Consider the following 139,687-nt stretch of genomic DNA (forward strand, 5'->3'; position numbering starts at 1 on the left):
TAACTTAAGTCATACATTTTATGACTATTGTTCTTTTATTCAATACCTAGAGAAGTGGGATGTGTAAGGAAAAAGCAAAATAGAACAAACAAAACATTTTTTTCATTGTGTTGCAAAAAGTATCTCTGTTCAATAACATTTCTATTAATAGCAGAATATACTCATGATAGGCCTGACATTGTACAAGTAGTCCAGGAACTAGACTGTTGGAAATAGTCATTTTTCACACATGAATGTAGTGCAGCGCATTTGGCGTGCATACTTTTTTTTTGCTGAAAGGGTGCATTACATGCCATATTATGAATTTTGTTGTAAAATTCTGAATTTTGGACATCTAAATTATGAATTTACAAAATCAAATGTTGGGGCATCTGCAAAAAGACTTCAACAGAGGCAGAGTTGGTCAATACTGCATGTGGTTTAGTATCACAACTGAGAGAAAACGAGACAGATGGTGTTATTGTACATGTTATAAGCAACTTAAGAACATCTTGTGTTCTGGAATATCTTTGTGCAGCATTTTAACATTAGCTTTATCAGCACATACAGCACAGGAATAGGCCCCTCAGCCCAACTTGTCTATGCGGACCAAGATGCCCCATCTAGGATATCCCACGCATTGTCTGTGTCTTTCAACGGTTTGTCTCCACTGACAAGCTAAAATCATCCTGTCATACAGCGATAAATCGTGGATGTTCGGCTATGAATAGAACTCACCCAAGAGTATAAATAGGCAGCAATACAAAGGATTGTGTAGTAGGCTTACAATGTTGTTATTATGCTGCAAATTGCATTCGACAAGTTTAAATCTCAGTCCAGCAGAGGGCACCATTGCTACATTTGCAGAAACAATCTGCAAATCCCTGAATGTTAACTTATGAACCCCTTGTGTTCTGGAATATCTTTGTGCATTTTAATGTTAGCTTTATTAGAAATGGAAAAATTCAAACAGCATTCCCAAAATTAATTTTGAATGGATCTAAGAAGTTAATGCTAGTAAAGTAATGCCAGATCAAATCCATTTTACAGATTGTTAATATTCACACAACATGCTGCAGATTCAATTTGACTCTTACTTCCTCAGTTATTGGTTCTTTTGGTCAATGCTTGAAAACTTGGGTTAGTGAGGATAATTATGTGGATGCACAGTACTCGTTTCTAACCTCAAAGAAAGTTGCCCACAAAGATCTAATGCCGCCAGTTCCAAAGAGGTTATTGAGGTCCGGGAATTGTGGCAGCAAACTGGTTGAGCAGACAATTACCATGAAGAAGTCTCAGGCAGCAAAGCAGGGAGGGGGAAAAAAGCACACATTTTAAAACACAGTGTGAATTTCAAGTAGTTGTGGCAGGGCATAAACTTTAAATACAACATTTTTAAATTCTTATCCCGAAGAGCAAGGAAATGGTTTCATTTTCAAAAGAAACAGAAAGCAAATAGTCAGTCCAGACTGATACAGTTGTCGCTCCATTCAAAATCATCAGAAATATGGTTTAGGTGACTGCAGCAATAATGGAGTCATATTTGTCACATGTGTCATATTTTCCCTGTTAATGTACAGGTCATAATACTATCGGCCAATCAATAATGGAATGCGAGTTTACATTCAGATATTGAAGTCCAGTATAGTTCTATGCAAGTTTATCTTATTGATGAAAGGGGAAAATAAATCAAGCACACCTCTCTGTTCAAATTCACAAATTAGAAAAGGCAGGAAGAAGTTGATGGGGTCTTTCCAAATAGATTTTACACACTTTATGGTTAAGAAATCACTTTTAGGTTCCACTTCCTCTTATTTTGTCCCTGTGCCACACCATATTCTGGCTTGGACAACTGGATAAGTTTCAACTGGTGATAAAGTCACATGCTGTTATGAGAGATAGATCAGGCAGTCTGAGGCACAAGATTTGGTTGTCGTACATGATGAGGCACCCCATCTCAGTTCAGGATACACTCAAACAAAATTCTGTAGGGCAAAGATTCAGATGCAGCAATGAATATAGAAATGGAAGAGTATAGCTTAAAAAAAGCGGGCTTTCCACTCCTGGCACTAATTCTAGGTAAGTGGAGAAGGAAAGTGGCTTGTGGAGTGCAGCATATTGATCCCAGCCCTGCTGATGTGCAATGCTCTTGGCAGCATCGCGGGGAAGACCTCAGACTTATAGGGATGTCAGAATGGAGGAAGTATGGAGGGCAGAGCAAAGAAATGAAAGGAAACTATACAAAAATAAGTCTGGCTTAAATGGTATGTATCAAAATGCAAGGAGTGTACTGAACAGTGCAGATGAGCTAAAGGCATTAGTAGATATACAAAAGTATATTTTAGTTATTACTGAAACTAACAGCTGGCCACTTAACTTTCCTGGATACAACATTTCTAGATCAGATAGAGGGGGATAAAAGGATAGGATGGGCACTATCAATAATGATTAAAGAAAGCACATCAAATTAGGGCAAATGACTGGAACTAAACCAAAGGAAAATGGGATTATCAATTAAAAGAAACACAGCACTGATCCCAATGAAGTTAGATTTAACCCAGTTATGAGAAAATTAGATAAAATACCTTCTGTCAGGGCAGGGAGCAGAGAAGGTGATGTTATCCAACCAAGTAATGTAGCAGAACTGAGAGTGGAAACAGCTACTTAAAAAGGTAAATCAACAATAAGAATGAATAAGGAGATTTAAGTCAGTATAAAATCACAAAGAGAAAGAACAAGATTGCCAGATCTAGTCTTCTGAATTACAAGATCCTCACAGGCTGGTCATATGAATTGTCTGCTGTTAACACTGAGCTGACCGCTTAGCCTCCTATGCCACCCAAGGTAAGCTTGGGGAACAGCACCTCAAGTATATGACAGGCTTTGATGGCTTCAGTTAGCCCCTTTTTGTTTTGCTCTCTCCACCTTGCATGTAATTTAGTTCAATTTACTTTTATCCCTAAATGCCATTTGTAAAGTAATTGTTACTTTGACAATTTTGGTCTGCACCCATCACTGAATTCTTGTCCTCTCAAATCTTCTCTCTGTACTTTAAAACACGCTTGCCTTGCCTAGAAACGGAGATCCTGTCTCTCTCTCCCCACACCCACTGATGCCACCTAAATGGCTGAGGAAGTTGTGGGACGATTTAACCGAGCTGTATAAATTATGAAGGATCAAGTTGGAGTAAATAAGAAGGTCCCATTTCCCTTATTGGAAGGTCCCATTTCCCTGAATTGCCAAAATCCAGGGGTGGTGTGCAGGGAACTGAAGAAATTAGTAGATGGATGTTGAGGAGAGGGGTGGTAGGGGTCTGGAATACAGGTTGGAATAATGGCTGGGACACAAACCCTCACATCATTTAAATAGCACTTGAAGAACTTGAGGGCATAGACTAAAGGTGAGAGGGAAGGGATTTCTGAGGTACCTCGGGCAATTCCACTCGGAGGATAGTCCATATCTGGAATTATCTGTCAGAGGTAGCTACAGAAGCAGATACAATTACCACTTTTATAGACATTTGGACAGATGTATGGATGGGAAGGGATTAGAGGGCAAATGGGGCTACCCCAGTATGTTAAATTGTATTGATGAATTAATTAATTCATTCTTAAATTATATTGAAGAATTACTAGCCCCTTACCTTTGATGAAAATCCCCAGAGTTCATGGGAATGCCATTGGGGGAAGTTTAAAAACTTGCATAAACATTACTATCTAAAATAATTTTAAACATATCGATGGAACCTCCAAAACTGTCGGAATAATTTACACCAGGCATGACTATCAAACTGTAGCTACTTTGTTAGCAATAACTTGTCAGACCAGGACCAGAGAACGCTCTCTTGCTTGACTGTTCTCCTTGCCTGACAGGTTATTGCTAATAAAGTAGTTACATAGAAAATAGGTGCAGGAGTAGGCCATTCGGCCCTTCGAGCCTGCACCACCATTCAATATGATCATGGCTGATCATCCAACGCAGTATCCCGTACCTGCCTTCTCTCCATACCCCCTGATCCCTTTAGCCACAAGGGCCACATCTAACTCCCTCTTAAATATAGCCAATGAACTGGCCTCAACTACCTTCTGTGGCAGAGAATTCCACAGATTCACCACTCTCTGTGTGAAAAAAACTTTCTCATCTCGGTCCAAAAAGACTTCCCCCTTATCCTTAAACTGTGACCCCTTGTTCTGGACTTCCCCAACATCGGGAACAATCTTCCTGCATCTAGCCTGTCCAACCCCTTAAGAATTTTGTAAGTTTCTATAAGATCCCCCCTCAATCTTCTAAATTCCAGCGAGTACAAGCCGAGTCTATCCAGTCTTTCTTCATATGGAAGTCCCGCCATCCCAGGAATCAATCTGGTGAACCTTCTCTGTACTCCCTCTATGGCAAGAATGTCTTTCCTCAGATTAGGAGACCAAAACTGTGTGCAATACTCCAGGTGTGGTCTCACCAATGCCCTGTACAACTGCAGCAGAACCTCCCTGCTCCTATACTCAAACCCCCTCGCTAACGAATGCCAACATACCATTCGCTTTCTTCACTGCCTGCTGCACCTGCATGCCTACTTTCAATGACTGGTGTACCACGGCACCCAGGTCTCGTTGCATCTCCCCTTCTCCTAATCAGCCACCATTCAGGTAATAGTCTGCTTTCCTGTTCTTGCCACCAAAGTGGATAACCTCACATTGATATACTGCATCTGCCATGCATTTGCCCACTCACCTAACCTATCCAAGTCACGTTGCAGCCTCCTAGCATCCTCCTCACAGCTAACACTGCCCCCCAGCTTCGTGTCATCTGCAAACTTGGAGATGTTGCATTCAATTCCCTCGTCCAAATCATTAATGTATATTGTAAATAGCTGGGGTCCCAGCACTGAGCCTTGCGGTACCCCACTAGTCACTGCCTGCCATTCTGAAAAGGACCCGTTTATTCCTACTCTTTGCTTCCTGTCTGCCAGCCAGTTCTCTATCCACATCAATACTGAACCCACAATACCGTGTGCTTTAAGTTTGCATACTAATCTCTTATGTGGGACCTTGTCGAAAGCCTTCTGGAAGTCCAGATATAACACATCCACTGGTTCTCCCTTATCCACTCTACTAGTTACATCCTCAAAAAATTCTATAAGATTCGTCAGACATGATTTACCTTTCATAAATCCATGCTGACTTTGTCCAATGATTTCACCACTTTCCAAATGTGCTGCTAACCCATCTTTAATAACTGACTAGCATTTTCCCCACTACCGATGTTAGACTAACTGGTTTGTAATTCCCTGTTTTCTCTCTCCCTCCCTTTTTGAAAAGTGGGGTTACATTAGATTCTGGAGTAGTTCCTGAGGATTGGAGGGTAGCTAAAGAGTTTTGAAAAATTATCACTAATGCATCCACTATTTCTGGGGCTACCTCCTTAAGCACTCTGGGATGCAGCCTATCTGGCCCTGGGGATTTATCGCCCTTTAATCCATTCAATTTACCTAACACCACTTCCCGACTAACCTGGATTTCACTCAGTTCCTCCATCTCATTTGACCCCCGGTCCCCTGCTATTTCCGGCAGATTATTTATGTCTTCCTTAGTGAAGACAGAACCAAAGTAGTTATTCAATTGGTCTGCCATGTCCTTGTTCCCCATGATCAATTCACCTGTTTCTGACTGCAAGGGACCTACATTTGTTTTAACTAATCTTTTTCTCTTCGCATATCTATAAAAGCTTTTGCAGTCAGTTTTTATGCTCCCTGCCAGTTTTCTTTCATAATCTATTTTCCCTTTCCTAATTAAGCCCTTTGTCCTCCTCTGCTGGACTCTGAATTTCTCCCAGTCCTCTGGTAGGCTGCTTTTTCTTGCTAATTTGTACGCTTCATTACAGTCTGATAGTCACTCGCATCTGGTGTAATTTATTCCGTTACATGGTTGGCATGGACAAGGTGGGTCCACACTGCACAGCTCTGGACACGCTGCTGGAGGTGGGCTTATTCTCGGTAGCTCTTCCTTGACCCACACAGATAAAGTGGGGAAAACCATCTCCTTCCACATCTAAATTTTGCACGATTCAAAGGTTCTAAGGCAATTAATTTTCACTCATTTTGTGACAAAAACCTGCAGCAGCATTAAACCAGTCAGAATCTATTTCTTTTCTGGCAAGGATGGATCAAATATTTCAGCAACTATGGTGATAAAAGATGCAACACTAAAGGAAGACTCAAATTTAGTAAAATACAAATGCATTTAAATAAGTTAGAAGCATATTTTTATGTTATTAGAAAAAGACTGAATTCTTCAGTTACACCACTTTTTTTGAAAAAAGGTAATTTCCATTTAGATTGAAATGTCATAATATCGAAAGCCTCAATACGTCAGATCTTTTAGTGGCACTATTAGTGTGGCATTCTCCAACAACATCCAATTTCACCATGTCTCGTTACTGTGTCAATGGCTTCATGCATCACATACATCATAAAGGATATAAAATTCATCCTATCCTTTTTACGCAGATTACGATACCGTTCCATACAGTGATCTGCTCACAAAAGAATCACAGTAATTTAGATGCACCGTCCTCCAACCCTAGCACCTGCCGCAAGGTCTCTTCAAAAAATATATTTTAGCTCCATTTTGAAGTATACCAGTCCCCATGGAAATTAATTATTTTGCTTCATTTCACTGTTACCGTAGCTGGAGCCCTTTTGTATTTCTGTCATTCCGATCATCCATCGCATACCAACAGAGGCTGGAAAACAAAGACGTAAAGCAGATACATCAATATGATGCTAATGCAAGAAATCAAATTAAGAACCCCTTCATTTGCAATCTTTGTAAGTTAGTTTAGCTTTGGATGCAGCATGTCTTCAGTCAATCGACCTTCACGTTCAAATGCCAGCAAACATTTTTCTGGAGTTGGGTCAGACCGCAGTATAGATAGTTTATAGACACAAAGTGCTGGAATAACTCATCGGGTCAGGCAGCATCTCTGGAGAAAAGGAATAGGTGAGGTTTCAGGTCGCAACCCTTCTTCAGACTGAAGATAGATGATTTGGCAGCTGCAGGACAAGAGCAGAACTGAGAATAAGGTGCACCTTACACAAAGTGTCAGGAACTAAAAAGTGGGCCAAACAAGGCAGAAGTTTTTTTATGATTTATGTCAACGATTTTGGAAACAAGATTTCCAGATTTGCATACAACAGATCTGGAGGGGAACACGGAAGTTAGCACAGAGGAGGACAGCAATAAGTCGCGATAAAACTAATAAACAAGCAGCCGGACTTTAATTAGCTAATTATGTGTTCAAGTGGCGTAGTAAATAGTGGTAAGTAATTCTTGCAAAATACGAATTTAAGTGGTAGAAGAGCAGAGATCTGGGAATGCACAAAGATAAATGATCAAAAATAGCAACACACCTTAATAAATCCTTTAATGAAAATGGAGATAAGCTATCTTGGATCTTGGTTGGGTCATACTTGGAGTACTATGTTTGGTTTTCTAGTTGCTCCATTTGAGAAAGATATTAGGAAGGATGAAAATCCCTCAAAGGATAACAGAAATACAAGGTTGCAATTATCAGGAAAGATTAGTTCTGAGGTTCTTTTGGAATGGCTGAGAGATGGAGGTCTAAAATTCTGAGTAGACACAAGGAGCATCACCATCTGAGAGGAGACAATCCCATCAAGACAAGATCGTAAATATCTCTTGTGAATTTTTTGGTAACTAAGGGTGGCACAGTGACGCAGCAGTGTAGTTGCTGCCCAACATCGCCAGAGACCCAGGTTCAATCCTGACTATGGATGCTATATGTACGGAGTTTATACCCTCTCCCTGTGACCACATGGGTTTTCTCTGGGTGCTCCAGTCTCCTCCCACACTCCAAAGACGTACAGGTTTGTAGGTTAATTGGCTTCTGTAAATTTTTATTTGCCCCCTAGACTGTAGGATAGTGCTAGTGTATAGGCTGATCGCTGATCGGTCGAAGGGTATGTTTCCACTCTGTATCTTTAAATCTAAAGGGTATGGTAATAATGGGATACTCAACTACAGGATGCAAATACAATGCATTTAAAAGCCAAGTAGAAAAGCATTGAGGAACAAAGATTATGGTTAAAGTGTAAAGGATGAGAAGGTTCAAGCATAAACCCAGTATGGACTAATTTAGCAAAGTGCCCACTTTTCTGTTGCTTACTCCTGAAATTTGATACAACTTGGAAGATATTACCTAAGAGCTATATTCACTACTGGAATAATACTGCAAGCCAACTTTCAAATAACTAATCATAATTGCAAATTGATGATTAGTGGTCTGCCTCAATAACTATAAAATTGTACAAAATAATGTATCCCCAACTATGTTCTATTAAAATATTTACTTAAACATGAGATACCACATCGTAAAGAACTGAAAAGCCTAACCTTTTCCTCTGCCCACCCGAGTGCCAGAGCCTCATCTTAAGATAACCTTCAGATTGCTGTTCTCGACACTGACTAGTCTTCCAACAATATACCTTTTAACACATTTCAAATATTCAGAAATTATATCATATTAAAATAACTTTCTAAAGTCTATGGTTTTGGATACAAATCTATTTGATAAGCAGAAAACAACTACACTAAATGGTAAAACACAAAGTGCTGGAGGAACTCATCGGTACCAGCATCTGCAGTTATTTTCTTACACTACCTGTTGCTCCACTGCGATTTCTCCTCAAGGTATGTCCACTTTGAAGAAGTTCTCCTCCTCACTTCGACGAGTTTAGCAACATGCTCTCTCGCTGCTCCCCCTCTGTGATTTCTCCTGCCCTCCTGCTCTACGACTACATTTTGACCCAGACTCGCTATCACAGCCACATCTGCTTTCTTGGGACTTGCCTGCGCCTCCATCTTCTGCCTAGGAACAGCACCTCATATTTCGCCTGGGCAGCTTGCAGACCAGCGGTATGAACATTGACTTCTCCAACTTTAGATAGTTCCTCTGTCCCTCTCTTCCCCTCCCCCTTCCCAGATCTCCCACTGTCTTCCTGTCTCCACCTATATCCTTCCTTTGTCCCGCCCCCCTGACATCAGTCTGAAGAAGGGTCCCGATCCGAAACGTCACCCATTCCTTCTCTCCTGAGATGCTGCTTGACCTGCTGAGTTACTCCAGCATTTTGTGAATAAATGGACAGACGACATTTTGGGTCGGGACCTTTCTTCGGGCCAATTGTCCATTCCCTCCACAGATGCTGCCTGATGTCACGTTCGTCCTGCACTTTTGTGTTTTCCTCAAGATTCCAGTATATGCAGTTTCTTGTGCCTATATTAAATGGAAGTAGTGACTTTTTTTATTTCAATCCTGAGGACAACTGGACAGTCCTGTCTACTGTTTGAGAAGGGACATTCGGTCTATTCAGTGTTTTTGTTCCCACTAAAAGCATTATTTTTAAACAAGGGAGTAGGGAGTAGAACAGACACAACACAACTGCCAAAATACAGCTATAAATTACTCATGGCTGGGCTTGTGCTGACAAGCAATTAGGTTTTGATAATCTAAATTCATTAGGAAATAAATATACACACAAGCAAAATAGCCACACTAGGTTCCAAAAGCACACATTACTCATGCAATTACAGCACGAGTTGGGATGAGTTTTACCCAGGTATTTATCGAAGGTCAATAACGAATCTCAATGCAATTTAAAATAAAACTTATTATTTACCACTATAGCAAGTGAAAATGCATCATAGTACAAAATAAAAATGCAGTGAATATGAACTGGACCAGGAACAGACATGCAGGGCGAGGATATCCAAAATGTGTATTCCATAATAAATTAGCAAACCTCAACAGCTACCATTCATCACAATGGACTGCACCACATTCCAACAAACACATTCTGATCACATTGCAGATATTGTTAGCAATTTCATTGGTACAACTATAGATCTGTAGTTTTGGGTACAAGACTGATATGCTGAGACGTTATTATTTAGGTAGCAGGAATGCAGAAAGACTTATGTATTAACCATAACGGTATACATACGACCTGAACAAGTTTTATAATATATAAACATAGCACAAAAAGTAAGGAAATTTGTGTTTGGTAGATTATTTCTTTGTTGTAACAATGCTTCTTGGCAATAAATCTTATACCTTTGTAAAGCCTGTTTATTTCCCTTTTAAATTGTGCCACATTTGTAAGGAACATGCATTTGTGGGATGAGCAGCAGAGCTGAGTATATGGGTTGCACCCATGAAAAATTTGCCAAATCTTCTCTGCCAATGCCAAACACCTTATTCTGCTGTTGCTATTGACTCTTGTTTTGAGCTTCTGGTACCCCCAGGTGCTGACAAGAATGGGATGCCATCCCACAACAGTGTGTGACCAGGCTGGTGACCAGCATGAGGAGGAGGTGCCAGGCTGTTATGGCTGTGTATGGTTCTTGCACACGCTACTGTGGCTCCTGTTTATTAAATGAATAAATTGTTAAATTGCCAATATGTCTTGTTTCTTCAGACTTCAATCATCCAATCCACCAAACAACACCGAACAAGAGTCAATGGCAGAATAAGCTGTTTGGCATTGGCAGAGAAGATTTGGCATAAAAATGGGCGGAGGGTTGTGTAGCGGATTTTGAGGATATAGTAAAGATTTAAACAGAATGTCAGAAAGTGCGAATCTTTGGATTACTCCTGCTGCCAATATGCCAGTGAGTACAGATATAAGAGACTGCAGATATGCATGGATGCATGGCTGGAGAGAGGGTAGAAGAATGAGGACTTTAGATTTCTGAGATGGTGGGACCAGTTCAAAGGAGGGACCAAGAGGAAGATGGGAAGGTTGGCCCCATGCAGGTTATATGGATTGTGGAGTGGACCCCAATGTCCCCTCTGGGAGATTTACTGGGCCTATGGTTGAGGATATCGTTGACAAGGGTTGGCTAAGGATGCAACACTGAAGGGGAGATAAACCTTTGCAGAAAATGACAGGTAATATTTATGCAAGAACAGTATGCATTCATACAAGATTAAATAGAATACAGGAAGGTCTGAGACATGGTTACAACACATATATGTAAATATATTAAACAAGATGGAAGGGCTACGTGTGAAATTACTCATGTAATTAGGATTAGGATAATGTGACAATGCGGGGGATACTGTTAAATATATTTGGAGCAAGATGTCCGAAGAGTTAGAGAAGGGAAGGAGTGACTGCATTGATTAAGAATTCTGCTGGGCTGCTAAGAATGGGTTTAGGTTTATTACTGTCACGTGAACCAAGTTACAGTGATAAGGTTTGTTTCATATGCTATCCGTTCAGATCAGATAACATCATAGATAAATACAATCATGTCATGCTCAAGTACAAAAGACCGAGCAAAAGGGAAGATACAGAGTGCAGAATATAGTTCTCAAGGTGTCCTAAATTCCAAGTAAATTAAGAAATAGAGGCACAATATTTTTTGCGCATTGGATTGGTAGTCTACTGTTATGTCCCATAATTTCATTGTTCGTAAGTCATTGGAGCAGTATTGCCTTCTCCCTGTAACCTTTGTCACCCTCACTAATCAAAAATCTGCCTTAAAAATACCCAATGACCTGGCCTCTACAGCCGTTGGTGGCAATGAATTCCAGATTCATCACCCTCTGAGTTGTTCTGCCAAATCCTCTCCATTCGTTGTCAGCCACTATAGACGGACAGTAAACATATATGGATCCAAATATATTTAACTCACTGGCATTATTGACCAGTAGGTTTCCAACCCAATAAATAATGGTTTAGGCTATGAATGACATACAAATATCTGAGGTAGGTGCAATTAAAAAACATTTAGGAAACAGCAAAATATCAGATTTAGAAATAGCTATGGGAATGGATAGGAACCAAGGTTAAAAACATAAAAACTATCAGATTCAAAGGCCCACTCTGCAGCCAGGTAATTACACACAGGATCATCAATAATTTTAAAGGGTTCCAAGGTTAATATTTTGCTCTGCAGTAAAAAATAAGTCTCATTTTCACTCTATTACACTTTAAAAGGATGGATTTCTATTGGCAGTACAAAACAGGTGGGTCTTGGACAATAAGAGGGTTTATTTTGGCTTAAGAATGTAAACCTTCATTTTGAAATGCATGATACTCTGAACAAACCATCCATCTCCTTGTGGTCGTATATCTTGCAATGAAGCTTTAAAAATTGACAGTCAATTAGGCAAGGAGCACAGTGCCCTTCCTGTAGCAAGCTGTCCTTGGATTGTCTGCTACTTGTTTTTCAAAAGATATTACAGTATGGCTAGATGAATGAGTAAAATTACCCAAAGAGAAAAATAGAAGTTCCAACGACCATGATAATTTGAAAGAACAATTAAAAAATAATAATTTTCCTTTTCAATACAGCATAATCTATACAAGAATTAAAAACATATCTATATATAGTATATATAAAACTAAAATTATCATCTTGTTAATATATATATATTTGTTCCCGAAGTACAGCCAAAACGGTACACGATGCATGGCAGATGCAGTTTGATGTGGATAAGTGTGAGGTTATCCACTTTGGTGGTAAGAATAAGGCGGCAGATTATTATCTGAAGGGTGTCAAGTTAGGAAAAGGGGACGTACAACGAGATATGGGTGACCTAGTGTATAAGTCACTGAAAGGAAGCATGCAGGTACAGCAGGCAGTGAAGAAAGCCAATGGAATGTTGGCGTTCATAACAAGGGGAGTTGAGTATAGGAGCAAAGAGGTCCTTCTGCAGTTATATAGGGGCCCTAGTGAGACCGCACCTGGAGTACTGTGTGCAGTTTTGGTCTCCAAATTTAAGGAAGGATATTCTTGCTATTGAGGGCGTGCAGCATAGGTTTACTAAGTTAATTATCGACTGTAGTATGTTAAAAGACTGGAGCGGCTAGGCTTGTATACACTGGAATTTAGAGGGGATCTTATCAAAACATAAGATTATTAAGGGGTTGGACACGTTAGAGGCAGGAAACATATTCCCAATATTGGGGGAGTCCAGAACTAGGAGCCACAGTTTAAGAATAAGGGCTAGGCCATTTAGAACGGAGATGAGAAAAAACTTTTTCAGTCGGAGTTGTAAATCTGTGGAATTCACTGCCTCAGAATGCAGTGGAGGTCAAGTCTCTGAATGCATTCAAGAGAGAACTAGATAGAGCTCTTAAGGATAGCGGAGTCAGGGGGTATGGGGAGAAGGCAGGAACGGGGTACAGATTGAGAATGATCAGCCATGATCACATTGAATGGTGGTGCTGGCTCGAAGGGCCAAATGGCCTACACCTGCACCTATTGCCTATTGTCTATTGATAGATAGCGTGACAATTTTAGGCCCACCTTACTCACCATTTGCCTGCGGTTCAAATGGTTGTTATATTTTTTTTTTATTCCACTTTTTAAACTTAAAAACCTTTTAAAACTTTAATAAATTTGATTGCCTCTACCACCTCCCCCCAACGCGTCCTGATTGGCTACCTCCGTGTTTGACGTCACAATGGGAACCCAATAGGTCGGCGCGTGCGCAGTTGGGGGAGGGTTGCCGCTCGGAGGGGGGCAGGACCTGCCCGAGTGACAGGAGTGGCGGCCAATGGGGGGGGGGGGGGGAGAAGGTGAGCTCTCCTGCGCACAGGGCTGGAGAGTGAGTGGCTCCCTCTCCCTTCTCGCCCTCCCCCGGGGTAGTTTTAAGGGGGGTTGAGGGGAGATGGAGTGTCGTCAGTTGGCGGAGGGTTGCTGGGCCCGCAGGAGAGGTTTGGACAGATGGTTGCCGGGCCCGCAGGAGAGATTTGGGCCCATCCACGCCAAGCTAGTTGCTATTAAAAACGAGAAACATTACGAAGTCCATTTCAGTACAATTTTTACAATCAAGTTTACACAAAGCTATCACGGGTATGGGTTGGAAGGCCAAAGATAATGGCAACAAAATCTTTATCCGCATATGGACACATAATATAATAAACTAAGTTCAAATGATGCAAAATTTCTCACATCAGCTATTTTTAGTGAGTTTTTAAAGGGCCAAATTTCACTAGGGTTTCCAACATTGCACAGACAGAGAAGGATTTTGACCAGAAATCCCAGGTTTTAAGTCTGCATTCAGACTTTTAGTTGTTGGGTTGGGTGTGGCCCATTCATTTGGAAAGGAAGAACAAGGCAAGTTACATTTGCAATAAAAAAGCATTTGTTTAATGTTTTTAATTATTTTAAAGGCGGTTAAAATAAACATTATAACAACATTAAGGGGTTCAATTGTCTATTAGTGTTTATCTTCCAGAAACATAAAATAGGGTAGGGTGGAAGGAGAATTGTAAAGAACTAGGTTTTGTTTCAAAACAAAACTTTTCAATCTAGGAGTTAAATTATTAAACATGCAATCGGGCATCTGGACTCTTGATCTAGAGATGTGCAAATTTAAATCGATATAATTAAATAATTAAGCAGTGAACAGTTATTATCAGCAATGATGCCCGTTAAACCATCAGCTGTTGTAAAATCACAGCTTGTTCAGAAGCCTATCGTTATCTGGTTTAGACTGAACACGCTTCTGGTTTCAGACCCGTACTCCGCAATGGTCAAACAAGTCTCTCAGTTGAAATGAAAAATGATTTCTAACCTTGCCACCAACCCTCACATACAAATGAAGAACTACAGGACAGCTTTTGGACAGGCACACAAATATGCGAGGAGTGGAGAGATATGGATCACGTGCAGAGAGGAGTTTCCCGCTGAGTGTCTGTCCCGCTGAGTTACTCCAGCATTTTGTGTCTATCTTTGATGTAATCAGCATCTGCAGTTCCTTTCTATACATTTTGTCTACACCACTACGAAATCTCCTCAAGGTACGCCTACTTTGAAGTTCTTTCTTAGTCTGAAGGGTTTCAACCCGAAACATTACCCATTCCTTCTCTCCAGAGATGCTGCCTGCCCCACTGAGTTACTCCAGCATATTGTGGCTATCATGTTTGGCATAGACACTGTGGGCCGAAGGGCCTGTTCCTGTTGTACTTTTCATGTTCTATGTTAGTAACCTTCAACTTGGTAATCAGAGAAAGATGTTATTTCAGTCTGTAGACCATGTTTACAGAATTTGCATCACATTAGTACACATTCCAGATAGACATACAACACTTTAATAGTATGCTAACTATGACACAAGTAAAAAGAATTCCACATTAGATCTGAACGTACGTTTGCATAGGATACAGTGTACATTTTAGGTTGCAAATAGGCAAGTGGAGATAATCTAAACCAAGGACAATATTTTGAGGTGGTTAGTGGCACACAAGCAAATATTTTATGCTCATGAATGTATTAAGATATAGAAGTCTGAAGAAGGGTCTCGACCCAAAATGTCATCCATTCCTTCTCTCCTGAGATGCTGCCTGACCTGCCGAGTTACTCCAGCATTTTGTGAATAAATATTAAGATATAGAGATAATTTTCCTTACAAACCTCAGCATCCATCACGTTGGTGACTGCATAGGTTCAGACAAGGTAAATTTTACAAAACTAGGATAAAATAAGGAAAAAGCGACATTGGCCGAGGGTTAGCATCCAAAAGCTGGCCGTGTCATGCACCACCTTCGGTGCAACACACTGAACTCACAAGTTGTGCCTTTTCCACATCGATTTATAAAACCATGGGGAAAATGCAACTCTTTCCAGCAATACATGCATCACACACATGCTTTTCAAAGAGAGAAATGCAATATTATCACCAAGAGAGAGAGTGTACCTGCATATTGTCACCAACTTAAGAGAGTACACCTGCATATAGAGAGACAAAAATCATACGAAATATAACCAGGTATGCGAGTGAGGTAAAAAAAAAAAAAGAGGAAAAGAGCCGGGCGCTTGCATACCGGGGGTCACAAAATTGGAATTTTTTAGAAAATGTACAGACAAAATTACCAGTTTCAAGCCTCAGTGCATTTCAAAGTAAAAACAGACATTTTGAAGTAAATTCGCACATTAATTGATAATCAGCCCAAAAAGGTGGTAACTGGCTTTTCTGCTGTGTTTTAGATTTTAACCCTGTCTTAATTAATTTAGTTATATAATCTTGCACTTAAATTTAATATTTACTCATTACAGTTCCACCACTGATTTTCTGGCAATCTTGGTTCCAGAGCTTTGCTGGTTTATCCAGCAGGCCAAGGAAATCGGCCATGGGGATAGATTTGCTGGCCCCAGCTGGGCTGGAGTTCCAGAGCCCCGGCCGCAGGTTGCAAATTCAACCCACCGATCGGCCGTGGAAGTCCCGATGAAGTCGAGATTGGCTGCCTTGCCCAGCCTAGGTGCCACATTTTCGGGGAGAGTTCCAGGGCGTGGGGGATTTCTTGCGGAACCCCTAGCGACCTCTAGCGGAACCCTTAGCGTTCATTACAAGTCTATACATCATTTATTTCTTTTTTCTTTTTTTTCGATCTGATTTCTCCATTTATTTGGCAAAGTGAAAAACGCGGAAATCATGCAAAAAGCGCAGAAAATTGATTTTAAAAACGCAGAAATCCGCAGAAACTTGAAAAATTCACATGCCGTATAACACATTTAGGCAATCTTATACTGTAGCTAAAAAGATGCAAATATTCTCCACTAATCATCTGCTTTTCAGGTTTGGATTGGCTCTTCAAATGCTTCAGTTGAGATCACATCATACATGCCTGCACCATGCCCTCAGCAATCAACACCAAACAATTTCCTGCTATTAATCAGAAAATAATGCTGTAAAATGTAAACGCACCTGTTATTCTGAAATTGAAGGTCCTGTTATAGGATTAGTCATTGAAATACATTGGGTCTTTGCTTTCCTGATGGCTCAGATTTTATACAATCCCTGGGCTCAATTATCAGTTATAAACTGATATCAATTAGGACAAAATCAGGAACACCAATTACTGCCAACTAAAAAGAGAAATAATTGGATCTTGAATTCCTAACCACAGTTTCAAAGCAGGAATCCTGCTTTAAATCTGCACAAGTGAATCTAAATCATTTAGGGTTGGATTCAGTTGTTATCCATCACTGGCTTCCTGCCAAAGAATTTGCCAGAATCACTGTGAGGCTCAAAGGACAGGTGTAGAAGTCAGCCGTTCCCTTAGGAATGTAATCGAGCAAAGTGAGGAGATTGGCAAGAAATTGGAAAAGGAAGAAGTGTAAAGTCAATGCAGAGAGATTTATTTTGGAACAAATTAAATCAAGCCCCACTGAGGAAAAGAAAATTTAATTTTTATGCTATGCATAGTTAATTATGCATATTGGTTCCAATTGACACTTTTCTTAAACCTTTGACTTTTAACTCCGAGACCTTCAAGACTTAAATCAGAGCCAACACCATCAACAGTGGGTCATTATGACTTCTGCGTAATTTCTAGAACAGCTCACAAGACATACATCCCTCCTCCCCAACCGTGTGGGTTTGAGGATGTTCTTCAGCAGCTCTCACACATACGGCTTTATGTGCAAATTACACATTACAAATGCAGCAAATCCACTCTCATATACCACTCGACAAGTGGAATTTTAATCATCTTTCCACTTTCCTTGTATGTTGATGGTGGCTGCTATCAGGGTAATGCAGAAATGCAGGGTATTGCATGACATTGAGGGAAGGTCTCTGTAGGGGATTGATATATGTGTGGAGGGGTGCATTGCAAAGAACGTTTAAGTTCAGCGAGTGCAAGTAATAAACGGATGGAATATGCTTAACAGAAAAGACTGGGAAAGGATGGGGTTGATGCATACAGCAGGATATATGTGAATGTGCAATTGTACCCATCTTTCCCGCTGTGCTTGGGTCTTTAAAATATTTCAAAATATACTTTATTCGCGAAATATATACAAAACATGTTCCTTACAAAACTCCATCCGACATTCTTGGAGGCTGTATATACATTCAATATATACATTCAATACATACATTCAATACACCAATTACACAAAATTACCTCCCACCCTTGCCACTCATGTGGCCCACTGGCGTGGAATCCCTTCCCTTATTTTGAGGGGCGTCTCCACCACACCCTGCCCCCCATGTCCTGCAGCGGAGGACCCTGTGCTTGGGTCTTTAAAATGGTTCCTGCATTAGGAGCTCAATGCAATGCTTCTGCTGCTGGCCTCTTGATGTGCCTCTAGTCCTACCGCCTTTGTAGCAGCACGAACAGCTTCTTTGTCCCAATAGTGGGAAAGTACATCTCTTTCCAACTTTTAATGGTAAATTAAAGGAGATATCAATGAGGCAGGGTATAATCGAACTGTCCAGAATCCATTCACATAGTTCCAGATCCCGGGTTTGGATTGGCTCTTCAAATGCTTCAGTTGAGATCACATCATGCATGCCTGCACCGTGCCCTCAGCAATCAACACCAAACAATTAAATACATGAGAATGGGATGGCTCAGTCAAATTGCTACTGATCAACATGCTGAACGATATTCTGGGTTTCCCCTGTACCATAGTGATAGGATTCTAAATGCTGCTCTGAGTTACGAATGTCTCCAATCAGATTTTTAAACCATCCAACTGGAAAAATCTTTTTAAAATAAAAAGCTGAAATATGACCTCAACAGCATTGAATAGCAATAAGCACTCCCCTGCCCATAAAGGTACTGAATTAATAACCTTTGAATTTAATTACCTTCTTCCCTGCACAACAACAGAAACTGCAATTTATTTCTTCTGAAATGACTAAAGGCTTGGTAGACATTAGACCCATAAACTCATTCTATCCTTTAAAAAAAAAACTTACTTTGCATTAAATGTCAAGCATTAAGTTGAGAGTTGGTTTTACTGGCTGGCTAAACAATCAACAATTAAAATCTAAATCAACCTTTAAATTCGGAGACAAGGTGCAGTGGTAACCTAAATACTTTAGTTTCTACTAAATCTAGAATTAAACAGGCTACTCAATCCAGGCAACTGTTGGAGTGACCCTTCACCAATTATCTTTGTAGACACAAAATGCTGGAGTAAATCAGCGGGTCAGGCAGCCTTTCTGGAGAAAAGGAATAGGTGATGTTTCGGGTTGAGACCCTTCCACAGCCTATTCCTTTTTTCCCCACAGTTGCTGCCTGACCCACTGACTTACTCCAGCATTTTGTGTCTATCATCATTGTAAACCAGCATCTGCAGTTCTTTCATACCAATTTTCTTTGAGCAGGTATTTGAATCGCAAGCATTGCACCAGACCATGCTGACAGCTAGCCAGCAATTCCAGTGCATGTTTGATGCACGTCAGCACATTCTGGACTCCTATAGATGTATCAAATACACTGGAGGTCACATCTGATTTCTCAATCCTCCGAAGGACTTGGCATTGGTAGGTACTACAGGATGCTGAGTTGAGCAGCCAGATACATTTCATATCTGCCTCTCAGGTTTCTCTACATTCAGTTGCATTCTAAAAAGGGTAAGTAAAGGCAAGTCACACTTTTTTCTAAAATAACAAAATTTCAATATTCATTGAAAAATACTTTAATTTACCCAACATAAATGTGGCTTAAGAAATACTTAGTTGAAAATATTTTAAATTATTAAAATTGAAAACAGTTTCTAAATATCTTGAATCAGAGACATTTAGAAGGCCCTTTCCACTGTTTCTAACAGTACTAGCTATCAGAAGGGACTCAGGATGGTTTAAGGACCAAGCCTTAGTTTTTGCTGCACTTTGCTTAATAATTTGTGTCTCAATTTCTGTCACGACATAGTAGGACATGGTCATAAAAGGCAAGTGCAACTGTGAGCAACAAATGGAAGGCAAATATAATCCTGCTGACAACCACTCCACAACCACATTTAGTTTTTTTTAAACTTTCAACTACATCAGGAATTAGGTACAGCTAACTCAGTGTAACAAAGATACTGCACATAGATGGCATTCCTCCTGTGAAAATCTAGCTAACAAGCATTGGGTAGAATATTCACACCCGCATAGTCAACTTGAACCCAACGAAGATCTAACTTAAAACTATTTTTCTCTATGCACCAGTTGTACAATGTACACAGTAAAATCATGGGTGATTTCCATAAATATTTGCACAAGAATTGTTTTAAAGATCAGGCCAAGGGTCTACAAGGCTTTTTCTGAGGTGATAATTTTGCTTAAAGTTGTCAATGTTAAAAAAGGTTTTCACAACAACATAAAATAGTCTTTTTATGATCATCAATATATCCACAGAAACCATATTGTATCGCACACAGGATATGGCAGTACGGTCCACTGTATCGATGCCAGCGCCAACAGGACAATCCTAGTACAACGATCTCATCAGTGCATTCCCCCCCCACCCCCACCCCTTATTTCCCTGTAGCTTATTCTCTTTCATGTGCAACAACTTCTCTTTGATTCTCTTTATTCCCCACAAGTAATTTAAGGTGGCTAATTAACCCACCTGCAAGTCTTTGAAATGTGGGGGGAAAGCAATACACCTATCAGAAACTCAACACAGGCAGCACCCAAAGTCAGGCTCAAAAGTAAGCCCTTGGAGTCACAAGACAGCCACATTTAACTGCCACCCCACCATACTACACAACAATGTCAACTTGCTTTATAGAACCATATTTAGCAAAGCATATTGCAAACCAATTTAACATTAAATTAAAAACTATTATTACTGAACAAAACCTGGACTACTGATTGCCACCAACGGTGGGGGAAACTTTTTTTCAACCTCTTACCTCGACGGAGATGCGATCTTTTTCCATATCATATCTCCGTCCCTACTGCGGCCTAACATCGTGGAGTTGGCGGCCTTTCCTGGAGACCAACTCGGCGCTCCAAGCTGCGGGGGTCTGCGAGACTTTAACATCGCAGAGTTTGCGATCCCTTTGTCATGGATTGAAGCTCCAACTGCAGGGCCTGTGGGCTTTAACATTGTGAAGCCCGTGGTCTCTGGTAAGAAGAAGCCGACTCAGGAGCTCCATGCCGCGGAGAGTTTCAATCACCCCGACAGGGGCTTCCATCGATGGCTGCCCGATGGGCCCGACTGTGGATGGTTTGACTACCCCGACCGTGGGAGAACAAAGAGGAAGAAGTTTGAACTTTATTGCCTTCCATCACAGTGAGGAACGTGGAATCCACTGCGGTGGATGGTTATGTTAACTTTTATGTGGGTGTGTGTCTTGTTGCTTTTCACTTAGCATGGCTGTATGGTAACTCAAATTTCACTGTGCCTTAATTGGTACATGTGACAATAAAGTGACCTTGAAACCTTGAATTTAAAGTAAATCAAATATTTTTTTAATTAACAATGGCTGTGGGTTATTTAGAGTTAACAAAAAAAAGCACTAGAAATTCTTCAGGCATTTTCTACATTTGTAGATAATCAAATGTTTACTCATTAATTTTACTTTAACATTTATGCACTTCAGCTTACTATCAGCTCATTTTCTATTTAGAATAGAACAATAACACCAAGTCATAGTCATAGAGTGATACAGTGTGGAAACAGGCCCTTCGGCCCAACGTCCACACCAGCCAACATGTCCCAGCTACACTAGTCCTATCTGCCTGCGTTTGGTCCATATCCCTCTAAACTTGTCTTATCCATGTCTAACTGTTTCTTAAATGTTGGGATAGTCCCAGTCTCAACTACCTCCTCTGGCAGCTTGTTCCATACACCCACCACTCTTTGTGTGAAAAGGTTACCCCTCAGATTCCTATTAAATCTTTTCCCATTCACCATGAACCTATGTCCTCTGGTCCTTGATTCCCCTACTCTGGGCAAGAGATTCTGTGCATATACCTGATCTATTTCTTTCACGATTTTATACACCTCTATAAGATCACTCCTCATTCTCCTGCCTACTCAACCTCTCCCTATAGCTCAGACCCTCTCTTTCTGAAAAGCAAGAAATAGTTTGTATCATCTCAGTCACTTTGATTATTTACATCATATTAAACATCTTCACAATCAAGTACAATGTTAATACTACATTAGTGGTGTGAATTTTTAAATATAGCTAATCTCCCAAATGGTTTTCAGAACCAAAATGTTATTTGTTCAAATGCCCTGAACTTAATCAAATGGAAATAATTCAGGAAAAATACAATTTTTTAATACAACACAAAACAATTTTGTTTTTGTACTTAAAATAAATGCAAAATGCTGGAGTAACTCAGTGGGACAGGCAGCATCTCTGGAGAGAAGGGATGGGTGAGCTTTCCCGACTCTAGTCTGAAGAAGGGTCTCGACCAAAATGTCACCCATTGCTTCTCTCCAGTGATGCTGCCTGACCCGCTGAGACAAAAATAGACATTGTGTCCATTTTCGGTTTAAACCAGCATCTGCAGCTCCTTCCTACACATTGTCTTTGTACTTTCCAGGTTAACTACACTTTCATTTCAATTTTGTTCATTTAACACAAATTATCAATATGATTAAAGTAGATTCCTTCAACAAAATTGTAAACTAACATATTTGGAAATCTTATCTCCTTCAACATTGTTATTCCCCTTGCTATCCTAGCCTCCAACAAGTTATGAGGGATATATCTGACTTTGCTTGCGCAAGCAATTGCCAATCAGACTCACCTCTGCATACACTGATTTTAACGGAGAGCAACACTGTTGCATTCAGTGCTAGCAGCCAACAGCTAAATTTCCACATTTCACCCCTTCAGTTTCCTAACACCCAAACCCAGCATTTCAACACTCAATTAGCTCTGAACTCAAATGCTCCATTTCTTCAGGCCCATCTCATTTCTCACCCTCTGTCCACTAAACAATTAACCAATCTTTTAATAAGTCTACCTTTACCTTTTTATCCTCTGCAAATGACATCCCATCCCTCCCAGTAGACCACTATACTGCCTCCGCCAGAAACAACACTCTTTACTCCTGCACTATTTTCTTTCAGCTACTGACAAATGAAACTTCTGTCTCCTACTCAAATCTAGGCTGAACACGACTCCTTCCTCTAGCTACACAATTCACAATTCTTCAATCCTTTTGTCCCACACCTTCTGTCTTTTCATCTCTGGCCTTTGGCCAACCATTTTCCTATCAAAAACCCTCCTCACCTACCAACCCATCACCTGCCAGGCTTTGTCCCGCTTTCTTCTCTCCCCTCAGTTCTTCTCTCCCCTCATGTGACAAAAAGTCACATGTCCATGTTATCCAGAGATGCTGCCTGACCTGCTAAATTACTCCAGCACTGTGTCATTTTTTTTGTAAACCAGCATCTGCAATTCCCTGTTTCTAAGGTTCAACATTGCCAAGCTGAAACTAGTTAACTTAAGCATACATATTTATTTTTAAATCAGAAAAGTTCACCCCCTTCCACAATTATATTTGCCCACAAAATAGTAAATACTGATGCACCATTTCAGATCAGACATGATTCAACCATAGGCAGAGTGGTAAAATCAACGTGGTAGGTAAATAAATAAAGGATGCAATTAAATAGGATTGAGGACCATCACCCTCCAACCTCAATGCCAGTCCTACAAGATTACACATGCATAGGTTATAATCAAATATCTGCATGCAAAGATTTCTTAAATGTTTAGTCCCAGATTCTGTGACAGAATCCTAACTCAGACTGAAATATAAATTGCTATCAAATATAGGAAAAATGAAGCGGGTGTGCATTTGAACAGATCTAAAAGTAAAACATTTTACATTGTGCAGCCACAACCTGAAGGAAATGAAGTTAATTTTGTTTTAGGTATTTAGAAACAGCCTGTTCATTTTTGACAAATCAAATGAAATGCTGAGCACAATGCAGATTGGAACAGAAACCCAAAACTGTAATTCATGACTTACCCACAATGATGATTAGGGAAAAAGTAATTAGGGTCAAGGAAGATCCACTGATGATCAAGTTGGCAACCAGCTTAAATAAAGGAAACAGCAGCAGTGCAGACCAAAACAGCCAGTTAACAAGGACCCACGGTCGTTTTGGTGGTTTGATTGGAGTGCCTGGGTAAGTGCCTTTTTTGAAATATTCATCCTGCAGAAGATCCTGATAAAATAAGAAATAGGATGGCACTCCTTAGTGAAAAACACACTTCTGTGCAAAATTCCGCTCATGCTATTTGTAGCGGCCAGCTTCGTCTATATCAATTAGCTCCCAAGCTGCTACTTGCATAGACCGGGTCAGCGATAAGTGTAATGACTCAAACGAATAATAACAGAGATCCTCCTTGACGTTTAATCGTTAGTCTTCTTTATTTGAAGGTGCAATAAACATATTGGCATATGTCTTGTCATCGACTGGTTATTAATTGCTAGGTAAAATTCCATATCTTACCAGTCTATGCGATCGTTACGAATTGCCAGATATAGCTTCGACGCAGTTTGTATTAATCTTCTAGTTAATAAAACTTACAGGCGATTACATCATGGCTGATAAATCTTTTGGCGAAGCTTCTAGCTGACCCGCTGTCAGCACCTCCCAGCTCACACACTCTGTCAGCACGTACCCAACTGCCCGTACTCTGGCTCCGCCCAGCCCCTTCGTAAGCATTGCATTAACTCTATAGTGTCCGGACTACAGCAGAATTCAAGGTAATGATATTAATAAGCAAAAATAACTAATAACTGCAAAATGGCTCCTACACTATTTCTATAATGTCTCCAAGGTAATTCTGGTCACTTTTGTAACCTGAAAGATTTCATATTTTGAGAGCTGCAACTTACCCAGACTGGATGGGAGAAAGAGATAAAGTGGAAAATTGCCTCGCAGCAGGAGGTTAAGGGAGCAATTTTCTTTGATGACCTCAAGGAAGGAACAAATGTGAAGCAGATGGCAACTACGTCCTTACTGAAGTACCACCTCAAAGTGAGTGAAAAACTACAGGCCCTCCTTAGATTATGAATGCATGATTAGTGGACAGCCCGATAAATATGAACGAATGTTTGAGACCATTGTGATGGATATGGTGGCTGCTGCAAATTACTGGTTTACAACTGATGTGTAATGCATGTTCAGATTTGTCCAAACTTTTCTAATTAGTTACACCGTTTGGCAATGTCAGACTCACTGACCCATTTCACATCTCGTACCATCAAGAACTGGACATCAATCTGCAACATGTGCATACTGTTGTAGTGTGGGCAAACAACCCAAAAGCAATTCAGAATTACTCGTAGTTTCTTAAATTGTTGTAAAGCTAAGTTATCATTTGTTTTTCTTTATAGACACAGGATAGTTTTACTAAGAGTTCACAAGAACTGGTACAAATAAAACCATAAATGTTTGTCATCACAGAATATATCTTCGCCACCATGAGATAACCTTACCTTTTCTTGGTAGAGTTTATGGAGCCAGTTAGCACATTCCTTTTCATCTTCAGGTATCTCTTCCATTGGGATCCGTCTGCAGATCCAAAATAAATGTCAATAGGTTTCCAGATGCTTTCCATATAAGTCCGAAAGGCAACACAGATAGAAGAGATAGACACAAAATGATTTTTTTTTGTATAAAAAGAATCAATTTTTGTAACTCAGTGGTATTTATTCACAAAATGCTGGAGTAACTCAGCAGGGCAGGCAGCATCTCAGGAGAGAAGGAATGGGTGACGTTTCGGGTCGAGACCCTTCTTCAGAGGGTCAGTGAGACTCAGTGGGTCAGGCAACATCTCTGAAGAAAATGGATATGTGATGTTTCAGGTCCTGTCGAGTTACTCCAACATTTTGTGTCTATCTTTGTATAAACCAGCATATTTTTTATTACATACTGATGGAAGTGTCTCCTTTTTGAACGGAAAAAAGGAAAATCTTACCAACATTAGGATTTTCAATAAAATTAGGAAAAAAGACAACAGATCATTGTTGCATATAGCACTGCAACTTTGCAACATTTAACAATGATTTAAATACATTTAAACTAATTTGAACCCATCACTGGGTAATATGGGAAACGTTGGGCAAAGGCACGGTCCTACAAATTGTTAAATAAAAATTGTCAAATTATCTGGTTTATAGGAGTTAGTTAAAGAGTAGATATTGTTCAGGACACCAGTAATTCCTGTTTTTCTTCAAAATTTTGTGTTCTCCATGACCATTAGACTGGCAGATAAGCTCAGTCTAACTTCTTATCAGAAGAACTGTTCACCGCGCTCTCAGTGCACATCTTCTCAAAGCCCATGAGAGCTCTATATCTCTGGTCTACTCAAATGAGGATTATATGCCAACATACCATTGCCCCACCCCTCCTGATCTCCTCAAAACCATACTCCTTCTCCAAAATCTTCTTCATACAACCCCTCCCTATCTAGTGATTTGCTCGACACACCCAGGAATCATCTCACTTCCACCAGATCTCTTAAGGGCCTGTTACATTCAATTTTTCCAATCTTTTGTGATTCTCCCATTTATCAATCACTGACCCCTTCATCGCCATTAATGGCTATTAATGGAGCACTCCATTTTCCTCCACGTTTCCCAGATGCAGTACTGCAGGCCTCCTTGCCTGACAGGAATTAAGTGTCTGAATTTAAATGAATGAGACTGGAAAATTATTCCCAAAAGTACTCTTAATTTCTATATTGTACCCCATATCCATTGTATCCGAACCCTCTTTCCATCTATCCCCCATTCCCTTATTAAAATAGTAGAGTGTGCATGCACACACACCTTGGCATCTTACCGAACATGTAGATCTGCATGGTACTTTTTTCCATGTAAAGTTCCCAGTAAGGTTGGATTTTCACCATTTCTGAAATTGAGTGTTGCATCGTACACAACTGGGACTAGAGGAAACAACTCCAGGTGAAAACAAAGCAATTTATAGCATATTAAATTAATTTTATAATTGTACAATATCCAACTAACATTAACCAATAACAGAATTATAACAGGTTAAGCTCAACATAAATCCATTCACAAAATCATACGGCTGACATATTTCACTGCTGATTTATAGTCTTGTCGATATATACCAAATTATAAATATTGTATGTTTGGGACTTTCTTATTTTACAGATTTGTTACAGATGTGATTTTTGTGATACTATACGATTTCACCAGATTTAAATAAAGCTTCTATCCCCACTGTTATCAGACTCTTGAATGGACCTCCCATTTGCCAGAGATGAATTTCCTTTTTTTTATTTTTAAACTCATTGTGGCCCTTGTACTTAAAAAAGAAAATCTTCATATTCTCTCGAGTTGTAGCACTATATTCTGGACTTTTTATTTTCTCCTGTGCAACCCGATGTTCTCTTGGATGGCATGATTTGCCTGGACAGTTTTATACTGTACATGTGACAATAATAAACCAATACCAAATTTTCCAGCAAAATAAACTTGACAGTGAAAATACATGGAAATTAACCAGTCACATGTTACCGGAATTAAAGCAACGACGACAGTGATGGAAAAGAGCTTGAATTTCATTTCTGCATAGATTGCTTCATAGTTCTCTTGAATGGATTGTCTCTTATCAGTATCGAAACAACTTACATTTATTTAACATATTCATTTTATAACATCCCAAAGTTACAGATTTACAGTGTACATTAAAGTGAAATCACAAGGTCATTTGTTTACTGAGAGGCAAGTTCTGGCCAGGACATCAAGCACCCCAGCTATTTTTCAAACTAATGCCATTACACCGACCTAAGCAAGGGGACAGTACTTCAGTTTAGGACAAAGAATGAAAGATCACTCTGAGGATCCATCAATAATTCAGCATTACAAGGACAACAAGGCGGTTCTACCCCATTTCTTAAGCCCTGTGGGAAACAGGAACTGCTGGACAGGAAAATGCTTTGGTGCATCTACTTTGCCTTCTACCATCTTAGCAGTTGCATGATACCACTGTAAACAATATCTGGCAGCAAAATGTCTATTATTGGGATTGCCTGAAAATTAACCATTGAGTTCTATAAACACAAAATATTGCCCCAGTAAGCCAACCCTCACAAACAGGCAGATGTGTAGAGCACCCTTACCTACACCCCTCAGGCATTGAACAGTGAGCGCAAAACCTTTTGTTCGAGGGAGAAGATGGTACTTTAGCTTAGGCAAACCTTTGGATTCTGCCACCTGCATGCTAATCTGATGTTTCTTCTCTGTAAAGCGTGTTCCTTCACAGTGAATCAGAAACTGCAAATCAGGGAAGATAATAGAACGGGCAATGGATAAAAGAGTCAGTACAATACAATACAATATATAAAGCTGAAATCAATAATAACCTTAAATCTTTGTCATTCATTATTGTAGACACCATAATCTCATTGCTATAAAAGTAATGTAATATCAGATATTCCATTTGTACCTTGCTGCAAACAAAATCTAACTCCAAATTAGACACAAAAAGCTGGAGTAATGCAGCAGGTCAAGCAGCATCTCTGGAGAAAAGGAATAGATGACGTTTCGAGTCGAAACCCTTCTTCAGACTCTCGACCCGAACCATCACCTATTCCTTTTCTCCACAGATGCTGCCTGACCCGCTGAGTTACTCCAGCTTTTTGTATCTATCTTCAGTTTAAACCAGCATCTGCAGTTCTTTCCTACACAAAATTAAGCTTGAGTTGTGTTTCAGTGGTAACATCAGGATCAAGTAACCTTTCACAGAAAACTGTTTTGAAAATAAATATTTAATAGGCACCAAGGTCAAGGTACCAGTTTAACAATAAAGGATGACTACCAATCTCTAATTTCTACAAATGAATCCTATTCAGATGAAAGAAGGTCTGTGGTAATGCGAACCACTTGAGTTATACTTTCACTAATGGGAGCTCTTTTCATTAAATTGGCTGTAGAGTTGTCAGAGATAATAAACACAGCGTCCTGGAGTAATTCAGTAAGTCTGGAGAACATGGATAAGTGACGTTTTGGGTCGGGACCCTTCTTCAGACTGTTTGGAGTGGGGGAGAGGGGGTGGGGGGGAAGCTAGAAGAGAGATGGGGACAGGACAAGATCTGCCAAGTGATAGGTGAATATGGGCGATGGGGATAATTGGCAGATGGATTGACAGTTGTCAGAGATGAAAATGAGACAAAAGGAGATAAGAAGAGAGGCTTGAATTGTGATGCCAGAGGAACGGATGTAGGTAGAAGGAGATTTTGGGGGGGGGGGGAGGGGGCAGGTAGGGAATTGTGAAAGTGGGAGAAATAGCTAGAGATAAATTTGATGCAAAATGCTAGAAGAGATCTGGGGAATTGACAGGAACAGAACAAATGTTCTTACCTTCCAATCTACCTTGGAGTAATTGTACTATTTTAAACTGCACTTTGCAGTTCTAACACTATTTTCTTCACTTTGGTTTTTCTATTGTACTTCCTGATGCACTCATGAATGGCAATGATTTGCCTTGATAATACATTAAATAAAGTTTTTCTGCATCTTAGTACGTAACAATGACAAAAGCAATTAAAAAGAAATAATCATACTGAATGGCAGAACAGGCTCAGACCTGAATGGTTACTTCTATTTTTATAAAGGTATCATTAAAAGAAAAAAAGAGCAACTGTTCCTACAGCTCCTTGGATTTAGCGTCTTTGTTTGATGTAGATTACTAAAATTGTTATCATTGTTAATAATTGTCGTGAGAATAGCTCAGATATTTCAGGACGTACATTGATAAAATACACTTCTCTGATAATAGTAGCTTTCTGTTTGGCAGAAAAATCTTTGATTAATTGCGACACTTATGCAATCATTACAGCAAGAGAGATTAGAAATTAACTGAAACATTGAAAACAATGGATGTTAAAGAAAGTAAACTTTTTTGGAGAAAGCTTGCTATTTGGACTACTACAGCTTCCAGCTTAAATAAATGACCTTGTCTAAATGTTAACAACCATGAACAGCCAGGTTGGGGTCTGGTCAGAGGTTAACTTATTAAAAGTCTGAAACCCACTCCAGCCAACCCGACTGCAACCTTAGAAGAGACAAGGAACGTTCAGCCAACTCACTCCCTGAATGCAGTTTGGTAATTTAAATAGCTTAACAAGGCTGGTAGTGTCTTGCTAAAACTACTTTGCAGATTTGATTCAAACAACTCCACCAACACTTTTGTTATCCATTCTCTCGTGACCTTCTCTACGTTCCCTTTGGCTATCTAATATTTTTTTGCAACTTAAAAGGTATTTTAAGTCTAGCTTTTCCCATTCAGATGAATAGTCATGAAACATTGACTGGGTCCCTCTCTCTATAAGTGCTGCCTTCCATGGGGTCTATTTCCAGGGTGTGTAGCCTTATTTCACATTTCCTGCATTGCTCATTTAGATTTCATCAGCTAGTTCTCAAAATTAAGTGAGGAAATAACAATTTATAGCAAGAGAATTGACCCAGTGCAACGACAGAAGCAGACAAGGAGTCAGAGGTGCTGAAAAGCAAAAATACCAAACTCAGAGTGATAAAATGGACTTTTTCAAAATCATCTGAGTTTAAAGAAAAGTATATGAGCAAACAGTGAGGAAGCCTTATGTGAAAATGAGACACTTAGTAGAGTTCTGTGGATCAATAAAAAGGCAATAAAATTTGGGAGTGGAGATGCAATTCACAATGCAGGAGGGAAGGCAGAAAGAGTGATGCAGTAGCATCAAAGAGAAGAAGCAGTAAAATAACTAGAAAAGCATAAACATAGCTTTCATCAAAGGGAAAAGAACCTATTAATACTAATAACAAATTTGGAACATTTAGTATCAAAGCTTGATTTTAGAAGATTGACTCTCAAATTGTGACTACACTTCAAAGTACTCCTCATAGGATGAGAGTACAGGCTACTGATTTTAACAGCTGCGAACAGTAATGCAGGAACTGCCAGAATCATCATTAGTGAGAAGTATAAACTGCCTGCTTTTATGTGCTTTACCTTGGTAATTTTTTCGTGGAACAGATACATCCAAACAGCTAGAATTAAACATGGCAAGATAATTGCAGGCTGTGCTGTAACAGTTAATTTTCTTTGCGGTAGCAACCACAAGGAGTGCCCTGGTGCAGCTAGTAAGGAACAACAGGATTAACAGCAATCAATGGTAATCTTGAACTTCCATTGCTAAGCTTTCTCATGAAGTCATCCCCATTATGGAAGGAGATATGGCCTGCACGTTTTAGTCATCCTTTTTTTCTCCCTGTGGTATCAAAAGTTCTGGTCATCTTTGAGGACACTGACTAACATTCTTCATGGTCAAGCTACAGAACTGCTGGCAGATTCTCAGACTACAAAGGGCATCACCACTGAGCTTAGAGTAGGGATCTAATTTAGCTTGAGATATATTCAGATCTCAAAAACTGAACTATCATTAAAGCACATTTGTAACATTTTTTGATGGTTCAAATTTAAAGTTTTGAGAAAAAATACATTTAAAATTATCCCAATTTCCCACATAATGTACATGCTAATTTCAGCTGTTGGCACACTTTAATACTTCAGTAATAGTAAGCACATCTTATGTGTAAATATCTTAAAGTGTAAATATCTTAAAGTGTAAATATTTGCACTGCACAATGCCACTTTGTAAGCCAATTTAATAAATATCAGTGTTTACTTTGCAATAGGTATTGCTGCCAAATGTTTCTAAAATTTATATTTTGTTAGGTTTTCACTCAATAGCCCAACTGTGCAAAAACAGACATATAATCAAATGAACAGAAGAATTTATAATGTTATTTTTAGTAATAATTAAGGCAGACCCTAGTAATAATCAAGGCACACCCAATTCAGATTGTTTTTAACACAAATCATTATACCTACCCAAAAGATTTCTGGGTAATCCCGGAGGTTAAGCAAACTTTGGACAACGTTTTTGCGATCTTCCTCCCATTGCCTCTTGCAAAACACAATCTCCAGAAAATACCACATCCAACCAATCAGAGGAACATATGCCAGCTCTTTCTTGGCAAGTACTTTTGAACTCTACACAGGAAAGAATGAAAAAGTTACGTGAACACTTATTCTGTTCCAAGGAGCACAAATTTTTAAACCAAAGTATAGCAAGATAGACAATGCATACATGGTCCCTCAAGGCAAACAGAATGCAAACACTGAATTTTGGAAGAGATGGAGTTGGGGTCATTTTCACGCCACCAAAGGAGGTAAAATATTTACTATCTAAGCAGCAACGTCTCAAAAGTAAATCATTCTCTTTTCAGAGGACTTTACATTGTAGAAAATTATTTGAAAAATTGGGTGTTAAATTAGGTTGTTACTAGTATACCATTGATCCAGATACTGGGGGCTTGATCCTGACCCCTGATGCACATTCTGTGACCAAATGTTTCTCCCTTGTGCCAAAGTCATGCTGTTTGGTAGGATGTTCCACATTAGGTGGGAAGCAGGGTAATTAGAGGATGGAGTTGATGGAGATGCAGGAAAAATAACGGTTTAGATCCATGCAGTAAGCTTAAGAGCTTGCTTCATTGGTGTATGGTTCCAAGGCAAGAAGTATCTGTTCTACCATACATTGCAAATGACCCCTGATTAATGCACAATACATACTTCCCAGAAGGCAAATAATGAATAGATCCATATCAACAAGATGCAAACTCAACCATGAGGGTAGGATATCAAGGCAAGAGGTCTCAGCTGTTGTAATGTTAAAGTGGAGTCACCAGACAATGCTGCAATGGTAGCTCAATTGACTACCTACCAAGTTCTGCTTTGTGTGGCCGGACCCAGTCTGAAATCATTAAATGTATTAGATTTCTCTTTTGCCGAGAGGTTTGGAGTCAAAATGTTTTCTCCAGTCATTTATCGACTGTAGTATGTTAAAAGACTGGAGCGACTAGGCTTATATACACTGGAATTTAGAAGGATGAGAGGGGAGCTTATTGAAATATATAAGATTATTAAGGGGTTGGACACGTTAGAGGCAGGAAATATGTTCACAATGTTGGGGGAGTCCAGAACCAGGGGCCACAGTTTAAGAATAAGGGGTAGACCATTTAGAACAGAGATGAGGAAAAACTTTTTCAGTCCGAGAGTTGTAAATCTGTGGAATTCTCTGCCTCAGAAGGCAGTGGAGGCCAGTTCTCTGAATGCTTTCAAGAGAGAGCTAGATAGAGCTCTTAAGGATAGCGGAGTCAGGGGTATGGGGAGAAGGCAGGAGTACTGATTGAGAATGATCAGCCATGATCACATTGAATGGTGGTGCTGGCTCGAAGAGTCGAATGGCCTACTCCTGCACCTATTGTCTATTTGATGCTCCAACCCAGCGAACCTCCAATTCTGTGCATCTCTCAAGATGACAACATTCATGCTTAAGCCATTACCACTCCAACAATGTCCTCAGCTGCCCCTGGGCCAACTAGTCTAGACTGTTGCAACACATGCAGTGTGCCTGCAGAGACAAGTAATTAGATTGCCTCAGGGTCCCTGGTTTACCAGTAGTTCTGTTACATCCCAGCCAACAAATACATTGACAGAGAACCTTAAAAGGGAATTAAGGTCATCCCATCACTGGAGTGTGCTCAACTTTTAACATAATGCTACAAACTGATTAGTTACTAACTGGATGTTATATTCTAAATCACAAATATGAAGCTGAGAACCGGACAGCACAAGAATAGGTCCTTTGGCCCAGTGTCCGTACCAAACATGATGCCAAGATGAACTCTTAGCTGCTTGCACATAATTCATGTCCTTCCATTTCCATGTACCTATCCCAAAGTCTCTCAAATACCACTATTGCATGTGCCCCCAGCAGCGTGTTCCAGGCACTCAATATCCCCCCTGGTTAAAAAAAAACAAACTTGCCCCATGCATCTCCTTTAAACTTTGCCCCTCTCACCTTAAAGCAAGGCCCTCGTGTATTTGATTTTTCCATCCTAAGGAAAAAGGGGCAAACTGTTTACCCTATCTATGCCGATAGCTTGCCCAGTTCTTCAAACTGGCAACAGTAATGACTTTCAGTTTCAAGAGCACTCGATGTGGCCTCCGCTGGACATGGATGGTTCCCATTGGAATCCGAGTAGTGTCACATTAACTTGACAAGAGACATTCACAAGCTATGGTGTGGCAAGCCCCAACATTATTCGGGCTGTGTTTGCTTGGAAGTTGAGCAGATAGGTCACAGTCTTCAAGTGAAACTCTGGCCTGTGGCTATCCTGACAGTATTTCCAGAGAAGCTTCTTTTTAATTTCTCCAACATCAACCCAAGCTGCATTTTCCATCTGCTAGTTGTAATCCTGAAAAATCTACCTCTTTGCCTGCTAATCTTTATTAAAATAGAAAGAAATACATTTTCAAAAGAGAAAATGACACCCTTAACTTAGTGGCATTTTGCAAACTCTGAAAGGTGCTACAGATCATTACTACTACCACCTGGAATATATCAACGGTTAAGATCAGAGTGAAAGCGACATTCACCAGAACAGCAGACTGACCATCAGTGGATCCAGAGATTATCTACCTGCTCAAATTGGTGGGTCTCTGGCCAATATTTTAGGAACTTTTTAGCTTCCAGGTACATCTTTAAAGATGTAGAGGCAGGAGCATGCCTCTCTGAAGATGCTCAGGGAAAGGCACTCCCGATGTGTCTTCCTTTTCCTTATCCCCGTCTTTTACCCCTTTCCTAGTGTGAAACACCTCATCCCGGGCGCAGATATAACCATATAACCATACAACAACTACAACACGGAAACAGGCCCGTTCGGCCCTACCAGTCCACGCCGACCACTCTCTCTGACCTAGTCTCATCTACCTGCTCTCAGACCATAACCCTCTAATCCCCTCTTATCCATATACCTATCCAATTTACTCTTAAATAATAAAATCGAGCCTGCCTCCACCACTTCCACCGGAAGCCCATTCCATACAGCCACCACCCTCTGAGTAAAGAAGTTACCCCTCATGTTACCCCTAAACTTTTGTCCCTCAATTCTGAAGCTATGTCCCCTTGTTGGAATCTTCCCCACTCTCAAAGGGAAAAGCCTACCCACGTCAACTCTGTCCGTCCCTCTTAAAATTTTAAAAACCTCTATCAAGTCCCCCCTCAACCTTCTACGCTCCAAAGAATAAAGACCCAACCTGTTCAACCTCTCTCTGTAGCTTAAGTGCTGAAACCCAGGCAACATTCTAGTAAATCTCCTCTGTACCCTCTCCATTTTGTCGACATCCTTCCTATAATTTGGCGACCAGAACTGCACACCATACTCCAGATTCGGCCTCACCAATGCCCTGTACAATTTTAACATTACATCCCAACTTCTATATTCGATGCTCTGATTTATAAAGGCAAGCATACCAAACGCCTTCTTCACCACCCTATCCACATGAGATTCCACCTTCAGGGAACAATGCACAGTTATTCCCAGATCCCTCTGTTCCACTGCATTCCTCAATTCCCTACCATTTACCCTGTACGTCCTATTTTGATTTGTCCTACCAAAATGCAGCACCTCACACTTATCAGCATTAAACTCTATCTGCCATCTTTCAGCCCATCCTTCCAAAAGGCCCAAATCTCTCTGTGGACTTTGAAACTCTACTTCATTATTAACTACACCACCTATCTTAGTATCATCTGCATATTTACTAATCCAATTTGCCACACCATCATCCAGATCATTAATGTAAATGACAAACAACAGTGGACCCAACACAGATCCTTGGGGTACTCCACTAGACACTGGCCTCCAACCTGACATACAATTGTCAACCATTACCCTCTGGTATCTCCCATTCAGCCATTGTTGAATCCATCTTGCAACCTCACTATTAATACCCAACGATTTAACCTTCTTAATCAACCTTCCATGTGGAACCTTGTCAAATGCCTTACTGAAGTCCATATAGACAACATCCACAGCCTTGCCCTTATCAATTTCCCTGGTAACCTCTTCAAAAAATTCAAGAAGATTAGTCAAACATGACCTTCCAGGCACAAATCCATGTTGACTGTTTCTAATCAGGCCTTGTTTATCCAAATAATTATATATATTGTCCCTAAGTATCTTTTCCATTAATTTTCCCACCACAGACGTCAAACTAACAGGTCTATAATTGCTAGGTTTACTTTTAGAACCTTTTTTAAACAAAGGCACAACATGCGCAATGCGCCAATCTTCCGGCACCATCCCCGTTTCTAATGACGTTTGAAATATTTCCGTCATAGCCCCTGCTATTTCTGCACTAACTTCCCTCAATGTCCTAGGGAATATCCTATCAGGACCTGGAGACTTATCCACTTTTATATTTTTCAAAAGTGTCCGTACCTCCTCTTCTTTAATCCTCATAATTTCCATCACTACTCTACTTGTTTCGCTTACCTCACGTAATTCAATATCCTTCTCCTCGGTGAATACCGAAGAAAAGAAATTGTTTAATATCTCCCCCATTTCATCCGGCTCAGCACATAGCTGTCCACTCTGACTCTCTAATGGACCAATTTTTTCCTTCGCTATCCTTTTGCTATTGACATATCTGTAGAACCCCTTGGGGTTTACTTTTACATTACTTGCCAAAGCAGCCTCATATCTTTTTTTCACTTTTCTAATTTCCTTCTTAAGATTCCTTTTACATTCTTTATATTCCTCAAGAACCTCATTTACTCCCTGCCGCTTATACTTATTGTATATCTCCCTCTTTTTCCGAACCAAGTGTCCAATTTCCCTGGAAAACCACGGCTCTTTCAAATTATTATTCTTTCCTTTCCACCGAACAGGGACATAAAGACTCTGTACTCTCAAAATTTCACCTTTAAATATCCTCCATTTCTCTATTATATCCTTTTCATAAAACAAAAAGTTCCATTTCACTCCTTTTAAATCCTTTCTCATCTCCTCAAAATTAGCCTTTCTCCAATCCAAAATCTCAACCCTTGGTCCAGATTTGACCTTCTCCATAATTATATTGAAACTAATGGCATTGTGATCACTAGACCCAAAGTGCTCCTCAACACATACCTCCGTCACCTGACCCGTCTCATTTCCCAACAGGAGGTCCAACACTGCCCCTTCTCTGGTAGGTACCTCTACGTATTGCTGCAAAAAACTATCCTGCACACATTTTACAAACTCCAAACCATCCAGTCCTTTAACAGAATGTGATTCCCAGTCTATGTATGGAAAATTGAAATCTCCCACAATCACTACTCTGTGCTTACTACTAATATCTGCTATCTCCTTACATATTTGCTCTTCCAATTCTCGTTCCCTATTTGGCGGTCTATAATACACCCCTATAAGTGTTGCTAAACCTTTCTCATTTCTGAGTTCCACCCAAACAGCCTCCCTAATCGAGCCTTCTAGTCTGTCCTGCCAAAGCACTGCTGTGATATCCTCCCTGACAAGCAATGCAACACCCCCACCTCTTGCCCCTCCGATTCTATCACATCTGAAACAATGAAATCCTGGAATATTTAATTGCCAATCGCAACCCTCCTGCAACCATGTTTCACTGATCGCCACAACATCATACTTCCAGATGTCAATCCAGGCTCTAAGCTCATCCACCTTTCTTACAATGCTCCTAGCATTAAAATATACACGTTTAAGGGACCCATCATTTCTTATTCTCAGTTTATTTCTTTTCACTTCTTTCTCTCCTACATATTGGGTCTGAGTGTTTCCCTTTTCTGCCTCCTGCCTCACACCCTGCCTATTAGCTATCTGTGTTTGAGTCCCTCCCCCCAACCGTACTAGTTTAAAGTCTCCGCAATTACCTTAGCAAATCTCCCCGCCAGGATATTGGTTCCTCTCAGGTTCAGATGCAACCCGTCCTTTTTGTACAGGTCATACTTCCCCCAGAAGAGGTCCCAATGATCCAGAAACTTGAATCCCTGCTCCAGTTCCTCAGCCACGTATTTATCCTCCACCTCACTCCATTCCTATTCTCACTATCGCGTGGCACAGGCAGTAAGCCTGAGATTATTTGCTTTGGAAGTCCTTTTTTTTAACTCTCTTCCTAGCCCCCTAAATTCTCCTTTCAGGGCCTCTTCCCTTATCCTACCTATATTGTTGGTACCTATATGTAGCACGACCTCTGGCTCCTCTCCCTCCCCTTTCAGGATATCCTGGACACGCTCAGACACATCCCTGACACCGGCACCAGGGAGGCAAACCACCATTCGGGTCTCCCGACTGCGTCCACAGAATCGCCTATCTGACCCCCTCACTATAGAGTCCCCTATTACTATCGCTCTCCTCTTCCTTTCCCTACCCTTCTGAGCAACAGGGCCGGACTCCGTGCCAGAGGCCCGGGCACCGTCGCTGCCCCCAGGTAGGCAGTTCCCCCCAACAGTACTTAAACAGGAGTACTTATTTCCAAGGGGTACAGCCACCGGGGTACTCTCTAGTCCCTGCCTCTGCTCCTTGCCCCCCCTAACCGTGACCCACTTGTCTACCTCCCGTGGTTTTGTAGTGACCACCTCTCTGTAACTCCTCTCTATAACCTCCTCACTCTCCCTGACCAGACGGAGGTCATCAATCTGCCGCTCCAGGTTCCTAATACGGTCCTTTAGGAGCTCCATCTCGTCGCACCTGGCGCAGATGTGAATGTCTGGAAGACTATCAGACTCCCAGATTCCCCACATCTGACACCCAGAACAATAAACTGCCCTGGCACTCATACTCCCCAAACAAAGCCCCGTGCTCGGTTTCTAAACCTACCGCCCGGCTGCTGCTCCAACCGCTCCAACCGCCCACCCAAAAGAACTGAGTGATCTCCTGGGAGAGGCGAAAAACCTGATTAAAAACCCAGGCCAATTTGGGGAAAAAAATCCAGGAAATTCCTCTCCGACCCCAAGCTAGGCGATCGAAACTTGTCCGGGAGATCACACAGGTCTTACTCCTTACTATCCCCACACAATACTTCCCAAGCAACACAGCTTGGTGCTGCTGCTGCTGATTGCTGCTGGCTGCAGCTAATAGACAATAGACAATAGACAATAGGTGCAGGAGTAGGCCATTCAGCCCTTCGAGCCAGCACCGCCATTCAATGCGATCATGGCTGATCACTCTCAATCAGTACCCCGTTCCTGCCTTCTCCCCATACCCCCTCACTCCGCTATCCTTAAGAGCTCTATCCAGCTCTCTCTTGAAAGCATCCAACGAACTGGCCTCCACTGCCTTCTGAGGCAGAGAATTCCACACCTTCACCACTCTGACTGAAAAAGTTCTTCCTCATCTCCGTTCTAAATGGCTTACCCCTTATTCTTAAACTGTGGCCCCTTGTTCTGGACTCCCCCAACATTGGGAACATGATTCCTGCCTCTAATGTGTCCAATCCCCTAATTATCTTATATGTTTCAATAAGATCCCCCCTCATCCTTCTAAATTCCAGTGTATACAAGCCCAATCGCTCCAGCCTTTCAACATACGACAGTCCCGCCATTCCGGGAATTAACCTAGTGAACCTACGCTGCACGCCCTCCATAGCAAGAATATCCTTCCTCAAATTTGGAGACCAAAACTGCACACAGTACTCCAGGTGCGGTCTCACCAGGGCCCGGTACAACTGTAGAAGGACCTCTTTGCTCCTATACTCAACTCCTCTTGTTATGAAGGCCAACATCCCATTGGCTTTCTTCACTGCCTGCTGTACCTGCATGCTTCCTTTCATTGACTGATGCACTAGGACACCCAGATCTCGTTGAACTCCCCCTCCTCCTAACTTGACACCATTCAGATAATAATCTGCCTTTCTATTCTTACTTCCAAAGTGAATAACCTCACACTCATCTACATTAAACTGCATCTGCCATGTATCCGCCCACTCACACAACCTGTCCAAGTCACCCTGCAGCCTTATTGCATCTTCCTCACAATTCACACTACCCCCCAGCTTAGTATCATCTGCAAATTTGCTATGGGGCATAGACAGAATAATTGGGAGTAGGGGATAGATTTTTTGTAGGGGACTGGGTGGGAAGAAGTGTAGTCCAGATAGCTGGTAGATGGGGATTGGCTGGTTCTACGGTCGAGGAAGAAACGGAGGGCTTCGAGACCATCCTTGTGGGGGATGGAAGTGTAGAGTGACTGGACATCCATGGTAAAGATGAGGGAGTGGGGGCCTGAGAACCGGAAGTTATCGAGGAGATGGAGAGCGTGTGAGGTGTGTTGGACGTAGGTGGGGAGGGATTTAACCAGGGGGGATTGGATGGAGTCGAGGTAGGTGGAAATAAGTTTGATGTTCTTGTATTGCACCAATGATTGTGGACCAACAATCCTGGCATTGACCTTCATCAGTAGTTTCTCCTAGTTTATTCGGCTCGCTCCAGCCAGCATGTTCAATCAGGATATCCCTAGACTTCCAACAAGACTTCCAGCACATTGCACACTCTGTCTTTGCTCAAGGCAGCACAGGCTAAATTAGTTTTTAAAAAAAAACAAAGTTCCTAGGGTTTCTTACAGCCATAATGCACAATTTAAGAAATATGGGTTGTTTTTACATAGCATCATGCACTTCAATATCTAACCTGGGAGTTAATGAACAGCGTGGGAAGCTCTCACACAGGAATCAGACAAAACATCAGCAGCACCGATTTAAGGCATTACCTCTGTGCATTACAGTCCCTGCATTTGTTTTCAGCCTTGCTCCCAAGCCCAGCTCCTCGGTATTCCCCCCTCATATCTGCCCATTTTACATTAATTATACAATTAAAGATTGAACAACATTGTGATTAAAATGGAAATTTGGTGACTGGGCTTATTATTACTAACATTTTAGTGATTGATCAAAGTGAGTGTTTCTCACAATAACCACCAATAAATTGAACACAACTATTATTGCCAACTGCATAATACAATCTCAGATATTCTTCTATGCAAGATACAAAGGTGATCAACCTACCCCCAATGAATGGCACATGAATTTAATTGGCTTTTTATTGGTCTGGTCTGCATATCCACCTTATTTTATTATTCCCAGTCTGCAATATGCTTTAATATGAAGATATCATTCAGTTCATATCTGGAATTCTTTATGCTGGGACTTATTTCATGAAAATTCTCCTCCACCAAACTTAACCGGGACATCTAGTTTCCCCATAGAAGATAGTAGATTGACAGTTCAACCAGCAGCCTCATAACATTTTAAATCCAACAGTGTCTGATGCCCAAATTGCCTTATTTTCTGAAAGCAAGCTAGATAAATAAACTAAAAAACAAACTACACTGAAAGCACGATTTTGATTTCTCACAGGTGTCAAGGTTAGCCTTGTCACCAAAGAACGAATTAATTAGCAGCTCAGTTCAGGATTAATGATCCAATTTCAAATTAAGATAGCATGATTTTTGTCAGAAGTAACCAGTGAAAAAAAGAGTGAAAAGAAAGTCCTTTCCTCCGTAACATCATCAGCAGCAAAATTTATTTAAACCAATTATTGCAGTTTCTTCTTGGGTTGGCGTTAGTTTGAACACAGATTTGACAGCTTCTGAGACACATGAATGAGCTGCAGATGACATCGATACACTATTCAAAGCTACATTATTTTTAAGTGCTTGACCTGTTGCTACCATAATAGATTTTTAACCTTATTTGAAATAAGTAAAACATCTTATTTATAGCTCATTGTGATGGCCAAATAATACTACAGGTACATCAATATTGTTGCATCACAACCAAAAATATTAATTATTATATAGGATTGGGGTAGAAGCTGTTTGACTGCATGCCAGGAATGAAGCCCAAGATGATCAGAAAAAGGTAAACATCAAGAACCAGAGGGGAACATTTAATAGGAACCCGTGGGAGAAAGTTTTCACTCAGAGGCTGAAGGGTATATGTAATGAACTGCCAGAGGAGGTAGTTAAGGCAATATTATTGAGGCAGGTACATGTAAAAGACTCTTGGGGGCAGATACATGGATAGGAAAGGTTGAGGGATGTGGACCAAATGCAGGTAAATGGGACTAGCTTAGATGGGGAATATTGGTCAGTATGGACAAGATGGGCCAAAGGGCCTGTTTCCTTGCTATATGACAATCTGAAATTAATTTATAGCAGCATGATTTCAAACAACTATTTGATTGTGATAAGAAATTAGGGAGGAAACAAATATCCAAAAGTACACAGCAATAAAAACAGTATAAAATATTTTTTATCTGATAGCCATTATAAGTTATGTGGCAGGATCACAAAGACTGAAATTTGATCATTGAAATATGCATGGCATTAGGAAGTAAGAGCATCTAAGGCCAAGTTGCCAAGAGAGCGAATCTGGGGAATTAATAAAATGGAATACAAGGAGATGGCAAATGAATTAAACAAGCATTTTGCATGGTCTTCACTCTAGAGAATATGAGTAACATCCCACAAATAGCTCTTTGGGAGAGAGGGAGGAACTCAGGAAAATTACAATTACCAGCAGAGAAGTATTGAGCAAACAGATGGAACTGCGAGCTGACAAGTCTCCGGGTCCTGATGGACTTCGTCCTAGAGTGTTAAAATGGCTTGCAAGATAGTTGATGTGTTGGTTTTAATATTCCAAAATTCCCCAGATTCAGGGAAACTCCCATTAGAGGGAAAATAACAAATGCAACTCCTTTAATCAAAAAGGAAGGGAGAAAGAAAGCAGGAAATTACAGGACAGTTAGCTTAATATCTTACTGGAAAGATGTTAAAAGCTATTATTAATAATGCGACAGCAGGGCACTTAAAAAAACTCAAAGTAATCAGGCAATGTTAACATGGTTTTGAGAAAGAAAATAAGTTTTATCAATTTACTGGTGTTCTTTGAAGTAGTAACATGCTGTGGACAGAGGCAAACATAAATGTACTATTGTTACATTTTCCAAAGGCATCTAATAAGCTTCTGGTGCGGTGAGTAATATTTTGATATGGTGAGAAGATGAACTGGTTAACAGGACACAATAGTAATCAATGATGAGTTAGTTAGGCTTGTATTCACTGGAGTTTAGAAGGATGAGAGAGGATCTTATAGAAACATATAAAATTATAAAAGGTCTGGACAAGCTGGATGCAGGAAAAATGTTCCCAATGTTGGGCGAGTCCAGAACCAGGGGCCACAGTCTTAGAATAGAGGGGAGGCCATTTAAAACCGAGGTGAGAAGAAACTTTTTCACCCAGAGAGTTGTGAATTTTGTGGAATTCTCTGTCACAGAGGGCAGTGGAAGCCAAATCACTGGATGGATTTAAGAGAGAGTTAGATAGAGCTCTAGGGGCTAGTGGAATCAAGGGATATGGGGAGAAGGCAGGCACGGGTTATTGATTGGGGACTATCAGCCATGATCACAATGAATGGCGGTGCTGGCTCGAAGGGCCGAATGGCCTCCTCCTGCACCTATTTTCTCTGTTTCTATTTGTAAAATAGCTTGGCAAATTAAGTATAATGTGGAAAAATGTGACCTTGTCCACTTTGGCAAGAAAACAAAAGCATATTAGCTGAATGCGAGAGATTGCAGGACTGAGTGATGCAGAAGGATTTCAGTGCCTAAGTGTGTGATCTGCAAACAATATGTTATTGTGGTGGGGAAATTAATACAGAAGTAGGACAATATGCTTCAGTTACATTGGGCATTGTGAGAGTATATCTGGGAGGATTTGTCTCATTTAAAGAAGGATGTAGATACATTGGAAGCAATTCAGAGGTGGTTTATTGAATACCTGGATTGCGCATGTTAACTTATTTGCAATGGTCAGTCAGTCTATGCATATATTTGCTGGAGTACATACAGTGCATTCAGAAAGTATTCAGACCCCTTTACTTTTTCCATCTTTTGCTACGTTACAGCCTTATTTTAAAATGGATTAAATTCTTTGTTTTTATCATCAAATTACACACAATACCCCATAATAAAAAAGTGAAAACAGATGTTAGAAATTTTTGCAAAGTAATTAAAAAGAAATAATAGAAATACCACATTTACGTAAGTATTCAGACCCTTTACTCAGTACATTGTTGAGGTACCTTTGGCAGCAATTACAGCCTCAGGTCTTCTTGGGTATGACGTTACAAGCTTGGCACACCTGTATTTGGGTAATTTCTCCCATTCGTCTCTGCAGATCCTCTCAAGCTCTGTCAGGTTGGATGGGGAGTGTCAATGCACAGCTATTTTCAGGTCCCTCCAGAGATGTTCGATCGGGTTCAAGTCCAGGCTCTGGCTGGGCCACTCAAGGACATTCAGACTTGTCACGAACCAACTCCTGCGTTGTCTTGGCTGTTTGCTTAGGGTCGTTGTTCTGTTGGAAGGTGAACCTAAGCCCCAGTCTGAGGTCCAGAATGCTCTGGAGCAAGTTTTCATCACGGCTCTCTGTATTTTGCTCCGTTCAACTTTCCCTCGATCCTGACTAGTCTACCAGTTCTTGCCATTGAAAAACATGCTGCCACCACCATGCTTCACCGTAGGTATGGTATTGGCCAGGTGATGAGTGGTGCCGCTTGGCATTCAGGCCAAATAGTTCAATCTTAGTTTCATCAGACCAAAGAATCTTGTTTCTCATGGTCTGAGAGTCCAAGCGAGCTGTCATGTGCCTTTTACTGAGGAGTGGCTTCCGTCTGGCCACTGCACCATAAAGGCCTGATTGGTGGAGTGTTGCGGATATAGTTGTCCTTCTGGAAGGTTCTCCCATCTTCACAGAGGAACTCTAGAGCTCTGTCAGAGTGACCATCGGGTTCTTGGTCACCTCCCTGACCAAGGCCCTTCTCCCCTGATTGCTCAGTTTGGCCGGGCAGCCAGCTCTATGAAGAGTCCTGGTGGTTCCAAAGTTCTTCCATTTAAGAATGACGGAGGCCACTGTGCTCTTCGGGACCTGCAATGCTGCAGAAATGATTTTATACCCTTCCCAGATCTGTGTCAGACACAATCCTGTCTCGGAGGTCTAAGGACAATTCCTTTGTCTTCATGGCTTGGTTTTTGCTCTGACATGCACTGTCAACTGTGGGACCTTATATAGACAGGTGTATGCCTTTCCAAATCATGTCCAGTCAATTTAATTTACCACTGGTGGACGCCAATCAAGTTGTAGAAACATTTCAAGGATTATCAATGGAAACAGGACGAACACAAGCTCAATTTTGAGTGTCATAGCAAAGGATCTGAAATACTTATGTAAATGTGATATTTCAGTTATTTCTTTTAATTACTTTGCAAAAATTTCTAAACGCCTGTTTTTGCTTTTTTATTATGGGGTATTGTGTGTAGATTGATTAAAAAAAAAGGAATTTAATCCATTTTAAAATAAGGCTGTGATGTAGCAAAATGTGGAAAAAGTGAAGGAGTCTGAATACTTTCTGAATGCACTGTAAGAATGAGAAGAGGAATGAATCATAAAAAGATGCTGAAGAATATTAAATTGTAGAACAGGTACAGCAGGTTTCCTTCTGTGAGAAACAAATGAAAGGATGTGAACAAAAGCTTTTCACTGTACCCTGGTACACGAGACAATAAACGAAACAATACATAAATATGTCAATTTAAAGACAGACGACATAAAAATCAGTCTCAAAGAATTACGTCTTTGGACCTCTCTTCCTCCAAGGTAGATAGATGCCCTGTAAGCAAGGGGGTAAATGATTATTGTGGTTATGTGGGAATGCAGAGTCGAGGGTGTAATCTGATCATCATGATGTTACTGAATATATCTATAGGCTTAAAAGGCCAACCAGCCTATTCCTGCTCCTGATACATTGGTATTTACATTTAAAGCAAGAAAACTTTGGAATGGGAGATTTTTTGCCTTGAACAGGTTTTTGATGGCTTTCTTAGTTAAAAAAGCAGGTTGGCCACATTAGCAAAATACAACATTTTGGTAAAGAGGTTGCAGCAAAAACGAGAAATGGACAATCTCAAGGTTCATTATCAGGTTTCACTGGCTGGTGTGCTCAATTTGGTGGTTAAGACCTTTGACTTCACAAGCAGCTCAGTGGGAGTAGCAAGCCAGTGCTGAATAGAATTCCACATTAACGCGTGTATTTGCTGCTGGAATTTGAAACAGACTTTTTTGTCAGGTTGTCACCAATACCCTTATCAACTTTTATTCTGGAAATTCTGTTAGGACTTGCATCTCAATAAATGTTATGCTTTGTTGCTCTAACTTGTAGATACATTTTAGAATCCCTCAGGAGGAGTGGGGATGGTGGGTCATGGGATCTTTTCAGGATCTCCTTTGACTTGCAGGAGAATAAAGGGAATACCAGGATAGGCAGAGCCATAAGAGGCATAGGTAGATTTGTTGCCTGATGCAATGCAACTCATCTATACTCCTCTGAACCTCCTTTATTGGGATCAGTGTAACATTGCACACTTTTGCAGTGCCTCATTCAGTTCCTGGTTCATCCTGATACCCGCTGTTATGCTTCAATCATCAATAGAAATCAAAGCATATAGCCCAAATATACTGCTTTAAGAAAATAGCTTCATTTCAGCACTTAAACCTCAAGCATGTTCAACTAACAAGCAAATACCCATGACGATTAAAACTGTTAAAACAAACTTTTAAAAAGGTATGCCTTCTTTGTGCAGCAGCCAAATACAAATCTGAAGCGGTTTTTGCTCAGATTTTCTGCATCTGCAAGGTGCTAAAAACATTCAGGTCAGGCAGCATCCATGCAGACAGAAACAAAGTTAACTTTTCAGGTTGAAGTCCCTTCATCAGAACTGGGAAAGTGCAAAACAAATAGGTTAGTTTCAATTGTTGAGGGGATGGGGGAAGGATATCTTCGACAGGATGAAACCAGGACTTCTATGGAGAAAGGCCATAAATGGAGTCATCCAATTGATAGATTGATGAAAGCAGTTAGAGACAGAGAACGTACCTCCGGGCTTATTTTGGAGGGCTGAGCTAGGTTAGCCAAGCTTTTGAAATGCTTGTGACTTTGATTCTCCATCACACTCCAGCTTATGCCTGTGGCCTCTTGCACTTTTATAGCAAAATCCAATGCAAGCTTGAAGTGCAGCATCTCATTTTCTGTCTGAGCAGGTTTGTCTTCTTATTTAATGCTTAGCAATCCGAGCCTCACTATACAAGATAAATTATTTTTGTCCCATCTATTGTGCAATTAAAATGTATTTTCTTTCCTTCCCCATTCTGTTTCAGGGTCTTCAACCCGAGACATTAATAGTTTCCCTTTTCATATTTATGGCGTGAGCTGCTGAGTACTTCTGGCATTTGTGCCGTATCCATTTGGAGGTTACAATAGACAATAGACAATAGGTGCAGGAGTAGGCCATTCAGCCCTTCGAGCCAGCACCGCCATTCAATGCGATCATGGCTGATCACTCTCAATCAGTACCCCGTTCCTGCCTTCTCCCCATACCCCCTCACTCCGCTATCCTTAAGAGCTCTATCCAGCTCTCTCTTGAAAGCATCCAACGAACTGGCCTCCACTGCCTTCTGAGGCAGAGAATTCCACACCTTCACCACTCTCTGACTGAAAAAATTCTTCCTCATCTCCGTTCTAAATGGCCTACCCCTTATTCTTATACTGTGGCCCCTTGTTCTGGACTCCAACATTGGGAACATGTTTCCTGCCTCTAATGTGTCCAATCCCCTAATTATCTTATATGTTTCAATAAGATCCCCCCTCATCCTTCTAAATTCCAGTGTATACAAGCCCAATTGCTCCAGCCTTTCAACATACGACAGTCCCGCCATTCCGGGAATTAACCTAGTGAACCTACGCTGCACGCCCTCCATAGCAAGAATATCCTTCCTCAAATTTGGAGACCAAAACTGCACACAGTACTCCAGGTGCGGTCTCACCAGGGCCCGGTACAACTGTAGAAGGACCTCTTTGCTCCTATACTCAACTCCTCTTGTTACGAAGGCCAACATTCCATTGGCTTTCTTCACTGCCTGCTGTACCTGCATGCTTCCTTTCATTGACTGATGCACTAGGACACCCAGATCTCGTTGAACTCCCCCTCCTCCTAACTTGACACCATTCAGATAATAATCTGCCTTTCTATTCTTACTTCCAAAGTGAATAACCTCACACTTATCTACATTAAACTGCATCTGCCATGTATCCTCCCACTCACACAACCTGTCCAAGTCACCCTGCAGCCTTATTGCATCTTCCTCACAATTCACACTACCCCCCAGCTTAGTATAATCTGCAAATTTGCTAATGGTACTTTTAATCCCTTCGTCTAAGTCATTAATGTATATCGTAAATAGCTGGGGTCCCAGCACCGAACCTTGCGGTACCTGCCATTCCGAAAGGGACCCATTTATCCCCACTCTTTGCTTTCTGTCTGTCAACCAATTTTCTATCCATGTCAGTACCCTACCCCCAATACCATGTGCCCTAATTTTGCCCACTAATCTCCTATGTGGGACCTTGTCGAAGGCTTTCTGAAAGTCGAGGTACACCACATCCACTGACTCTCCCCAATCAATTTTCCTAGTTACATCCTCAAAAAGTTCCAGTAGATTTGTCAAGCATGATTTCCCCTTCGTAAATCCATGCTGACTCGGAATGATCCCGTTACTGCTATCCAAATGCTCAGCAGTTTCGTCTTTTATAATTGACTCCAGCATCTTCCCCACCACTGATGTCAGACTAACTGGTCTATAATTACCCGTTTTCTCTCTCCCTCCTTTCTTTTGCTTTTACCCTTTCACCAAATAATCCAAACTCAGCAAATGTACATTACAAGGAGGAAACTGCATCAGTTTCATGCCTTAATTTTGTTCTACCAAGTTTAATTTTAAAAGATAGTTTTGATTTGGGGCTGTTTTGGTAATTCTTAGTATTTACTACACAGCATGTGATTTGTGCAACATTCAGCATGTCTTAAATTATTAGGATGCCGGAGTCAAGATACTTTGACTCTCTTGATATCCAAACAAATTGAAAATGTTTACGACTTCACCTAACCGAGATACCACTACCTATACTCTTTAGTGTGCAAATTCAGGATTTCAGAAGTCTGAAACACTTAGATGGGCTAAATAGCAAAAAAAGTATATAGTTCAGGTGATCTATACCATTGCTGTGGACCAGTGATTTTCATGTCAACATTAGTGTTTAGTTTAAAAAAAACCACAAACGTGTCCCCAATTAAAAAATAACAGCCATTTTCTATGCTTCATGGCGTGAGAAAACTACAATATGCATATGTTAAGGATAATCATATAGTAGGCTTGCTTGACAAAAGGATAAAAGTTCACACTTACCCCCAAAACACCAAACCTTTCACAGAAGTCCCATCCACAAAGGAAATCAATCTCATAGTTATGGTTGAGAATTACTATGGCATTCTCTGTGCCGTACTTCATGTAATCTTTTCGATTAGTATAAAGGACACATTCAGTGCCTGACCACCATTCCAGCAGCCACACCAATTCTGTAAATGGAGGAAAAACCACACATTACACTGCAAAGGTCTTGTCAAATCTAACAAGATAACTCAAATAGTTTCACCATTCTTTTGGAAAGCAAAGTCATCACTATGGCCAGAGATTTTACTTGCCACCCATTACGTTTAAGTCTGCTAGTATAGGTTCTGCAAACTAAATGAGGAAAATAAATACAAAAAGCCAAAAATCTATTTGGTAGCTGTAAATGTTCTATACAATTTGGGGAATCACAGCTCAAACCCTATGGGATACAGAGTACACAGACGATTTAGCATCAATTAAACAACTCCAGGAAGCTACAAGACAATTAACATGGAAAATGAAATAGTGCCACATTGATCCAGTAATGTATTCTCCTGCTAAAAGAGCAAGAGTTAATGTATGTTTTATTAATTAAGCATACATTAAATAAAGTTCAGCATGCTTAATAAATTAAGCACGAAATATGGAAAACCTTTTACTCCCCAGTGATACAATCAAGCCATGCAAACATAAGGAAAAATATTAGAATTCTAATTGTTATTTTATGCTTTTTACTGATAATGATTTTTTTTCAAGCAGCAAATCGTTTGTGACATGATGCCATCATGTGTGGAGAGGGGAGGGAGCAAGCCTTACTCACAAACCAAGTGAAAAAATAGACCGACTGCTGACAAAACCACGATTCCAAGCTTTGTCAGGTTTTGGAACAGTCAAAAGCCTCAAACTTCTTTCCCCTAGTGTTTGAAAGAATACAAACACTATCACAAGTGAAGGAAACAATTTTAACAAATCTTAAAGTCCAAGTCACTCAACAATAAAAACAATAACATTGCAAATTACCACTGTCTCCATGGAAACCATCACATAGAAATTGGATTATTTTTGGGGGGGGAGGCATGAAGATGAATGGATTGATTTAAAGACAGTATGAAACAGGCTCTACATGCTGACCTTTGATCACCTGTTCATACTCATTCTACATTATCCCACTTTCTCATCCACTCCCTACACACTGGGGACAATTTATAGAGGTTAATTAACCAACAAACCCACACAGCTTTGAGATGTGCGAGGAAACCACAACACCAAGAAGAAACCCATGCGGTCGCAGGGAGATCATGCAAATCCCACGCAAAGTCCAGGATCAAACCCAGGTCTCTGGCACTATGAGGCTCTACTAGCTGCACCACAGCATTACTCAATAATGATGAGGGTGGGACATTAGATATTGGTCATGAGTTCTAGCAGAATTAAGCCATTCGGCCTATCAAGTCTACTCCACCATTCAATCATGGCTGATCTATCCCTCCTAAGCCATTCTCCTGCCTATTCCCCATAACCCATGGCACCCATACTAAACAAGAATCTATCTATCTGTACCTTAAAAATATCCATTAACATGGCATCCAGAGACTTCAGTAGCAATGAATCCCACAGATTCACCATCCTCTGATTTAAGAAATTCCTCTTCATCTCCTTCCTAAAGGAACATTCTTTAATTCTGAGGCTATGTATGTACAGTCTTAAATATTCAACAAGGTCTCTCGTGGTAGGTTGATTTAGAAGATTAAGCTACATGCCATCCACAGAGGCTTGGTAAATTGGATTCAAAATTGGCTTGGACATAGAAAGCAGAAGGTTGTGGTGGAAGTGTGTTACTCTGACTGAAGGTCTGTGCCAGTAATGTTCCACAGTGATCAGTACTGGGACCTCTGTTGTTTGTGATATAACTATATTTTCATCCAAAAAATTGCAAGTGAGCTGTTGCATTTTAGGTGGTCAAATGGAAGAGGAAAATATACAAAACACAGGACTCTTGGGAGTATTGGTGTACAGAGGGATTTTGGGGTGCAAGTCCATAGGTCCCTGAAAGTGACAAAACACGTAGGAAAAAAATGGTAAAGGAGGTGTACAACAAAGTTGGCAAGTCATATTGCAGTGTATAAACGTTTGATTGAGCCACGTATGGAGTATTGCGTGCAGTTCTTATCACCCCATTAGCCCTTCATTATTGTAACTTTTACTGCTCAAACACCATTTTCATAAACTGTTCTCATTTGTGCCATGTTTTTATTTTACTCAACTGCTACTATTATGAGAATTCATACAGAGCAGGAAATAATCCAAATATCCCATATTTTGTAGTCAATAGAGAAACCGTGGCAGTCACAGAAGAAAGTTGCCCACCAAAATGTGGAACTTCCTATTTTGACAGTAGTTGCTATCAAGCATCATTTTAAGAAGAATCTAACAAGCCTCAGCAGTTATGATGACATCAATCTGGTCAAGTGCTTAACCACATGAAAGGAATTCTTAAGAACAGCAAACCACGGTGCACTGCATCAAGAGGGCTGCAAGTAACATTAAGGATTCCTGCCACCCTACTCATCCCTGTTTTTCTTTTTACCTTGTGGGAGAAAATTCAGGAGCTTGGAAGCCCAGACATTCCGATTTGAGAACAGCTCCTTTCCCACGGCTAAAAGACACCTGGCCAAGTACTTTTACTCTTAAAACTACCCAATTTGGTTATTCTATTTTTGTACTTCCATATTTTTCACACCACTTTACACAATCTTGCTGTTTTGCTCTCTTTGTTTATATTTAACATTACGATATGAATACCATTTACTTAAAGCTTTATATGAAAAAGGAATTTCATTGGACTCTGGTGGATAGGACAATTAACTGATCTGCACCCAAAATTTCATGCACTATTTAAAATTCACTTGCACCTCATGAAAAATACAAAAATGTCCAGGTATTTCATAGCTAAATGAGGTTTTAAGTTCAGAAGTCCTTTATTTTTTCACTGTACAACTGCCAGTGTAGGAGAACTGAATAAATTGCAGCGTCTTCAGGATTTCCACAATAAATTATGCCAGTCTGGAAATCACAAGATTGCGGTCAGTTTCATAGTGCAATGGTGGCAGATACTGATAATTTCACTATACTTTAACTAGAAAAGGTCACCAGAGGAGCGGCAGGTCAAGGAGTGAGTGCAGGGATTGGCTGAGAAGGTAATCTCTGTGTTTTTCAGTGTTTTTTTTTATACAGGAACAGGGGATTTAAAAACCAGTCGGGCCAGCCTGCAACACATACCTTCAAGGTCGTCAGAGGAGCGGCAGGTGAAGGAGTGAGTGCGTGGATTGGCTGAGAAGGTAATCTCGGAGTTTTATCAACCAATATAAGCAAGGTTTGCTCTAGTCAAGTCAAGTCAAGTCAATTTTATTTGTATAGCACATTTAAAAACAACCCACGTTGACCAAAGTGCTGTACATCTGATTAGGTTCCAATGGGAAAAAAAAAGAAACATACAGTAGCACGCAAACAGTTCACAGCGCCTCCTCAATGAGCCTCAAACGCTAGGGAGTAGAAATAGGTTTTGAGCCTGGACTTAAAGGAGTCGATGGAGGGGGCAGTTCTGATGGGGAGAGGGATGCTGTTCCACAGTCTAGGAGCTGCAACCGCAAAAGCGCGGTCACCCCTGAGCTTAAGCCTAGACCGCGGGATAGTGAGTAGCCCCAAGTCGGCCGACCTGAGGGACCTGGAGTTAGAGAGGGGGGTTAGAAGATTTTTGATGTAGGGGGGGAGTGTCCATTTAGGGCTTTATATGTGAATAGGAGGAGCTTGAAGTTGATTCTGTACCGTACAGGGAGCCAGTGGAGAGAGGCCAGAATTGGGGTGATGTGGTCCCTTTTACGGGTACCCGTCAGGAGTCTCGCTGCGGCGTTTTGGACCAGTTGCAGGCGGGACAGGGAAGATTGGCTGATCCCAGTGTATAGGGAGTTGCAGTAGTCTAGGCGGGAGGAAATGAAAGCGTGAATGATTTTTTCTGTGTCGTCGAATTGGAGGAAAGGTTTGATTTTAGCTATGGTTCGAAGTTGGAAGAAGCTGGCTTTTACCACAGTGTTGACTTGCTTATCAAATTTTAATGCAGAGTCAAATATCATGCTGAGGTTTTTGACATGCGGTTTGACTAGGCAGGATAGACTTCCAAGACTGCCTGTTATCAATTTGATGGAGTCGGGAGGGCCGAATAGGATGACCTCAGACTTGCTCTCATTTAATTGGAGGAAGTTCTGTGCCATCCAACATTTTATGTCCTCAAGGCAGTGTAAGAGGCTGTTTAAATTTGACTGGTTGTTGGGTTTCAGGGGGAGGTAAAGCTGAGTGTCATCGGCATAGCAGTGGAAAGAAATGCCGTGCCCTTGAATGATTTGGCCAAGGGGGAGCATGTATAGAGAGAAGAGAATGGGGCCTAGGATGGAGCCTTGTGGAACTCTGCAGGAGAGGCTAGCTGGAGCAGAGGAATAACTGCCTATGTTGATGGCAAAACTCCTATCTTTGAGGTACGAAGCGAACCAGCTCAGGGCAGTGCCATCAATGCCAACCGCGTACCGGAGACAGTCAATAAGGATGGTGTGGTCCACTGTATCGAACGCTGCGCTGAGATCGAGAAGGAGCAGGATTGCAGTCGCCGGTGTCGATGGCGAGAAGCAGGTCGTTGTGTACCTTCAACAAGGCAGACTCTGTGCTGTGGTGGGCTCTGAAACCTGACTGGAAACTTTCCAGGATGGTGTTTTGGTGCAGGTAGGGCACTAATTGGTTTAGAATTGCCTTTTCAAGGACTTTTGACAGGAATGGCAGTTTGGAAATGGGTCTGTAGTTGCTAGGCAAGGTGGGGTCTAGGTTAGGTTTTTTCAGTAGGGGCTGGACCACCGCGTGCTTGAAACTGGTTGGAACAGTGCCAGTGGCCAGAGAACTGTTGATAATAGAGAGGATGCTGGGACCGGCTATTGCAATGACATTCTTCAGAAGGGCAGTGGGGGCAGGATCAAGGGGGCAGGTTGCAGGTTTCATAGCGGAGACAAGCTTTGCAAGGGAGGATAGAGTGACGGGTTGGAAGCAGTCCAATTTAGATGAACAGACTAGTGAGACAGCTAGGTCACGGGTGGGAGGGGAAATGTTCATTCTAATGTTCTCAACTTTGTTGGTGAAAAATGTAGCGAATTCTTCGCACTTAGCAGGGGACCCAACTAAGCTGGTACTGGGGGCGGGACATATGACAGAGGTAATTGTTCTAAATAGGACCTTGGAGTTATGAGAGTTTTTGGAAATAAGGTCAGAGAAGTATTGTGCTCTAGCAGACTTTACTGCTTCCTGGTATTTGAGAAGATTGTTTCTCAGAATTTCGAAGGAAATTTGAAGCTTGTCACATTTCCACCTCCTTTCTGATTTTCTGCACTCCCTTCTTAGGGCTTTGGTGGAGTCATTGAGCCACGGCCGAACTTTGGGCTTAGGCTTTTTCATTTTAAGGGGAGCGATAGAATCCAGGATGGAAGAGCAAGTGATATTAAATAAAGAGGCGAGATCCTCAGTGCTGAGATGGGGGGTAGATGTTGGGGGCAGCTGTGAGAGCCTCGGAGAATTTACTGGCAGTCAATGAATTAATGTCGCGGGAGTAGTGAACAGGGAGATGAGATTTTGCAGGAGATAAAGGCAGAGATGCGTCAAAAATGATAGCGCTGTGGTCCGATAGACAGGCTTCAGTAGTTTCAATGTTGTTGATTGGGAATCCGGACGATAACACTAGGTCGAGAGTATGGCCTAACTTGTGAGTGGGTCCCGTGGTGTGAAGAGTCAGATTGAAGGACTCAACCAGGTGCATAAATTCACTCACAAGAGGCTTAGTGGGACAGCAAACATGAATATTAAAGTCACCAAGAATCATGATCCGGTCAAATTTGGGCAAAATGCTAGAAATCAAATCAGCAAATTGGGTGATGAAGTCCTTATGCATTTTTGGTGGGCGATACACAAGAACAATTAAGAGGGGATAGGCTAGGCCTACTTTAATTAGTTGCACCTTGAAACTGGAGAAATGATCAGCGTTCAGGAGGCGGCAGTTGAAATGTTTCTTAAACACAGTGGCTAAGCCCCCACCGCGTCCGGAGAGCCTAGGCGAGGTGAAGAAGTTACAGTTATCAGGACAGAGTTCCACGAGTGGAGCAAGCTCACCAGGGTTAAGCCAGGATTCTGTGAGCAGTAAGAAGTCCAATCCACGGGTGATGAAGAAGTCGTTGAGGATGAAGGTCTTGTTCTGTAGGGATCTTGCGTTGATCAGGGCCACTTTAGCAGGGACAGCAGGGACAGCAGGTGAGCTTCGGTCTGGTAGCGGCTCCCACGCCAGCGGGCGGAGGTTCAGGGAGACCACGCCGCTGCGCTTCACAGATGGCCTTGCTGGAAGCCCACGGGCCGGCAGTCCAGGGACCGGGATGATCGGTCGAAGAGCGGCATACCTGAGCTCGAGGGAGCGCCGGTGGATGGAGCTGTAAGGTCGACCAGGTCCGACTTCGCAGCGCTGGGCGAGGTAGGCTGCTGTTGGATGAGCGCGGGCGAGGTTTTTTAAATTTTCGAATGTTCCCGCGCGTTTACCCCGCCTCCTAGCGCGGTGCGTGCGGCGGTGGATGTAAGGCAGGGTCCGCACATCTACCGGGAGTTGATCGAGGAGTGATCGCTGGAAGAAACTTTGTCCGGGACCTGGACTGAAGAAGTCGACGACGGAGGGTCGGATCAACAGGAGGGTTCGGCGGTCGTAAACCAAAGTGGCTCGAAGAACACTACGATCTCCAGGTGAGCGACGACAGGCAGCCAAACACAACGGCGCGGCCATCTTAATACATCTTAATGCTCTAGGGGAGCAGCCTGTCGAGGAGCGGCCTTGTCAAGGGAAGTGCCTTGGTGAGTAAAGTGCGAGTCTTTGGCGAGGAGGCTGAGGGAGGAGACTACGCCAAAGGTTGGAGAGGGTGAAATGCTGTAAATAAATGACTGGTAAGCTGATTCAGTGTGATGTTTGCAGGATGTAGGAGGTCAGGGACACCACTGGTGCCTCTGGCTGCTACAACTGTGCAAAGTGTGTCCAAGTTCAGCTCCTGAAGGATCGTGTTGGGACACTGGATAGGCAACTGGATGACAAATGGGATAGACAATACAATACAATATATCTTTATTGTCATTGTACCCAGGGGTACAACGAGATTGGGAATGCGCCTCCCATACGATGCAATAATTTAAGTAATTAACAGCAACCCAACGAAACTAAACAATTGTAACAGTTTTTAGACAGTGTAAAGTGCAAGTTGATCTATGCGTTGTGGCCATCCGGCTCAGCAGGACCGGTTCATAGCAGCTATGGCCCTGGGGATGAAGCTGTTCCTGAGTCTGGAGGTGCGGGCGTAGAAGGCCTTGTATCGTCTGCCCGATGGAAGGAGTTCGAACAGACTGTTGCAGGGGTGTGAAGAGTCTTTGTGGATGCTGGTGGCTTTTCTGAGGCATCGTGTGTTGTAGATGCCCTCCAAGTCTGGTAGCTGTGTTCTGATGGCCCTCTGAGCTCTATGGACTACCCGCTGTAGAGCTTTCCTTTCTGCCTCCGTGCAGCTGAGGTACCACACAGGGATGCCATGCGTTAGGATGCTCTCTATGGTGCAGCGGTAGAAGGTCGTCAGCAGCTGTTGGGGTAGACCAGACTTTTTCAGTGTTCTTAAGTAGAACAGTCTTTGTTGTGCCTTCTTGACCAGCGCAGCAGTTAGGTCCTCCGAAATGCGAGTGCCCAGAAACTTGAAGCTGGACACTCTCTCCACACTGTCCCCGTTGATAGAGATCGGGGCATATTCCCCGTTATGTGACCTACGGAAGTTGATGATCAGCTCCTTGGTCTTGGTGGTATTTAGGGACAGGTTGTTATCCGAGCACCAGTCCGCCAGGTTCTGCACCTCCGCTCTATAGTTTGTTTCATCCCCGTTGGTGATAAGCCCGATCACCGTTGTGTCGTCTGCAAACTTGACAATGGTGTTGGTGTCGAATGCAGGAACACAGTCATGTGTGAAGAGGGAGTAGAGCATGGGGCTCAGAACACAGCCCTGTGGTGTGCCGGTACTCAGGGTGATAGTGGAGGACAGGTGCGGGCCCATTCTCACTGCCTGCGGTCGTTCCAGCAGGAAGTCCAGGATCCAGTCACATAATGACGAGCTGAGGCCTAGCTGGTGGAGTTTGGTGATGAGCTTGGTGGGGATGACCGTGTTGAAGGCGGAGCTATAGTCTATGAATAGCATCCTCACGTACGTGCCCTGTCTCTCTAGGTGAGTCAGGACAGTGTGAAGAGCCAGAGAGATGGCGTCCTCTGTGGATCTATTTGCCCTGTATGCAAATTGATGTGGGTCCAGTGAGTCAGGGATGCTGGATTTGATGTGTGAGAGGACCAGCCTCTCAAAGCACTTCATGACTATCGGCGTTAGGGCAACCGGGCGGTAGTCGTTCAGGTTGGAGATCTTTGCTTTTTTCGGCACCGGAACTATGATAGCCGACTTCAGGCACTTGGGGACCGTAGCTAGAGATAATGACAGGTTAAAGATCCTGGTGAATACCTCAGCCAGCTGTTCAACACAGTCCTTCAGTACCCTTCCTTGAACTCCATCCGGTCCTGCAGCCTTGCGTGGGTTGACCCTTTGCAGAGCGCGTTGTACCTCCTGTGTGTTCAGTTGCAAGACCTGTCCCACCGCCTCGGCTGGGGTTCTTTCACTCAAGGTGGTTTTGCCAGTTTCAAAGCGGGCAAAGAAGGTGTTAAGCTCGTTGGTCAGTGCCATATCGCTGTGGGGGCAGGCAGGGCTGCTCTTGTAGCCAGTGATGTCCCTGACACCCTGCCACATGCTTCTGGTGTCCGTGGTGTTGAAGTGGTCTTCCACCCGTTGCCTGTGGGTGTCTTTGGCCCTTTTAATACCTTTGTTCAGGTTTGACCTGGCAACACTGAATGCTGAAGTGTCACCAGATTTAAAGGCATTGTTGCGTGCCCTCAGCAGGTTCTGTACCTCCTTGTTCATCCAGGGTTTCCGGTTTGGATGGAGTTAAAGGGGAAGAGCGTATAGGAAAAGTTAAGACCCCAGAATTAACGGGACAGAAAGCTCACGAAGGGATAGGATAGTATGGCCAAGTGAAATAGGAATCAATGTGAAAGGTGAGGCGAATAATGGATTTAAATATGAATAGATTTATATATGAATGCGCGAAGTACAAGAAGTAAAGTGGATGAGCTTGAGGCTCAGTTAGAGATTGGTTGGTATGACATTGTGGGGATTACAGAGACATGGCTGCAGGAGGATCGGGACTGGGAACTGAATATTCAGGGTTATACGTCCTATAGAAAGGACAGGCAGGTGGCAGAGGAGGTGGGGTAGCTCTGTTGGTGAGAGAGGAAATTTAGTCCCTTGCGAGGGGTGACATAGGAACTGACGATGTAGAGTCGCTGTGGATAGAATTGAAGAATTGTAAAGGTAAGAAGACACTAATGGGAGTTATCGACAGGCCCCCAAATAGTAGCCTGGATATACTGTAGGGTGTAAGTTGCAGTAGGAGTTAAAATTGGCATGTAACAAAGGTAATACCACTGTGGTTATGGGAGATTTCAATATGCAGGTAGACTGGAAAAATCAGGTTGGTTCTGGACCCCAAGGAGTTTGTAGAGTGCCTCTGAGATGGATTCTTAGAGCAGCTTGTACTGGAGCCTACCAGAGAGAAGGCAATTCTGGATGTATTGTTGTCCAATGAACTAGATTTAATAAGGGAACTCAAGGTAAAGGAACCGCTAGGAGGTAGTGACCATAATATGATTAGTTTTAATCTGCAATTGGAGAGGGAGAAGGTTAAATCAGAAGTGTAAATGTTACAGTTGAACAAAGGGAACTATGAAGGTATGAGAGAGGAGCTGGCCAAGGTTGACTGGAAAAGAATCCTAGCAGGAATTATGGTGGAACAGCAATGGCAGGAATTTCTGGGCATAATCCAGAAGATGCAGGATCATTTCATTCCAAGGAGGAAGAAAGATTATAAGGGGAGCAAGAGGTCACCGTGGCTGACAAGGGAAGTTAGGGATGGAATAAAACTAAACGAAAAGATGTAAAAACATAGCAAAGAGTAGCGGGAAGCCAGAGGATTGGGAAACTTTCAAAGGACACCAGAAGGTGACAAAAAGGGCAATACCGGCTGAAAAGATGAAGTATGAGAGTAAGTTGGCCAAGAATATAAAGAAGGATAGTAAAAGCTTCTTTAGGTATGTTAAGAGAAGAAGCTTATTAAAAACAAATATGGATCCCTTGAAGGCAGAAACAGGTGAAATTATTATGGGTAACAAGGAAATGGCAGAAGAGTTGAACAGGTACTTTGGCTCTGTCTTCACTAAGGAAGACATAAACAATCTCCCAGATGTATTCGGGGACAGAGGATCTAGGAAGACAGAGGAACTGAAAGAAATTTGCATTAGGCGAGAAATAGTATTGGGTAGACTGATGGGACTGAAGGCTGATAAATCCCCAGGGCCTGATGGTCTGCATCCCAGGGTACTCAAGGAGCTGGCTCTAGAAATCGTGGACACATTGGTGATCATTTTCCAATGTTCTACAGATTTAGGATCAGTTTCTGTGGATTGGAGGGTAGCTAATGTTATCCCACTTTTCAAGAAAGGAGCGAGAGAGAAAACGGGGAATTATAGACCAGTTAGCCTGACATCGGTGGTGGGGAAGATGCTGGAGTCAATTATTAAAGAGGTAACAGCACATTTGGATAGCAGCAAAGGGATTGGTCGAAGTCAGCATGGATTTATGAAGGGGAAATCCTGCTTGACTAATCTTCTGGAATTTTTTGAGCATGTGACAAGTAAAATGGATGAGTGAGAGCCAGTGGATGTAGTGTATCTAGACTTTCAGAAAGCCTTTGTTTATGTCCCACACAGGAGATTGGTGGGCAAAATTAGAGCACATGGTCTTGGGGGTAGGGCATTGATATGGATAGAGAATTGGTTGGCAGAAGGAAGCAAAGAGTAGGAATAAACAGGTCCTTTTCAGAATGGCAGGTAGTGGCGAGCGGAGTGCCGCAAGGCTCGGTGCTGGGGCCGCAACTATTTACAATATATATTGATTTGGATGATAGAATTAGAAGTAACACTAGCAAGTTTACAGATGACACAAAGCTGCGTGGCAGTGTGAACTGCGAAGAAGATGTTAGGAGGTTGCAGGGTGACTTGGACAGGTTGAGTGAGTGGGCAGATGCATGGCAGATGAAGTATAATGTAGATAAATGTGTTATCCACTTTGGCGGCAAAAACAAGGAGGCAGATTATTATCTCAATGGTGTCAGATTAGGTAAAGGGGAAGTGCAACGAGACCGGGGTATCCTTGTACAGCAGTCACTGAAAGTAAACGTGCAGGTACAGTAGGCAGTGAAGAAAGCTAATGGATGTTGGCCTTCATAACGAGAGGATTTGAGTATAGGAGTAAAGAGGTTCTTCTGCAGTTGTATAGGGCCCTGGTGAGACCACATCTGGAATATTGTGTGCAGTTTTGGTCTCCTAATTTGAGGAAGGACGTCCTTGCTATTGAGGCAGTGCAGCATAGGTTCATGAGGTTAATCCCCAGGATGGCGGGACTGATTGGAAAGATTGGAAAGACTGGGCTTGTATTCACTGGAATTTAGAAGGATGAGAGGGGATCATAGAAACGTCTAAAATTATAAAAGGATTGGACAAGCTGGATGCAGGAAAAATGTTCCCAATGTTGGGGGAATCCAGAGCCAGGGGCCACAGTCTAAGAATAAATGGGAGGCCATTTAAAACTGAGGCGAGGAAAAACCTTTTCACCCAGAGAGTTGTGAATTTGTGGAACTCTCTGCACACAATGAATGGCGATGCTGGCTCGAAGGGCTAAATGGCCCCTTCCTGCACCTATTTTCTATGTTTCTAAAATCTAGATTAGTCTTCACTCTGTAATCTGCATTTTATTAGGGCCATCCTCTGCACAAGGTGTAGACTACCTGTTAGTAGCTGCAAAGGTAACCAGGATGACAAATCTTTTATGTACCAGGTTCCAGCCTGGCTGGAGGAAATAATTGCAACATTGTTATTATTGTACAAGAGAGGTCACTGAAAAATATATTCCAAGACAGCCAATTACATTTAATTCACTCCAGTAACACAACCAAGAGGTTCCACTCCCTCTAAACTCAATTGGTATGTGACCAATAACCACATATGCCAGTCAATGCCTAGTATTTGGGAACAATTTTTTTTCCAACCCTACCACAAAAAAAGGCTATAAACATCAAGGGGTTTGGGGCACGACCCCAGGATACAACCTGCATTCATATGGTCAACCTGCACAGTGCCCACTCACTTAATAATTCTAACACATAGATGTTCTGTAAAAAAAACAACTGGTATACTTAGTAGATATAGTCTTAAGATTAATGTCTTAAGGTTACTGTATCTTGCATAACTTCCTACTTCATGAGCTCAACTCTTGGTACCACCAATGAAGAGTTGTAGAGCATCAACAGGTTGGCGTGAAAGTGGGTAAGGGAGCAGACAACCTCAACGGCCCATTTCTGGCTGAGACAGCCAACTCATCATATTGTGCTGGTACTAAGCAGAAGCACAATTCCCTGTTCACTGCTATTCTCACAGACCTTTCCACATTTGATGACTAGTTCGGCTCATTTGTTCACACTACTTAAAACGAAATATTCCAATACAGTTACAAATCAAAGCATACTATTTAAAATCATCCATAAACATTTGCCTTGAGTCTAATTTTTGTTTCCCTTTTCCAGTCCCAGTGCTCCTCAACAGTGCCACCCAATTGGTTGCAGCATGACTAGTGAAAGATTGTCAATTGTCTTGGAGGGTGGCCATGAGCATCTAAGGGCCTAGAAAATAGACTGCATATTGTTGACATGAGTGACAACAATCACCAGTGGCAACAGTTGAGACACTGGTAATATGGCAGTCAGTGGTGGGCTGATAAAAGTTCTCATCTTCAATGAAAATTATAGATTGGTGCCAGAGAATAGCTCAGCAATCCTACTTATCTACTGCAGAAGTATTTAGCTTCTTGTACTATTGGAAGCACTTTTGAGTCTGGTATTCAAAGTCTTGGTGGCTGGAGAATAAGCTCACTCACACAAGAACAGGTTGATCCAACAAAGCTGGTATTTGGCTTCTGGAAGCAGAGATGTTATCCACTGCATGCCCATTTTGCTGGAGATCGCAATTATGCTTCCATTAATAGTCATCTCTAATCTGGAAAGGATGAACAACAAATTCTACACAAGCCTTTGTGCAAGGTTTAGAATTAGTTTTAAATTCTAGTTTTAGATTCACCCCCCATCCTAATCACCATGTTCGTTGACATGGCATTCACGATGCAACGCATACCCAGGCTTCTGCATTCTGTCCTGCTGGTCATTGTGTGTCATCTAAAACAATCCACATTTGATTATGACCACACCCTCAGGAAACTGGTACTTGTGCTCTCTTGTTCCTTGATATGGCTGTTGGCCACTCATACCAAAATGTTTCACCACTTGTAAATCGTTTCTCAGTTAATGTTTAATTGCACCAAGTATTGGCATCTGAACTCTTGGCTAGCCATATTAAATCAATTGACTGCATGACTTCAATCTTCAGCCATCTGGCCAGATTGATGCAATTAATTATATCAACAGAAAGTGACACATTGTTAAGATTCCGCTGCCAAGAGGAAATAGATTAGTGGGGAGGATACTCTGACGACTTACACATTTTGATTTAGTGGTGCCTCAGGTTTCGGCACTGGGCCCATTGCTGTTTTTCATCTATATCAATGATTTGGATGAAAACGCACAAGGTCTGATTAGCAAGTTTGCAGATGACACAAACGTGGCTGGTATTGCAGATAGTGAAGATGGTCGTCAACAATTGCAGCAGGATCTTGATCGGTTCGCAGGGGGGCAGAGGAATGGTCGATGGAATTTCATACAAAGAAACATAAGGTGTTACATTTTGAGGTCTAACTTGGGCAGGACCTACACAGTGAATGGGAAGGCTCTGGGGAGTGCTGTAGCGCAGAGGGATCTAGCAGTGCAGGTATATCATTCATTGAAAGTGATTTCACAGGTAGATAGAGTGGTCAAAAAGGCTTTCGGCACATTGGCCTTCATCAGTCAGAGTACAGTATAAAAGTTGAGAGGTCATGTTGCTACTATACAAGACGTTGGTGAGGCCACATTTAGAGTATTGGGTGCAGTTTTGGGCACAATGTTAAAGGAAAGATGTTGTCAAGCTGGAAAGGATGTGGATAAGATTTACGAGGATGTTGCCAGAACTCGAGGGCCTAAGCTATAGGGAGTGGTTGAGTAGCCCAAGACTCTATTTCTTGGAGCACGAGGCTGACAGGTGATCTTATAGAGGTGTACAAAATCATGGGAGGAATAGATCAGGTAAACAAAATCGCTTGCCCAGAGTAGGGGAAATCAAGAACCAGATGACAGGTTTAAGGTGAGGGGAGAGAGATTTAATGGGAACCCGAGGGGTAACTTACTTTTTTTTTTTACACACATAGGGCGGTGGGTGTATAGAATGAGCTGCCAGAGGTGGTAGTTGATGCAGGTGCTATCCAAACATTTATGAAACATTTGGACAGGTACATGGATAGGGTAGTTTAGAGGGATATGGGTCAAATACAGGCAGGTGGGACTAGTGTGGAGGGAACATGTTGGTCAGTGTGGACAAGTGGGACCGAAGGGCCTGTTTTCACATTGCATAACTATGAGAATAGATTATGAGAGGAGAAATTGTGAGGGGAAAAGGAAAGGTGCCACTGCTGTCCATGGTCTGAGTGACCTCCTTGTCCTAATTATAGTGAGCTGAGTCTCTTATGGGGAGATACAGTAACTTAACCATACCAGTCCCTCAGTTATGCAATTTGCAATTATGCACAACAAGTCATGTCTTAAATGACTGAAAAAGTTGCATTCTATTACACGGAGTAAGGATTCCAGCAGTTTTAAGCATGAAAGCACTCAGTGGAACATTTTATTGCCAAGTCTAACAAAAAAATCACTGGCAAGTAAATGATTATTGAATAGTTTTGTATCTTGCATTGAAGTTGGTGATATCAGACAGGTGAAACTTCATTCACCTACTGTGATCACACAAAGTCATGACATTTTGTGAAATTATATCCGTCCAAGGGCTTGCCTTCTGCCTAAGACCAACGGTTTTCTTTTCCCACTGCTTTCACAAGGTATCTTTTGGAAGCCTCATAGGACACATAAGCCTCATTAGTTACACGTTTGCAGTATCCCCAAAAAAGTATGACCCACATACTCCATTGCAAAATCGTCAATGTTTTCCAACTTCAATTGTAGAAAGCCAACCAGTTATTTGTCTCCAACAGCCAAACTGCAGCTCCCTGCAAGATGCCCAATAACATCCATGGTTAGCATTTAGTGGTGTAATTCACACCCCATAGAGGTAATAGTGTCAAAAGGCTCAAATTATAATCTACAAATTCCATCTGGCTACAAGAACGATGCTGGGTTAGTGCAATGCTGAATTGGACACAGAAGCTGGCCCTCATGTTCCCTTTAAATCTTTCCCCTTAAATCTATGCTCTGTTTACACTAACCTCTTCTGCAGAGGAACTATTTATTTTATTGGGGTGTATAAAAATTGTGAGGAATATAGACAGGGTCACCTCTAAATCACCTTCATTCCAATGGAAAATGCCCCAGCCCATCCAGTCTTTCCTTGTATCTCAGCCCTTCAGTTTCACTAACATTCTTGCAAATGTTTCTTAATGACATCCTTCCTAGAGCTACATGACCAAAACTGCACACAATACTCCAAGTGTGGTCTCAACATCTTGTACAGTTGTAACATGACATCCCAGCTTACACTCAGTGGCCCAACTGATGAAATCAAGCATTATAGATGCCTTTGTTATCATCCCGTCTACCAATGTGGCCACTTTCAGGGAATTCTACCCGTTCTACAACACTCACCAGGGCTCTACCATTTTCTGTGCAAGCTCTGATTTGCTTTAACTTACCTAAATGCAACTGGTACTTGCTCTAATAGTCCAGGTATCAGGCATATGAGGAGGGGGGAGGGGGCGAGGCCACTGTTGCCCAATAGATTCCAGGTTTTGTGGCACGAAAAGGCCTGTATTAAAGGAACTTGTTAATAGTCTTTTGGGAAGTATTTTACCAATCATCTCAGGAATTCAGAATATGTTTTTATGTTGCCTTGAGGAACGTTACAAAGTTATTTTATGGACTTACTATTTGATTCAAGTTATGTGTGCATGGCATTTCAAGCAATAACAATAACAATTTTGTCAGTGCATTTAGTCCCAGTCTAGGGCACAATGCCTTCTTGTTGCAAATCCTAACTGAAAAAAAACAATAAATTCCTTAAAGAATGAAGTGCAGAATTCCTTCCCAATTTTGAAATTTTCACAAAAAAACTTCTTAATCAAGACCAGTCACATTCCCACCACAATTACGTAAATGTTTCCTTTACTGTAATAAAATGCAAAATTACAAATGTAGCCCCATATATTAGGAAGTCCTTTAAATGGAAAAACTGCATTTCAAAGATAGGCCGATAAATTGTAAAAGAGATAAAGCCGATCCATGCAATTGAACTTTACGATGTTGCCTGGATTAAAGGGTCTTAACTATAAGGAGAGACAACATTGGACTGTTTTCTGTGGAGGAAGCTGAGGGGAGACCTTTTAGAAGTATGTAAAATTATGAGAGGCATTCATAGGGTAGACAATCAGAGTCTTTTCCCAGGATGGAAGTGTCAAATACAAGAGGGTTTTGCAACAAAGGTAAAGGCTGAAAATTTAAAAGGAGAAGTGTGGGGCCATTTTTTAAATATAAAAACAAAGGGTGCTAGGTGCCTGGAACACACTGCCAGGGGTGATCGTGGAGAAGGCAGATACAACAGTGTTGTTTAAGAGGCTTTTAGAACAAATGAACATGCAGGGAATGGAGGGATATGGATTATGCGCAGGCAAAAGAGATTAATTTAATTTGGCATCATGTTCGGTACAAACACAAGCCCAAGGGCCTATTCCTGTGCTTATTGTTTAATGCTCCTTATTTCAATCCAAAAGGCAGTTTCCTGTAACTATGATCTCTTATTCTGGCATCCCTGACCCTCAGAAAACATCCTTTCCTATCTGATCAGTTAAGTTCCATCAGAATAATACTCAGCCTTTCTATTTTGTCTTACCGGCAGATAACTTCATACTTATGTTATGCTGCATCTGCATTTTACTTGCCACTCTTTCAATGTGTCCAATTGACTTAAAACCACTTTTCATTTTCTCACTATCCACAGTCCTACCCATTTTTGCATCATCAAACTTTGAACCGTCTGCATCCTATTCCCTCATCCACATTATAGACATGTTATGTGTAGCTGCAGCCCAAACACTGATCCTACAATACCCTACTGGTCACCACCTGAACGACCTATTTATTTCTATGCCATTTCCTTGATGTCAACCAATTTTTAATATATTAACCCCATTTCAATACGCTTTACTTAATTATGCACATTAACTTCTCAGAACTTTAAAGACCTGAAAATCCCAATATACCACATCCATCGATTCTACCTTGTTTATTCAACCAGTCAAAAAAACTCACTTTGTCAAACACGATTCCTAAAGGCGCATTAATTTTGTTTATTCTCATTGATATTTTCCAAGTGACCTTTACTTTTTTTAAAATTTTTAAACAGATGCTAGTCTTCTCCCTATGATTGATATTCTGCCAACAGGTTTGTGATTTATCTTCTCTTTTTAAATCATGGTGTTAAATTTGCTATCCAGCAATCAGCAGTAAAAGCAGAGAATTCTGGAAACACTCCAAGTCAGGCTACATCAGGACTGTTCCATAAAGGGTCAACCCACGCAAGGCTGCAGGCCCGGATGGAGTTCAAGGAAGGGTACTTAGGGACTGTGCTGAACAGTTGGCTGAGGTATTCACCAGGATCTTTAACCTGTCATGATCTCTGGCTACAGTCCCCAAGTGCCTGAAGTCGGCTACCATAGTGCTGGTGCCAAAAAAAGCAAAGATCACCAACCTGAACGACTACCGTCCGGTTGCCCTAACTATAGTCATGAAGTGCTTTGAAAGGCTGGTCCTCTCACACATTAAATCCAGCATCCCTGCCTCACTGGACCCACAACAATTTGCATACAGGGCAAACAGATCCACAGAGGACGCCATCTCTCTGGCTCTTCACACTGCCCTGACTCACCTGGAGAGACAGGGCACATACGTGAGGATGCTATTCATCGACTATAGCTCTGCCTTCAACACGGTCATCCCCACCAAGCTCATCACCAATATCCTGGATGGGGATTGTAATATAATTGTATAATAGTTTCAATTGGTATATTTGTTTGTATAGTATTCTGGTGGTGGGTTCTGTTTTGGTTTTATTGTATTGTATATATTATTTTAATATTTGAATAAATATTTTTGATTAAAAAAAAAAAAAAAACTCATCACCAAACTCCACCAGCTAGGCCTCAGCTCGTCGTTAGGCGACTGGATCCTGGACCTCTTGCTAGAGCGACCGCAGGCAGTGAGAATGGGCCCGCACCTGTCCTCCACTATCACCATGAGTACCGGCACACCACAGGGCTGTGTTTTGAGCCCCATGCTCTACTCCCTATTCACACATGACTGTGTTCCTGCATTCGACACCAACACCATTGTCAAGTTTGCAGACGACACAACGGTGATCGGGCTGATCACCAACGGTGATGAAACAAAATACAGAGCGGAGGTGCAGAACCTGGCGGACTGGTGCTCTGATAGCAACCTGTCCCTAAATACCACCAAGACCAAGGAGCTGATCATCAACTTCCGTAGGTCACACAACGGGGAATACGCCCCGATCTTTATCAACGGGGACAGTGTGGAGAGAGTGTCCAGCTTCATGTTTCTGGGCACTCACATTTCGGAGGACCTAACATGGTCCAATAACACTGCTGCGCTGGTCAAGAAGGCACAGCAACGACTGTTCTACCCAAGAACACTGAAAAAGTCTGGTCTGCCCCAACAGCTGCTGTTGACCTTCTACCACTGCACCATAGAGAGCATCCTAACACATGGCAGAGAGGAGAGCTCTTCAGCGTAGTCCATAGAGCTCAGAGGACTATCGGAACACAGCTACCAGCCTTGGAGGGCATCTACAACACACAATGCCTCAGAAAAGCCACCAGCATCCACAAAGACTCTTCACACCCCTGCAACAGTCTGTTGGAACTTCTACCATCGGGCAGACACTACAAGGCCTTCTACGCCCGCACCTCCAGACTCAGGAACAGCTTTATCCCCGGGGCCATAGCTGCTATGAACCGGTCCTGCTGAGCCGGATGGCACATCGCACAGTGAACCGGCACAGATCTACTTGCACCTTATTCTGTTTTAAAACTGTTCTAATTTGTTTCATTGGGTTGTTTAAATTAATACTGACTAGCTAATTAATTTATTGCATCGTATGGGAGGCGCATTCCCAATCTCGTTGTACCCCGGTACAATGACAATACAGATATATTGTATTGTATTGTATCTATTCAGTTTTGACACCACTTACTCCAGGTAACACTACACTTGTGTCTAAAGCTAGACAATAATAATTGTTTCAGGTCATTGCATGCCAAGTGACCTCCTTACATATATATCATTTTGAATCACCTACTAAAAGTAGGCAATCAGGTTTTAAATAAAATGCACTCGGATAGCTGTTGTATTGCTGCACGAACTATGCTAAAGAATTTATAGGTTCTTCAAGCTTTTCAGAAACCAACTGTGATTGTATTAATTTCACAAGCAATCAGTGTTCAGCCTGGGGCACACACTATTCGACGCCTGCATACAGAGAATCACAGCAGGCAGTGAAGAAAGCCAATGGAATGTTGGCCTTCATAACAAGAGGAGTTGAGTATAGGAGCAAAGAGGTCCTTCTACAGTTGTACCGGGCCCTGGTGAGACCGCACCTGGAGTACTGTGTGCAGTTTTGGTCTCCAAATTTGAGGAAGGATATTCTTGCTATGGAGGGCGTGCAGCGTAGGTTCACTAGGTTAATTCCCGGAATGGCGGGACTGTCGTATGTTGAAAGGCTGGAGCGATTGGGCTTGTATACACTGGAATTTAGAAGGATGAGGGGGGATCTTATTGAAACATACAAGATAATTAGGGGATTGGACACATTAGAGGCAGGAAACATGTTCCCAATGTTGGGGGAGTCCAGAACAAGGGGCCACAGTTTAAGAATAAGGGGTAGGCCATTTAGAACGGAGATGAGGAAGAACTTTTTCAGTCAGAGAGTGGTGAAGGTGTGGAATTCTCTGCCTCAGAAGGCAGTGGAGGCCAGTTCGTTGGATGCTTTCAAGAGAGCTGGATAGAGCTCTTAAGGATAGCGGAGTGAGGGGGTATGGGGAGAAGGCAGGAACGGGGTACTGATTGAGAGTGATCAGCCATGATCGCATTGAATGGCGGTGCTGGCTCGAAGGGCTGAATGGCCTACTCCTGCACCTATTGTCTATTGTCTATAACACTTTCAAAGCAGGTTGCGGGACCAATGTACAAGAGGAAATGCCTGCACCAATGGTAATATCATCCCATGTTATTTTGTTCAGAATATACCTAATTGTGGTAAAATCATTGTTTTCCCTATTCGTGGACATGCAATATTACAATATTACAAACTCTTTTGAAAGAGTATTGGTTGCGTACAGCAATTCAAAAGCTTTTTAGTAACTACACATTTCCAAACACAGAATAGGTTTAGTTTCCAGCATTACACACATTCTTCATCAATTGACCAAACTGTCACTGTGTAGTGTATCAGCATAACAAAAGGTAGTAAAAGTAATATATATTAATTAAAATTGCAGATTTAGTTTCTTTCATGTAAAAATTGCACATAGATTAGTGAAAAGTTTACTTACGGCTGGCAATACAGTAAGCCAATCTGCAGTTGATTCGCCTGTACAATTGTTTGTTGATCAGCCATATAGGTAGTGTGCACAACTGAAGAAAATTGATGATGAGTCCAGTCATTACAAAGATGTAACATATAAGAAGGTGGCAGATGAACTGAGATTTCAAGAAGGCTATGATACCCATAGTTTATGAGGTTTCCGACATAAACACAAAATGTTCAGACGTCTTAAAGAACACCTGCAATACAAGGCACACCATTCATTAGATACAAATCACTGGTTAGAAAGAGATCAAACAAATCAGATTGCAATCCAAATGTTGTCAAACAAGGATTTTTTCTTTAAAAACCTGAACAAGTGACTTACCAGAATGCAACAAAACCCATGCAACAAAAAAACAAACAAATGTGGGTGCTGAGTAAAACAAAGTTAAAACAATAAATAACAGCACCTTAAAATGGCCAATACTTGGAATAATGCCTGTGCATTCGCTCCTTGAACAGTCAACTCTAATGGCCCGTTCAATGGAGTTCGAGAAACTCAGCTTCTCTCAGATTGCCACACAATTCAGCAAAATATGAGGCACTTTATCACATCCGCACAGGGCACATGTCCCCTACCAATTTTGATTAACAAAACATCAATAGTCTCAGATTTAAAATCAACCCCTGACCTGGTATCAACTGCATTTTGCAGAAGAATTTTAAACTTTCTCACTGATGCATGTCTCTCAAATTCACTCCAAAAAACATACGTTATCAAACGTTTCATAATGGTTTCCCACCCCAGACTACCCAAGCAGTACAATCTACTTCATCAGTTCCTCTTTATACTTTGAAATGTTCACAAGATCATTCTAAATATCTCCTTGTAGAAGAAAGTGTTTCATTTTTAAAAAACTGCACATACCTAATTTAATTGAAGACATACTTGCTCCAGTGGTCTTCAACAGCAAATCACAATGGTCCATATCCCCCCCACCCCTCCCCCTCACCCCAAACCCCCCACCTCTACTCCCCTCCCCCCTTCAAATCCACTCCCCCTCCCCCACCTCTCCTCCCCTTCCACTCACACCCCTCCAACCCCCATTCCCTCCTCCCACTCCCCTGCCCCAGTCCCCCGCACCCCAAGCCCTCTCTTCCCTCTCAACATCAACGGGCCTCACGCTCTGTGGCGTGAGGCGAGGCCGGGCCGGCAACAAGACCGGGCCAGCGACGAGAGGCGAGGTCGGGCCGGCGACGAGAGGCGAGGCCGGGGACGAGAGGCGAGGCGAGGCCAGCGGCGAGGCCGGGGCGGATCGAGGCAAGGCGTGTATTGCAGAAAAATGTGGGCCGAAATCCAAATGGCGGAAATGAAATAAGAAAGCGGAAACTTTCCGCCAAATTCAGAAGGGCTGGGAGGTCTGCAAAAGGATTCTCAGACCATGTAAAACAAGATTCTCTGGTCTGATGAAACCAAGATTGAACTCTTTGGCCTGAATGCCAAGTGTCACGTCTGGAGGAAACCAGGCATCACCTGGCCAATACCATACCTACGGTGCAGCATGGTGGTGGCAGCATCATGTTGGGGGAGATGTTTTTCAGCGGCAGGAACTGGGAGATTAGTCAGGATCGAGGGAAAGATGAACGGAGCAAAGTCCTCCGAAATGTGAGTGCCCAGAAACTTGAAGCTGGACACTCTCTCCACACTGTCCCCGTTGTGTGACCTACGGAAGTTGATAATCAGCTCCTTGGTCTTGGTGGTATTTATCCACCATTTAGCCAATTATCAAATCTATAATTTTAGAATTAATAATTACATGTTCTCAAAATAAAAACAAGCATACAATTTTATATTGCCCCAATAATTTTTATCCTCCCTGGTTGTTTGTTGCAGTGTTCTGGAGATTAATCTTTAATGCCTCGCCATCCTGGAAGATCAGCAATCATTATTGACAATGCATTTGCGAAGATAAGCAGGTCAGAGAAAGAGAGAGAACTGGCAGGACTAAAGAGAAAAAAAGCAAAAGGTTGAGTAGCAAAACAATTGAAGCACAAGATAAAAATTGAAGATTTGCAAGGCATTCACTAAAAATAATAACTGAAAATGGAAAATCCCAATATATTAATATCTGATCAATGTTGATAGTGTTCTCAATGCCCCTAGCTTTCAAAAGAGAAAGAGCTCTTCAAATAAATACGGGAGAAAATAAATTGTGATACAGACAAGTGTGGAATGGGACTGACTGAATTGCTCTTCAGAAAACACTGCTAACTCAATGGTAGACTGGTTCTCCTGCGCTGTACGATTTCAATATTCTGATTGCAAGTACATTACTCAGAATAGCAAGAGGAGGAATAAATGAAAAACAAAGACCAGTAAAAGCATGAAATAATAACAAGTGAAAAATTAGAATAAACTGCATTTATTCTCACATTTTTGCAGAGAATAGTTTAGTTTAGGGTCTACAGTGCGGAAACAGGCCCTTCGGTTCACCGAGTCCGCACCAACCAGCGCTCCCCACGCATTAACATTATCCTATACTGGGGACAATTTACATTTTTTTTATACCAAACCAATTAACCTACAAACCTGCAAGTCTTTGGGAGGAAACCGAAGATTTCGGAGAAAACCTACGCAGGTCACGGAACGAACATACAAACTCCATACAGACAAATAATAAATAAAGAGGGAAATAATACAGGTACTGCATATAGATGGACATAGAAGTGTTAAGCATACAAAACATTCCAGCATTTGCATTCTGCATGTGGGAGTCTACAATGTTGCCAAATGACGTGCCACTATGTGGCAGAGTCTCAAATTTCACATAGAAAATTTCTGTGGAATATATAAACTGAAACAACAAGTAATTGCAGCATTTATTGTCATGGGTTCAAAAGAAAATACTGTCCTCGGAATGATGTCAGTTCTAGGGAATGAGATCTAGGGAAATGAGAAAGAGCATTTAGTGGTCAGTCTAAAATCTTATCCGTTACAATCCGTGTGTCACGTGTGGCTGCGCCTAACGGCTGCGGCTCTCTGGCAGTCTGTCTGTATTTTTTCCTTTTTTTTGTTGTTTGTGTCGGTGTTGGGATGGTTTTTGTTTCTGTTTTTGGCTGTGTATGTGTGGGGTGGGGCGGGGAAACCTTTTTTTAATTAGGTCTCTTCCCCGGGGCGCAACTCGGCCGCGGGGCCTTCCATCGCCCGCGGGGCCTTCCATCGCCCGGCGTGGCTCGGCCGCTGGACTTAGCATCGCCGGCGCGGCTCGGCTGCGGGACCTAACAGTGCCCGGCGCGGCCACGGGGCCTTCCATCGCCCGGTACGGCCGCGGGACGTCTCAGCGCTCAGTGCGGCTCGGCCGCGGGGCCTTCCATCGCCCGGCACGGCTCTGCCGCGGAACGGTTCAGCGCCCGGCACAGCCACGGGGCCTTCCATCGCCCGGCGCGGCTCAGCCGCTGGACTTAACATCGCCGCCGCGGCTCGGCCGCGGGACTTGGCAGCGGCCGGTGTGGCTCGGCCGCGGGGCCTTCCATCCCCTTGCGGGGGTTGTGCATGTCGGTCGCCTCGGTAGGGGTCGAGCTGCCTGTCCGTGGGCGTGGGGGGAAGAGAGTGGAAGTTTTGTTGCCTTCCATCACAGTGAGGGGGTGTTTGGACTCACTGTGATGGATGTTTGTCTTGGGGTCGTGTGTCCTGTGTACTTTTTTCTTTTTTTTTTTGTTGTGTTTTGTGGCTGCTGTAATTTCGTTCGGTATTTGTACCGAATGACAATAAAGTTCTGTACTGCAACAACAGCTACAATTACCTGTGCTGCCTCGTAATTTTTCTCGACTTTTCTACTCCTTTTAACAGTTGATAGTTTCAATCTAATCTAGCAGTCCAACTTTATTTTGGTTCTTTCTTTCCTATAATCCCTTCAATAAAGTTGCACCAATTACCCTCACAGGACCATTTCCATTCGTACATCTATTTCTCAGATTAAACCGACCCGTTTATGGTTTTAGCCAACAGTTTCAAGATTGGATGGGGGGGGGGAATCAATCATTTAAAACATCTGTATGAAATTTCTTCTTGAAGAGAGTAGTGAATCTCACAAATCTACATCGCAGAGAGTTGCGTAGACTAGGTCATTTAAAGTGAAAGAGGTTAATAGTTTAAAAAATAGTGACCAAGTGCTACGGGGATCCAGCATAGAGGAACTGCTGAATCCTTGGGTAAGCATAGAAACAGAAAATAGGTGCAGGAGGCCGCCAGTTGGCCCTTCGAGCCAGTACCGCCATTCATTGTGATCATCCATAATCAGTAACCTGTGCCTACCTTCTCTCCATATCCCTTGATTCCACTCGCCTCTAGAGCTCTATCTTTTAAATTCATCCAGTGAATTGGCCTCCACTGCCTTCTGTGGCAGAGATTTCCACAAATTCACAACTTTCAGGGTGAAAAAGTTTCTTCTCACCTCAGTTTTAAATGGCCTCCCCTTTATTCTTAGACTGTGGCCCCTGGTTCTAGACTCCCCAACATTGGGAACATTTTTCCTGCATCTAGCTTGTCCAGCCCTTTTATAATTTTATACGTCTCTATAAGATCCCCTCTCATCCTTCTAAACTCCAGTGAATACAAGCCCAGTCTTTCCAATCTTTCCTCATATGACATTCCCTCCATCCCAAGGGTTAACCTTGTGAACCTACGCTGCACTGCCTCAATAGCAAGGACGTCCTTCCTCAAATTAGGAGGCCAAAACTGCACACAATACTCTAGATGTGGTCTCACCAAGTACAACTGAAATAGGACCTCCTTGCTCCTATACTCAAATCTTCTCGTTATGAAGGCCAACGTGCCATTAGCTTTCTTCACTGCCTGCTGGACCTGCACCCTTACTTTCAGTGTCTGGTGTACAAGGACATCAAGGTCTCGTTGCCCTTCCCCTTTACCTAATCTCACACCATTGAGATAATAATCTGCCTCCTTGTTTTGCCGCCAAAGTGGATAACCTCAAATTTAACTACATTATATTGCATCTGCCATGCATCTGCCCACTTACTCAACCTGTCCAAGTCACCCTGCAACCTCCTAACATCCTCTTTGCAGTTTACACTGCTATCCAGCTTTGTGTCATCTGCAAACTTGCTATTGTTACTTCTAATTCCATCATCCAAATCATTAATAAATATTGTATATAGTTGCGGCCCCAGCACCGAGCCTTGCGGCACTCCATTCGCCACTGCCTGCCATTCTGAAAAGGACCCGTTTATTCCTACTCTTTGCTTCCTGTCTGCCAACCAATTCTCTATCCATGTCAATACTCTACCCCCAATACCAATAATTTTTCTCACCAACCTCCCGTGGGACCTTATCAAAGGCTTTCTGAAAGTCTAGATACACTACATCCATTGGCTCTCCCTCATCCATTTTACTCGTCACATCCTCAAAAATTTCCCGAAGATTAATCAAGCAGGATTTCTCCCTCATAAATCCATGCTGACTTGGACCAATCCTTTTACTGCCATCCAAATGTGCCGTTATTACCTCTTTAATAATTAACTCCAGCATCTTCCCCACCACCGATGTCAAGTTAACTAGTATATAATTCCGTTTTCTCTCTCGCTCCTTTCTTGAAAAGTGGGATAACATTAGCTACCCTCCAATCCACAGGAACTGATCCTGAATTTATTGAACATTGCAAAATGATCACCAATGCGTCCACGATTTCTAGAGCCACCTCCGTGAGTACTCTGGGATGCAGACCATCAGGCCCTGGGAATTTATCAGCGTTCAGTCCCATCAGTCTACCCAATACTATTTCTCGCCTAATGCAAATTTCTATCAGTTCCTCTGTCTCCCTAGATCCTCTGTCCTCTAGTACATCTGGGAGATTGTTTGTGTCTTCCTTAGTGAAGACAGATCCGAAGTACCTGTTCAACTCTTCCGCCATTTCCTTGTTACCCATAATAATTTCACCCGTTTCTGCCTTCAAGGGACCCACATTTGTCCTTACTAATCTTTTTCTCTTAACATACATAAAGAAGCTTTTACTGACCTTTATATTCTTGGCCAGCTTCGCTTCGTACCTCATCTGTTCAGCCTGTATTGCCCTTTTTGTTACTTTCTGTTGTCGTTTGAAAGTTGCCCAATCCTCTGGCTTCCTGTTACTCTTTGCTATGTAGTACATCTTTTCTTTTAGTTTTATTCCATCTCTAACTTCCCTTGTCAGCCACAGTTGCTCTTACTCCCCTTGAAATCTTTCTTCCTCTTTGGAATGGAATGATCCTGCATCTTCTGGATCAGGGCAAGCTTGAGAGTCAGGTGGCTCCCATTTTCTTGTGTCATTTTACTTTCTGTTTTTAATGCAGATTGCTCTGTCAGATTTACATGAATTACATTGCTTCAAATAGCTCCCAAGAACTGAGCTCTACCAATATTGAATATCACACTTCCCTATCCAGAATAGGCTCAGTTCATAAAATCCTTTTGGAAAGAAAAAAGTGTTCTTGGCTCCATGTAATTCCAGACCTTTTCATTTTTCATGCAGAGAATGGATATATATCATATCATATATATACAGCCGGAAACAGGCCTTTTCGGCCCTCCAAGTCCGTGCCGCCCAGTGATCCCCGTACATTAACACTATCCTACACCCACTAGGGACAATTTTTACATTTACATTTACCCAGCCAATTAACCTACATACCTGTACGTCTTTGGAGTGTGGGAGGAAACCGAAGATCTCGGAGAAAACCCACGCAGGTCACGGGGAGAACGTACAAACTCCTTACAGTGCAGCACCCGTAGTCAGGATCGAACCTGAGTCTCCGGCGCTGCATTCGCTGTAAAGCAGCAACTCTACCGCTGCGCTACCGTGCGCTGCGCTACCGATAGAAAGCTGGAATAACATGGAGTTCATGGGGTAATTACTGTGGGTTACCAACAGCAGCAAAATTATATTGCATCACAATCTGCATCCTATGGCCCAACACTGTCATCATAAGAGATAGGCCAAACAAATCATAAATGATAAGGCAACCCTGGTTCAGAGAACATTATATTATAGCAACACCACTTAAAAAGGGAGACGCCAGATTGCACTACAATATTAAACTCCAGAAGCACCGTTCTGTACATGAATGGCTCTCAATTATTTAAGAGCCAAAATTAATAAATGGCAATGAATACATTTAGAAGGGGGATACACAAGTAATTAGGGACCTCTGCTAAAGACCCACCTAAGCAATTCCTCAACCAACAGAGCAAATTGCAAATATTGGTTGGTAACCATGCTACATCACTTATCCATTCCTTCCACAGATGCAGCCAGACCTGCTATGTTCCTCCAGCACTTTGCTCATTGCTCAATAGGTTCTCAATACATTTCCATCCTCAATCCTGGGCTTTATCAAGAAGATATAAAACTGAAGTGGGAGTAACCACCTTCAGCCAATAGGGTCAAGTAAATGACCACATAAGCCTGCGGCCACCACAGAAACCTGTCTTCAGCTAATTTAATTCATTCCATGTGATGTAAACAACTAGAAAAAACCCTACAATTTCCCCTACAATTTTCTAGATTTTTTAAAGCTCTTAAACTATCCATTCTTCTGGTCAGGCCGTCTGAACCCATGATATTCAGGAAAATGTAGCCTGCATTAATGCCATCCTATCCATCATTGTAACCACTCCATCCCCAGCATTTGCAGTGTGTACCAGTTAGTCAACACTCCCTCTCCTCTCCACAAAGCCCATGAACTCCAATTCTACGTTGTCTGCCCTGGTACAAAACTAAAATCATTCCAGTCGATTTGAACCTGATCAAAGCATTTATTATTCTTTCCATACCCGATCTAAAAAATTGTGACACCATGTCAGCCTGCCACTGTCTAACTGTGACACCAAAGCAATGTTAAAGCAGACATTGAGGAAACCACCTATGATTCTACTCATTTAATCAAACACACCGTGAGCTGTCATTCCCCGAATGTAATGCAAAGTCAAAGTTGAAACAGACATCCAAGAAAACAAAATACATGATATTCTCTTACCAAGCATCATACCCTGCCAACCAAGCCAAACATAATGCTACCCAGAAAACACACTTTAAACTATAATGAATATCCTCATTCACCGTTCAAGGAGCAGATGTCACCCAATTCTGGCACCAAACAGAGGGGAAGACGATACCGAGAAACCAGTCATCATGGATTACTTAATTGACCACACCCTGAACAGTATCAGCTCGTGATTGTAGCAACCTTGAACCATGCCCAAGCCCAGTCAATGTTATCATTAAATTCTGTACCACGGGGCACACCCTGCTACTACCAGGGCCTACGTGAAACACAGATAAAAATGAACGTCACATCTAGACAACACCCCAACAGGATTTTAATTTTTTTTTAAATCATACTCAAACTTGAAATCCACACCCAATTCCACACCCAATTTCCCACCCCCCCCCCCCCCCACTCGACTTCAGGTCCCTTGGAAATGACAATGTAACATACACCACCTGTTGATGCCGAGACAAACTGATCCAGATAAATCACTAAAATTGGCTTGCATGGATGACCCAAATTAATCATATTTCAGCAGAATAAACACTCAAGCTGGGCCTGTCATGATGATGAGTCATGATGTTGATATGCAAATATCGTGACATGTGTATCAGGTGACCGGAGAGCGGGAGAGTGTGCTTGCTGTGTGTGCTGAGGGCTGCAAGGCCTGGAAGGTCGCAGTCGGGAGAAACAATAAACATAGAAACTAAGTAATGTAATCACCACGGATTGTGTCTGCTTCATTATTACACATCTGAGTCAAAGATGTGACATTGGCGACGAGGATATTTTGGATATTCTGGATATTTGGATATTCTGGATATTTTGGATTCTGAATCCGAGACTACCTGCTGGAAAAAAAAGGTTAGAAAGAGGTTGTAATGGCTGTCGCTGGAGCTAATTTCTTAGCACTTCGTGAAGTTCCACACTTTGATCCGACGGGTGATGCGAGTACTGTCAGCATGAAATGGAAAGCTTGGCTGGAGGAATTCGAAGCCTACGCCGACAGTCGCGGGCTCTTTCTTGATGAGAATACGTCGGCGCAGAAGGCACAGCGGAGAGCGTTGCTTCTCTTCACTGCGGGGCCTGCAGTTCGAGAAATGTTTAAAACACTCCCTGACACCGGAATGAAGGATGAATACAAGAAAGCCGTTGATGCATTGAACAGTCATTATGTGGTGGTATCGAATGCTACATTTCAACGCTATTTATTCCACAAAACAACAGGAAGTGGGCGAAACTGTTGCTCAATTTGTCACGAGACTCAGACAGGTGTCTGTAGGATGCAAATATGTGGCTGCTGATGTGGAAAACCAGATATTGGATCAGGTTGTCCAACATTGCAGGTCAGACAAGCTCAGGAGAAGGCTGCTAGAAAAAGGCGGTGAGTTAAACTTAAATGATGCTTTGTCGATTGCGGCAGCACTGGAAGCTGTTGAGGGACAGTTTCACAGCATGAAATTGAAAGATTCCAAGACTGGGCAAGTTAATTGGTTGTCCCATGGGAGACAAAGATGCAAGCCTGAACGTGAGATTGAGTGTTACAGGTGTGGCAACATGGGTCACGTAGGGAAAGATGCATGTTGTCCAGCAAAAGGTAGAACGTGTAGGAAATGTGGAGGCAAAGATCATTTTGCAAAGAAATGTAAAAGTAAGGCCAGGGACAATACAAGGGATTACAAAAGTGAATCTTCCAAGGCAAGGGAGAAAGTGAAGTCCAGTGACAAGATAGACAGACCGTGGCAGAAAAAGAAGAGTCACGTCCGTCACGTAGAAGATGATTTCGGAAGTGATGAGGACAGTGAGCATGCTATTAAAAGGGATTATCAGTTTGCATTGAATGATAGCCATCTGGAAAAAGTTGCAGTGACCATCAGAGGTGTTACAGTGCCAGTGATTATAGATTCTGGTAGCGACAGCAACGTAATTGACAGATCACTGTGGGAATGCTTGAAACAGCAGAAAATCAAGTGCATGTCAAGGAGGTGTAGTAGGAAGTTATATCCATACACTGCAACTGAACCGTTGCAGACCATTGGATGCTTCACGGCAGACGTAGAAGTCGGAGATAGAAAAGCTGTTGCAGAATTCGTGGTGATAGAGGAGAAAGGAGAACCCCTGCTCAGCAGAAATACAGCTCGAGAGCTGGGAGTGCTTCACATCGGAGTGCATATCAATTCAGTGCAGTCATATGATGACATGAAGCAGGAATTTCATTCTGTGTTCCAAGGAGTTGGAAAATTGAGAGGCCGGCAAGTGAAGTTAGCCATTGATGTAACTGTTAAGCCAAGAGCACAACCAGTGCGGAGAACGCCATTTGGACTTCGTGGAAAAGTAGAGTTGATTGATCAGGACATTATCGAGCCAGTTGAACATTCAACACCATGGGTGAGTCCAGTAGTGATAGTGCCAAAACCCAATAATGATATCAGACTGTGCGTGGACATGAGGAGAGCCATTGAAGCAATAATCAGAGAAAGACACCCAATTCCTATGATCGAGGAAGTCCTACAAGAGTTATCAACTAAACATAGCACAAAAAGTAAGGAAATTTGTGTTTGGTAGATTATTTCTTTGTTGTAACAATGCTTCTTGGCATTAAATCTTATACCGTTGGAAAGCCTGTTTATTTCCCTTTTAAATGGTGCCACATTTGTAAGGAACATTTAGTAAAGTGTTCTCCAAAATTGATCTCAAGTGGGGATCTCATCAATTGGAATAACATCCAGAGTCAAGAGAGGTGACAACATTTGTCACTCACTGCGGATTGTATCGGTACAAAAGACTGATGTTTGGAATCAATGCTGCCCCTGAGATCTATCAGTATGAAATCCACAGAGTGATTCAGGGTGTACCAGGAGCAGCAAACACATCAGATTACATCATCGTCCATGCATCAATTCGTGAAGAACATGACAGGAGGTTGAAGCTAGTGTTGACTAGACTTCAAAAAGCAGGTCTCACTGTGAATGAAGACAAGTGCAAGTTCAGCGTCTCTGAGATGGATTTCATGGGACACAGACTCACAAGTGAAGGGCTGAACCCGGCAAAGGCTAAAGTGAAAGATGTTGCAGATGCACGTGAACCTCAGAATGCAACCGAGATGAGGAGCTTTCTAGGACTGGTTAATTACTGTGTAAAGTTTATCCCAAATTTTGCTACACTGACAGATCTGCTGAGAAAGTTGACCAGAAAAGACATACCGTTCCATTTTGGAAATGAACAGAGACAGGCTTTCAATACCCTGAAACAGAGCCTAACGAGTGCAGAAACCCTTGGATATTATGATCCAGCTGCACCAACAGAAGTCATAGCAGATGCTAGTCCAGTTGGTTTGGGGGCTGTGCTGGTACAGACACATGCTGATGGACCCAGAATCATAGCATATGCCAGTCGATCTTTAACCAGCGTGGAAAGAAGGTATTCTCAAACGGAGAAAGAAGCACTGGGACTTGTGTGGGCCTGTGAAAGGTTCCATGCTTACTTGTACGGCATTGAATTTGAACTTGTTACAGATCACAAGCCGCTGGAAGTGATCTATTCAACAAGGTCCAAACCCTGTGCCAGAATAGAACGCTGGGTGCTGAGACACCAACAGTACAAGTACAAAGTATTCCACATTGCTGGAAAAGCAAACATTGCGGACCCGCTGTCGAGACTGTTGAAGGATGAACAGCTGAGAGTAACATCCACTCTAGGGATGGAAGCAGAAAACTTTGTGCGCTTCGTTGCAATTCAGTCAATGCCAAGAGCCGTGACAATGAGGGAAGTCGAAAGGGAATCAGAACATGACCCTGAACTTAAAGATATCAGAAAGCATATTTATAGTGGGCAATGGAACCAATGCCCTTACAAAGCATATGTTCCCATAAAAGATGAATTTTGTGTGATTGGTCAGTGTGTGCTTAGAGGTAACAGATTGGTGATCCCGCAGGCACTACGAGCAAGGATCGTGTCATTAGCTCATGAGGGACATTTAGGCACCGTTGGTACCAAACAAAATTTGCGGAGCAAAGTGTGGTGGCCAGGTTGTGACAGAGATGCCGAAAAATTTGTCAGGACTTGCCACGGATGCCAAATCACAAGCAGGAGCAACCCACCAGAACCAATTAGAAGTACGAAATTGCCAACAGGACCATGGGTCGACGTAGCTGTTGACTTTCTAGGACCACTTCCAACAGGTGAATCAATTATGGTAGTGGTAGACTACTACAGCAGATACTATGAATATGCAGTGATGAAGTCAACTATGGCAGAAAAGACTGCACAGGCATTGGCAGAGATTTTCGCCAGACATGGGTTGCCTGTTACATTGTACTCCGACAATGGACCACAGTTTGTGTCGGAGACGTTTGCTGAGTACATGAGAACCACCGGTATTCATCATCATAGAGTGACTCCTAAATGGCCACAGGCTAATGGAGAAGTCGAGAGACAAAATCAGTCCATAAAGAGGATACGAATTGCCCATGCCGAAGGGAAAAATTGGAAGGAGACGCTGCTAGCATACGTAGCTGTACATCGGGCGATCACTCACTCAACGACTGGGAAAAGCCCGGCAGAAGCCTTGTTTGGAAGGAAAATTCGCACTAAAATGCCAGAAGTACGAGAGATCACGGAAGACCAGGAGCTGAGAGACCGTGATGCCGAAAAGAAAGGTGCGGCAAAATGGTATGCCGACTTGAAACGAGGAGCCACATACTCAGAAATAATGCCTTGTGAGGCGAGATGATGGCGGTAAGATGGACAGTCCTTACCATTGCCAGCCGCACAATGTTGTATCGAGGAGCGGTAGCAGGGTGACAGTCAAGTCTCCAGAAGGTGTTATGTAAAAGAGGAATATATCGAATGTAAAAAAGTACATGTCGAGAGACACTCGAATCGAGGGCCAAAGTCCACCGAGAGTTACCAATTCAGAGGGACCAGCAGACATCCCTGAGGTGAAGACCGGTGTTTCTGAGCCAACCAAGATTCCTGAAGTGGTGACCAGAGTTCCAGAGGCAGCATGCTGCGATGCAGGTGGTGAGCAGAGACAGTGTCTGGGTGACAACACTTTAGCAGATTCAACATATTCTGATGTTCTTGTGCCAGCTGGTAGACCACGACGTGAAAGGAGAGTTCCCAAAAGATTTGACGATTTTGTGTTGTAGACTATAGTTATAGTTGTTTAGTAATTATTTGTATATTTGTATTAAGGGAAAAAAATAACATAATGAGTAAAGAATTGTTTAATTGGGGGAAAGAACACAGCAAGTTTAATTCTGGTAAAGGAGGGATGTCATGATGATGAGTCATGATGTTGATATGCAAATATCGTGAGACCGGAGAGCAGGAGAGTGTGCTTGCTGTGGGTGCTGAGGGCTGCAAGGCCTGGAAGGTCGCAGTCGGGAGAAACAATAAACACAGAAACTAAGTAATGTAATCACCACGGATTGTGTCTGCTTCATTATTACACATCTGAGACACAGATGTGACAGGGCCCAACAGAATTAACTAATGCCAGACTTAGGTTAGGACGCCAGGCTAAAGCTGAAGGATAAGGCTAGCAAACATATGAGAACTTCACTCCCATGTTACTCACCAGCTGGATTTAAAAATATCAGAATTCTTTCATTACTGATGAGTCAAAAATGAAGTTGGCCATAAATGCTGCCTTTTCCAGCAAAACTACATTCCATGAATTAATCACAAACCCTCTGGTTTCCCATCTCTAGATTGCTCTTTATTCCTTCTTACCACAGCAACAAATTTCTCAGTAAAAAATGAAAGATTTACTTCAAAATTTGATACACAAATGCTTATGTGAAAAGATGACACTTTACACATAATATTCAAGAGTTACAATTCAGTATTTGCCTGCTCCATTATTGAGAAAAGTCATCAACAGATATTAGAGACATTTGAAATCATAAGCAAAAATGTTAGAAAATCACTGGCCATCACATTCTTCCCGTGACATGCGTGGATTTTCTCTGATATTTTCGGTTTCTTCCTACACTCCAAAGACGTACAGGTTTGTAGGTTCATTGTCTTGGTACAAATGTACAATTGTCCCTAGTGTGTGAAGGATAGTGTTAATGTGTGGGGTCGGTGTGGGCCGAAGGGCCTGTTTCCACTCTGTATCTCGAAACTAAGCTAAAATTTAATTAAAACCTGAGGGGAAACTTTTTCCACACATGTAAAACGAACTGCTGGGGGAATTTTTTGAGGTAGGTACAATAACAAAGATACTTGCACAGGTCCATGGCTAGGAAAGGTAAGGATGGATGGGTAAACAGGACTAGCTTAATTAGATGGGGCATCTTGGGGCTTTAAAAAAAAATCTTTATTCTCATTTACTTTAAACAATTTCAGTTAACTTTTATGCTATACTTCTCAATTCATATTTACTTCTTAGACACTGTTTATTTCATTATCCTCATTACCCCCATGTATTCCACACCCCTCCCCACTCCAATTTATCTGACAAGCATTCAATCTTAGCAATTTTCCCATTTTCTGACACTCCTTACGTTCTTTAACTTTTAATTCTCTAAATGCAAAATCCTTTTACAACATTCTGCCTAACCATTTTTGCATGCAATCCTCATTTTCATTTTCGCCTGATCCAAAGAACTGTAGATTTAGAAAGTCAGAAAGTGACCAAACTTTGGAATTAAACATTGCAAGATATTTATTTTAGAAAATAAACTAATTGAAACCTCTACATGTGTGTAAAGAGAATAACCAAATGGAATGTGGTTCTTCACAGACCGAAACAAGAAAAATGATATTCGGGAATAAGAAAATTAAAGAAACATTGTCTGTGTCTTCATGGAGAGGAAATAAACTAAAATAAATTAGCATGGACAAAAATTAATGGACCGAAAGATGAAAAGTCCTCAGGATCTGATTATTTTAGATCGTATCCTTGGATTTAAGAATATAGCTATGGATATACTGGATGCACTGGTTGTCATCTTCCAAAATCGCTTAGATTTTGGAATGGTTCAGAGTAGAGTGCAACAAATGTAATCCCACAATTTAAGAGAGGAAAAATGGGGACTTGCAGGCACATTAGGAAGAAACATGGGATTTATTATGCGGTAACAGAACACAACAGAATATATACCAACAGAATAAGGCAGAATCAATGTGAATTTCTGAGAGGCAAGTCAAATTTTGCATATCTGTCAAGTGATTTTTCTTCAAAAACTGGCAAAATTTTGCAACGTATGGTGTTCAATAGAACATGGATGCCTTTGGACACAAATCACAAAGTCAACATACAGGTACAGCATGGAATAAGGAAGCCAGGCGGGTGTAGAACTTTAATAGTCATTTAGTTTGGAAACAGGACCTTCGGCCCAACTTGTCCATGCTGACCAAGATGCCCCATCTAATTAAACTAGTCCTGTTTACCCATCCATCCTTACCTTTCCTAGCCATGTACCTGCGCAAATATCTTTGTTATTGTACCTACCTCAAAAAATCCCCCAGCAGTTCGTTTTACATGTGTGGAAAAAGTTTCCCCTCGGGTTTTAATTAAATTTTAGCTTAGTTTAGAGATACAGAGTGGAAACAGGCCCTTCGGCCCACACCGAACCCACACATTAACACTATCCTTCACACACTAGGGACAATTGTACATTTGTACCAAGACAATGAACCGACAAACCTGTACGTCTTTGGAGTGTGGGAAGAAACCGAAAATCTCAGGGAAAATCCACGCATGTCACGGGAAGAACGTACACACTCCGTAGAGGCAAACACCTGTAGTCAGGATCTGTAAGGCAGGAGCTCTACCGCTACACCACTCGAGGAGAGGGAACTGGCCTACCGTACTCTCGACGTCGGCTGCGGGAACAAAAGGTGGACGGGCGAGAAGACGTCCGTTGTTGGTCGACAGCGGAATGCGATGGTCAGAGGCCCGCAGCCGCCTGGGGCTTGTCTGAATCGGGCACCTGGAGCATGAACTGGACTTGAAAATTTATGCCAAACATGGTGCCTCTTGCATGTGGGCTCAGTAGACTATTTGTGAACACCTGCTAATCCAGGGTGGTATGGTGATTACTGAATTGTTTGTAAGAAAATAATTTCGCTCTACATTTGCACCGCACATGACAATAAAACACCATTGTACAGGCCCCTGGTGGACCGGTATTTGCAATAATTTGTTATGGTGTGGCGTCCTTTTGAGTCATATGGCACGGAAACAGGTCCTACCGCCCAATTTGACAATGTCGACTAAGCTGCCCCATCTACGCTAGTTCCACCAGCCAGCCTTTGGCCTTCTACATATCTCTCCCACCTGTCCAAATATCTTTTAGTATAGTTGTTAAACAAAGGAGGCATGCAGCAATCCGATTGATGGATTTCTCTATTAGGGCAGATAAGTAAACTGGACCCAATTTCTCCAAAGGTTGAGAAAATAATCATTCAAATATACGGGGATTTGGCGGTAAATGCAGCGAGTTAAACACCAGTGGTCTTTCAGTAGTGAGCCGACACGCGATTTATTCGCCCAAGAAAGGAGAGTAACAGGGAATCGCCATAAAACGGCTGTCTGTGGGCCTCATGACCAAGTACCTTGAAGACGGAGGTCATTCATTTATCCGCGATAACGGGAATGAGGGGAGAAGATTGGCTTGGTGCAAGAAAACGGCACAGAACGGGCGCGAAGGGCCCGACTCCAGCTCCTTCACCGAAGTTCCGTCAGGGCGGGTTTTCATTCCCTCCGCTTGCGACGGCCCCGCCGTTAGCATTGATGGAAACACAAGGGAGCGCGCCACACCTTCACAAACCGCCGCGCTTCGAGTGCGCGTTCACGGTCGCCTTGCGATGTGCGCGCGCCCTTTCCCGCTGCCGTGCGCGATGGGCGACACGCGCCCGCAACGACTGCAGACGCATGGCTCTTCGAGTGTGGCGGCTGTGCGCGTGGAGGGGGTTCTTGCCGTTGGCCTCAGTTCCGTCGCGGCCATTTGTTTTCTGCTCTCGTTTTTCGTTTTGGGCCGCAAATTGTTTTACGAGGCGCCACTCCTCTTTCCCCGCTTCCACAGCCGGGCGCTGTCGTCTCGGCATAAGCTTGCTGCGCCCGTGTACACATTTGGCGAGAGATGCCACCTTCAACTAAATCAATGGACGAGGGGCAGGCGAGCAAAGGGATGGGAAGAGGCAATTCACATTGAGGCAGGAAAACAAAGAAGACGGTAAAACCAATAACTAATCAAAAACGAGGATCAAAACACCGCAAAAGCTGAAAAAAAGGCAAAATTAGGCCGGTCGGGCAACATCAGTTGAAGGGACTTTGACTTAAATAGATTCGTGGAGCTAAACAGCAAGAAACAGGCCCTTCTGCCTGTCTTGTCCATGGCAACAAAGTTGGCATATTGGGTTAGTCCCATTTGGCCCATTGCTCTCCAAGCCCCTCTTTTCCATTGATTTAAGACTGATCATAAGACACAGGAGCAATATTAGACCATTCGGCCTATCGAATCTACTTAACCATTCAATCTTGGCTGATTTATTTTTTCCTTTCAATCCCACCCGTTAACTTTTGATGCCCTTCCTAATGAAGAACCTATCAATTTCTGCCTTAAAATCCCCAATGTTTTGGCCTCCAAAGCATCTATGACAACGGATACGACATAGTTACCACCCTCTGGCAAAAGAAATTCTTCATCTCCAGTCTGAAGGAACATTCTTTTATTCTGAAGCTATGCCCTCTGGTTCTGGATTCTCCGATTATCGGACACATCCTTTCCATATCCACTCCATCTATGCCTTCAGGCTTCAATTAGATCCCCTCGTCCATATAAACTCCAGTGAGTACAGGCCTAGAACTTTCAAATGCTCCTTGTAAGATAAACCAATCCACAGTATATATCGCCTCTAGACCCTCTCCAAATCCATCCTCTGATATGGGCCTGGGACATGCCCGGCAGGCAGACCCGACTTGCCCGCCACGGTTGGACGTTGGAGGAGGACTCCGAGGCATCGTGGCATGCAGAGATGCCTGCGCGCAGTGAGTGGTCAAGTCAGAGTGCGAAGGTTGAGTCGGAGCCCCCGCGGATGAGATCAGGTCAGGGCAAGAACAAGGTCGGGCCGGAGCCTCATGGTCTGGCCAAGGACGAGGTGTAGGGAGGTCTGCCGAGAACGATGGGAGACCCGGCGAGGGGGACATAGAAGGGACAAGTACCTTTTGAAACTTTGTCAGTGCCTTTGTGGTGACTCTTTTGTGTACTTTGTATGGAAAAAACAAAGAATTTCATTGCACTTAGCTCGGTACAGGTGACAATAAATCTTCATCATCAAAACTGCTCACAATATTCCAAATGTGGCCTCACTAGCACCTGATAAAGCCTCAATATTACACCCTTGCTCTATATTCTAGACCTCTCGATGGTCTGAAGAACAGCCCCAACCCAAAATGCCCATTTCTATCCACAGATGGTGCCTGGATGCTACGGTAACTCAGTGGGTCAGACTGCATCTCAAGAGAACATGTACAGGTGGCATTTCAGGTTGGGACTGAAGGAGGGTCTAGACCTGAAACATCACCTGTCCACATTCTCCAGAGATGCTGCCTGACCCGCTGAGTTTCTGCAGCACGTCTTTTTTGTAAGCCAGCATATGCAGTTTATTGTATCTGAGAAATTGTTCAATCTTTGTTGTCTCCCATTGGAATAAACCTTGGTCATTGAATTATATTGTGCATCATGGTTTTGTACATACACATTCATCAAAGTACATAGAAGGACCCTATATAAAGCATCCAGAACACAACTGTCTGAAGAAGGGTCTCAACCCAAAACATCACCTATTCCTTTACTCCTTACTCCAGCCTTTGTCTTCACAACTGTCCTGTATCTGTTCTTGCTGCTCAACACGTCCCTTAATAAGCAGGATTCACAAAGAAATAGTTAAATATTCAGAACCCACAGACCGAGAGTGGAAGCGAGTCATGGTTAATCAAGAAGGAATGCCGACCACAATGAGGCCTTTTGGTCTTTCGTTTCCAAGACCTGTTGGTTATTTGTACAGACATCAGTTATTGCTTGAACATTTTCCTGTTCACAGCCAAGAGAGTGGGCAGAAGCATTATTTTGTCAATAGTTGTGTGGAGTGTGTTGTTGCTCACTTAAATGCAAATTGCACTCTCCTTCACTTGTCTCATTTACAGTTACAGTTGTTTCATGGTGGTGAGGAGCTCGTTGATTTTTCCCATTGTCTACACACAACTGTTGTGCTCCTGTTCGCAACTTATGGTAATTACCTGGTACAAAAATATATTTTTTAACCACAGAAGGAGCATTAACATAGAGGTTGCAATCAGCCTGCAAATCCTTCAACATACTGTTCCCCAGGGAAAGATGCAGGTATGAAAATGCCAGCTGGGGACATCTTAAAAATAATCTATGAGGTATAGGATGGGAACATGCTTTCGTACTGAATCTATGCAAGGAATTAAACAGACCACCACTTCCAGACCACAACTAGAGGGTTAAAGGTGGCACTAATCCTGTATTCTTCTACATTATCTGATCTAATGAGATATTTGTGCAATTCGCTGCATTACATTCAGTTATCCTGTACTTGGTGTTCCAATTGGTTGCAATTTATTCCTGTTCACCCACATTTCAATTTTTCCTGGGGAAGCTACTCTGCTGACTGGATACCCAACAGTCCCCCTCAGTCCTTCATTTCCCATGGGGCAATTCTGAAACCCAAGAGAAGCCAGATTACCTCTGGCCTCCAGCCATCGACATTTTGTTCAATGAGCTTGCGATGTTCTACTTTGATCAAGTCACATTTCAATTGAAAATTTAAATCCTACAGCCAGTATTAACGTCCTGCCTGTGCGTGGACAAGCAGCTAATCATGGCAAGCTTCCATTCTATTAGTCAATCGCTGTTGATGGAAACAGATGTTAATGTAGAAACAAGGAACTGCAGACTCTAGTTTACAAAAATGGACACAAAATGCTGGAGTAACTCAGCGGCCCAGGCAGCATCTGGAAAACATGGATAGGTGACGTTTTGGGTGCAATGAGTTCAAATGGGTGTCATTTTGTCAAATCCTCATTTCTAGTCATGAGGTTTTTAATTAATTAATATTTTGTGAAATGTGCATCATTAACAAGGTCAGTATTAATTGCCTGTCCTTAAATACTCAGTTGGTAGTCGTGGCTACCTTATTGAACAGTTGCATCTTTCTGGGGAAGCTACTTTCAGAATAGCAATTTCTCGATTTACTGTTTTTAAATAGTTTCTAAAAAGGGCAAATGTTTAAATCATAATAGATAACATTTAGAATGTGTTCAAGGGAAAAAAACATTACAGGCTTGCTGATCAAATAAATGAATTATCAAGAGATCTGAATACATTGTCAATATTGTAGCAAATTACGAGGAAGAGGTTTTTAAGAGCCATTTAATCAGCCGCCTTCCTGATATGGGTGTTCCTGAATCAGAGATAAGGGCAACTGAAGGACAGCCGAATAGAATGAAGGTGCAAACTCATTGTAATTATTCTTAAACTGCGAGGTGGATCTACCTGGGAGTCTTTAGTCAGAGTTCAATAATGTTTTCAATTGTTACTTCATGAGGTTACAGAGCATAATGCAAACTGTCAGTAACTTATCAAAATGCTATCCAGTGGCCCAGATATTTGCTCCTTCCAGCTGTGCAGAGTGGCCATTTGCAACCCAGAGCAATCATATGGGCAATAATCAGTTAAAAATAAATAATGTTTTCCTCCACTAAATTCTCCAAGTATGAAGAAGGGTCTCCACCCGAAACATCATCCATTCCTTCTCTCCAGAGATGCTGCCTGTCCCGCTGAGTTACTCTAGCTTTTTGTGTCTATCGCCAAGTATTAGTTCTATTTCAGTAAGGCTCACCTTCAAATACACAATGTACCCGTTTAAAAGTCACTGTTTATTTACATTGTGCAAATCCTCTATGTTAAGCACTTTAAAGGTAGGTTGTTAGTAGACAGAATTATTTTTGCCCAGTCTATCAATATTTCTTTACAGTTTTCTGTCTGAAATATAAAGATTTCTGAATCACTTTTGCAGCTTCAGATGATTTTCACCATCTAAACATCTGGTTACATCACAGAAATGTAGCCTTCAGGACCCCTCTTCAGCCTGAAGGGTGTCGACCCAAAACAACACCTATCTATGTTCTATCTATGTTCTCCTGGGATGCTGCATGACTCACTGAGTTACTTCAGCATTTTGTGTCTTTCCTTTCTTCAGACTGTCGCTCTGACATTGTTCTGTTACAGTTCTGCCTGTCAAGTTATGTTTTCCATCTTTAGAAACCAAGTTCGCTCTTCCTATTGAAATCGGCTTTTGCCATTAGTTATCTTTACTTTTCCGTGGTTAATCTATATTTTAAGATATAACCGTAATCTCCTAAAAATCCTCACCTACAGGGGCAGCACAGTGATGCAGCTTAGAGAGCTGTAGCCTCAGCACCAGAGACCCAAGTTCCATCCTGACGTCGGACGCTGTCTGTGTGGAGTTTGCATATTTTCCTTGTGACCACGTGGGTTTCCTCCTGGTGCTCCGGTTTCCTCCCACACCCCATTGCCATGCGGGTGTGTAGGTTAATAGCAGACCTCCCAACCCTTCGGAATTTGGCGGAAAGTTTCCGCTTTCTTATTTCATTTCCGCCATTCCGATTTTGCCTCACATTTTTACGCAAAACACATGCCTTGCCGCTCACCCTGCCTCGCCCGGCCTCGCCTCGCCCGGCTGCGCCTCGCCTCGACGCTCACTCGCCTGGCCTGGCTTTGCCGTGCCTTGCCATTCGCCCGGCCTCACCACTCCCCTGGCCTGGCCTCACTGCTCGCTTGGCCTTGCCGCTCGCCGGGCCTCGCAGCGTGAGGCCCGTTGATGTTGAGAAGGGATATGGTGAGTGAATGGAGGAGATTGGGGGGATAGGGGCAGGGGAGGGAGGAGGAAGGAAGGGAGGTGGGGGTGGGGAGGGGAATGGGGGTGGCAGGGGAGGGGGGGGTAGGGGGAACTTGGACCATTGCGATTTGCTGTTGAAGACCACTGGAGCAAGTATGTTTTCAATGAAATTAGGTATGCGCAGTTTTAAATGAAACTCTTTCTTCATAGCTTAGTCATACATTTTATGACCATTGTTCTTTTATTCAATAACAAGAGAATTTGGGTGTGTAAGGAAAAAGCAAAATAGAAAAAACAAAACAATTTTTTCTTTGTGTTGTAAAAACTATTTCTTTTCAATAACCTTTCTATAAATAGCAAAATATACTCATGATAGGCCTGACATTGTACATGTAGTCCAAGAACTACAGACTGTTGGAAATAATAGTAATTTTTCACAGATGAATGTAGCGCAACGCGTATGCACTTTGGCGAGCATACTTTTTTGTGATGAAAAGTTGCATTACGTGCCATATTATGAATTTTGATGTAAAATTTTGAATGTTGGACATTCAATTTTGAATGTTGGACCTTCTCCTCCCCTCCCACCCTCACCTCTTCCCCCCCCCCCTCCCTCCTAAGGTTGCACCCTCTCCTCCCCCACTCCCACCCCAAGATGCCATCTGGATGGGGTTTGAGCAGCAAAACTGATTTACATCAAAATAGCAACAAGAAACAAAGCCAATATAACAGTGGATATTAGTTCTATTAATTGTGTTAAGTTGCAATGTGTTCAAATCACCGAGACACAAAATAATCAGTGTGACAAGTTAATCCTCGAATTGACAACAGAACAAGGAACATTTCTCCCACAATCTTCAGGATTGTTCACCAATCCGCTTTTCAGATGAGGCTTTAGATTTTATCTATTGCTCCCATTGTTATCTCCTCCCACCCGTGCCGTGTCCTCTTGAACCACACAGGAGCCAAGAATCAGTCAAAGTCAGACACAGGATCCAACAATTGCAATATACAAAATACTTTTCTGTCAGATTCCCACAGTCCAAGTCTCCTAATTTAAGGTAAATCAATTTACAAAGTGAAAGAAACAGGATAATTTGATTAGGGGCTGCAATCAATTTATCCACATTCAACCTTTGAATTTAGTAATGTGTATATAATGGTAACTAACTTTAAGTACCGAGTACTAGAATGGTATGTTTGCATCATGTGATATATTCAATATCTTATCAGTCTCCTTAATATGTGCGAGTATGCGCAGTGTACTTTTGTGAAATAAAGACCCACACTGGCAACAGCGTGTACTGAAAACCTGTGCTTGTTTCTATCTACATGCTGAAGCCGTAATATCTTACAATGGCGACGAAGATTGGATAGAGTTTGTGGACTTGACCTTTAAATACAGTGCAGGACTGTTTTAGTATTGTTTAACAATGCAGTATTGTTTAACATTTTAAACAGCAAATACGACGCTGTGTCGCAGTTGTTTGCTAACTGGACATGATAGGCCACAGATCCTTCTACACATGGGACTGTAGTTTAAAACAGCAGCTGTACAAATCGTCCAGAGTTTGTCAGGCTATCTTTGTGTTGTGTCTACAGGGCAAGATGGCGTCCTTGGGATACATAAGCTGACAGGGGACTTTCGACAAGAACTGTGAAACCTTTACCTCGTACTGTGAGCGAATGGAAATGTTCTTTTATTGCAAATTACATTATTGAAGCTGAAGAAACGGATGATGATCAAGTGCAGGCAAGAGCACAAAACAAAGCCATCCTTAATAGAAAGCCATTCTATTAACTGAAATTGGTCCTGATGTTTATGAAACTCTCACCAACATCCTAGCTCCAGAGAAAGCAAGGAATGTTTCATTTGAGACTGTTCTTTCTTGATGCTCATTTCAACCCTAAGCCCATAGAGATTGCAGACAGTTACAAATTTCACACAAGAAACCAGGAGTCTGGTGAGACAATGGACAATGGTGAGTCTGGTGAGACAATGGAGCACATCAACTCATTGAAAAAGTTGTCTCTGTACTGCAATTTTGCGACATTTCTGGATCGAACTTTGCGTGATAGATTTGTATGTGGAATGTTGGATGAGCCGATCCAATCAAAAGTACTGAACACACTAGCCCTTACCTTTGATTTGACCTGCAAAATTGTTTTGGCCATGGAGATGACGTCAACTCTCTGCTTCAGAAGGCAGTGGAGGCCAATTCCCTGGATGCTTTCAAGAGAAAGTTAGATAGGGCTCTTAATGATTAGCGGAGTCAAGGGATATGGGGAGAAGGCAGGAACAGGGTACTGGTTGTGGATGATCAGCCACGATCACGATGAATGGAGGTGCTGGCTCGAAGGGCCGAATGGCCTACTCCTGCACCTATTGTCTATTGTCAAAGTGCACATGAGTTTTGACCAATACATGCTGGCACAGTCAACAGTCAACAGTCAAAAGGCAGTTCCAAAACACAAGCATGACAAGACAGGGAAAAGGCCTTCACAGCAAAGTTCTGGGAAAAGCGCAGATATGTGCTATCGATGCAATGGTCAACACAAAGCAAATACGTGCAAGTTCAAGGACTCCAAGTGATACAACTGTCAAAAGAAAGGCCATATTGCATCAGTATGTAGAGCGCCATCACAGGACAAAGCAAAACAAAAGCCTCGACAAAACCAAATGCATGGGATTCACAACCTCAAAGAACAGTCAGAGCAATGAACTTGGACTGTACGGCATCTAAACTACGAACGGTGAGTCTGGAAAGGACTTTCAGACTAAGGTCAAAGTGAACAATCAACACATTACTATGTGTATTGATACCGCTGCTGATTGCACAATTATAAGCAAAGACACCTATGAATCCAAGTTTAGCAATATGCCTATCACAGAAATAAACGTTCAGCTGAAAACGTACTCTGGAGAAATATTGGGGCCATGTGGAGAGATAGTTTGTGATGTACAACACAAAGGCAAGACTTTGAAGTTGCCAATAGTTGTCGCAAGTTATGTCAATAGGCCAACGTTGATGGGCAAAAATTGGCTCCATTTACTGAAACTGGACTGGAAATCTGTTCCAAGTTGAAGCGCAAACACAACTGGATCGGTTATTGCAGAAACATCATGCTATGTTCAATGACAGCTACAGTGCCCTCCATAATGTTTGGGACAAAGACCCATCATTTATTTATTTGCCTCTGTACTCCACAATTTGAGATTTGTAATAGAAAAAAAATCACATATGGTTAAAGTGCGCATTGTCAGATGTTATTAAAGGATATTTTTATACATTTTGGTTTCACCATATAGAAATTACAGCTGTGTTTATACCGTTCCCCCATTTCAGGGCACCATAGTGTTTGGGACACATGGCTTCACAGGTGTTTGTAATTGCTCAGGTGTGTTTAAATGCCTCCTTAATGCAGGGATAAGAGAGCTCTCACCATCTAGTCTTTCCTCCAGTCTTTCCATCACCTTTGGAAACTTTTATTGCTGTTTATCAACATGAGGACCAAAGTTGTGCCAATGAAAGTCAAAAAAGCCATTATGAGACTGAAAAACAAGAATAAAACTGTTAGAGACATCAGCCAAACCTTAGTCTTACCAAAATCAACTGTTTGGAACATCATTAAGAAGAAAGAGAGCACTGGTGAGCTACTAATCGCAAAGGGACGCAGGCCAAGGAAGACCTCCACAGCTGATGACAAAAGAATTCTCTACAATAAAGAAAAATCTCCAAACACCTGTCCGACAGATCAGAAACACTCTTCAGGGGTCAGGTGTGGATTTGTCAATGACCACTGTCCGCAGAAGACTTCATGAATAGAAATACAGAGGCTACACTGCAAGATGCAAACTGGTTAGCCGCAAAAATAGCATGGCCAGGTTACAATTTGCCAAGAAGTGCTTAAAAGAGCAACCACAGTTCTGGAAAACGGTCTTGTGGACAGATGAGATGAACATTAACTTATATCAGAGTGATGGCAAGAGCAAAATATGGAGGAGAGAAGGAACTGCCCAAGATCCAAAGCATACCATCTCATCTGTGAAACAGTGTGGTGGGGGTGTTATGACCTGGGCATGTATGGCTGCTGAAGGTACTGGCTCACTTATCAACATTAATTATACAACTGCTGATGAAAGTAGCATAATGAATTCTGAAGACAAACATAGAAAATAGGTGCGGGAGTAGGCCATTCGGCCCTTCGAGCCTGCATCGCCATTCAATATGATCATGTCTGATCATCCAGCTCAGTAACCTGTACCTGCCTTCTCTCCATACCCCCTGATCCCTTTAGCCACAAGGACCACATCTAACTCCCTCTTAAATATAGCCAATTAACTGGCCTCAACTACCTTCTGTGGCAGAGAATTCCACAGACTCACCACTCTGTATGAAGAATTTTTTTCTCATCTCGGTCCTAAAAGACTTCCCCCTTATCCTTAAGCTGTGACCCCTAGTTCTGGACTTCCCCCAACATCGGGAACAATCTTCCCGCATCTAGCCTCTCCAACCCCTTAAGAATTTTATATGTTTCTATAAGATCCCCCCTCAGTCTTCTAAATTCCAGCGAGTATAAGCCTAGTCTATCCAGTCTTTCTTCATATGAAAGTCCTGCCATCACAGGGATCAATCTGGTGAACCTTCTCTATACTCCCTCTAAGGCTAGAATGTCTTTCCTCAGATTAGGAGACCAAAACTGTACACAATACTCCAGGTGCGGTCTCACCAAGGCCCTGTACAACTGCAGCAGAACCTTCCTGCTCCTATACTCAAATCCTCTTGCTATGAATGCTAACATACCATTCGCTTTCTTCACTGCCTGCTGCACCTGCACGCTTGCTTTCAATGACTGGTGCACCATGACACCCAGGTCACGTTGCATCTCCCCTTTTCCTAATTGGCCACCATTCAGGTAATACTCTGCTTTTCTGTTCTTGCTGCCAAAGTGGATAACCTCACATTTATCCACATTATATTGCATCTGCCATGCATTTGCCCACTCGCCTAATTTATCCAAGTCACTCTGCAGCCTCCTAGCATCCTCCTCGCAGCTAACACTGCCACCCAGCTTCGTGTCATCCGCAAACTTAGAGATGTTGCATTCAAATCCCTCGTCCAAATCATTAATATATATTGTAAATAACTGGGGTCCCAGCACTGAGCCCCACTAGTCACTGCCTGCCATTCCGAAAAGGACCCGTTTATTCCTACTCTTTGCTTCCTGTCCGCCAACCAATTCTCTATCCACCTCAACACTGAACCCCCAATACCGTGTGTTTTAAGTTTGTACACCAATCTCCTATGTGGGACCTTGTCGAAGGCCTTCTGAAAGTCCAGATATAACACATCGACTGGTTCTCCCTTATCCACTCTACTAGTTACATCCTCGAAAAATTCTATAAGATTCGTCAGACATGATTTGCCTTTCATAAATCCATGCTGAATTTGTCCGGTGATTTCACCACTTTCCAAATGTGATGCTATCACAGCTTTAATAACTGACTCTAGCATTTCCCCCACTACCGATGTTAGGCTAACTGGTCTATAATTCCCCGTTTTCTCTCTCCCATCCTTTTTAAAAAGTGGGGTTACATTAGCTACCCTCCAATCCTCAGGAACTACTCCAGAATCTAAAGAGTTTTGAAAAATTATCACTAATGCTTCCACTATTTCTGGGGCTACTTCCTTAAGCACTCTGGGATGCAGCCTATCTGGCCCTGGGGATTTATCGGCTTTTAATCCATTTAATTTACCTAACACCACTTCCCGACTAACCTGGATTACCCTCAGTTCCTCCATCTCATTAGACCCCCGGTCCCCTGCTATTTCCGGCAGATTGTTTATGTCTTCCTTAGTGAAGACAGAACCAAAGTAGTTGTTCAATTGGTCTGCCATCTCCTTGTTCCCTATGATCAATTCACCTGTTTCTGACTGCAAGGGACCTACATTTGTCTTTAGTCTTTTTCTCTTCACATATCTATAAAAGCTTTTGCAGTCAGTTTTTATGTTCCCTGCCAGTTTTCTCTCATAATCTATTTTCCCTTTCCTAATTAAGCCCTTTGTCCTCCTCTGCTGAACTCTGAATTTCTCCCAGTCCTCTGGTATGCTACTTTTTCTGGCTAATTTATATGCTTCATCTTTTGTTTTAATACTATCCTTGATTTCCCTTGTTAGCCACGGATGCACTACCTTTCCTGGTTTGTTCTTTTGCCAAACTGGGATGAACAATTGTTGTAGTTCATCCATGCAATCTTTAAATGCCTTCCATTGCATGTCCACCGTCAACCCTTTAAGTATCAATTGCCAGTCTATCTTGGACAATTCACGTCTCATACCCTCAAAGTTACCTTTCTTTAAGTTCAGAACACTTGTTTCTGAATTGACTTTGTCACTCTCCATCCTAATGAAGAACTCCACCATATTATGGTCACTCTTGCCCAAGGGGCCTCGCACAACAAGACTGCTAACTAACCCTTCCTCATTACTCAATACCCAGTCTAGAATGGCCTGCTCTCTCGTTGGTTCTTCGACATGTTGGTTTAGAAAACCATCTCGCAAACATTCCAAGAAATCCTCTTCCTCAGCACCCCTGCCAATTTGGTTCACCCAATCTATATGTAGATTGAAGTCACCCATTATAACTGCTGCACCTTTAGTGCACGCATTTCTAATTTCCTGTTTGATGCCATCCCCAACCTCACTATCACTTACAATGATCCCAAACATACTGCTAAAGCAACAAAGGAGTTTTTCAAAGCTAAAAAATGGTCAATTCTTGAGTGGTAAGTCAATCACCCGATCTGAACCCAATTGAGCATGCCTTTTATATGCTAAAGGGAAAACTGAAGGGGACTAGCCCCCAAAACAAGCAGAAGCTAAAGATGGCTGCAATACAGGCCTGGCAGAGCATCATCAGAGAAGACACCCAGCAACTGGTGATGTCCATGAATCGCAGACTTCAAGCAGTCATTGCATGCAAAGGATATGCAACAAAATATTAAACATGACTACTTTCATTTACATGACATTGCTGTGTCCCAAACATTATGGTGCCCTGAAATAGGGGGACTATGTATAAACACTGCTGTAATTTCTACATGATGAAACCAAAATGTATAAAAATGTCCTTTATTAAAATCTGACAATGTGCACTTTACCACGTGATTTTTTTCTATTACAAATCTCAAATTGTGGAGTACAGAGGCAAATAAATAAATGATGGGTCTTTGTCCAAAACATTATGGAGGGCACTGTACGATGGCATAAAGGGTGAGCAAGCACACATCACGATTCGACCCGATGTGGAACCTGTCTGCCGTGGAGCGCGACCAGTGCCATATTCACTGAAAAGTAAAGTGGAAGCTGAAATCAAAAAGTTGGAACAAAACGGTGTATTGGTTAAAGCAGATCGCAGTGATTGGGCTACTCCAATGGTGGTTCCGAAAGCAGACAACACAGTGAGATTGTGTGGAGACTACAAAGTGACTATCAACCAGGCAGTAGACGATGAACAGTATCCACCACCAACCTCACAAGATTTATACGCTGAACTTGTTGGTTCCAAGGTATTCTCTAAGCTAGATCTTTCACAGCATATGCACAGCTAAATGTTGATCATAACAGCCAGCAGTACCTCACGATAAACACACACATGGGGCTGTATTCCTACACAAAAACAACCTGTGGTGTGAAGTCAGCACCAAAAATCTTCCAAGCTACAATAATTGAATAATAATTGAATACATTTTATTAGCCAAGTATGTATGCATACAAGGAATTTGCCTTGATGCCTTGCTCACAAGTAACAACACGACATACAATAAACAATTAAGAATAAAACATAATTTAAACATGTGAAGATTGAAATAAAATACCAGAGCAAAAGGAGGCTACAGACTTTTGTCGTTGAGTAGAGCTACTGCTCATGGAAAAAAAGCTGTTTTTATGTCTGGCTGTGGCAGCTTTGACAGTCCGGAGTTGCCTTCCAGAGAGAAGTGCTTCAAAGAGTTTGTGACCAGGGTGAGAGGGGTCAGAGATTATCTTACCTGCTTGCTTTGTGGTCCTTGCAGTGTACAGTTCGTCAATGGGGGGGGGGGAAGGAAGGTTGCAGCCAACAACCTTCTCGGCTGATTGATCGATGCGCTGTAGCCTCCGGATGTCATGCTTGGAGGCTGAGCCAAACCAGACCATAATGGAGAAGGTGAGGACAGACTCTATGATGGCAGTATAAAACTAGACCATCATTATCGATGGCAGATTGTGTTTTCTCAGCAGCTGCAGGAAGTACTTACTCTGTTGGGCCTTTTTGACAGTGGAGTCGATGGTGGCCTCCCATTTAAGGTACCTGGAGATGATGGTTCCAAGGAACTTAAATGACTCCACAGATGTGACTGTGGTGTTGTTGATGATGAGTGGGGGGAGGGGAGGTGGAGCTCTCCTAAAGTCTACAATCATTTCCACTCTCTTAGGAGCATTGAGCTCCTGGACAGGATTCTGCAAGGAACATCACGTTGTTTGAGCAATCAAGATGACTTGCTGATTGTGACTGTTACTGAGGAGGAGAATCTGAAGATACTCAGTGAAGTGTTGAAACGGCTCGATGATCACCATATCAGGTTGAAAAGAAGCAAAGTGCATTCTTACAGACCGAAGCAATGTATCTTGGTTTGAAAGTGGATCAATATGGAACCAGTTATTTCTAGAGATACAGCATGGAAACAGGCCCTTCCACCCACTGAACCCACACTGACCAGCGATCATCCGTTCACTAGTTCTATCCTACACACTAGAGACAATTTACAAGCCAATTAACCTACAAATCTGTATGTCTTTGGAATGTAGAAGGAAACCGGAGCACCCACTTGGTCACAGGAAGAATGTACGAACTCTGTACAGATGGCACCCGTAGTCATGATCAAACACAGGATCTCTAATGCTGTAAGGCAGCAACTCTAACGCTGTGCCACTGTACCGCCCATTCCAAAAAACTGGTTATCTTCCCTCTCCATCCTTAATTTTGATGTAGGGTCTCGACCTAAAACATCGATTGTTCATTTCCCAACACAGATGCTGCCTGGCCCGCCAAATATTTCCAGCAGATTGTTCTCACTACTTCCCCCACCAAATATTCCAACATCAACAGTCTCCTGAACCTCGTAAATCATGATCACGATGTCCCACCTTACATAGAAGCTCTTATCTGTGTAATGTGCAAGAGTAAAGATAGACACAAAAAGCTAGAGTAACTCAGCGGGACAGGCAGCATATCTGGAGAAGGAATGGGTGACATTTTTGGTCAAGACCAGAGTGGTTATAATGCATTAAATCAATACTGAATACACATTTGAGTTTATAAGCACTACTTAATTTGTTACAAATGTGAACGTTGTGGATAGCTCCAAATGGAACATCAATTTCTGGCATCATTGATTCCGACAATGGCAGAAATTATCTTCCTTCTTTGCTTTCTTCTCCCTCTCGACAACGGCAACACTGGATCTGCATCACTGCTGTTACCACCTTTATATCAGCAAACAGAATAATTATTAATGCAAGGAAGATCATCAATGGGCCCATGAAGAGAGGGGATAATATTAATCATGACACCTTAATTTAAGAGTCACTGGCTCCAGGGTTCGGAGGGAAAATGGTGCTTTGTATACTGTAGCTACCTTTGTTCCTCTGTACCTCAGTTTTGTTAATGGGTGATAGCTGAAATCAGAAGAGTTCAACTCTGGAATTCTGAGAAAAAAGTTATATTGTAACTGCTATGCCCTTCTGTGCATCACTTTAAATCATGGTTCTTGGGTGGTTTTTCAAGATAAGTGGGGAGGTAGTGAAAGGGGAAGTTAGTTGTTACTTACAAGAAACATTGTGGGTGAATGAGAAATGTAATGCAAGGATCAGCCAAATCTATCATGGCATCCAGTGTCCTGACTACATGGCATCCAGTGTCCTGCCTCAAATCAGTTGTCACCAGATTCAGTCTGACGGACTGAACTTGATGCACACGTCGGAAGGTGTATTCTTAATGCTAAAGGAATTTGGAGACAAGGCAAGACCAGGATACTAAATGAATGATCAGCCAACTCATGTTGAATGTTGCAGCAGGGCCGAACAGCCTCTACTGCTCTCCATGTTTCTTGGCTCCAAACCAATGTTTAGGCAATAACGTCTTCCTGCCTCAAAGTGCAGAGTATGACAATTTGGACATGGCATCGAACTGCCAACTCACACAGGAAGTTATCTCACTCATTATGACTATTTAAGCACAGCAAGTGAACTGACAACCTAGGAAATTATCTCACTCTGCCTTTCCGTTTTTTATTCTGAACTGAAGGCAGATGGAAGAATAATTCAATTTGGATTCCAATCTCCCTCCTCGGTTATGTCTCTTGTTGCACACATCACCTCCAATCTCACATCCCTACAAGATCCTAACTACAAATTTGACCACAAACATTCCACAGAATGACACCCATAACTTAAGCTATTCAGGGACCAAGCTCTAGAAATCCCATAGCAAATCTTGTTCCCTTCAACACGACTTAAACCCAACTCTTCAGCCATGTATTTAGTCACCTGCCTACTGCCCCAGTGAAGCCTACTATTATTACGCTACAGTTGTTGCATTTTTGTACTTATCTATATACTAAAACTCGTTCGCTCGTTTGTTCCTGAACTACAGATAAAAACAATACACGATAGCGGAACAATTTTAGGCCCACCATATTCACCGTCGTCCAGTGGTCCTATAGAAGAAGTTTCATTGAAGTGGGTGTTATATATTTTAAAAGTTATTCACATTATAAAGTTTTTTAAATCGCGCATGCGCAGTTGGGGCCCCGTTGATCTGGTACATACGTAAGATGACCGCCGCATCTGCACATGCGCAGAACAAACGCGTCCGCACCTGCGCAGTTGTGGCCCGTTAATCTTGGGTAGGAGCAGGGCTCGGCCACCTGTCTCTTGGGGGCAGGTTTGCCGGCTCTAAAGTGGCGGGAGAGCCAGGCCTGTTGCCGGGGGAAGCAGCCAGAGCCTGGGCCTGAGGTGGGCCAAGGGGAAAGGCGGCAGCAGTGGCGGTGAGGCCGGCTGTTCGCGGAGGCCGAGGCCTGGGCCTTGCACTGGGCCTGCCCTTGCCTCCTCCGTCTCCCCCTCCTCTCCCCGGCCGGCTCAGGGAGGTGGGGGGAGTTGAGGGGCAGGGGTTGTTGGGGGGGAAGTGGGGGGAGAAAGGGGGGGGAGGAAAGGGGGGGAGGAAGGGGGGGGAGGGGGAAAGGGGAGGGGGGAAGGGGAGTGGGGAGGAGGGATTGGGGGGGGGAGTGAGGGGGGGGGGAGTGAGTGGGGGGGGGAGGAGAGAGTGCTGCACCAATGCAGGAGAGGTTTGGGCCCGAGTCCACTTGGTCTAGTTTATAATTATTTGTGTGTGCACTGAATTGTATGCAATTTTACTGAATTGTATGCAAAACAATTGTATGCAATTTTACCTAGGTACACGTGACAATAAATGGCCTTAGAACTATGTCTTTCTTGCACTTAAAATTATGTAAGGCATAGATGAGGTATACAGTCAGAAACCTTTTTCCTAAAGTGGAAATGTCAAAGACTATAGAACATAGTCTTTCATTCTTCCAAAGCAAAATAGACAGCATCTACAGCACCTTAACCACCAACGCACATGTTCCCCCTCAAACCACCTGCTCCCCCTTATCCTGTCAACCCCTGCCTCAGTTCTCCCCAGTCTCCACCACCAACCTCTCTGACCTCTTCACAGGAATAAAAACTGCCACCTGCTCTCTGGACCCCATCCCCTCCAGCTTTGTCAAGGCCTGCCTTCCTGCTCTCTCTCCACTTATCACTGCAACAATAAATTCCTCCCTGTCCACTGGCATCGTCCCGCCATCCCTCAAAATCGCTGCTGTCACCCCCATTCTGAAAAAACCTGGACTCAACCCTGACACCCCAAACAACTTCAGACCAATCTCCAATCTACCCTTTCTGTCCAAAGTTTTGGAACGCGCTGTAGCTTCTCAACTCAAATACCACCTCTCTACCAATAACCTGTACGAAACTTTCCAATCCGGATTCCGCTCCAACCACAGTACTGAAACTGCGCAAAATCACCAACGACCTTTTCCTCTCCTCTGACGCTGGCAACCTTAACATCCTCATCCTACTTGACCTCAGCGCCGCTTTTGACACCATAAATCACTCCATTCTCCTCACCCGACTTGAAACCTCCTTTAACATCACCGGCACAGCCCTATCCTGGATCAAATCTTACCTCTCCGACAGGCACCAGTTCATCTCCATTAACAACTGTAAATCCCCCACCGCTCCCCTCCCCCAAGGTGTCCCCCAAGGCTCAGTCCTTGGCCCCCTCCTCTTCATCCTCTACCTGTTCCCCCTTGGTCAATTAATCCGCCGTCATGGTCTCAACTTCCACTGCTTCGCCGATGATATCCAGCTCCTCATCTCCACCAAGTCAATCTCCACCACCACACACTCTACACTGACAAACTGCATCACTGAAATAAAATCTTGGCTTCAATCAAATTTCCTCAAACTCAACTGCAACAAATCTGAAATCATCATCATTGGTCCAAAAACGCTCACCAAATCCACCCAAAACTTCATCCTCAATATTGATGGTCTCCCAGTATCCACCTCCCCTCACATCCGGAATCTTGGAATCATCTTTGATCAAACCCTCTCCTTCGACAAACACATCAAACACATCACCAAGACAGCCTTCTTCCACCTCAAAAACATCGCCCATCTCCGTCCATCCCTCTCCTCCACAGCTGCAGAAACCCTCATCCACGCCTTCATCACCTCCCGTCTGGACTACTGCAACAGCCTCCTCTATGGCTCACCCTCAAAAATCATCAGTAAACTTCAATACATTCAAAACTCCGCTGCCCGTCTACTCACCCACTCCCCAATCCGTGACCATATCACCCCTGTCCTTTACAAGCTCCACTGGCTCCCCATCCTCCAGAGAATCCAGTACAAAATCCTCCTCATGACCTACAAAGCCCTCCATAACCTGGCCCCATCCTACCTGACTGACCTCCTCCACAGATACACTCCCACCTCCACCCTCCGCTCTGCTGCTGCCAACCTCCTGTCCCCCCCCATCCGGACCAAACTCAGATCCTGGGGGGACAGGGCTTTCTCCATCGCTGCTCCCACCCTCTGGAACTCACTACCGCAAACCGTCAGAGACTCCTCCTCACTCACCACATTCAAAACAACACTGAAGTCTCACCTGTTCAGCACTGCCTTCAACCACTGACCGTCACCTCACCTTCTGTCTCCTTTTTCTGTTCGTTTACTTATTTATCTATTTATTTTCTTCTCTATGTTCTAGTAATCCCTGTAAAGCATCTTTGAGTGTTTGAAAAGCGCTATATAAATGTAATGCATTATTATTATTATTATTATAGCTTTGAGACAAGAGGGGCCTTAAAGCTATGTTCTATAGTCTTTGACATTTGCAGATGTGCAGGATTTTTTTTTGGAGATGTACAGGATGATTGTTTTTCCCCCACACAGAAAGTGGTGAGTGCGTGGAACACATTGGCAGTGGTGGTGGATGCAGATAGGATAGTGGTGTTTAAGAGGCTTCTAGACAGGCACATGGATATACAGGTGGTTGAATATGAATCACGTGCATGTAGATTATATTAGTTTCTGTAGAACAAAATACTGGAATAACTCAGCAGGTCAGGCTGCATCTCTGAACGACATAAATAGGTGAAGTTTCGGATTGGAAGCCTTTTTTAAGACCAATTGTAGTAGGGCAGTGATAACTGGAAGGGAGATAGGGGCGGGACAAAGCCTGGCAAGTGATAGGTTAATGCAGGTGAAAGATGATGAATGATTTGAAGATGAATGGGCAGATGATTAGTTTATCTTGGCAACTTGTTCAGCACAGACATTGAGGGCCGAAGGCCCTGTTCTTGTGCCATATTGTTCTGTGTTTCTGTTCTTTATTTCTGTTAATTTTTTCTCTGCTAATTACGCTTCTGTGCAATACATTGGGACATATACAAAAAGACACGATAGAAACGCAAATTGTTTTTACTTTAGCAATTTAAAATTTGCCGTTGTGTTAATATTATAACTGTCCAACAGCTGTTTTTCAAAAAAAGCAGGTTGAGAGGCTTCTACAGGAGAGATGAATGTCACACACTTGCGACTGAGAGCAGGTTACCAGCCTCCTTTTCTCACAAAGAATTGTGTTGGTTATCAGTGAGGAAAGCAAGAAGTGGAAAACAAAACAAGGAATTTATTAGAAATAAAGTAGAATCACACCACAGGTAATGTTAATAAATCAGAACAGTTTAGTTCTTGAAAGTCAGTAGCAAAACCTAGAGGAGATCGTAGTCAGTTTGGATTTTACTCACTGGGTTCTATATGAAGGATTATTCTTTCACAAAGAGCTTTTCTACCCAAAGCAGGGCGCAACATACAACAGCAAGAACACTGCAACACATTATCTACTTGAAATGAATAGATGTAGGAATGTATTGCAAGAGGTGGTGGAGGTGAACATTGGTATATTGCTAATTATGTTCATTCAGAGGCACTGCCCTCATGGTTTATTCATGGCGAAAAACAAACTGGAAACAACTTTTATCTTCAAGTGTGGCACTACAATTTTTGGCCATTTTCAAATTGGACAAATATCTGGCAACAAATTAACACGAGGAGAGCGCCCCCTTTTTTCTTTTTAAATTCCTGATTATAGTTATGCTTCGTACCTAACCTTGTATCCAATTATGGGCCTCCGCTCATCCAAACTTAACCCAAACATCTATGGATGGCACAGCTGGTGGAGCTGCTGCATGACAGCGTCGGAGGCCCAGGTTCAATCCTCACCTCAGGTTCTGTCTGTGTGGAGTTTGCATGTTCTCCTTGTGACCTCATTGGTTTCCTCTAGGAGTCTGGTTTCCTCCCACATCCCAAAGACATGCAAGTTTATAGGATAAATGTCCTCTGCAAAATTGCCAGAGTGTGTAGGAAGTGGATGAGAAAGTAGGATAACATAGAAGTAGTGTGAACCGGTGATGGATGGACAGTGTGGACTCGGTGGGCCGAAGGGCCCATTTCCATGCTGTATCTTTCAATCAATCATGCTCAGAGGACAGGAATCGGTTGAGATCTGAACCCTCCAAATCTGATTACAGCATATATCTGGCTTTGGTGATAGTGGTGTCAACAAGATATAGAATTTTACACGTAGCATCGGTAAGAAGATTATTTCACAAATTCATGCCAATAATACCAACTTTGGGTCATTCCAACTGGGTAGCAACCAGCTAAAGATGGCAAATGAATGAACTTCAAATTTAACTCCCACAAAATAGTCTCCAAGTGCGATGTTAAAATTGCCATAGCTTGCTAGAAATCACTCCCTGAGATGCAATTTGTGCATTTTATTCTGGAATAGTGCTTCTCTATAACCAATGAGAGTTAAGGATTTTGAAAGATCCCCAGGAGCAGAGGGCGAACTAATATTGGACGAGGTGCAGAAAAGGGAAGACTGAGAGTATAAGAAAATAACTGCAGATGCTGGTACAAATCGATTTATTCACAAAATGCTGGAGTAACTCAGCAGGTCAGGCAGCATCTCGGGAGAGAAGGAATGGGTGAAGAAGGGTCTCGACCCGAAACGTCACCCATTCCTTCTCTCCCGAGATGCTGCCTGACCTGCTGAGTTACTCCAGCATTTTGTGAATAAAGGGAAGACTGAGAGATGGATTGAATCAAGACAACAAGAGACAAATTCTAAAAGTATCAAAAAAGTAACAATACAATATTTGACATCTCTACAATAATCTACTAGAGGTTGAAATCAAACAATTTTCTGGGCTGGACAGATTAATTGGCATTGTATTGAAAAATTAAAATTCTGTTAAAACATACTCTCACTGCTACATGCAGACCTTGACATTTTTCAGCACGTCTAAGTGGAAATTTTAATGTGCACAACCCAGCACGTGGTTGGAAATTGCAGGGAAGGTAAAGGCGAGTAGATGTGAATACAAAACAAACAGTGAAGTGCTGCAAATCAATCAGCAAATCAATCAGCAAGTCAGAGTCCATGGTGTATTTCCTCATCACATTAATACCTGTGCTTTTTCCAATAATATTTGGGCCAGTGTATCATCAAAATACTCAACCATATTTTAGTTATAATGGGATAATATTTTTTGTCTTTTATTTGGGAGGACATCCCACCTTCCATTCCTGTGGTTAATAAAATTATATTCAATACTTATTGTGCATCATGGAAATCACCTATACTTGCAGACCCTGAAGGAGGCCCACCAACCAAAGGATGCCAGGCAGTTGTTAGTGTCCTTTCTCGCTCCATGAAACTTTGGATTGTTTTACTTTCATAGCAAATACATTTGTACTCTTTAGCGGTCGTACGAACATTGGGGAGGTGCTAGAAAGAGCAGAATAATAAAAAAGAGACAATTACTTTGGTTTTGTAAAAAAAAAAGCCCTGGAAGTGGAAGCAGCACATTTGGCAAAGCAGTTGTAAATAGTGTTGCCGTGGCAACAAGCAACTCACTTAAATGTTAAAAAAAACGGACCAAAAATGTTCTGTGCTTTTCACGAGTCGGTTACTGTTACTACAATGGAATAAATGTGACATCTCCCAAAACGTTTTGACAATACTTGGCTGTATCCAGGGCAACAGAAAACGAGTGCAAATGATGATTTTTTAAAAAGCAGCCAGCAAAAGCTGGACTTATCACTCTTTCCGTTCGCAACAACCTCCGGGGTTATTCTGTGAATACTGAGCTGCCCCCGCCACGTGCCTCTTTCTAGCTTGCAGTTTAATTAACTTGCTGTTTTAACTCCACGCAAATGGGAAGCAAGAATTTAATCAGGCCATCCTCTTTTACCTCCAAAAACACTAGACTCTGGCTGTGTGTTTTGACATCTAACGAACTTTCTAATAACATGCATGCATCAGAAAGTGTGCCACGTACATACATCAAGCGTGACCCCCCATCACATACCTTTTTAACAAACGACCTTCTACACGTGTAATCCAAGAGTGAGGAGAGAAGTCGGTTCCAATTTCACTAAGCACGAAACTGGGTGTTGTAAGGGTGGGACTCCACCCCGGGGCTGGGCTGGCAAGTGAATGTATTCTCAGCTGACGCCTCTCCCCATTGCATGTCACTTCCTTTTCAGAGCTCCGAGATATTAGCGTGCTCATCCAGTCCATGGATGCTCATCCAGTCCCCTCTCCCGCCGACGTTGTTATTACACCAAAGACAAGGCAATCTGTGGTTGCAGTTCCACACCAGCTGAAACCGCAGTCCCTGCCTCTCCCTGAAATATCCCGTTGGTCCAGCGCCTGCGATTTAGTGCTCGGGATCTACACACTATCTGCTTCGATGACAAAGCAGTACAAGATGTTTGAAACAATGCAGAGCAGCCAGCGCGCCGCTGTGTCAGACCATCAGAACACTCCAGGCCAAAATCGTACGCCCACCTCGTCTTGTGAGGGGCTTGGATGTCCAAACGAGCTCACTTGGGGTGGGTGGGCACTGGTATGTCGTTTTGCTCTTAATGAACCCGACGCCGAGGGAGGAGACATGCTCAAATCACTGGGTTGCGCCCTTATAACCCGAGGGACCACACTTGGGCTGCATCAAGTCATTATTTCACCGAATTTGACCTTTATGTCTATTTCTGGCCTGTGGCTCGAATGTATCAAATAGCAAGAACGAATCTTGAATAAATATGGCATTCTGAGAAATTCCTCATTAACATTCTCGTTAGGGAAATTTGAAAATGTTGCATGCTGCACTTCGAAATACATTTGAGAAGCACATTAACTAAAGCTTTCTTCTGTGCCATTTTCTTTTTGGCAAATTTGTAAAATGTTGGCATATTTGTAAGTCAGAGTCATACAACATGGAAACAGGCCCTTTGGCTCAGCATGTCCATGCCGACCAAGATGCTCACTTTGGCCCATATCCTTCTAAACCTTTCCAATCCATGTACCTATCCAACTGTCTTTTACATGCTGTTATAGAACATGCCCCAACTATTCTGTTATAGTACCTGCCCCATGTATTCAAGAGACTGATGGCTGTTGGGAAGATATTCTTGTACCTGATGCTCATCGTTTTTAGACTCCTGCATCACCTTCCCGATGGCAGTAGTGTGTAGCATCTGGTCTGGAAAAGGTCAGAGGAGTTTGGGGTGGTGTTTCTTCTGTGAAGCTGGTAGGTGCTGAAAACGTCTTGGGTCACTCTCGGTCACAACAATTTCCTGGGCCTTTTCTTGAGTGGCCTCCAGCGAGTTGTTAGAAAGTAATTGGTTGGTACTGAACCACCTGTTAAAACATTTTGGGGGAGCAGATTGCTAACCTATTTATACACCTACCTAAAGGAGGAATCAAATAGTTCCAGTGAATCCGATGGATATCCATGAATTTTAAGCTTACAGATGGGTGTTAATTATAATTGTCCCTCTTTCAACTACAATTTAATTCAAAACAAAATCATGTGATTTCCATTATAAGGGTCCAAATCACAGTATTGATTTTACACCTAGGTAAAAATGATGCCTTCAATATCCGAGTTCAGATCTTGATCACTTGAGGAAAGTGTCTTACGTCATTGGCAAAGGTGCTGATCCTTATTACAGAATTGCAAAGCATGAAATTGCTTCTGATTGCGTTCCGTAAATGGAAACTATTCAAGGCTATCACACTTCATAGTAGAAAAGTCAAATTACCTTGTACATGCATAATAAAGTTGAAAGTCAGTGACATCGACAACCTTCTGGACACTGGAATATAATGTCCTCAGCAGATCTTTACAGTTCATTCTCGGTAATTGCATGTTTTTGCCAACCTCTAAATGCTTACTATCTATATATTTGTCCAAATGTCTTTTAAAAGTCACAATTAAGTCTGCTTCCATCATTCCTCTGGCAGCTCACTCCAGATATGGACTACCCTTTGAGTGAAAGGGTTCCTTTCAGTGAAAGGGTTCCTTTCAGTGAAAGGGTTCCTTTGAGGTCCCTCTTCATAAGTTCATAAGTCATAGGAGAAGAATTAGGCCATTCAGCCCATCGAGTCTACTCCGCCATTCAACCCCATTCTCCTGTCTTCTCCCCGTAACGTTTGACACTCTTACTAATGAAGAGCCTGTCAATCTCCGGTTTAAAAATACCCAATGACTTGACTTCCATAGCTATGTGGCAATGAATTCCACAGATTCATCACCCTCTGGCTAAATAAATTCCTCCTCATCTCAATAGACAATAGGCCATTCGGCCCTTCGAGCCAGCATCGCCATTCAATGTGATCATGGCTGATCATTCACTATCAGCACCCCATTCCTGCCCTCTCCCCATACCCCCTGACTCCGCTATCACTAAGAGCTCCATCTAGCTCTCTCTTGAAAGCACCAGAGAATTGGCCTCCACTGCCTTCTGAGGCAGAGAATTCCACAGATTTACAACTCTCTGAGTGAAAAAGTTTTTCCTCATCTCCTTTCTAAAGGTACGTCCTTTTATTCTGAGGCTGTGCCTTCTGATCCTAGACTCTCCCCACTAGTAGAAACATCCTTTCTGCATCCACTCTATCTAGGCCTTTCACTATTCTATTTTTCAATGAGATCCCCCCCACCCTTCTAAACTCCAGCGATTACAGACCCATGGCAGTCAATTGCTCATCATACATGATTAACTTAATCATCCCCGGGAACATTATCGTAAAGTGTTCTCTTAAATTTGTCCGGTATCAACTTAAGCCTATGCCCTCTAGTTTTAGAATCCTCTACACTGGGAAAAAGACTGCGCATTCACTTTATGCATGCCCCTCGTTATCTTGTACACCTCAGTAAGGTCGCACCTTATCCAATCTCTCCCTACAGCTCAAGCCTGCAAGCCAAGAGAATCTCTTCTGCACCGTTTCTAACTCAATAACATCCTAAGGTGCTGTGGTAGTCTGGCGTGCTGACCTCTACCGGACCGAGGCCAGACAACAACTCTCAGACACCTCTTCCTACTTATCCCTGGACCATGACCCCACCGCCAAACACCAGACCTTTATCATCAGCACCATCACGAACCTCACCATTTCCGGCGATCTACCCTCCAATGTCTCTAAACTTATAGTTCCCAAGCCCCGCACGGCCCGATTCTACCTCCTACCTAAAATCCATAAACAGAACTGTCCCGGCAGACCCATTGTCTCTGCCTGCTCATGTCCCACCGAACTTATTTCCACCTACCTCGACTCCATCCTCTCCCCCCTGGTTAAATCCCTCCCCACCTACGTCCAAAACACCCCACACGCTCTCCATCTCCTCGATAACTTCCGGTTCCCAGGCCCCCACTCCCTCATCTTTACCATGGATGTCCAGTCGCTCTACACTTCCATCCCCCACAAGGATGGTCTCGAAGCCCTCCGTTTCTTCCTCGACCGTAGAACCAGCCAATCCCCATTTACTAACACTCTCCTCCGCCTAGCAGAGCTGGTTCTTACCCTTAACAACTTCTCCTTTGACTCCTCCCACTTCCTCCAAACCAGAGGCGTAGCTATGGGCACTCGCATGGGCCCTAGCTCTGCCTGCCTCGTTGTCGGGTATGTCGAATAATCCCTGTTCTGGGCATACACCGGCCCCATCCCCGAACTCTACCTCCGCTACATCGACGACTGCATTGGTGCTACCTCTAGTACCCATGCAGAACTCACTGACTTCATACACTTCACTTCCAATTTCCATCCTGCCCTTAAATATACCTGGACTATCTCCGACATCTCCCTCCCGTTTCTGGACCTCACCATCTCCATCACAGGAGACAGACTAGTGACTGACATCTACTATAAACCCACTGACTCGCACAGCTATCTGGACTACACTTCTTCCCACCCGGTCTCTTGCAAAAAGTCTATCCCGTACTCCCAATTCCTCCGTCTACGCCGCATCTGCGCCCGGGATGAGGTGTTTCACACTAGGGCGTCAGAGATGTCCTCATTCTTCAGGAAACGGGGCTTCTCCTCTTCCATTATAGATGAGGCTCTCACTAGAGTCTCTTCTACATCCCGCAGCTCCGCTCTTGCTCCCCCTCCCCCCACTCGTAACAAGGACAGAATCCCCCTCGTTCTCACCTTCCACCCCACCAGCCAGCGTATCCAACACATCATCCGCCAACATTTCCGTCACCTACAACGGGACCCCACCACTGGCCATATCTTCCCATCCCCTCCCCTTTCTGCGTTCCGCAGAGACCGTTCCCTCCGTAACTCCCTGGTCCACTCGTCCCTTCCTACCCAAACCACCCCATCCCCAGGCACTTTCCCCTGCCCCTTCCCCTTCACCTGTCCCTTTACCTCCCCCCTCAACTCCATTCAAGGACCCAAACAGTCTTTCCAGGTGAGACAGAGGTTCACCTGCACCTCCTCCAACCTCATCTATTGCATCCGCTGCTCCAGATGTCAGCTTATTTACATCGGCGAGACCAAACGTAGGCTCGGCGATCGCTTCGCTCAACACCTGCGCTCGGTCCGCGTTGGCCAATCTGATCTCCCGGTGGCCGAGCACTTCAACTCCCCCTCCCATTCCCAGTCTGACCTTTCTGTCATGGGCCTCCTCCAGTGCCATAGTGAGGTCCACCGGAAATTGGAGGAACAGCACCTCATACTTCGCCTGGGCAGCTTGCAGCCCAGTGGTATGAACATCGACTTCTCCAACTTTAGATAGTTCCTCTGTCACTCTCTTCCCCTCCCCCTTCCCAGATCTCCCTCTATCTTCCTGTCTCCACCTATATCCTTCCTTTGTCCCGCCCCCCTGACATCAGTCTGAAGAAGGGTCTCGACCCAAAACGTCGCCCATTCCTTCTCTCCCGAGATGCTGCCTGACCTGCTGAGTTACTCCAGCATTTTGTGAATAAATCCTTCCTATAGCTGGTCAACCGGATCTGCACACAGTTCATAAGTTCATAAGTTCATAGTTCTAGAAATCCCTGTAAAGCGTCTTTGAGTGTTTGAAAAGCGCTATATAAATGTAATGCATAATTATTATTATTATTATAACACTCTTTGCCCTTTCCTAACTAACTTACAAATGCCTCAATTTTCAAGAATCTATCCAGTTAGTTATTAATTTGCTTCTATCAGGCATCAAATCTAGATCATAACAATCTTCTGGGCAATAAAAGTAGTTATCCTCACTGCTCCTCTGGCTTTTTGCCATAAGCTTAAATAGTGCAATAAGAACAGAAAATACTAGGTACGGACCAACGGTAGGGAGAGAGAGAGAGAGAAAAACAAGAGTCAATTAACTTTCATCAGATCCAGAACCAGCCTGAGACTTGACTGCATTGAACACAAACTAACTAGGGGGACAAAGAGTGGTTCAGGTTACCCCAAAATATTTGCTCTGTTTCTCTCTCCACATATTCACTGAATGTTTCTAATATTTGGTTGTTTTTCTCATTTCAGGATTCCAGCATCTGCAGATTTTTGCTTAGGGTCTTAAATTTTTTCCGATCTTAATCCAATAAAGTAAAGCTTAACATTCCAATGTAGCAGTGAAGGAATGCATGTGCACGGCTATCAGGCAATATTTGAAACACAAAGTGCAATAGGAACAGCGGGTCGGGCAGCATTCTTGGTGGGAAAAGGATGTTTTGGGTTGGAATCCTTCAGATGTCCTCTTCCCATTCCCTCCACGGACACTGCCTGACTCGCTGAGTTCATCCAGCACTTTGTGTTTAGCTCAAGATTCCACTATCTGCAGTTTCTAGTGTCTTCAGTCATATCTGAGGGAGTTTATCCAGCCAATTGTTATCTCTCAGCCTGCTTCATCAAAGAAAAGATTATAGTATCTAATCTTGTATCTCATCATCAAGGAGGGAGAGATTAGACTTTATTACCTTCCATCACAGTGAGGAATGTGGAGAGCCGCTGTGGTGGATGTTTGTATTAAATTTTATTTTATGTGGTTGTGTGTCTTACTGCTTTTCACTTGGTATGGCCGTATGGTAACACGAATTTCGCTGTACTAAGCGAGTATGTAGAACTCTTTCAGAAGTTTATTAATAGTTATAGAAATCATACATTTCATTTCATTCTTCCCCCCCCTCCAAAACAAAAAAACAATTAAAAATGCTTGTTATTCATCGTCACGGTCTCGCTCACTCACTGAAGCATAAAGCAATAAAACCAACAAAATCATCATAGTTTCGTACAAAATAAACCATAAATACACCTAGTTAATAGTTTTGAAAGCAGTATTTTCTTACCTCGAAGAAGCAAAACTGGAAAATACAGATGAAATGCAGGTCTGTATACACGCAGCAGTTCAGCCGGCGAGAATTTTATTGCGAATGACCTATGACCTGGGCACGCGCAGTCGAAATACCAAACTCGCTTATTGGTGTATGTGACAATAAACCCATCTTGAATCTAGTTATGGTGATGTGTCGAGCCACCGGGTGGCGCCATCAATGGCTGCCTCGCCAACAGTCTGTCTCGTCCCTTCCTTCTTTGATGTTTTTTTAGTATGTGTTAAATGTATGTTTAGTGTTCTTTAGCTTGTTTTATGTGGGGAGTGGGGTTGGGGGAAACCTTTTTTAATCTCTTACCTCGACGGAGATACAATTTTTTCCCATATCATATCTCCTTCCGCACTGCGGCCTAACATCGAAGAGCTGGCGGCCTCTACCATTAAATAGAACATAAAAACTGTACAGCACAGGAACGGACCAATCGGCCCAGTATGTTTGTGCCAAACAGGTCATCTGACTGTACATGATCCATATCCCTCCATTCCCGGCACTTCCATGTGCCTATCTAAAAGCCTCTTAAACGCCCCTATCGTATCTTCCTCCACCACCATCCCTGGCAATGCGTCCCAGTTAAGTGTCCTTAGTTTTCCCCTTCCTCTACAATCTCTTTAAAATCTAAAGCCAAAAGAAGCTGGCATAACTTTCATCATTTACCTGATCTCATCTGCTACTTCTTGAATCTTGGTTGTATGCTGTGTCTGTTGGTTTTAAAAAAAGCCTTTGGAGGTTATCTCAGCAGTTTTGCAATACTGAAATTCTAAAAACTGCCCTGCGTTGTTTTACAGCTGTTGTGCAGAAAGGCCCAGCAAATTCTGGAATAGGAATCCATCAGAGGCAATAAAATTAACATGTTTACACCTTTTATTTTTAGATGATGTGAAATTAATTCGACCGCTGCAAGCAAAGTGGTGTGTGATTAAAGGCACAACTCGATTTTTGAAAGAAAATATGTGTTACAACAATTGGCAGAGGCGCATGGAAAGGCAACAAATGTCCATGTGATCTTAAGGGCAAGGCTGCAACAAAGAAATAGAAAAGGCCAGGGAAGGATAAAGTCCATATCATAAGCTGTAGTTGCTGAATCAATTGAAAATAGTCACACTGATATTTTTGCTTGGTATGTGTGGCATGGAGAAATGTGAGTGAAAGGGATTGAGTTATAGAACACAAAAGGACACAAAGTGTTGGAGTAACTCAGGAGGTCAGGCAGCATCTCTGGATAACATCGATAGGTGAACTTTTGGGTCGAGACCCTCCATCAGACTTCATCAGGAAGGACACGAGGAGGAATTTCTTTAGTCGGAGGGTGGTAAATCTGTGGAATTAATTGCCACAAAAGGCTGTGGAGGCCGTCAATGGATATTTTTGGCAGAGATTTATAGATTCTTGATTAGTACGGGAGTCAGGGGTTATCAGCATGAGCTACCAGACAAAGTGGTAAAAACTGGTACTACTACCATATTTAAAAGACATTTGGGCAGTACATAAACCGAAAAGAGATTTGGGCCAAATGGGACGAGTTTGGATAGACATCTTGGTGGGCATGGATGAATTGTGACTTTGTGAGCTAAACTAGGACACAAATCACCACATTTTCAGGTGGCTCCAGCAGGTTCCCCCTTCAATACAAGTGATGTGAAAAAGCAGAAATCCCTGAAAAGGGAAGTGATTCCGTGTTCATGGTCAGATAGGAGTAGAAAAACGAGAAAAACATCTGATGTAAGCTATGACCAGTGGGTATCCAGAGAAGTGCAAGCGTGTGAGGTCAAACAAGCCTTCCAGGTGTGAGGGTACTTCAGTTTAATTTAGAGATGCAGCATTGAAACAGGCACTTCGGCCTATTGATTCCACGCCGACCATTGATCCACCCTTTCACACTAGTTCTATATTTTCCCACTTTCTCATCCATTCCCTACACACTAGGAGCAATTTACAAAGGCCTGTTAACTTACAAACCCACATGTCTTTGGGATTTGAAAGGAAACCCGAGCACCTGGAGGAAACCCACGTGTTCACTGGGAAAACGTGCAAACTCCACACAGATAGGGCCCATGATCAGGATCAAACCCAAGTCTCCAGTGCTGAGGTACCAGCACAACCATTGTGCCACCCTCAAATTACAGACACATCGGGTCAAGCTGCTGCTCCCGTAGTCTGCTGGATCATAGTCACATTGATCAAAACTGGCTGGTCATAGGGACATTGGGTGGCACAGTGGTACAACGGTAGAGTTGCTGCCTGACAGCACCAGAGACATGGATTTGATCCTGACTACGGGTGCTGTCTGCATGGAGTTTGTACGTTCTCCCTGTGATTGCTTGGGTTTTCTCCAGGATCTCCAGTTTCCTCCCACACTCCAAAGATGCACAAGTTTGTAGGTTAATTGGCTGCAGTAAAATTGTAAATTGTCCCTAGTGTGTAGGGTAGTATTAGTGTAGGGATGTTCGCGGGTCGGCGTGGACTCAGTGGGCTGAAGGGCTATTTTCACACTGTATCTCTAAACTAAACTAAACAGATAGAATCACAATGTCATGCAACACAGAAACAGACCTTTCTTCTCAACTCGTCCATGCTAACTAAGATGCCCCATGCCCCATTTGGACATGTTTGGTCTATATCCCTCTGAACATTTCCTATTCATGTAACTGTCTAAGTGTCTTTTAAATGCTGCTAATGTACCTGGCTCAACTACCTCCTCCAGCAGCCCATTCCATATACCCACCACCCACTGTGACAAAAAGGTGCCCCTCAGGTTCCTTTTAAATCTTACCTCTCTCCTTAAATGCATGTGCTACCTTGGGTAAAGGACACTGTACATTCACCCTATCAACGTCTGAAGAAGGGTCTCGACCCGAAACATCACCCATTCCTTCTCTCCGTAGATGCTGCCGGAGTTACTTCAGCTTTTTTTTGTCAATCTTCGGTTTAAACCAGCATCTGCAGTTCCTACCTACAAAATTTATCTCGTGATCTTATACACCTCCATACGATCACCACTGCCTCCTGCACTCCAAGGAATAAAGTCCTAGCCCGCCCAATCTCTCCCTACACCTCAGGCCCTCGAGTCCTGGCAATATCCTTGTAAATCTACTCTGCACTCTTTCCCAATTTAAAATGGTTCCCCACTTCAGAGCTGAGCTTTCACTGACAACTGGAAGCAGCAGTGAACGATGAAGTGTGATATCTGGCATATCTCAGACGGGGATGCTGAGAGGGTGAGCATTGTACCATGAGTGCATCCTCATGTACTCATCCCTGGTCTTTGTCTGATACTCCGCTGGTCAACGGTGACCCACAGGTTCACCACATACTTCTGAAGTATGGCACCTGTCTGTGGCAACATGGTCCTAACCAGAAACCTTGGATGAACCAGGAGATCCGCACTTCTGAGGACCAGATTCTTGAAATTGCACTAGGTTCTATTTATTCCAAATTGTCACATGGATATGCAGGGAATGAAGGGATGTGGAGCACGTGCAGGGAGAGATTAGTTTAACTTGGCATCATGTTCGGCACAGACACTGTGGGCTGAAGGGGATGTGGCTGTGCTGTACTAATCAGCGTACTATGTAGACTGTGGTACTGCCCCCAATTTAGACAACAGATTTTTAGGAGGATTTTGGAGGTCAAATAGTCTAGGTAAGACTTTGCCATATCTGGTTGTGTACAAATGCACACAGGTCTCATCGAACATCAACATTAGGCAGCATAGTGGCGCAGCTGGTAGAGTTGCTGCCTCACAGAGCCAGAGACCAGGGTTCGATCCTGACCTTGGGATCAATATTCTCCCTGTGACCCTGTGGGTTTCCTTTGGGTGCTTAAGTTTCCTCCACATCCCAAAGGCATGCGGGTTTGTAGATTAAAAGGCCTCTGTACATTGTCCCAAATATGGAATGGACTCTCTCTTTCTTCCTTTACAACTGGCATTGACAACATTGATCAAGCTATTGGCCAATGTGCTAACATCTCCCGCATTGGCTCAGCATCAACCTGCTGTCTGTACTGATTAGGTTCCTGCAAAATGCTTTGTAACATTTTATTATGTTCAAGGTCACTTATCAACTAAATTGTTACTGAAATTGCTTGCTCTGAATAATCCATATTTTTAAATACAAGGAAGGAGTTGATCTGCTTCTGGTATAATAATTTGAAGCTTATTCCAAAATTCGGCAGGTCAATAACCACTTGTTTAGTCCAATGTTAAATATTAAATATTCTACTGATCTTGTTATTATCAAATTCAATATTATTGACATGCTTGCCTTCACTGGGAAGAGGATTGAGTACAAACATGACACATCATGAAGCAGCTGTACAAGTCATTGGTGAGACCACACTTGGAGTACAGTGTGTAGTTTTGGTCACCCAGCTAGAGGAAGGATGTCATTAAGTTGGAAAGGTGCAGAAGAGATTTATCAGGATGTTACCTGGGTTTACAGGCTTGAGTTATACAGAGAGGTTGGATAGGCTAGGATTTTTCCTTTGGTGTGTAGGAGGCAGAGGTGTGAGCTTATTGAGGTGTACAAGATCATGAAGGCATGGTGATCCACTTTACAGTCATAGTCTATTTCTCCTGGTTAGAGGTTTCCAAAACTGGGCGGCATAGGCTTAAGGTGAGAGGGGAGAGATTTAAGAGGGACCTCAGGGGCAACATTTTCACTCGGAGGGTAGTCTGTATCTAGAATGAGCTGCCGGAGGAAGCTATGGAAGTGGATACAATTATGACTTTCAAAAATCATTTGGACAGATATATGGATAGAAGGGTTAAGAGGGATCTGGGTCAAATACAGGAAAATGGGACTAGCCCAATCTGCCAATTTAGCTGGCATAGTCCAGATAGGCCAAAGGGCCTGTTTCTGTGCTGTAGAGGTCTACGACACTCTGACTAGCTGGCATTTAATACAAGGTCATGTCTTCGTCTTGATGAACTGTGCTGCATTACATTCAGTCATTATTCATAAGGGCATGGAATTCCCATGAGTAACGAAGAACACACATAGCTTGTAAGCCCCTTGCTTTGTAAAGTCACTACATGAGGGCCCTCTTCCTGGTCCGAAACCACAGCTCTGGTGGTGGGAACCAGATGCCTTGCCGGATCTCTGCAGAAACCCTCATCCGAAAGTTCCATGGAAATCTGAGACTGCTCAGATCTTAGAGGCAGGTGGTGCCATCAGCGATGGCAGCCTCGCCAACAGTCTGTCCGTCTTTTCGTCTTTTTTCTTATTTTTAGTGTGTTTTAAAAGTTTGTGTTAATGTTCTCTGGTTTGTTTTATGTGGGGGGTGGGGGTCGGGGTCGGGGGAAACTTTTTGCAATCTCTTACCTTGCCGGAGATGCGGTTGTTTTCCAGATCATATCTCTGGTCGCTCTGCGGCCTAACATCATGGAGCTGGCGGCCTTGCTCGAGACTGACTTTGAGCCCCACTGTGGGGCTGTGGACTTACCATCGGAGCCTGCGATCCCTTGCCTGGGATCGATGCTCCAACCGCGGCCTGCGGATTTCAACATTGAGGAGCTTGCAGTCTCGGGTAGAGACCGATGTCGGGAAGCTCCAAAGTCGCAGATGGTTCAACTATCCCCAACCCAGGTCCGATCGCCCGGTGCAGGGGAGCTGAAATTCACCCCTCTTTGCAGGAGCTTGATCGCCCCCGACACAGAGGGATCGACCGTCAGCTACGGGAGCCACGATTGCCCCATCAACGGAAGGCCCCGACTGTGGGAGAACAAAAAATGGAAGTAAATTTAATTTTTTTTCGCCCTCCTTCACAATGAGGAATGTGGAGGAGTCACTGTGGTGGATGTTTATGTTAAAATGTATTTTGTGTGTTCTGTTGCTTTTTATTGGTATGACTGTATAGCAAGTCAAATTCCTCGTATGTTGCAAAACATACTTGGCTAATAAAGTGTGATTATGATTTTTCTTACATTCAGAGTTGATTATTGGAAGTCAATCATCCGGGCCCCAGGGCATGACTGTAGGAGTTCCTCAGAGTCGAGTTCTCAGTCCAGTTACCTTCATCTGCTTCATCAATTACTTATTTTCCTCTCAAGGTCAGAATTGAGGATGTTTGTTGATAATGGCACCATGTTCAAGTCCTTTCCAACCTCATTTCAGCAAATGAAGCAGATCAAACCTGCATGCAGCTATACCTGTAGGCAGCAAGATAATATCTGGGTATGGGCTAATGAGTGGAAAGTAGTGTGGTTCCAGAAAATGCTAGGGAATGACCATCTCCTATAAGATCAAACCACCCACCCTTGGCATTCCAACCATCAGCAACCTCAAGAGAGAGTCAAGAGTGTTTTATTGTCATATGTCCCAGATAGAACAATGAAATTCGTACTTGCTGCAACACAACAGAATATGTAAACAGAGTACACTGTAAGCAATATAATAAACAAGAGAGAGAAAAAAGTTCAGTGTGTATATATACACATATTCACAAATACACACACACACACACACATATATGTATATACATATATATATACATATATACATTATATACACCGATCAGCCAAAACATTATGACCACTGACAGGCGAAGTGAATAACATTGATTATCTTGTTACAATGGCAACTGTCAAGGGGTGGGATATATTAGGCAGCAAGTGAACAGTCAGTTCTTGAAGTGAATGTGTTGGATGCAGGAGAAATGGGCAGGAGTAAAGACCTGAGCGACTTTGACAAGGGCCAAATTGTTATGGCCAGACGACTGAGTCAGAGCATCTCTGAAACGGCAAGGCTTGTGGGGTGCTCCCGGTTAGCAGTGGTGAGTACCTACCGACAATGGTCTGAGGAGGAACAAACCACAAACCGGCGACAGGGTGTTGGGCACCCAAGGCTCATCGATGCGCGAGGGCAATGAAGGCTATCCCATCTGGTCCATACCAACAGACACAAATCACAGAAAAAATGGTGGTCACGGGAGGAATGTGTCACAATACACAGTGCATCACACATTGCTGCTTATGGGGCTGTACACATAGGACCAACAGCACATTAAGCCGGTGGTCATAATGTTTGGCTCATCAGGCCATAATGTTTTGGCTGATCGGTGTATATACTGTGTATATCTTTAATATATAAATATATATATACACACAAACAAGCACACATACACACTAAAAAATCAGACAATAGTCGTGCAGTAATAATAATAATAGTCCATTGTAGTTCAGAGCTTATTTGAGGTCGTAGTGTTTAATATCCTGATGGCTGTAGGGAAGAAGCTGTTCCTTGAACCTGGACGTTACAGTTTTCAGGTTCCTGTACCTGCTTCCCGATGGCAGGAGTGAAATGAGTGTATGGCCAGGGTGGTGTGGGTCTCTGATGATGCTGGCTGCCTTTATGAGGCAGCGACTCCGGTAAATCCCTTCGATGGTGGGGAGGTCAGAGCCGGTGATGGACTGGACCGTGTTTACAACTTTTTGCAGTCTTTTTCACTCCTGGGCATTCAAGTTGCCGAACCAGGCCATGATGCAACCAGTCAACATGCTCTTTACTGTACAATAGACAATAGACAATAGGTGCAGGAGGAGGTCATTCGGCCCTTCGAGCCAGCACCGCCATTCAATGTGATCATGGCTGATCATTCTCAATCAGTACTCCATTCCTGCCTTCTCCCCATACCCACTGACTCCGCTATCCTTAAGAGCTCCATCCAGCTCTCTCTTGAATGCATTCAGAGAATTGGCCTCGACTGCCTTCTGAGGCAGAGAATTCCACAGATTCACAACTCTCTGACTGAAAACGTTTTTCCTCATCTCTGTTCTAAATGGCCTACCCCTTATTCTTAAACTGTGGCCCCTTGTTCTGGACTCCCCCAACATTGGGAACATGTTTCCTGCCTCTAATGTGTCCAACCCCTTAATAATCATACGTTTCGATAAGATCTCCTCTCATCCTTCTAAATTCCAGTGTATACAAGCCTAGTCGCTCCAGTCTTTCAACATATGATAGTCCCGCCATTCCGGGAATTAACCTAGTAAACCTACGCTGCACGCCCTCAATAGCAAGAATATCCTTCCTCAAATTTGGAGACCAAAACTGCACACAGTACTCCAGGTGCGGTCTCACTAGGGCCCTGTACAACTGCAGAAGGACCTCTTTGCTCCTATACTCAACTCCTCTTGTTACACCTGTAGAAGTTCAAGAGAATCCTCTCTGACATACCGAATCTCCGAAATCTTCTCAGGAAGTAGAGGCGTTGTGCTTTATTTATAATTGCATCAGTGTGCTGGGTCCAGGAAAGATCTTCGGAAATATGCACGCACAGGAATTTGAAGTTTTTGACTCTCTCTACCTCTCCTGTTGATATAAACAGGATTGTGGGTCCTCATCTTTCCTCTTCCAAAGTCCACAATCAGTTCATTGGTTTTACTGACATTGAGAGCCAGCTTGTTGTGCGAGCACCATTTGGTCAAACGGTCGATCTCACTTCTATACTCTGACTCATCACCATTTGTAATTCGTCCAACAACGGTGGTGTCGTTGGCGAACTTGAAGCTGGAGTTTGCACTGTGTCTGGCTACACAGTCATGAGCATAGAGTGAATAGAGCAGGGGGCTGAGCACGCAGCCTTGAGGTGCTCCTGTACTGATTGTTAATGAGGAAGAGGTATTTCTGCCAATTCGAACAGACTGTGGTCCAATTGCACAGGGATGTGCAGAGACCCAATTCCGTGAGCTTGGTAACCAGCTTGGAGGGGATGATGGTATTGAACACCGAGCTATAGTCTATAAACAACGTAAGTGTTTTTATTGTCCAAGTGGTCCAGTGCGGAGTGCAGAGCCAGTGAGATTGCATCCTCCGTTGGGCTGTTGTGACTGTAGGCGAACTGTAGTGGGTCGAGGTTCTTGTTGAGGTAGGAGTTAATATGTACCATAACCAACCTCTCAAACCACTTCATCACCACAGACGTTAGTGCCACTGGTCGATAGTCGTTGAGGCACATCACCTTACTTTTCTTGGGCACCGGTATTATTGATGCCCTCTTAAAGAAGGTGGGAACCTCAGACCTCAGTAATGAGAGGTTGAAAATGTCCGCAAAAACTCCAGCCAGTTGGTCTGCACAAGTTTTGAGAACTCGACCGGGTATACCATCAGGCCCAGACGCTTTCCAAGGGTTCACCGCCCTGAAGGATCTTCTGACATTGGCCTCTGTGACAGTAATACCATCAGGGCGTATGGGGGCTCGGGAAGGCACATCAGTGTTCTCCCTATCAAAGCGTGCGTAGAACACATTCTCATCAGAGAGTGATGCTTCACTGTCGCTTGAGCTGCCTCCTGATTTTGCCTGGTAGGAGGTGATAGCGTTCAAGCCCTGCCATGGTTGCCCAACATCCGCCTCATCCAATCATTTTACAACCACCCAAAAAGCAAGTCAACTTCCTTATGCAAAAAGAAACTGCAGGTGCTTTAAATCTTCATTTTAAACAGAAAATGATGCTAAATGTCAGTAGATCGAGCAGCATCTGTGGGAAGAGGAATGGTCAATGTTTCAGGTCTACATGGACTGTTTCACTTCCCACAGACCTGCTGATTTTTTCTGGATCTATAGACAATCTACCTGTATGCAGACGGTGATTCCATCAGGTTAATGTGCACCTGCTCTCTACCTCTCCACAGACACCGGGCACTCCTCTACTCTATCCTCCCTTCTACTCTACCAGTCTGAAGAAGGATCTCAAAACGAATCTGTCCATTTCCCAAAAGACGCTGCCTGACCCGCCGAGTTCCTCCAGTACTTGTGTATTTCTCTGTATCCACAGTCCCTTGTGTTTCCACTAGTTTTTCTACATTTTTTATGTCACCTTGTGAACCCAGTTTGTTCCTGTAAACGTGAGGTAGAACACAGAACAGTACAGCAGACGAACAGGCCCTTCGGCCCACAATGTCTGTGTCGAACATGATGCCAAGATAAACTAATCTCCTCTGCCTGTGCGTTATCCATGTCCCTCCATCCCCTGCATATCCATGTGCCTGTCTATAAGACAACTTTTTGTTATTACAAGCCAGCACATGATTTTTGTCACGTGATGTGTGATATAACTCAGTTGCTTACAGATGTAGTTGGAGTGTTTGCTCACAGAATTTGAGTCTTACCCTCTGCAAACATATTGATCTCTTCAGCTACCCAAACAATGCAGGTGGACGTTTACTGTCAGACCTGTTAAAACAAATAGTCTGGCACTTCAGTACTGAAATGGAAGGAAAGGATGGAGAGAGGTCTGTCTTCAGCCTCAGACCTGTGCAATGTAAATGCCTTAAACTGAATACAGTTCCAGTTTGGTTTGGAATACAAATCATGGAATTCTGTTAATCCATGTATTAATTCTGTAAAAAAACTAGTATTTGCAGTTCCTTGTGTCTATGTCTCTGTTAATTCTGTATAACAGTGGAGTTTAATGTTTAGACACAAGGAACAGCAGATGCTGGAATCTTGAGCAAAACACAAAGTGCTGGAGGAACTTAGTGCAGGCAGCAAGTGTGGAGGGAATGGATAGGCGATATTTCAGGTCGGGGCCCTTCTACAATCAATCTGAAGAGTAACGATTTGAAACATCACCTGTCCATTCCCTGCACGGATGCTGCCTGACCTGCTGAGTTCCTCCAGCACTTTGAGTTTAATGTAACTGAAGTTCTTGGCTGAATGATTAAAGAGTCAGTTATGAACATAGGAAAAAGGAACTGCAGATGTTGGTTTACAAAAAGCAACACAAAGTGCTGTAAGTCAGCGGGCCAGGCAGCATCACTGGAGAACTTGGAAAGGTGACATTTCAAGTAACCAATCTTCAGACTAAACATAACTCTCAGTTGGATAGTTCTTGCCACAGTTGTCAGACCCTACAGAGTTGCTCAATGCACTGACTCCATAACATCAACTGCTCCCTCTTACCTGCCGATGCAGTGACTTGACACTTCTGCTTCTGTTCTGCGCTGTGCCCTGTTTCCTGTTTCTCTTGTGGCATTTTGTTGCGGTATTCCACTCTTGTCTATCGCAGAGGAAGTAAGGTGGTAGGAAGTGAATCACCCAACCATTCAATGACCCGAAAATAAAACAAACATTTGGGTGGCAACGTACTCCCTATTCTTAAAGGAGAAGGCCACCATCTACAATGCTCACCAAAGCAAACTTGCTCCTGTAGCGACCATAGAGAATGGTCCAGGTCGTCGAACCCTCGGATTGGCCAGCGAGGTCACGTGGGAACGCGACCATGGGGATTGGTCCAGGGAGCGACATCGCTGATTGGCCAGCGATGTCATGTGCGCGTTTGGCGCCCGATTTAGTCAGTTCGGCGAAGTCTTCAAGGAAGACAGTAAGTTTGTAATGGTTGTCCTTTACCTTGTTGTTTATCACCTACGATGGGGTAACGAATCCCGCAACTGCCGTTTGCCTTGTACCTTCGCGGGAAATGCCTCGGCCGATCGTACATAGGGGCAGTTACGATTGGCCAGAACCGGCGCCTCTATGTCCATGATCGATTCACGGACACAGAATTTTTGGTAGACACGGGAGCCATCGTCAGCATAGTGCCGCCGACCGACCTCGAAACCAGATCGGGTAAGACAGGTCCCACCCTCATCGCGGTTAATGGTAGCCCAATTCGCACTTTCGGTACACGGAAGATGTCCCTTGTGTTAGGCCTCCGCACGTACGAATGGCCATTCATCATAGCCGACGTCAAACAAGCGATCCTGGGCGCAGATTTTCTCTGGGCTTTTTCACTGGTTCCTGATGTCCGCGGTAACGACCTCCGACCCTCCGCCGAAGATGAGCACGTCGCTCCGACAATCGCCTCCTCGCCGAGCCCTACTGTCCAGGCCGTCGTCGCGGCCCCCGACTCGTATGCTGCGATTCTGGCAGAGTTTCCGGAGCTGCTCGTCCAACGTTTTGACACGCCTTCGGCTAAGCACGGTGTGGTCCATCACATCCACACCGAAGGCCCTCCCGTTTTCGCTCGGGCCAGGAGACTACCGCCAGACAAACTGGTGGTGGCAAGGGCAGAGTTCAGGAAAATGGAGGAAATGGGAATTGTCCGTCAGTCTGACAGCCCGTGGGCCTCGCCGTTACACATGGTCTCCAAAGCATCTGGGGGGTGGAGACCATGTGGCGATTATCGGCGTCTCAATGCTGTCACCACGGCTGATCGCTACCCCATACCGCACCTACAGGATTTTTCATCTGGGCTGGAAGGAGCGGTGGTGTTTTCCAAAATCGATTTGGTGCGAGGATACCATCAGATTCCGGTGCGACCGGAGGACATACAGAAAACTGCAACAATTACTCCGTTCGGGTTGTTTGAATGGTTGCGTATGCCTTTCGGTTTAAAGAACGCGGCACAGGCTTTCCAGCGACTGATGGACCGCGTGGGACGGGGTTTACCGTTTTTGTTTATTTATTTAGACGACATCCTGGTAGCCAGCCCCTCCGTGCAGGAACACCAGGCCCATTTGCGGACCGTGTTCCAGCGGCTCCAAGACCACGGGCTCATAATCCAACCCTCCAAATGTCAATTCGGCCTTCCTGCTCTTGATTTTCTAGGGCACAGAATTACCCCTGCCGGCGCTTCCCCTTTGCCCGAAAAGGTGGAGGCTATCCGGGCATTTCCTAGGCCCACCACAGTAAAAGGGCTACAGGAGTTCGTAGGCATGGTTAATTTCTACCATAGGTTCGTTCCGGCAGCTGCGCGAGTCATGCGCCCACTCTTCCAATGCCTTGCAGGGAATCCGGTAGAGTTGTTGTGGTCCCCGACCGCTGAGTCGGCTTTTACAGCAGCTAAGGCAGCCTTGGCAGACGCCACCATGTTGGTCCATCCGAGCCCCTCCGCCCCCACGGCCCTGACGGTTGACGCCTCTGACGTGGCGGTGGGCGGGGTTCTGGAGCAGCAGGTCGGTGGCCGTTGGCAGCCTTTAGCGTTTTTCAGCCGGCATCTAAATTCGGCCGAGCTGAAGTATAGCGCATTTGACCGAGAACTTCTGGCTCTCTATTTAGCTGTTCGTCATTTCAGGTACTTCCTCGAGGGCCGCCCATTTGTGGCCTTTACGGACCACAAACCATTAACATGTGCTTTTTTGAAATTGTCTGACCCATGGTCGGCCCGCCAGCAGCGGCACCTGACTGCTATCTCCGAATTTACCACCGATGTCCGTCATGTCGCGGGTAAGCTTAATGCCGTTGCTGACGCCCTGTCTAGACCTGCTTGTTCCCCTATTTCGGCGGTGGACTGCGAAGTGGATCCCCAGGAGCTTGCGGAGGCACAGCTCCTAGCAGATACCGTTTCGACATACCAGTCCACCACTTCGGGATTGAAGTTGGCCCAGGTAGCTTGTGGGTCGGCGTGCACAAAAGTCTGGTGCGATGTTTCTCTTCCCCGTCCCAGGCCGGTAGTACCGCCCTCCCTTCAGCGCCGGGTTTTCGATGCCATTCATGGGCTGGCGCACCCGTCCATCCGCTCCACCTCTGCCTTGGTAGCAGCGAGGTTTGTCTGGCATGGCCTACGGAAACAGGTGGCGGGGTGGGCACGTTCCTGCGTGCCCTGTCAGACCGCTAAAGTCCAGCGCCACGTCCAGCCCCCCGTACAGGATTTCGAGGTCCCGGCTGTTCGTTTTTTCCACATCCACGTGGATTTGGTCGGGCCCTTGCCTTCCTCCCGGGGCTACACCCACCTCCTCACGGTGGTGGATCGGTTCACCCGGTGGCCAGAGGCTTTCCCATTGTTTGATATTTCGTCAGCGTCTTGTGCTAGGACTTTGGCCCTTCATTGGGTAGCTCGTTTCGGGGTGCCGGCAGTTATTACCACTGACAGAGGGCCACAGTTCACTTCGTCCCTCTGGGCCGCGCTTGCAGAACTGTACGGGTCCAAGTTACAACCCACGACTGCATATCACCCCCAGGCAAATGGACTCGTAGAAAGGTTCCACCGCCAACTTAAGGCGTCCCTCAGTGCAAGGCTTGAAGGCCCGGACTGGGTAGACCAGCTCCCTTGGGTTCTGTTGGGCATCCGGACTGCTCCCAAGCTAGATCTCGGTGCGTCGTCCGCAGAGCTAGTATATGGCTCGACACTTCGAGTACCCGGAGATCTGTTTCCGTACCATTCAGACCAGCTGCCTACAGTCCCATCAGTGTTAGCGTCTCTCCGGGAACGGGTGGGCTCCCTGGCTCCAGTTCCGACTTCACGTCATGGGTATCCCATGGTACATGAACCGCCTTCCCTGAAGGACTGTGAGTTCGTTTTTCTGCGAAAAGATTCCCATCGCGCCCCGTTGCAGAGGGTCTATCAAGGGCCGTTCCGGGTTTTGCGTAAGGGAACGGCTACCTTCACCTTAGACATGGGCGGCAAGAGTGAGCTCGTCTCGGTGTCCCGGCTAAAACCTGCCCATTTGGATCCGGATCAACCAGTCCTGGTCGGTCAAACCCCTAGGAGAGGCCGACCTCCGTTAGTTCCGCCCAGTCCAGGACCCCCCGTTCCTCCAGTTCCTCCAGGACCCCCCGTTCCGGCAGCTCCTCCAGGACCCCCCGTTCCTGCAGCTCCTCCAGGACCCCCCGTTCCGGTAGTTCCTCCAGGACCTCCCGTTCCGGCTGTTCCGCCAAGTCCGGAACCCCCGGCTCCTGTGGTTCAGGCTGTCCCTCTCCGTACTCGTTATGGTCGCGAAATCCGGCTCCCTGCTAGGTTCCGCACCTCGGGTTCTGGGGGGGGTCATGTAGCGACCATAGAGAATGGTCCAGGTCGTCGAACCCTCGGATTGGCCAGCGAGGTCACGTGGGAACGCGACCATGGGGATTGGTCCAGGGAGCGACATCGCTGATTGGCCAGCGATGTCATGTGCGCGTTTGGCGCCCGATTTAGTCAGTTCGGCGAAGTCTTCAAGGAAGACAGTAAGTTTGTAATGGTTGTCCTTTACCTTGTTGTTTAACTCTGTATTCGAAGATTGCGGCTGCAATAAACTTCTTCTACAACCAACAAGTTTCGGACTCGCCATACTCCCATGTTATTACCTGTAAACAGTAGATTTATTAATTTGATTGGTGGATATATGAAATGAAATGCTAGAGGAAGTAGTTGAGGCAGGTACAATAACTTTTAAAAGACATTAGGACAAGTACATGGATAGGAAAGATTTTGAGGAACTTAAATCTTAGATGGGGCATCTTGGTCAGCATGGATGATTCGTGCTAAAGGGCCATTTTGTGTGCTATACGACTCTATAACTAATTTCTATGACTTTTAAAGAGATGTGTTAAAGATAGGAGAATATTCTGGCTATGTACACAAGGAACTGCAGATGCTGGATGTATAAGTGCTTTAAAACTCTTGGACCTGAAAATGTAATTGCATCTGTAAGCGGGCAGTGTGAGAAATCACACTGGGATCTTATTGCCTTGTGCTGAGTATTGTGGGTTTCGGAGAAGTATAATTTGACCTTTCTAATGTCACTTAGACACAACCAGTCAGTAAAACAGAAGACAAACTCTGACTGCAAACAATACGAACTATTGTAATTGGTGGAAAAATGCAGCAGGTCAAACGGCATCTGTGAAAAGAGAAACAGATAATGTTTCGGGTCAGCAACCAGTCAACAGAATGTTCTCTTCAATGTAAGGGAAGGTGGGGGAGAAATATGTCAAAGGAAGGGAATCTCTGTGAAAGGATGAATCAAAATGGCTGAATTGGGTCAGGCACCAGCGCAAAATCTCTTGGAGGTTCACGACCCAAAAAGTCACCTATTCAAGTTCTTCAGAGATGCTGCCCGACCCGTTGAGTTACTCCAGCACTTTTCTTGGTCTATGCATTGAAATGAATTGAATTGAAAGATACAACATGGAAACAGCTGCTTCGGCCCACCGCGTTCATGCCAACCATCGATCACCTGTTCACCCAAGTTCTATTTTATCCCATTTTCACATTTGCTCCCTACATACTCAGGACAATTTGCAAAGGCCAATTAACATATGACGCTGCAGATCTTTGGGATGTGGAAGGAAACCAGAGCACCCGGAGGAAACCCACGCGGTCACAGGGAGGATGCGCTAACGCCTCGCAGACGGTGCCTGAGGACAAGATCGAACTCGGGTCTCTGGCACTGTGAGGCTGTAGCTCTACCAGCTGTGTCACTGTGTTACCGGTGAGGTTTAGATTTTTTTTTAGATTTAGATTTAGAGATACAGCGCGGAAACAGGCCCTTCGGCCCACCGGGTCCGCGCCGCCCAGCGATCCCAGCACATTAACAATATACTACACTATCCACACACTAGGGACAATTTTTACATTTTTAATTAACCCAGCCAATTAACCTGTATGTCTTTGGAATGTGGGAGGAAACCGAAGATCTCGGAGAAAACCCACGCAGGTCACGGGGAGAATGTACAAACTCCGTACAGACGGCGCCTGCAGTCAGGATCGAACCTGAGTCTCCGGCGCTACATTCGCTGTAAGGCAGCAACTCTACCGCTGCACCACCGTGCCGTGTTGTGATAGACTTATTCGAGTAGGTATAGAAAAAATGAGCCAACATGATTTCAAACAAGGAATTAAAAAATACTTGAAAAACTCGGCAAGTCCGGAAGCATCTGTGGAAAGAAAGCAGTTGGTGTTGCAGAGGAGAGACCTTTCATCAGACCTGAGGAAGAGAGAAGCCAATTTGCCTGGATGGCAGTGAAACGTGGGCTGAGGAAAGAGATTTGATCTGATAGAGAGATGCCAAGTAGCTGGTAGGATCAGATTGTGTACTCCCAACATACTACACATGCTCAGCGTGCCAGACTTGACAGGGAAAAAATAATAATAATTACAGGCAGAAATGGTTCTTGTCTGAAGAGGCAGAATGAACATATAATTCAAAGCCAAAGTATTCAGTACTAATTGCACACACAAGGTTACAAAGTGCTTCGATGGAAAATTGGGTGTTTCTCGATCTTGCATTGGGTCTTGTACAGTGCTGGAGAGCACATACCAAGGTCCTGTGTCCAACATCTCACCACACCATCCCATTCCCACTCTGATTTCGGTCTGGGAATGGACAGCAGACAACTCCTCTCCTGCTCATGCACAATTAACTAGTTTGCACTAGTTAATGAATGAAACGCCGCCTATCCATGTCCTGACCGGCTGAGTAAAGGGCCTGTCCCACTTTAGGCGATTTTAAGGAGACTGCCGGCAACTGTCAAAGTGGTAGCAGATCGCTGAACTTTTCTTTTACCCGACGACAATGACCACGACAATGCCGAGATTACAGCGTCTTTGGAAACATCGCGAAATTCCCACGCTGTCAATGCTTCTCCGGCGTCCTGATTTTCGCTGAAATCACTGACAAGTCGGTAAGTACTTGAAAGTTTTGAACTATAACATCTTGTATGGGTTACTTAAAAACCAAGCATCACAGTAACAAGGCATAAACTGGATTTACTTCCAGTTTACTAATAGCTGTATTAAAAAATATATTTAAAAAGTGGTTAAGTGGATTTTTGTGAAAAGTGTGTGGGCATTCTTTGAAAATGTACGGGGGATGCATATCTGGTTTCTGGGTTGCATATCTGGGTTGGGAGCCCATTTTAAATGTAATGGCAATGGCCATAAACATCCTGAAATTCCCACGCTTACCTGACCGTCAAACTGTCGCCTCCAATCTACCTGTCAAATGTCCTGACATAAATAAATTGGTGAAACACAAGCATTTTAAAGTATTTTGAAATGACTTTACTTATTTTAATATAATGTGCTTCTAAATGCATCTAAGAGAACCTAGCAAACCTGGGGACAGCATGCAACAGCACCCGCAATAAGCAACGACACCTGGCGACAAGCCAGCTGTCGCCGAGAAATTTCACTCCGGATGATTTCTCAACGACGCGCTGAGATCCACTACGATTCTTGGAAGACTCCTCACGATCATGCCCGTGACACCCCAGCGAACTGTCGGCGACAGCCTAGTCGCTGGCAGTCGCCTTAAAATCGCCTAAAGTGGGACAGGCCCTTTACTCCAGCACTTTGTGTCCTTTGTTTTTATGAGAACCAGCAAGTTAGCAATCATTTTACATACTCACCTTCATCTGGCCTGATCTCAGATTCAGGGTCTGTCCCATTGCTTCTGTCCCTCACATTTGGAATTTACATTAGCTTTGTGGATAGGGAATGTTCTGTCCATTTAGGGCTAAGGACCAAATGCAGGCAAATGGGCGAAGTGGGCCGAATGGCCTGTTTCTGTGTTGTACAGCTGTGTGACTCTATGATTTCATTCGGAAATACAAGATGCCCCTGAGACCTTCACTAGAGACGAACCAGATAAGCTTATAAAAGTAGTTTAAACCAACATGAAATAGAAAATAAATTGCACAGAGAGAAAAAATGAGTGATGGAAAGAATGTCATCATCATGAGACAGATGCAGGAGTGAGAACGTTGAGTCTCTTCAAACAAACGGACAAGTAAAATTGTGTTCTTATTGTGTCAGATTGTTATAAATTGTTATAAATGAGTTTATTGTAAATAGTTTGTCAAGATACTACAGTATTGTACAATGTTGTCTTATCTATGTTTTATTGTGCATACTTTAATGTATTGAAATGTGAGCAGTAATTATCATACAGTTCCTGCAACAACACATGAAACACATTGTTGCACAAGTTGTAGCAACTATTTCATGTTTGATTAGGAGAGAGAAGTGCAGCGCTGCACAAGTTCTTCATTTTCCATTTTTGCTAGGTGTTGCACCCGGGGTGTGGTGAAGAGTTAATGTTCAGACCTGTTGTGAATTTGCAATTTAATGAAAGTCTGAATCCTTTCTGTGAGAACAATTGAAGGAATTTTATAATACGATGGTGGTGTTTAAGAGGCTTCTAGATAGGCACATGGATATGCAGGGAATGGAGGGCAATGTGTCATTTGCAGGTAGATGAGATTAGGTTTGCTTGACATTATCTTCGGCACATAGTGGGCCAAAGGGTCTGCTCCTGTGCTGTACTGTTCTATGTTCTACAATGTGGGCGGCACAGTGGCACTGTGGGTAGAGTTACTGCCTCACAGCTCCAGAGACACAATCCTGATCTTATGATGCTGTCTGTATAGAATCTGCACGTTCATAAGTCATAGGAGTTGAATTAGGCTAGTCGGCCCATCAAGTCTACTCCGCCATTCAATCATGGTTGATCTATCTTTCCCTCTCAACTCCATTCTACAGCCTTCTCCTGATAACCCCTGACACTCGTACTAATCAAGAATCTATCAATCTCCATCTAAAAAATATCCATTGACCTGGCCTCCACACCCTTCTGTGGCAATGACTTCCACAGATTCACCACCCTCTGACTAAAGAAATTCCTCCTCATCTCATTTTTAAAGGTACGTCCTTTTATTCTGAGGCTATAGCCTCCAGCCCTCGACTCTCCCACTAGTAGAAACATCCTCTCCACATCCACTCTATACAGGCATTTTTACTATTCGGTAAATTTCAACGAGTGCAGGCCCAGTGACATCAAACGCGATATATATTAACCCAATCATTCCTGAGAACATTCTTGTAAATCTCCATTGGACCTTCCCCAATGCCAGCACATCGTTCCTCACATATAGGGCCCAAAACTGCTCACAATACTACGAATACAGTCAAACCAGTGCCTTATAAAGCATACAACCTTGTTTTTATATTTTAGTCCTCTTGAAATAAATGTTAGCATTGCATTTGCCTTCCTGTTCTTCCTGTGACCATGTGGGTTTCCTTGGGATGCTCTGGTTTCCTCCCACATCCCAAAGATGTGCAGGTTTGTAGGTTATTTGGCCACTGTAAAATCCCCTTATTGTGTAGGGAGTGGATGCAAAAGTGGGATAATATAGAACTAGTATGAATGGGTGATCGATGGTCAGCATGGTCTTAGAGCCTGTTTCATGCTGTATCTCTGAACTATGTTCTATGATACACAATAGATTCGAAGTGATCTGTCATATAGTAGATACTCAAGGTTTCATTGATCCTGAATTAGCTGATTCTCCAGACTATTGGATAGAAATAGGAGTGGTCACTGAGTCATACTGCACGGAAACAGGCCCCTCGGCCCAACACCTCCATGCTGACCAAGATATCCATTTTTGATAACCCCATTTCTCCATGTTTGACTTTAATCTTTCCCTCCATGAACCTGTCCAAACGTCTTTCAATTGTTATTGGGTAAACGTTGCAGCCTGATGCTGGAAGTCTGAAGAAGGTTCCAAATCCGAAACATCATCCGCAGTCTGAGGAAGAGTCCCAACCTGAAACATCATCTATCCATGTTCTCCAGAGATGCTGCCTGATCCGCTGAGTTACTCCAGCAGTTCGTCTCTCTTGTATATAAACTGGTGCTGGGTGTCAGATTTGAGCTTTGGCCAAGACGATTGAGAGTGGCATTGATCACAGAGTGACAATGAGTTTTGGAACACCTTTCATGCCCCCGGGATATCTCAAAGTACTCTGCAAAGAGAAACGTGCCAGGCAATTTACACTCAGAATGTGTCACGGAGTAGAGCGGGAGTGAGGAGAAAAGTCATACTGCAAGTGGAAGTCACAGTTTTTATGCAGCAGAGGCATAAGGAACTACAGATACAGGAATCAACACCTGGTACAGCAATTCCATCACTCAGATACACAAGACGTTGCAAAGACTGGTGGACTCCCGGTCCATCACAGGCACAGCCTCCCCACCACTGAAAGCATCTGCATGAGGCACTGACTCAAGAAGGCAACATCTATCACCAAGGATCCCCATCATCCATGCCATGCCAGGCCATTGTTTTATTTTCCACTGTTTATATACCTTATGTGCAATGTATAATTTATGTGTAGTGTGTTGTCTGACTCAATGTACCTGTGAAGCTGCTCTACCAGTATCTCACCGTACTTGTGCACATGACAATAAACTCGACTTGACTACTCCACCCATAAATTAGAGTCATAGAGTGATACAGCGGGGAAACAGGCCTGAGGCACAACTTACCCACATCAGCCAACATGTCCCAGTTACACTAGTCCCACCTGCCCATGTTTGGTCCATATCCCTCCAACCTGTCCTATCCATGTACCTGTTTAACTGTTTCTTAAATGTTGGGATAGTCCCAGCCTCAGCTACCTCCTCAGGCAGCTTGTTCCATGCACCCACTACTCTTTGTGTGACATCATTCCTTAGTTTGATCATCAGACTCTCCACAATATTCCAGGTGTGGTCTCAGAAGGAATTGGAGATATACTTTTGCAGTGAGATCCTTTCACAATAAAGACCAACATACTACATGCTTTCTGAGTGCTCGATCTACTGCATATTAACCTTCCGTGATTCTTGTACAAAGCTACCCAGAACACCAATACCTTTCAATCCCTCACCTTTTAAAAACACTCAGCCTTTCTATTTTCCTTTGACAGCCTAGTTAAATATAACGATCACTAGAAAGCTATTAACTGTCATCGGTCTTAACGGTCATAGAACTTTCCCTCCTCAAAGATTTCTTTATCGTACATGCCATCTTACTTTGTGAATGCACTATGAAATTTGGAGATTCTTTTTAAGTGCACAGAAAACTTACGGGTTAGATTCAAATGAGTTTATTGTCATATGTACCAGGGTGCAATGGAACACCTTGTTTGCATGAAGCAGAGTAAATATGACAGATAGATACCACAATAAGTGCAACAACAAATGTAGAACTGCAAAATAGTGCAAGGATTATCATGCAATCTGAAATAATGGAAAAATAACCAGAAGTGGAACAATGAACCGAATAAGGAAAAGTTAGGAGTGGGTGTGCAAGAGAGGAATCTGATATCCGCGGGGAAAGCTGTTCTTAAGTCTGGACATTTGGGTTTTCAAGATCCTATTTCTTCTCTCAGTAGGTAGAGAAGAGATAAGAGAATGGCCAGGGTGGCAGGCATCCTAGGCAATACTTCCAGTCTTCCTGATGCAATGCATCGTGAAGATGGACTAGGTGGAAAGTGATGAGCCTGTGATGGACTGGGCTGTGTTCACCACTCTCTGCAGGTTCAGGCTGTCAAGAGCAGAGCAGTTGCCTACCCAAGGTGAGATGCGTTCCTTCAGAATACTTTCTGTGGCGCATCTGAGGAATCCTTGTGGACATGCCAAATCGTTCTAGATGTCCAAGAAAATAATGCGTCAAAGCAACTTCTTGATCATTGCATAAGTGTGTAGGGACCAGGTTTGTTAGCTCTTGACCATCTCTAAGGAGTTCTGTTGATGAAGACAGGTTTTTGCTAATTCCTCCCCTTTCCTCCCCCGTTTCCTTAGGTCACAACCAAATCTTTTGTCTTGCTGATGTTTAGGTTGTCCTAACACCATGACACAAGGTTTCAGATCGCTTTTCTATACTATGTCTCATCCTTGTTGATCCAGCTGACAACAATGGTATAATTGGTGAACGTAACGATCAAGTTGGCATTGTACTTGGGCCACACAGTCACGGGTGTACAGGGAGCACACAACCCTGAGGGGAACTGGTGTTGAGCGGCAGGGTAGAGGAAACGGTATGACCATTTTTAACTTGCTGTGGTCTGCCAGTCAGGAGGTCACAAAACCAGTTGCAGATGGCGATCCCAAGGTCCCAAAATTTATGGATGAGCTCATTATTATGAGGTTGCAGGCTGAGCTGTGGTCAATGAATAGTATCCTAACATAGGTGTTGTTATTGTCAAGGTGATTCAGAGCTGAATGTAGTGCAAGGAAGATGGCATAGTTCGTAGACTTATTTCCCTGAATGCGAATTGCCAGGAGTCTAGATTGATCGGAAAACTGGTGCAGATGTGGGCCATAACTAGTCTATCAAGCACTTCATTATGGTCAATGTTAGGACTACTGGGCGGTTGTCATGGAGATGGGTCACTTTACTTTTTTTGGAGACTGGAATGATGGGGTTTTCCTTGAAGCAGATGGGGCAGCAGTTTAGGTTTAGGTTTATCATTGTCGTGTGTACCAAGAAAGCTTTTGTTTGCATGCTGTCCAATCAAATCAAATAATACTGCACAAGAATACATTAGGACAACTTAAAGACAAGACAACAAAAAAACACGGAGCAAAGAGAAAGATACAGCATGTTAGTACAGCTTGAAATAGTGATAGATTTACGAGGAAAAGAGATTTTAAAGAGTTAGTGATTAGATCAGATGATAGTTGATCCTGCTCTGGCACCAATGCGGAGAGTCATCATGGGGGGTTGTAGATGTCAGCACACACTGTGGCCATTCCATGATGTCTCAGTGTACTTTTCAAAGTCAAGAAATTAATGGGCCAAACATTTCGAAAGAAAAATGATGAAATGTTGTTCCATGTACCATTTATTTGCAATAATAAATCAACAAACCGGTTCGATAATATAGCATGTCAATTTAAGAAACCCGTTTAAGAAGCAAGAAGAAGCAATTGATGTGTGAGCAAGAATGACAACATTCTCAACAGATTACAAGCACTTTATAACTGGCAAAGTCCAGGTGCAATTACATCCAGTCCACAGTGGTTTGACACGGTGACAGCATCTTCATCTTTTCTGCCCTTCCCTCACTAACGATCGTTCCCACATTCCCATCCCTGTCACAATGGAGAGCTGGTTTAGTTTGGTTTAGAGATACAGCAGGGAAACAGGCCTGTTAGCCCACCAACGATGACCATCGATCACCCATTCACACTAGTTCTTTGTTATCCCTCTTTCTCATCCATTCCCTAAACATTAGGGCAATTTTACAGAGTCCAATTAACTTACAAACCCGCATGTCTTTAGGATGTGGGAGGAAAGCGGTGCACCTGAAGGAAACCCATGCGGTCACAGGGAAAATGTGCAAACTTCACACAGGCAGCATACGAGGTCAGGGTTGAACCCAGGTCTCTCGTGCTGTGTGGCAGCAGCTCTATCAACTGCACCATTGTGCTGCTTTTGTTCTTTTCTCCTCTCTCTTTTGTTACCCTGTCCATTTCTTGTCTTGACTTTGTAACTGCTGCGGCACTGGGGAATCCCAGGGAATTCCAAACGTTAGTGCATATTCGCTGTCAAATCAGATTCCGGAAGAAGGATAAAGAGATTAAATAAAGGACGGATTAAGGATTTTAATCAGAGTCTGCATATTTTCTCATGATTGGGAAAGAGGTTGTTCAGTCTCTCAAGTCTATACCTCAAGTCTATGCCAGCTCACAGGACGTTCCTATCAGTTGTACCTCTTGACTCATATCCCTGCATCCTATGCTCACAGAGGCTTACCTCTGGCATGCATTGAATGCCTGAAGTTAGTTAATATAAACTAAATTCATCACTGTATATCCTGTCATTGTAAGTGTAAAAAATATCCTTTTAACTACATATTAAGTACTGCTAACTCACTTTCAGAATTAACTATTCTAAGTGTGCAATCTCAGGCATCATTCATTTAAGATGTAAAAAAAGATTTATTTTCCATTTCTGTCCCTTTGCTCCCTCTCGTTGTCTGTTTGTCTCTCTCTCTCAATTTCTG

At 43.2% G+C, this 139,687-nt stretch overlaps 1 protein-coding gene across 4 annotated transcripts; it reads right to left on the bottom strand.

The window, feature by feature from the left end:
- Positions 1–366: 366 nt before the first annotated feature.
- Positions 367–109,144, bottom strand: agpat4 (1-acylglycerol-3-phosphate O-acyltransferase 4 (lysophosphatidic acid acyltransferase, delta)). 4 transcript variants are annotated; one of them, XM_078405207.1, is made up of 10 exons: positions 108,915–109,144; positions 69,954–70,185; positions 48,946–49,115; positions 31,619–31,780; positions 27,867–28,020; positions 26,561–26,663; positions 25,213–25,288; positions 23,734–23,932; positions 6,658–6,717; positions 367–2,639 (listed from the first exon to the last, which is right to left on the bottom strand). In XM_078405207.1, exons 2-10 carry the CDS (start codon positions 70,129–70,131, stop codon positions 2,494–2,496), a joined length of 1,248 nt encoding a protein of 415 aa, XP_078261333.1. In that variant the 5' UTR covers positions 70,132–70,185; positions 108,915–109,144; the 3' UTR covers positions 367–2,493. The 4 variants fall into 4 exon arrangements, with proteins under 4 accessions (XP_078261333.1, XP_078261334.1, XP_078261336.1 ...); XM_078405208.1 differs by lacking the exon at positions 108,915–109,144 and adding an exon at positions 86,540–86,658; XM_078405210.1 differs by lacking the exons at positions 69,954–70,185; positions 108,915–109,144 and adding an exon at positions 49,751–49,810.
- Positions 109,145–139,687: the final 30,543 nt, after the last annotated feature.

The sequence above is a fragment of the Rhinoraja longicauda genome, chromosome 9 (genome assembly GCF_053455715.1).
Source record: "Rhinoraja longicauda isolate Sanriku21f chromosome 9, sRhiLon1.1, whole genome shotgun sequence".
Taxonomy (NCBI): Eukaryota; Metazoa; Chordata; class Chondrichthyes; order Rajiformes; family Arhynchobatidae; genus Rhinoraja; species Rhinoraja longicauda.

Bases quoted from the DNA above. Each gene is read 5' to 3' on its own strand.
- agpat4 (XM_078405207.1), bottom strand. From the start codon at position 70,131: ATGGGTATCATAGCCTTCTTGAAATCTCAGTTCATCTGCCACCTTCTT. The intron at 49,116-69,953 runs GTAAGTAAACTT...CTCCATTTACAG, and splicing joins GGCTTACTGTATTGCCAGCC to AATTGGTGTGGCTGCTGGAA. The intron at 23,933-25,212 runs GTAAGGTTATCT...TTATTTTATCAG, and splicing joins ATAAACTCTACCAAGAAAAG to GATCTTCTGCAGGATGAATA.